This window comes from Xyrauchen texanus, chromosome 29 (assembly GCF_025860055.1).
Source record: "Xyrauchen texanus isolate HMW12.3.18 chromosome 29, RBS_HiC_50CHRs, whole genome shotgun sequence".
NCBI classification, from domain to species: Eukaryota; Metazoa; Chordata; class Actinopteri; order Cypriniformes; family Catostomidae; genus Xyrauchen; species Xyrauchen texanus.
In genome coordinates this window covers 31740914-31862723 of record NC_068304.1, presented here as the reverse complement: position 1 = coordinate 31862723, position 121810 = coordinate 31740914, and the positions used below count along the sequence as shown (strand labels likewise).

At 38.9% G+C, this 121810-nt stretch overlaps 1 protein-coding gene across 1 annotated transcript; it reads left to right on the top strand.

Annotated features, from left to right (window-relative positions):
* The first annotated feature begins 19630 nt into the window (after positions 1–19630).
* Positions 19631–93630, top strand: kcnj5 (potassium inwardly rectifying channel subfamily J member 5). Its single transcript, XM_052097072.1, has 4 exons — positions 19631–19781; positions 38436–38518; positions 66766–67642; positions 92411–93630. The coding sequence occupies exons 2-4, from the start codon at positions 38456–38458 to the stop codon at positions 92749–92751; spliced, it is 1281 nt and encodes a 426-aa protein (XP_051953032.1). The 5' UTR covers positions 19631–19781; positions 38436–38455; the 3' UTR covers positions 92752–93630.
* The last annotated feature ends 28180 nt before the right edge of the window (positions 93631–121810 follow it).

The window sequence follows — 121810 nt, the reverse complement described above, 5'->3', positions numbered from 1 at the left end:
GCAAGTAATCCGGTATCATTTGATGTATGAAGTGATAAATCTGTGTTTTGGGACAGTTTCAGGTCACCGGCAAGCTGCAAATCAAGGTTACAGGCCACACTTTCTTAAAACTAAAGAGTTTTTATCTGGGGGTATGTAGATAAAAATCTATACAGAAAGTACATTTGATTCAATCTGATTTAGCCGTCAAAATAATCAGAATCAGGGTTTCCAGTGAAATTTCTGGTATGCATCTGGTATATGAAATCCTAGACTTAATAGAAATCTTAGATTTTTCAATCCACCTTTTTGAAAATATTGATATATTTTTATCTGCAATTTCCCTTAATGAGAAGTTCTAGATCATTTTAGACCCATTCACACATGCAACCAGGTAAATTACAGGAAAATTGTTGGGTTGCCTTTACTGGTAAATGTACCGTACATGTGCCGTTCACGCATACCATCAGTATGGAAATGTGTAGGTAATGATACAACATCTCATTAAAGGAATCTGCCAGAGCAATTTTCAAAAAGGTTGTATTCACAGATGACCTCTAACCTGAAATCTGCAGGTACTTTTCTGGAAAAGGCTGTATGCGTGGAAGGAGCTACTGCCTATCATTTTCCGTACTGATGGTATGTGTGAACAGCACATGTGGTACATTTACCAGTAAAGGCAACCCAATGGTTTTCCTGTAATTGACCTGGTTGCATGTGTGAACAGAGCTATTAGTTCATGCATTAGGGATCATAAACGAACAGTGAACAAACAACCCTTTTTTAAAGTATCATGGTGAATGTTAATGTATAAAAATATTCAATTATTCATTGTTGGTTCATAATTACTAATTAACTAATGTTAACAAAGTTAGTTCAAGTTGATATTAATATTAACTAAAGATTGATAAGTGCTGAAAAAGAATTTCATTGTTCATTGTTAATTATTATAATTTACAAATGCTAATGAATGCAATCTTGTTGAAAATTGTTACCAGTTATCATGAACCAAGATTCATATTCGTTGTTAGTTTATGTTAACTACATAATGTTATTGTATACAACGTCTTGTGAAGTATTACCATTTTTTTCCAATATTTAGAATCTGATTCCTCCACCAATTTAATTGTAATTTCTTGTGGAAAGAGAATAAGTGTCAATCCTGTGGAGTCAGAAGCAATAGTCCCTGTAGGATTATGAAAAAGATAACACTGTAAAAAGGAAATGCTCTTCAGAGGAATGCTCACTGCATTGAATGAGTGAGAAAAATAAAGAAAGCCATGAATTCTGAAAGCTCACGGTCTGGCTGGAGTTTTAGACAGGTTTTTCCAAAGGATTCTCGCTCTCTCTGTGATCTCCCTGTTTGTTCTATAAGATAGTGAGTAAAATTGGCAGTGGTCTCATCCTTGAGAACTCAGGGCCTTCCCATTTTCATAAAGACAGATTCTACATCAGTGTGTTTTTGCATGATTTCAGTGGCTACTTAAAGGTGTTGTAAGTGACTTCAGCCATTCTGGAACTTCCACCGTTGAATTAGTCATGCCTTCTTTTTCAAAAACCCCACATTCCAAAGACATGCACATGCACACACAAACACACTAGAGACTTTTGTTTTGGAGCAGATTGAGGGAGGGTCAACAGAATGCATATTTTATTAACCATACCCCCAACCTTAACCCCTACCCTAACCTTAACCGTCAGTGGAGTTAAACTTTTATTTTAGAGTGAAAATGCAACATCCAAATCATGCTCACCATAGATTATGTAAACGCGATTACTCCTGGTTTCCATGGCACCTGAACTTATGTCTCAGAGGGACATTTAATCACGATTGAATTGATTCAGAAATGTCTGATGGGGATGGTGCTTGTTATTAATTCAGCAGAATGGGGTTGATTTCCTGTGTGATCATGTTGCACAATTCTTAGGACATCCGTCTACCTTCCTAGCTGCAGAGGCACATTAATGCATGGGTTTACAGAAAGCACAGGGGCCCACAACTCAAGCAACTACTTTATGGACAGCATTTCAAATCCGTTTACCTCTATGCACTCTATAACTACAGTATATGAAACAGTAAACACGTGACATGGGTTTTGAGTACGTTGTCTCATGTTTTTTGGTTTCTGACATGATAGCCTTTGTCGTATTTTGTCTTTTTAAGTATTTTTGTCATCTCTTTGATGTTGAAGTTTCTGGTGTGTTGTGCTTCCTGTTTAGTTTCTGTTCTCCTTAGAAATTTTTCTCCAGGTGTGTCTTATTTATTAGTCTTATTAAACCATTAACAACTTGTATGTTTATAACCCATGATTCTTAGTTCTGGGTCTGATCTTGTCCTGCATGGCTGTAATGTTGGTTAGCTATTTGTGCTCTCGCTTCTATTATTTAGATTATTGTGACAAATGTTACACAATAGCTTGGTCTCGATCCAATAATATGTGATGCTATTGGTCCAATATTAAGTCACGTGACTTGTTGAGGCAAAGTCAAATGATGCACATTTAAGAATGACTGTAATTTGATTTTTTTTTTGATGTACATCTAGGAATTTATTTGGTAAATGTGTTTCTATTGTAATTTCTGTGTGTTCTTTCTGAAAAAAATAAAAATTTAAAAATAATATATATATATATATATACAGTATATACAACAATAAAACAATTTTATTGTCTTGTTACAATGGCACCTGACAAGGGATGTGATATATTAGGCAGCAAGTGAACAGTCAGTTCTTGTATTTCAGATATTGGAAGCAGGAAAAATGGGTCAGAGCATCTCCGTACACTCCTTCAGGGGAATGGTATTTCCTGATGGCAGTGGCCTATTTCAGCAGGATTATGCACCCTGCCACACTGCAAAAATTGTTCAGGAATGGTTTGAGGAACATGACAAAGAGTTCAAGGTGTTGACTTGGCCTCCAAATTCCCCAGATCTCAATCTGACTGAGCATCTATGAGAACAACATGTCAGATCCGAGGAGGCCCCACAAAGCCGAATATGCCCTATTCCAGCCTTGCTGAAACGTCCCCAGATTATCACCGATCCTCCTCCAAATTTCACAGTGGGTGCGAGACACTTTGGCTTGAAGGCCTCTCCAGGTCTCCGTCTAACCATTACATGACCAGGTGGAGGATCTGTGATGATCTGGGGGTGCTTCAGCAAGGCTGGAATCAGGCAGATTCATCTTTGTGAAGGATGTATAAATCAAGCCACGTGACAAGGTTATCCTGGAAGAAAACTTGCTTCCCTCTGCTCTGACAATATTCCCCAACTCTGAGGATTGTTTTTTCCAACAGGACAATACTCCATGCCACACAGCCAGGTCAATCATGGTGTGGATGGAGGACCACCGGATCAAGAACCTGTCATGGCCAGCCCAATCTCCAGACTGGAAGATGGATGGCCACAAGCCATCAAACAAAGCCGAGCTGCTTGATGTTTTTTCACCCATAAAGTCACCCAAGAGGAATGTGAAAGATCGGTAGAGAGCATGCCAAGACGCATGAAAGCTGTGATTGAAATCCTAAGTTAAAACATTAGTTTTGTGTAAGAATTTATTTTTATTTAAAAATGAATATAAACTAGTTTTCTTTGCATTGTTTGATGTCTGAAAACACTGCATCTTTTTTTGTTATTTTTACCAGTTATCATTTCCTGCAAATAAATGACATTAAATTGATATAAAACAAAAATATTAATATTACTCAAACACATACACATATATATAGTAACTCCAGAGAAAATTATATTTTTGTAGTGGTCTGTTTTTTAAAAATATATATATACTGTATATATATACTTTATATGCAATATATATTTATGCAATATCCCAAAATTTGCATTAAAATAGGTTTTAATTCATAGTGTGACCCTAATTCATAATCCATTTAATTCGCTTTTTTTAATCCCCTTTTCATCCAATTTGGAATGCCAAATTCCTACTATTAAGTAGGTCCTTGTGGTGGCGCGGTTATTCACTTCAATCCGGGTGGAAGAGGACAATTCTCTGTTGCCTCCACTTCTGAGACAGTTAGTCCACGCACCTTTTCATGTGGCTCGTTGTACATGACACCACGAGATTCACATGTGGATGCTCGTGCTACACTTACGCACAACTTACCACGCATCCCATTGAGAGCAAGAACCACTAGTCGTGACCACGAGGAGGTGACCCCATGTGACTCTACCCTTCCTAGTAACCGGGCCAATTCGGTTGCTTAGGAGACCTGGCTGGAGTCACTCAGCATGCCTTGGATTCAAACTCGCGACTACAGGGGTGGTAGTCAGCATCAATACAAGCAAAGCTACCCAGGCCTGAAACCCAGCTTGTTTTAAAAAAAATCTAGCTTTAGAGTTTGTGTTCTATGCTGTATTTTAAAACTATATAAAAAAAGACCTTAGATATTCAAGGCAATGCAAAATGCTGTTTATTGTCATGTAATGTGAGTCTCCATTTGCAATCACAGTATAGCTTTCTCACCTACATGGATTGCAAATTGTCCCTGCGTTTGTTTACTGTGTGTCTGAATCAATTCAAAGCAATTGTGTTTTGGAATTCAAAGAGCCTAAAGCATAAACAGAGAAATGTTTCTGAAGTATTACCATAATTTTGCCTGTTTTGCATTAGTATTCTAGAATCAAAATGCAGCACTTACAGTCATTACTTTGGGAAGAATTAGGAGAATTCTTTCTTTGGCCTTTCTACTGTGACAACATTGCAAAATGTTACAGCATTTTTTTTTATAAAGAGTCTTCATTACTCAGTATTAAACTGCATAACATACAATTATACATTGGAAAACATTCAAAACAAATAAAGTGTTATGACCTTTCAGGTGTTCTGCATGTACTCTGCACATACTCTAAAATTTTGAGTCTAAATGATACCCTGGTTCTCCTGTCAGTCATTCGACTATAATGTTTCTTCAGTTCAATACCTTTGTGTGCCAAACACTAAATTTCCCAGAGTGAAGGTTTCAATGGAAAATCCATAATAAGCTTTTTAATAATAACAAACCACAAAATGCTGCCTTAGGCTACCATTAAAGAGCAATGATCCCAGAAAGTTTTTCCACACTGACATTTCTGCCATGAAGTGAACTTTTTAAATTTGTGTAAATAGCAAGAGTCAACTGTAGCAAATTCATTTTAGACAGCAAAACTCTTCTCTCAATTCTGCGTAGAAAATTCTGAGCCCCCATAACCTGGATAGTTTTCTTTGTAATTCCTTTTTTTTATCTTGCATGAAAATCAGCCACCAGGACAAATAAGGACATGCTTTTGTTACAAACCATGAAAAACCTCACAGCTGACCATAGAAAATGTGTTCGAAAATTATTTAATTTTAACAATAATAATTTTAACAAAAAAATTAACAGGACTCTCTAAACTTGCAAAATGCTTGACTTTTCCCTTATTAAAACAATTCAAAGAAGCAATGGACACTTAGTTGAGGGTCAAAAGTATAGTTTCTCTTCACTCTTTTGTGATCATAATCATATACTGTAATCACCTATTCCAGGTGTCTGAGGGGGTATTTCATTACTGAAGTGTGAGCAGTAATGGCCAACTTAGTTCCACTGAATGACTCGAAAAGGTCACATGCTCCAGGCGCTACTCCCGCAAGTATTTTCTGCTCTCCTTGCCTGCTTTTTGCTTTAAATTTCAAAAGTTGGTGTAGCGTTTAAAGTGTGCAATGTGGAATACAACTGAGAGCCAAAACTGACATAGTTGTCAGACTGAATTTGCCAAGCTGGAATCTATTTAATAAGTATTTTATTAAAACGTTTAATACATTTGTGTATCATTTACTTCAAGTCCTGGAAGTCATTGTCATTCATGGTCAGTGTATCATTCTTTGTATTTAAATACTAAAGCAAAAACCTGAATAACTCAATAAGCCAAGCTTGACTTGACATGAAGAGATCCAAGGAAACAAGTCATGCCTTTAACTGTCATTGAATAAATGATCCTGCCTCAATTCATTTGGATGATTTATTGAATTTGCTAGTGACCCCAATGCTCTAATTTGATTATGTCTAAAACAAGCAAACTTAACTTGCTTTAGAAGCAAAATATGCCAAAGCAGATGAGTTGCAACTCAGATCAGTAAAGCCATATTATAAGGAAAAGGTTTTGCTCTTTTCTTAAGTCATCAGACCAGCCATTTCTGTCTAAGCATTGTTCAGAACCAGAAGACAGTTTCCAAATCCCAAACCAATATGCAGTCTAAATTTGCATAGCTCTTACTCTGAATAACGTATTCTTTTACAGAGTGGTTTAGTTTTCTTTTTCTAACTTAAAGTTTTACCAATGCTGGTATCCCATCCTTAACCCCAGACTATACAATTTGAGGTATTTACTGTGACTCACCATTCTCCAGTGCCAGGACAACTTAAATCAGAAGGTTAATGCAGTGTCCTTCGGTGTTTCCTTCTTCATCTAGACTGAGTTGAATCTGCAGTTCAATGCCCTTTTTTATTCATCCACACTTTCTGAGGGTACAATGAGTTCACAAAATAGACACATAGTACCAAATAAAGTGCTGATATCTTTTTTGTATTGATAAACTATGACAATATGAGCTGGTGTCAAGCCAGCAGAAAGTGGTCAGTACAGACAAGGCCAAGGTTTGCTGGCAAACAGTGGCTGTATATTAGCCATCAACTCATTGTTCGGGTCATGAAGGATTGGGGGAGTGAATCTGGCTGATTTTCTGCTCTACATCCTGTAATGTATACTGAAATCTCATTTCTAAGGACAAAGTTTTTTAATATTATCAGCACCTGTTAGTGGAACCATTGTAATTCCAGTTCTGTCAATATGGTGTCAGTACTGAGTAACTCTCCTTTTTCCACACACTGTGAACAACATGTGCTCCCCTACAAGAAGGTCTATATTACCTTGAGAAAGTTAACCATTAGAATTCACATTTATCTCAATGGCAATTGCTTGGCTGAAGCAGGACCGGAAGAAAGTATTAACATGCAATATCACACAAACTCATTGAGTGATGTATGCAATCACAAAATCAGAGACCCTCCTCTCAAAATCCCAACACAAGCAGCCACTGTAGATACTTTTTATTATCAGTTGTAAATGGTGATGTGTCTTGTCGTACCACTTGAGATTAGATCACATCGGACAGATCTTAAAACTAGCTCCAAACAGAGCCAAAATAATTGCATACATTTTAAAGTAAGTAATTGTTTCTTAACAAAGCCAAAGTTAACTTTTTGTAAAGCATGGAATATTGAATTGTTTTTAGAAAGTGTTAATTGATTAAAATTACACCTTTAAGTTCTTTAAAAGACACTCCATTCAACACATTACACCAAAGAATGTGGCAATGTCCTAAGCCAGCTCAAATACAAGAGACGTTTTGTCAATGTATTGACAATAGAGGTCGCGCTCGGGAGCCCCAAACACCTCAGATCTTTGAGAAAAGGCCAATGAGAATTGGCGAGTTGAATTTGCTTGCCACTCCCCCATCCAAAGGAGATGGCTCGCAACCACTCATTCAGGTTTTGTGCAGAGGAGCCGAGACAGGGTACCGAACATTTCAAAGGGTAGCACAGCGTTGTGTACTACAACGTTCCCTCCATCAGGGAATGGAGGTTCCGACAGTAACCAAGACGTTCCCTATCTGTCACTCACTCGACATTGTGTCCATATAGTGACACTAGGGGTTCCTATACAAAATGCCACAACTAGCTGTACTGTGTTACATGAGCTGCCGATGCAGGTGCAAGCAGGCTACTGCATGCGTAATAGCAGATGCACTCGGACTGCACGTAGCCTCACCCAACGCCCCAAAAAACGTGCCAGCTGTGGCCTTTGCTCTCTATGTTTTCTCTCCACAGAGTATTTCGTTATTCGGCAGGGGCCATTTAACACTCAATATATGCGGCGGGGAAGGTGTTCTTTTCCTTTCCAATTCTTTCAGGGGGAAAAGACCCCGAGGTCAGGAGGGTGGTCTTCAACGAAACGGCCTTCAACGAGACTGACTCTAGGTGCTCGAACGGGGCTCTCCAAAGGCCCAGAAGGAAACCTGATGATCAAGCCATGCTTTCCAAGAGACTTATCTTCCTCTGCACCGTGGTGTGCCGCTGTAGCAGCTACGTACACCTTCAAGGTGGAGGGGGACAACCGGCCCACTTGCCAATTCTAAGTCTGCCAGGAAAATCACTAAACAAAAATGTTTAAAAGCTTTGTTATTACATAAAATTTGATGCACATTGTCCTATTGAAGACAAAATGTGAAAAAGATTATGTTGTAACATCGACCTTGACACATTTGTATTTATTTTTTTTCCTATCGAGGGGAATGAAAAAAGAAATAGAAAATCACAATTGCCACCCTACGTGAACTGACTCTAATCAGGTTGCAGTAATGCTTATAGTACCTTGCAATATAGAATTGTCCACATTTTGTATAATTGATTTAATTGGTATTTTTACCATTTGATTTACACAACATGCTTAACACTTTGAAAGTGCAAAAATTTTGTTGTGGGTTGGTAATATTGTAGTTATTGAATTGCAAATGCAGTTATCAAAATTAATACTGCGTAATCATATTGGGAGGCATATGTGAATTTACTGAAATTAACAACAACAAAATCTGTCATCTGTGAAATTTCATTTACATTACTTTTTTCAATGAGAAAAAAAAACGAATGTTGGTGTTACGGTCAGTGGCTTTGTCTGTGTCTTCATGTTATCATGCTTAAATTAACAAAAACGCATCTGCAAGTTATTTTACTTCATGAACAAGTGTAGACCTGAGTACAGGATGCTTACTCACTCATTCAAACTATGCCACAAATCTATTGCAACAGAACAATAAGGTAATCTCAGGCTCGGTACCATGATCCACTCCCTAGTCCACAAAACAGCTTTCATATTACAAATTTGTAATACGAGATTGAGATTAAAATGTTAAACATGTAAAACTTAGCAAATAAACACCACAATATTTCTTTTTTTAATCTTCAACTTTAGATGATTAAATATCAGGTTATGCACTGTCATGCTCTTATTGTGAGACATGGTGTGTGTGAAATAAATTAGATGACAAACAGAAAAGTTATAATTAATTTGAACCAAAGTTTTTATCTAGGGTATACATTTCCAATAAAAATAAGTATATAAATAAATAAAATAAAAAGTGCTTCTCCCTCTAAACTAACTGATACTGCACAAAATGAACTAGTACTGCACTAAACAAGCAACATCTATTACATTTCTGATTTCCAATCAACAAATTTACCTTCAAAACTTCTGAAACCTAAGGACCCCCATAAAAACAGCATTATCATTAGTATCTGGCTCTTCCCCAGGCATAATGGAAGGCCTTGTTATTCAACCTGAGCCTATGCTCAGTACTGATGATGACCTTGGGGAGCATGTTAGAAACACAAAAGGTACACTGACAACACCGTGTTTTACATTTTGTCGACAGCAAACAAATATTAAAGCAATTCAGAAGTAAAAACTAAATGAAAAACTAGTTCATTGATGCAAATAGTATGCCAACAACAATACTAAACAATAGGGTTTCAAGGGCATGATATGTAATCAACTATGATGCCCATTTTCCTACTGAGAATGGAAAAAAGGTAAAAGAAATGGATAAATAGCACAACAAACAAGGTTTTGTTGTAACATCAACTGCGATGCACATTTTCCTATTGAGAATAAAATGTGAAAAGTATAAGAATAAAGGAAAAGAAAATACCACTTTTGATTTACACAACTACTGTATAAAGTACATATATAATTATGTAAACAACAAATGTCTCTTTTGAGCAACTAGCAATAATGGCTTGAAACAGAGATTTTTGAATAAAATGGTAAATACTGTAAATAAATAAAAATGGTCCCCCAAAAAAGTTTATCTGAAAGGTATCAATTTCTCATCTAATTATTTATTTATTTAATATTATGAATGGACACATTTCAATACTTGGAACTAATACAAACTCAAACTGAGTGAATCATTTTAATTTTAAGATTTTTTTCTGAGCTCACCCTTATTGTTAAGCCAATAGTTCACTCTTTTTTTTCCTCTAATGCTGCCCTCTGCTTCTTGCCCTTTCCATAAGATACAGCTGTGTAAAAACAAAAATGTGTTGTACAAAATACATAATTGTAATCATGTAATTGATGTATCAAAGACGGAGTAAAAATTTATAAATAAATGTTTGTTTTGTTGAGATCTTTTGACTCACTCTCATTCTGGTAGAGAATTCCCAATGCAACAGGGCTAAAGGCACACCTTAAGGAAAATTAGCGTTCCCTTTACAAAAAGCTTCACTATGATGCTGCGCCTTTGCTAAGCGCTATGGGGAACAAGCCTAGTTGCGACCAAGCTGAAATAATGTGTGTAACACGTCAATGAACATTGACCGGAATTTATAGCCTCGGCTGATGTAATCATTAGATGCACCTTCGGCCAGGCTATAAATGGATACGTCACCAGGTGTCGTCAGATACTTCTTTTTTCAGAGCGATTCTGTTTCTGTGTGTTTTACAAACCCTGTCAAAACTTTCTTTCCTCTGTTAGGAGTTAGAATTGGTTAGGCAGTGTGCAGTGAACCTTTTTCTCTTTTCTCTTCTGTTTAGAAAATATTATATATATATATATACTGTATTTAAAAAAAAAAAGAAAATAAAAAAAGAGAGAATGACTGAAAGCCGCAAACGATGCGTGTTCCCCTGTTCTCGCTCTATAGCTGAAGAGGACACGCATCAGTTTGTTTGGGGGAAGAGCACGCTGCTCTCGCGTTGCAGCAGGGCGGGTGCGAGCACTTTGATTTGCTTTAACAGGCAAAGTGCTTCACGCTCGCCTCACTTGCTTCCGGGAGTCAGCACTCACGAACAAAAAAAAAAGATAGTTTGTGGGGCTCTTGCATGGATTTGGCAGAGGAGCAAGAGATGGGTTGATCCCTTTCTCTCGCTCTCTCCCCAAACCCAGCTGGTCCTTCACATGATCTCGAAGCGCGTTCCGACACTTCTTCGGATAATGAGGAGGATCGCGATTCTCTTCACGCCTCCAAGCTTTCCGTCCACGATAAAAAATCTATGGAGGAATTCCTCGATGTTGTTACTCGTGTGGTAACGCTATATATGCATTACCACACGAGTATATATAGCACAAATGCGCCTGCATGCGTTTCCTTCTACTAAAGTTCATATTACAGAACCAGCTAACTGCCAGTTTGCTTCAGTTCTGGATTTTCTGTAGAAAGAACTGTCAGCAGGCACTTGCCTCACCACTGCCAGGTTCTGTGTGGCCACTGCGGTTTGCCACGGCTTGATGGGCAGGGTGCCCTCAAAGAGGCATCCTCATTATTGCCCGGGCCTACGAGGCACGCGGTCAAGCTTCGCCAGTAGGTTTTAGGGCGCACTCTACCAGAGGGATCTCCTCCTCTAAAACCTTGGATAGAGGTCTCCCTCTGCAGCAAGTTTGTGATCTTGCACGTTTGCACGTTGTCCTCTCCGCACACATTCATTAGATTTTTATAGTTTGGATGTTCTGCTACTCCGGGCTCTTATGCCCTTGAGTCGACATCTCATGCTCATGTCTGGACAAGTTTGTGATGCGGCAGGCTGGTCCTCTCCGCTCACATTCATCAGTTTTTATGACAAGTTTGTGGTTGCGATAGGGTTCTCTTCGCACACATTCATCGAACTTTATGGGCTAGATGCTTTGCTACTCCGGACTCTTATGTCCTTGAGTCGACATCTCAGCCCATGCCTAAACAAGTTTGTGATGCGGGAGGTTGTCCTCTCCACACACATTCATCAAAATTTAATGGTTTAGATGTTTATGCTAATCCGGGCTCTCATGCCCTTGAGTCGACATCTCAAGCTCATGTCTGAGACCTTTCGCGTTTTTGTGAGTACACTGCACAACCCCAGTGCCGCGGCGTGGATATTGCGTTCCCCATAGCGCTTTGCAAAAGCGCAGCATCATAGTGAAGCTTTTTGTAAAGGGAACGTCTCAGGTTACATGTGTAACCCTTGTTCCCTGAAAAAAGCGGTACGTGATGCTGCGCTTCTTTGCCGCACTGGGACGTCCCAGGACTGCTCTTCAAAAAGAAGTATCTGACGACACCTGGTGACGTATCAGTTTATAGCCTGGCCGCAGGTGCATCTAATGATTACATCAGCCGAGGCTATAAATTCCAGTCAATGTTCATTGACGTGTTACACACATTATTTCAGCTCGGTCACAACTAGGATTGTTCCCCATAGCGCTTAGCAAAAGCGCAGCATCTCGTTCCGCTTTTTTCAGGGAACAAGGGTTACACATGTAACCTGAGATGTTTTTCCTGGTCACAGAGTGTATCAAGATTGAAAAAACAAACAAAAAAACAAATAATGAATATGGATCAACAGCATTTGCGTGAAAAACAAAGACAAAAGGTTGTTTTGATTAAACTTAAAAATGAAAAAAGAATTGACAAGGGGGCCTTTTACCACACACTTAGGGTAAAAGGCCCCCAGAGGGTTTATAGCGATATCATGTACTGTAGATATAGGGGCAATAGTTATTGTGCTAAATGTGTTAATTATTTTCAATTTTACTCAAACACATACCTATAGTATATAATAGTAAATCCAAAGAAACTGATAATTTTGCAGTGGTCTCTTAATGAAGAGCTCTGTATATATATATATATATATATATATATATATATATATATATATATATATATATATATATATATATATATATATATTTATACATAGTATCTATAAAAATCCATTCGTGTTTTTGATGTAAAAAGGGAAATAATTAAGAGTTTATTGCCCTTCGAAGGACTAAGCCTTTGATTACACTTAGAGGACTGATAACCCATAGAAAAGAAATATTGATTTTGCAATTACAGGGCCAGCTGATTGATGCTCCACCACATAATGCTTTATCAGACGTTAAAAAGAGAGATGGAGAGAGAAAATTAAACACTGTGATGTTTCTTAATTCGCCAATTGGTTCTATGTGGTTTCTCCAAGTTGTGCCCCTGATTAGAACAAACACACACACACACACACACACACACACACACACACACACACACACACACACACACACACACACACACACACACACACACACACATGTTGGTCTACCTATCATTATGAGGACTTTCCATAGACATAATGACTTTTATACTGTATAAACTATAGATTCTATCCTCTAAACCTAACACAACCCCTAAACCTAACCCTCACAGAAAACCTTCTGCATTTTTACATTTTCAATAAAACATTGTTTAGTATGATTTTTAAGCGATTTGAATTATGGGGACACTAGAAATGTCCTCATAAATCACATTTATAGCATAATACCCTTGTAATTACTAATTTGTAACTTACAAAATTGTCCTCGTAAATCACAAAAACACGCACACATATACACACACACATAAACACACACACACAAATGTTGATGCGGCTTTCCTTTTGAGGACTCTCTGTAGACATAATTATTTTTATACAGTATGAACTTTAGATTCTATCCCCTAACCCTAAACCTAACCCTCACAAAAACCTTCTGCATTTTTACATTTTAAGTTATTTGAATTATGGGGACACTAAAAATATCCTCATAAACCACATGTATAGCATAATACCCTTGTAATTACCAGTTTGTAACCAAAATTTTTTTTTCCTCATAAACCACCCCAAACCATCCACCCACCCACACACACACACACACACACACACACACATACACAGAGCTTTCTGAAACGTCTTGTTAATACAAAACCCAAATGACTACACATTAATATAATTGCATGTTAAAAGTTCTGGCCATATAAAATTTAGAAAAGTCTTGTAATAATGCTTTTGTATTATCATCAGATAATAAGGAAATACATATTAATGACCCTCAGCTGTAATGACTGTGGCTAAGACATAAAAATAAAAATATCTTAGCTGTCCATTGTATCTGATGATGATCTGATCAGCGATGCCACTTCATGCGGTTGTGCAGGCTGATCCGAGAGACACACACTCTGTTGCAGGTGGGGCAGGAGCCAGATGACAGCCAGATGACAGCCAGATGACAGGGCAGTGCCAGCAGTTCCTCCGCTGTTGTACGGCTCAATGCAGTTCTTCAGTACCTCTGGCACAATAAGCATGCCAGACAGACCTGTCGAGATCCAGGGTCTCAAACATAAGTGAGATCACTACCACAGCTGTACCACACCTGTACATCGAATTATGTATGCGCTTATCTAATTGGCAAATTGTGTGGCAGCAGTGCAATGCATAAAATAATTCAGATACAGGTCGGGAGCTTCAGTTACGGTTCATATCGACCACCAGAATGGGGGAAAATGTGATCTCTGTGATTTTGACTTTGGCATTATTGTAGGTGCTTGACGAGCTGTTTGAGTGTTTCTGTAACTGCTGATATCCTGGGATTTTCATGCACAGCAGTCTCCAGAGTTTACTCAGAATGGTGAGCAGTGAGCAGAAGTTCTGCCGATGGGAACGCCTTGTTGAAGAGAGAAGTGAAAAGATAATGGCCACACTGGTTCAAGCTGACCAGTCTGTACAATTGTAGTGAGCAGACTAGAATCTCAGAATGCACAACACATCGAACCTTGAGGTGAATGGGCTACAACAACAGAAGACCACGTCAGTTTCCACTTCTGTCAGCCAAGAAGAGAAAGCTCAGACTGTTATTGCAGTGTTCCCATTTGCCTCAAGGTTCGACATGCTGTGCATTCTGAGATGAAATTCTGCTCACTTCAATTGTACAGAGGGGATATCTGAGTTAATGTAGCCTTTCCGTGAGACTGAACCAGTCTGGCCATTCTCTGTTGACCTCTCTCATCAACAACGCATTTCCATCCACAGAACTGATGCTCACTAGATGGTTTTTGTTTTTGACACAATTCTGAGTAAACTCTGGAGACTGTCGTGCATGAAAATCCCAAGAGATCAGCAGTTACAGAAATACACAAACCAGCCCATCTGGCACCAAAAATCATGCCATGGTTGAAATCACTGAGATCACATTGTTTCCCCATTCTGATGGCTGGTGTGAACATAAACTGGAGCTCCTGACCTGTATCACCACTATTTTAGGCTAAATATATAATTTCATAAATAAGTAAGTGTACAGGTTTACCTAATAAAGTGGTTGGTGAGTGTATATGCAATATATATATATATATATATATATATATATATATATATATATATATATATATATATATATATATACTGTATATGTTTTACTGTTTATAATTTAAAGAGACATATGATAATATGATCAAATAAAATATGAAGTAAAATATGGGTGATATTGATGTATCAAGGAAATGGTTTTTACACCAGGCACTATGTCCATCCATCCATCTTCAACCGCTTATCCGAAGTCGGGTCGCGGGGCAGCTGCTCCAGCAGGGGCCCCAAACTTCCCTATCCCGAGCCACATTAACCAGCTCTGACTGGGCTGACCCGAGCGTTCCCAGGCCAGTGTGGAGATGTAATCTCTCCACCTAGTCCTGGGCCTTCCCGAGGCCTCCTCCCAGCTGGACGTGCCTGAAACACCTCCCTAGGGAGGCGGCCAGGGGCATCCTTACCAGATGCCCAAACCACCTCAACTGACTCCTTTCAGCGCCAAAGAGCAGCGGCTCTACTCCGAGCTCCTCACGGATGACTGAGCTCCTCACCCTATCTCTAAGGGAGAAGCCCACCACCCTTCTGGGGAAGCCCATTTCGGCCGCTTGTACTCGCTGACCTAGTTCTTTCGGGTCATGACCCAACCTTCATGACCATAGGTGAGGGTAGGAACAAAAACTGACTGGTAGATCGAGAGCTTTGCCTTTCGGCTCAGCTCTCTTTTCGTGACAACGGTGCGATAGAGCGAGTGCAATACCGCCCCTGCTGCCCCGACTCTCCGGCCAACCTCCCGCTCCATTGTCCCCTCACTCGTGAACAAGACCCCGAGGTACTTGAACTCCTTCACTTGGGGCAAAACCTCATTCCCATTGCCAGGCACTATGTATTGTGTATAATAACTTATGTGATCTTTTTCCTCTGCTCGGTATATTAAATCTGTATGGAAAATATAAAGGGTTCCCTTTTCATAGTTCACTTCAACGCTGCATCAAAACTGACACATTGGGAACACCCCAGGTGGTCACGAGGTCTGAAGCCCTATAGAATCATGCCAATTTATTGGCTGATGGCGCTTAAGTGCCTAAAAAGGAGTTATGTCACAGACAAAATAAGCATCCCCTTGACACTATTTCCTCAGATTTTTTTTACTTCAAGTGCACAAATTTTGCCTCAGCCTGTGTTGTTTCTAGCGACTCACGCTGAAGCAAGGGTTATATTCTCCTTTTTGAGTGACGACTTGAGAATGTCTTTCAGGAAGTGTTCACCTCTGTGTATGCAGTTCATCATGGATGAGGATACTCACGAGAGGTATGTGAGCTGTATACACCTGTATGTGTTTTTGCTGATCAATCTGATTCAAGTTGTACTACCGAGTTCGGGAGGATCAATTTCAACTCTTGTTTGTGCCGCCGTTCAGTTACAGACACAAGTCTAACTGTTTGTGTTCCCAGAGCTCAGTTGGAAGGTTATCGATTGATAGATAATTCTTTTTTGGATATAATCTGAGTATAATATATATATAATCTAGTCTGGTTGTTGAGTGGACAGACACATTTTACGGGTCCAAAGCATGAATTGGCAATTGTCAGAATTAGCTGTCACTCATGGTTTCGTGAAGATGGAAATCTTGCAACCATATATGGCTGGTGCAGTCTACTTTTTAAAGCCACCTGACATTGTGCGTGCATGAGCCAGTCTCTTCTCTTCACTTCAAACTAAAAAACAATAGTGTTATTTACACAAATCCATGCTTTTGGACCTCGGGGTGGTGTTATAGATGAGCAGACTCTAGCGAACGCTCTTCAAAACATAAGGGTGTGACATATGCGGTTTTGATGGACATTTCTCAAGGCCATTGGAGATACTTCTTAAACAGATTAGCCTGATTAAACATCTTTTCATTGGTAATTTCGATGCACAATTCCAACAGTAGAAGAGGTCTTTTGGCGCACTCTGTCTATGGTAAAAAGTAAAAATGACAAAAAGTAAACATATGTGTTTTTCATCGGATAGCGACAATATGGCACCCCCAGGTCGAGCTTATGTAAGTTATGGGTTTGGCCCCTCAACGGGGTGCTCTCTTGAATTATGGTTTATCCCCTTCTGTGTTTGATCCCATTCTGAATGCAAGAGACCCATCCGGATGAAGACTATATAAGCTAAATTGGCAAATTCATGCCTCTTGGGGCTCAGAGCGAGGTGAAGACAGCTCTGACGCTGTGTAAAATTAAATTGCAAGTCTTGGTTAAATATGTAACCCTGGTTCCCTGAGTAGGGAACGAGATGCTGTGTAGCTGCCTGTTTTCCCTGTTTGCTGCACAGGCTCGTGCCCCTTGCAGAAAATCTGAGGATAGTGCTTCAAGTGGACCCTTATAATAAGCCCATGAAGCAGCCCCTTCTTGGGCATCACTAAAGTGCCATCAGCCAATAATTTGACATGATACCCTAGGGCTTCAGACCTCGTGACCACCTGAGGTGTTCCCAGTGCATCTGCTCTGACGCAGCATCTTGTTCCCTACTCATGAAACCAGGGTTAATTAGGTAACTGAAACGTTTTGTTTTGTATGAAAAAAAGAAGAGAAAACTATTCATTATTGAGAATTGTCTAAAATAAGTCAGTTTCACTACTTATTTATTATTGAAGCTGACATTATTGAAGTCAGCTTCAATAATGAAAGCTTTGATGAAATGCCTGGTCTAACCTCTTACACAGTGGATCCTAACTAGGGACAACCATGATCAATATCTGGACTCTTCGGTTTTACTTTCTCAAAGGCCAATATATCTTAAATCTGCAGAAATTACTGCTGCTGGGCGGAGACAATACATGAGGAGTATTATGATGTGTGTGTGTGTGTGTGTGTGTGTGTGTGTGTGTGTGTGTGTGTGTGTGTGTGTGTGTGTGTAGACTGCAGAGTCATAAATCAGAGTCCATTTCCATGTAGGAGGTGTGAAGGGATGTGGCCTCATGTTTAACCTTGTCGTAGTGTTCTCTGCCATAACTAAACAGCTGCTCGCCAATCCAATGACCTTGCAGAAGGAGGAATCCCCAACTTAATTTCTCTCTATCTCATATTCACACATGCTCTCTCTCTCGCTCAATCAATCCTCCTTCACTATCCCTGGTTTCTATCCTCTTCTGTATATACAGTATTCAGCAATTTTTGTATACCAAATTCAATAGTTTTTGGAAAGTGCTACATTATCTCTCAGACCATTTTAAGCTAAATTATGAGAGAAATGGACTAGCCAGTGTAAGTCTCTCACTTATCTTGTTTTTATGTTTGTGTGTCTATTTTCACCATTCTGTAAACCTCAGGCTGAAGAATTAAACAAAGGGGTAGAAAGATGCATGTATTGATGAGGGCTGTCAATCGATTAACATTTTTAATCAAAGTAATTACATGGTGTCCCGATTAATTAATCGCGATTAATCGCATTTAATCGCATATACAAACATTTGTTGAGAAAGCTGAAGTTTCACTTACTGCCCTCTGGAGTAAACAGGTGGTACTACAAGCTTGCATTTCCCAGGAATCTTCCATATTACGGTCCGGGGGGCATTGCAATTAATTGCGTTAATTTTGTTTAATGCGTTATTTTTTGACAAATTAATCGCACTGAATTAATGCGTTAAATTGACAGCCCTAATATATATATATATAGTAATGCGTTTTATAAAATATTGTATTTTGTGGATAGAGCATTTTCTATCCCCTAACCCAGCTCCAAACCTACCCTTTCTGCATTTGTAAATTTTCGTAGACATAACTATGTATATTATGTTGAATTTACTGTCCTTGTGGGGACATCTTGTCACCTGACACACAAACACAATCATTTATTATTTATTTATTTTATTATTATTATGAAGTGGACTTTCCTTTGATTTATTTTCATTTTATATTGAGCTAATGATAATGATATCCGCTTTCCTTAAACCTAACCCTGACATAAACCTTTTTTGCATTTTTTTATTTTCATTCAGACATTATTTAGAATGTATATTAAGCAATGTCCTTGTGGACACTGTTGGTTGGTCCACTCAATGTAGGCAAAATCGGCATCGCACACATTTTTCTATCATCATGTGGACTTTTTATTGATTTGTTTTTATTCCGATCTAACAATATTTTCAATCCCCTAACCGTAAACCTCACTTTTTTTTTTTTTAGATGTTCATTATGTTGTATGCTTATTAAGCCATTTTTTTTTCATGGGGATCATTGAATTGTCCCCTCAATGTAGATGTGATTTCAGGTTTTACTATCCTTGTTGGGATAGTAAAAGGCAAAACCTAACCCACACACACACACAGAAGTACGCAATGGACAAATCATGCGATTTTAGATTTGAGAGAGAGAGGAGCAGGGGGCTGTGAGGGAGGAGACATCCTCTCATTCTCCCTTCGTCTTACATATAAGCACGCATACCCCCCTCCCCCCCACTATCTCTCTCTGTTTCGCTCTCTCTGACTCTCTCTCTCTCTCTCTTGCTCTCATCCTCCAGGAGAGTGAAGTAAGGAGGTGGTGGAGCACTGTGTAAACAGAGGCAGTGGAGATGAGCACATCAGAGCTGGAGTCAGAACAGAGCGTGGCTGCCTTAACATGCCTCCCCTGACACAGCACAGCTACATCTGCACTCAAATGAAGGTAAGACTGAAGAGACATCAAAATGAAGGCGAAACAGGATAGAATAAATATTACTCGCTGGTTGAACCTGGCTGCGGTGACTGAGTGAGTGATTGTAAGAGGTCTGTCATGCGGTCACCATTGTATTAATGTCAGTGGCCCCCCTTGAAAAGGACCAGGACTGAATGAGAGGAGAGCCACGCTGCATGCTGAGAGGGAGAGAATGGATTACCCCATCAGTGACCCCCTGTCCCATGGAGACAAACATCTGCTCCTTATCCATGGTGCCACCCTGCTGATTGATCTGAAATGCATCCGAAATGCATGTTTCCATCTTCAAAGGATTCGACGGGTGTAGTGATCGATTGTGGCGTGTTTACCAGTGTTATCACAGCATTATTTGGTGATCAAGGAGCTGCGTGTTGTAGAGAAATAGAGCATGTGAGGAGCACATGTAGTTCTTGTTGCACTGCAGGAGTTTTACAATCGTGCCAGCACTGTTGCATGAGAACTTGCAGTGGAGCAGCACAGTGGATGTGAGTGACGAGTAAAAATAAAAGATTTTGTGTAGGATTGAGTGTAGAGAACATCTGTTTGTGTACATATGTACTGTATGTGCATACACATATATGTGTGTTTGTGGATGTGCTCCTGTGCGTGATGTGTCAAAGGGGATGTTATGTAAACAGGGGACATTATTATATCTACTGTATCTGCACTGTCTTTGAATAGCTTTTCTATGTAAGCATGCACTACACAGACACTTTTGACCGTTGCAATGCATCAAGGTGCTTTTTTAGTGTCTTATGCAAATAATTCAACAAAAATTCAACTTTTAAAAATATGCATTCTGTTCCATTCTAGTGGCCTGCATCTAGCTGGTTGTGATCGTTCCCTAGGACTGAACAAATTATAGTAGCATAAGGATATTCACTTTGAGAAAGCAAAAAGAGAGGAAATCTTGTTTGAAATTTCTTGAAGTGGTGAAGAGCAGTCAGTGGGAGTTGAATCGATTCTCTCTGATTCTTCGTTAAAGGGATATTAGTCCTCTCGCCTGGGGCTGTGGCTACAAACTGCTCACATAGAGAGATTTTCCTCTGTCTAGCTGTCACACTTAAACTCTCTAGATAACTCAGCACACACTCTCACACAGCAGTGCTGGGAAGTAGGGAACAAAGCAGCGAGGTCTTGATAAAGGGGATGATAATAAACATGGACTCAATCGTGGCTGCAAGGATAGTGAATGTGTGCAAGATTGTGAATTTTTCACACAGTTTCATACAGATTACTTCCAGCTTGCATTATTAATAGCAAATGTGGAAAATGTGCTGCAAGGTTTAATCTTACAGTAACTACAATAAAGTCATTAATGGTTCAAAAATATATGAAGTTGTCTGTGTTCAATAAAAGAACATAAGTACACATTGATTTACACACAGACACATACACACGCTAATTATAAATAGAATAAAATAGAACACAACAACGCTCAGATGGAGTGTTTGATGGAGAGGAATGTGTCAACTCCTTTTTTTAATGTTCTGGAAACCGAAAAACTAGTTTGAAATCAAGCAGGAATACAGCTAAATGTATTTTAGAAAGCACAACAGGACCCACCTCTACAAAAATTTTATTTGTCAATGTCTACGTCAGAGGGCGTTGCAGCAAAATTTGAGTTTAAATTTTGCTGCATGACAGGGCATCACTTTTGTTAACCCTTACAATGTTTCTCTATATCCTTTCAAGGGACCATTCCAATTGAAATCAATGGATTCACAGCATTTTCTGATGCAGTATACACTATAGTGATTAGACACCCAAACCATACTTTTAAAGAAAACTTTTTGCATTTCTAGAATTAAAAAAAATATATGTTCTAATAGATTTAGCTCACTTTTAGCTCACTAGTCCCTAAACTATAGCTAGAGTATGTACACAAAAAGAATCACATCAGTGTAAGCAAATCTAAGGTGTGTGTATGGTATGGTTACCTTTACAAAAAAAATCTAGATTTGCCATAAACTTGCCACAAACTTGCAGCAGCTTCACCACTCATTAATTTTCACATGCAAATTAGCTTTGTGGCAAGATCTTCATTAGCCCCGTTCACACATACAACCAGGTAAATTACAGGAAAACCACTGGGTTGCCTTTACTGGTAAATGTACCACATGTGCTGTTCAAGCATACCATCAATATGGAAATGTATACTGTAGATAATGATACAACATCTCATTAAGGGAAACTGGCAGAGTAAAAGTTACCAATATTTTAAAAAATATCATATTCACACATGACATCTAACCTGAAATTTGAAGGTAATTTTCTGGAAAAAAGGCTGCATGTGTGAAAGGGCTGTGAAAGGTTTGCTGCAGGTTTACCACAACTGGTGAGAGCTGCAAACGTCTGGAAAACATTTGTGGCGAATATAAAGTGAGAAAAAAATAAATAAATTTGCTGCAAGTTTGCCATAACTCTAGATTTTATGTAAGGGTAGCCTAATCATATTATTGGAAAAGCTTGTCATTAATCTTAAGGTACCATGGCTTCTGATAGAGTTATATTTCACTGCATTAACTTGAAGAGTATTTATTAGTAAAACTGCTCATTTTCATTGCTGCGTCTCACCAAAGGCCCCATTCTAATGCCAGTTCTACCACACAGAGCAACAGAAATGCAGTGTATATATGTGATTTGTAAATGTGAGTGGTGCCTACACATAATAAACTCACTGCTGTGATGGTAGGGAGTTGTGGGTGGTTGTCAGGGTGTTGATATGCAGTTGCTAAGGTGTTCTAAGTGGTTGTATTTTGCTATGTGGTTGCTAGTGTGTTTTGTGCAGTTGCTAGGTGGTTGCTTAATGGTCAAAGTCAAAAGAGCCCAAGTCTTAAAAATGTTTATGGTCCCACATTTTGCTTTCAGTGTAAGTCTAGATGATTATTTTTTCACCCACTTTATCATCTGCAAGGCAAAAATTAGTCTGATTGGTTAGAAAGTATCAACACACCTAAATAAGCCACATTATTTGAGTTATCATTTATGTAACAAAAGGTGGTGCATGTCATAGTTTCATAATTAAGATTAGGGGTTTTAAAAAAAATAAAAAAAATAACCTTGCTTATAGGAATAGCCAACCCAAAAATTATAATTCTCTCAGCATTTACTCACCCTTATGTAGTCTCAATACCAAACAAAATTATGTCTGTTTGTCCATACAATGCAAGTGAATGGTGGCCAAATTTTCAAGCACCAAAATGCAAAATTACATAAAGGTATCATGAAGGTAATCCATAAGACTTCAGTGGTTTAATCTATGTATGTCTTCTGAAGTGATCCAATTGATTTTCAGTGGGAAAAGACCAACTTTTTAAAAAGATTAACTTTTAAAATAATATATGAATCTTCAGAATCAGCATTCTCCTTAGCGATCAGGATTTCAAGCTTGTCAAGCTTCTCCATCAAGTGCCATCTAGCGCCATCAAGCACACTGTGCATGAATCAAAGGCTAGGAAGTGTAATTAAGCTTGAAATCATGATCATGATAGAGAATGTAATGGCAAGATGTACAATAAATAAGGAGTTGCATTTTGATGTTCCCAAACGGATTGAAAGAAAGAAAGTCATACGAGTTTCAGATGACATAAGGGAAAGTAAATGATGAGAGAATCTTCATTTTGGGTAAACTAATCATTTAAAGCTGAAGTATGTAACATTTTATGTGAAAAAAAAGCTCCTATCCAAGCTTAATTAACTATAAGCAAGCCATTCATTGGTTAATTTTCCCAATAACTGTAAGCCCTGTGTCTAAGTAGCACCCTGAAAATTCCTCTTTGTTTTGAGCGACCCATCTGTACAAACACAATAACATGGACTCAACCAATGGTGTGAGTTGAGGGCGGGACTATCTCTTTGTTTGACCAGCGGTAAGCAGGGGGCATATTCAGAAAGCATATTTTTGCAATTCCATTTGTTGGTGCTAGTGGCGCAGAAATTACATACAGTAGTTCAGCTTTTCATATGAGCAATAATAATAGTGCTCCTTACCTTAGCAAGCACCAAAAATGTAATCATACTTCAGTGTGAATTAGTAACACTGGCCATATTGAGTCAATACAATCTTGCTTGTTAAGCTTTGGAAAACTTTGTCAAATAATTTCATGAAAATTCCAACTTGAACCACCGGACTGCTTTGATTTAATGTAAAATAAAAAAATACAAAAAGTTAAATGTCGAAATTACTGTCGAAACATTGGGGTAGGACTCTTAAAAAAAACTGCCAAAAGCCTTTCATTTGCATTCATTGAATCATGATTAGTTATGCGCTATTGCTTGTCAGAGGCAGGTAGTATTAGGGGGAGGTTATTCTTATTGTAGAGATTATTATTTTATAAAAAATGAAGTTATCAAGTTGAGTCATCAATATTTTCGTTTTGTCCCGTTTTATACTCAGAAGAGAAAGACAGTATATTTTACAAGCCTATATCTGATAAAAGTAAATTTTGTAAACTTAATTTTGCACAATAGCATATAGATAGCCTCCAATCTAACAGACATAAACCATTAAAAAAAAACAGCAACAACAAAGTTGTAATTTTATTGGTCTTTAAAGGTAGTATTAAAGCAAATGTCACATGGGTAAGCATTGTTTGTTCTTCAATATTTTGCAAGAGAATAAGAATGTGATTAAAGGGATTGTCACCCAAAAATACAAATTTTCTCATAATTTACTCACCTGTGTGCATGACAGTTTTTCTTCACTAGAACACATTTGAAGAAAATTAGAAAAATATCTTAGCTCAGAAGGTCCTTAAAATGCAAGTGGATGGTGATCCAATTTTTTAAGCTCCAATAAATCACATACAGTCAGCATAAACATCATCCATAAGACTACAGCATTTACATTATGTCTTGTAAAGCTTGGTGCAAAAAAACCTCAGTATTTAAGTACTTTTTAACTAAATCATTGCTTCCGGTAAACTTAACAAGAAGATCACGCAGTCTCTTGTGTGACGTATTACCATTGCCATGATACGGACCTAATCTCACGTTCTCCACTTGGTTGAAACATCCAGGAAATGCACATTCTTATTCTCTTGAAAAATATTGAAGAACAGACTATTCTTACCATTAATGCAAGGATAATCCACTTGCATTCTAAGGTGCTACTGAGCAAAGATATTTTCTCATTCTTCAAATGTGTTGGTGAAGAAAGTCAAACAAACCTGGAATATCATGAGGGTGAGTAAATAATGAAATAATTTTCATTTTTGGTGAACTATCAATTTAGTATTTTGCTGTCATCTACAAAAAAGTCAAAAATTAAACCAATTTGTGGCCAAAGTATTGCCAAAGAAAGAAATAGTTTTAAGTCTGAGGACATTAACTGTGTAGAATCGCTGAGTTGTCAACTTTATAATTGCAGTAATTTCGACATGACATGAATGCAGCATTACATCCGAATGTACTGTAGATCTTATTTTTACACTCCAGCCTGTCACACAATGTGGCCACATTTCAGTGCTCACTTCTGTGACATATGGAGCTGACACCAGCAACACAGCAAGGAGTAATACTACCACATCTTTTAAATTAGCACTCGTAAAACAAATGCTCCAAACCACACAATAACAGAAAATCATTAATTCACCTTCAGACTCATAAACACAGCAGGCCTTCTGGACTGTGTGTGCGGGTGACTGTCTGAAAGTGACAGTGTGCAATAAAAGTCAACATAACAGATAATGAAAAGGGAAGGAGGAGGAATGGGGTGTGGCTAAATGGCAGATTTGTTGTTGTAATTTCATTCAGGGCTTATCTTTGCTCTGAGATGTAGGAAAATGTACTGAACACATATGCATACTTTTATTTATTAAAATATAATTAATCTGAAGGAAGAGCAGTCCTGATGGACCAGCATACATGTAGGAATGTACAAGCTGGTTTATGCTGGTTTGCTGCTGGTCTAGCTGGTGGACCCCCCCAAAAAATGAATAAAAATAAAATAAATTACAAAAAAAAGCACGGCCTTTCCAATGAAGCTGGCTGACCAATAGAAGCATGGTGGTTACCAGCATTCAAAACACAGTCTTTCAAAAGGGAAGCACAAACTCTTGCCAAATATAGCAAGTATTGATAAAAGATGCATTTGGGTAAAAATCCAAGAAGGTGATCAATTTCAGATCGATGAAGCACAATGTACTCAGGGCAATGTTGCAACTGTGAAAATGTCAGACCTTTTTTCTGTGACGTCTAAAAGACAAGATAGTGTCATTACAGCTGATTTTTTCATTTCTTAATGCTGAAGTGTGTAATATTTTTTATGTTAAAATACTTTTTCCTGTCGCTACTCTAGTAAGCCATTTCATGATAATGATAGACCTTAGCTCTAAAGACTGTTCTCATTACGCAAGTTTACAAACCTTCTTTCCTTTTCTACGTGTTTCCCAAAAATTCACTTAACATAAACGCACAAGAATGCACTTTTCATGCTTCTTAATTGTCGCTGACTGATTGCTAAGTGTTACATTTTCATTTATAATCGCTTATTGTAATTTCATTATAGCTTTTTGTTAAAATAACTTAAAAATTTACTTTTTAAATGTTTGGAATTTAGCTAACTTATGCAAGTTATTTTCCTTGCCATGTATTCCAGTGTTTAGTTTGTTTGTTTTATTTTTTAGTCTAGTATAGTATAGTAATGTACGGGATAGTATAGTATAGTAGATCTACAGCGATTGTCATCTAAAATTGTGATGCATTTAGGAAATAGTCCACAATTCTATGATTTGTTCTATTGTGTTTGCAATCTACTTAGGCTTACGTTGCTTTTGGGAAATGCAGCCCAGTCTGACACAGCAACACAGGCTCAAACATTGACATGAGTTTGAGGACTATCTGTTTTTCCAATCAATGACTTTTCTAATATGCTTTGCATTCCCATGAGTCATATCAGGGGCCTACAATTGTTTTTATTTGTTATACTATACATAAGGGTGGCCCCCCTCATAGGGCTGAAAGCATCTCACTTTTATCTCATTCACCCCCTATCCAAATCCAAGAACACTGTATTATCGGCCATATACATAAACAAATAATGACTTAGACGTATCTATAAATCAAATTGTTTTGTTAAACTGAGATCATCGATCATTGTCATCTAATAAGAAATCATCTAATATTACAAAATAACTGAGATGTGGCATGTCAAAGACATACTGTAAGAATTAATGTGTGGCCTTGATGAAGATGAAAATAAAAGCATTCATTTCACAAGTATGGTAAACAAGAATTGTGATTTACAGCTGTATCCTCCATAACTCTTCACACTGGTTTGTGTAGAACAGGCATTCTATCTTTGGTAGGACCTGCCTGTTATTGAATATGCTCAATTCTCCTGTACCAGCCATTTCCAGTGTGTTGACATTTTGATTATTTCTCAGATTCCCTAAGGATCAAAGTCCATTATCATTGGATTATAAGTGTTCCCAACAGAAAGAGGATTTAGCATTTATTTTTGATGCTCTGCTTTATCGACAGACTTGAATTTAAGGTGTTTTATGCACTCATGTTAAGGCAGTGATTTAGAGCACTCTGGAATGCTAATTAGAGCGGTTCGACACCACGCTCATATTGGCAGACTGGTGTTCTGGAGCTCTATGCTATAAATCACTTAAGGGAGCTGACAAGCCATCTGATAAACACAGGAGAGAGTGTTGAAGAGCCTATTCTCTACTTAACCAACCCTCCACAAACACAGACGCATGTTCACGTACACACTCTATAAGGACTGCCTAAAGTTCATTGACTTGTTAGCACCCTTGAGTATGTGTCATTGGACCAGGCATGTACTGTATGCAATCACGGACATCCTGTGAAGCATTTCTGAGTGGGTGTGATTGGGCTGCCCATGTGAACTTTCTGAAGAATAATTTGTTGGTGTAGGACTATGAGGAAGGTTGTTGTCATGGCGCCAGTGCTCCAAAGGCAGGGCAGAGATGTGCCGGCTTAGTTTCATCCACTGCTATTTCTGTCGTTGATAGGGCACTCTCTCCGAGATGCACTCCTTTCATTAGGCTAATTGTCCTTAGTGTGGACAGGATGTCTGCTTGAAGTTTTGGTGTCATTCAGAGATATAGGGACAATCACACACACCTACACAACCAAACACACACAGTCGAGTGAGAGGGCTTCTGGCAGTGATCCACACTGGGCACGGTTCGTTCCAGGGACATTTTAACTCACTTGTCCCGACTAACCTCAAAGTGTCATAATAGTTTCAGATATAGACAGCCAAGCTATCATCCTACTCTCTGCTGTGCACACATGCACGTACACACATTCACACTCACACGGAAGACAATCCTGCTGCTACAATGATGACATTGACAAAGAGTCTCAAACACAGATATGATGAGGTCCCTTGATATGATGGAGAATCCAAAGAGAAAGTTGGCAGGACTTAAAGACCAGAAGAAATCACTTGACAAGTACAGTTTTCTATTGAATTTGGGGTAGTTAGGACCAGTTGGGACCAGTGTTGGAGATTAGTTAAGTGTCAACATTACTAACTTAACTAAATATAACTTTGGGTAACAGTAGTGCAGCTATTATAACAATAGTGGAGCTTTTTCAGTAATGAGCTACATTTTTCAGCGAGTAGCTCTGTAGCATCACAAAAGGCTACATTTGTTACATTGAATTGCAAACACAGAAATGGAGCCCTTGGGAGTAATCAAACACGCTCACCTAAGCCATCCAATCTCTCTAATATAGCACTGGGAAAACCTAATAATTTAAGTGAATAGGTTCTATCGGACAGTTTGTGTAAATGAAACGATTAAAATAAACAATTCCCTTATAATCAGAGTTGGGAACTCAGATTCATTTTAGAGAAACAGATCTTCCAGACAGTTTATGAAAATTACCTAGTTTGCATAAATTAGTCACTAATAAAGCCCAATGAAGCCTTGAAGCCTATTTTGCTTCAAAAAAAGGAAATGTTTTTTAACATTTCCTTTTTTTGAAGCAAAATATTTTTTACTTGCTGTTTATCACAATTTATTAATCAGTTATATAAATTAGGGTGTTTTGAAACAATTTACCATGTTTAGTTCAGTAATACTATAGAATGCATATAGCAACCATGGTTTTACTATTCATAGTAAAAATAACTGTAGATCACTGTTTATTTTGTGTTTATTATAATTTTACTACAACTAATTTGGTGAAACTATGGTATGTAACACTACACCATTCTCTTTATCAGACGTGAAATCAGAACCCTCCTTAAATGGACTTAAGCCACAAGCCAGCCAGAAAAATACAAAACAACTTAATAAGAAAATACACAATTTAATAGTATAAAGAAACAAAATTAAAGCAAATCAATCTGTATGAAAATATGAATACATTTACTACTAGACAAAATGTATGATATGACGGCAATTAATTTATAAAAAACTAAATAAACACACACACACACACACACTACAACTCCCTTTAGGACATGAAAAGCTAGTCAATATCTCCATAGCACAGATTCCTTGCTCAGGTCACCATTGAAAGGGGTACATTTAACAAGTTTAATTGCACACACCAAAAGTAAATAAATAAAAAAAATACTGCACTGCAAAAGCAAATTAGTCACATAAAAAAATTCAAATCCCAGCTCCATAGACCCCCTTCCAAGAAAAAAGCTAAATACATTACACAGCAAACTTTAGCCCCCTTATACCTCAGTTGGGCACATGCATGGGAAGCAACAGCAACTGAAATTTGGCTGGGAAATTGAAAAATGAGCAATACACACATGCAAAGCTAAAAGCCTTGCTAACCAGTCCTGTTCACAGCCAACGTAACACCTTTGAACACCATGTTTATAAAAATGTGTTTTTTAAATATGGTGATCATATAGTAAATTACCATGTTATTATTTGAATTACCTTGAAGCACAATGTAAATACAGAATTGTACCAAGGTATTACCATCTGAAATCTTTATATTTCACATTGTAATTGCCCAGAAGTGCTCTCTCACACACAAGAAATTTGGCCACTGAACAGAAGCTTGCAATACATACAGAAATACAACAACTGGACACAGAATTACAGGATAAGATGAATATTATATGTAAACAGATTTTTATTCAGGAATGTACAAAGGAAATTATATTCAAGTGGACATGGATTTGTAGATATAGTAGTATAAATATTAAATGTAAAAAGTAAAAATAGAGATTTTTCATATTGAACACATGAATATGTATAGGTAGCATGTATAAATATGAATTTACATGTTTTTTTACATGCAGATACATTTTATATTGCACTAGAGTATACTTGTATACTATATTGCACTATACTGTACTATGCTGTACTGTGGCTTTGATACATATCATGTGAATAAGTCTTTTATATGCTTTGTCTATGACAGAATGTTCTGTGCATCTGGTTGAAGAAAAAAAATAAAAAGTAGCTTAAATGTAGCAAGTTACTTTTGGCATGTAGCTTGTAGTGTAACTTGCTACTTTCTCTGAAGTGTAGCTTTCAGAGCTTAACTCATTTTTCTGGTGAGTAGTTGGTAACTTAGCTAGCTAAATTTTTTGAGTAGTTTGCTCAACACTGTAAACATCTATGATTGCCTTCACAGGTAGCTGTCGCAGCATTCCAAACCATCCGCATCTACAACTGCATCAGCATCTAAAAAAGAAAACAAAAACACAATACTGATGCAGCAAAGTAAACACGTACAAGAGAAAACAGTAATTTGGCCTGCCGCTGTCATCCTGGGCGTATATACACACACACAAAAGAGCCGCTGTTTGTTGCCTCTCAACATGTGAGGAAGGACCCAATCTTACAGGTGCTTCAATCGGGTTCCTTAACCAACCACACTCCATACAGGTGAACACTCCCCTGGCTACATGTAGTATAACCATGGTTATTATTGGTAAGGGAAGGTTAGGGGTTAGGATTAGGGGTATGGGTTAATGTAGGGATTCTGTGGGACTCCAAATAAACACAATAAACATGCTCCAGTGACGAACTTAAATATTTTTTTTTGTAGCATAAGTGATCAGTGTTTTTTGCCTATTTTTATTTTATTTTTTTAATCACAGACATGTACCATGATTGCCAAACTGGTGTTTGTTGCAGATGGTATTAGAGGGAGGGTCATTCTTTGTCTGGACAAAAATCTGTTTAGTGTAGCATAAGTGATCAGTGTTTTTTCCCTGTGTTTTTTATTGTATTTATTTATTTATTAAGAGAATGTACATTTTAAATATGTGTATTTGCTAACACTGAATTTTGTCAATGTTCAGTAGTACACTAGAATATAAACTGCCTTAAAGCTAACAGACATGGCCTAAAGCCATAAAAACCCCCTGAGATAAGGGCTGTTCCACAAATAGGCATCTTATCAATGTGTTGTCACCTCAAATTAAGCATCCTTTTTGTGAGCAAAATAAACGACTGAAGATAAATAAAACAAATAAAATATTACGAAATGTGAGCTCAAACAATCTGTATAGCAGTCATCATCTCATCAGCTCATTGAGATCTTATTCATCACCTATAGCGTTGCTTGAATAAGAGGGGGAATAACCGTCGAATAAAGCGAAAAGTCACATGAGGGGAGACATTGGCTCTGATTAGCGATGATTTGTTCAATACACTGTCAATCACTGCGATAGTGCCCACCTCTCATGCCCTTGTCCTCACAGCTTGTTTGTTATGAATGGGATGAACTGATGGAAGTGCAGAAACTATTTGTACAGAAATCAACTGTAACCCTGTTTACCAAGGAGTACATGACGGATGATCAAAAATAAGATGACATAGGCGAACAGATGAAATATACAAAAAATATGTTTTGGAGGCAATTATAATGTATAATTATAAAACAATGCATACATGCATACAAAGGGTATAAGTCCTGAAGATTTGAGATATGAATTTGCTTTTAATGACATGATTAGCTAGGTTCAGGTTTAAGATTTTTTGGAAGGGATGCAGTATTTGTTGATTTAAAACTCGAGAGCATTAACCTTCAAAATCTCATCGGTTTGGGAGAAACTCGCTTTTAGCACCACCAAGTGATCATTCCACCTCAGAACTGCAGCGATATGTGTAAAGAGCCTTGAAATTATTTTGCAATAATTTTAGCTTTCCTTTAATTTTTCGAACACTACTGAATCACTGCCATGCAGAACTGCAGTCTATGCAGATTGTTCCTAATTGGAAGTTCCATGATGGTTAGAATGCTACCTTATAAGGCAGCTAAGAGGACAGAGGGACAGCTCACTAGGTTTTGAAAAAAGAGCTAAGGTTTACCATGTCAACAATTTTCTGTTCACTCTGGTGTGTCTTGTTTGTTTTGATGAATCTTCAGAATACTTTCTTCAACAATAAAAAAGGGGGTTAGAGAGAATGAGATGGAGAAAACCACGACCCCCTGACTGTAGGGCAAGGATGCATTGACTCCTTTCTGATTGGTAAACTGCATTGCTGCAGAGTGAGCTCTGTTCCTACCTAACCAATACTCTCACATTTATTTGAGAAAAGCTGGTTGTTGGACATTACTTTGGAACTGCAGTGTGTTGACAAAACATGTGAATCATTCCTAAGACATTGCAGGAAATGTCTGTCTTTGTGAGGTACCAGCTTGTCCTATTTGTACAAAGCCGTTAAAACAGCTCTGCAGTCTATTGAGAAAACTGCAGTTCTTGCAAAAGAAGTGTTTACGTGCTCACCACGGCTGATCTGCTGTGAGAGGCAATGATGTAGGGGCACAAAAGCAGCTTGCTGAGGAACTCCGAGAGCTGTTGAATCCACCCTCTTAAATGTGTCATTGAAACACTAATTAGTATTGATACAAGCGCATGCCTGGAGTGTCTTACTCATGGGAAAAAGATCACCTTTCACTGAGTGGGAAAGAAGCTGATATCAACAAATTATTCAGCAGCAGCAAAAAAAAAAAATTAAAGGAATAGTTCACCCAAAAATGTTAATTCTCTCATCATTTACTCACCCATATGCCGTCTCAAATTCGTATTACTTTCATCCTTCTGTGGGACACAAATTAAGATGATGGAGATACTTGTGAACATTTCCATACAATTCAGGTCAGCAAGCCATGAGAATACATAATTAACTCAGAGTATATCATCAATGTCATCTCAAATGTTGCCCTGGCTATTCTGAAATGCCAGACACAAAGGCTGTCATCAAAATGATTGGCTACTATGACCTCCCAGAACTATCTGACATGCTTTCACTCCTAGAAATAAGTCATCTGCTGCTGAACGCTATCACACATGTTCATCAGAGCATTTGCCTGCATGCTCTAAATAACCCACAGTGGCTTTACATTTTTTAAGTTTTCGTTTCTATTTTTTGCCAGTTTTCTTTAGAAGTGACTGTAAATGGATTTAGATGGGCAAGGAGGAGGCGAGATCCGGCTTGACAATATAAATAATAGTTTAATGAGAAACTTAAACAAAAGACACAAACACAGACATGACGGACATGCCCGTAAACAAACTCTTTCTCCCGCACCATCTTCCGCAGTCAGCCTTTATCCCTCTCGGAGGCTTGTTTAGCCTGATAAGAGACCGGGTGTGTAGAATCACCACCCGGCCCCGCCCTCCGCCCTGCACATTCTTCCCTCATTCTCTGAGATTAGGGAGCCCCGGCATGACGTACATCCCTCCCCCCTTTCACTGGGGAGGGACGTGCCTTCCGCCCCGTCTGCCAGCAGGTCATCCTCGTCTACCTGGATGAGGGAGGGAACAAGGGGAGGCAAACAGAAATAATTAAAATGGGTGGGTACTTCCTGTAACAGTGTAGTACCCCCCAAAAAAACACTGTGGCAGTGTGAGAGATTGAGAGAGGAGTGAGAGATTAATACAAATAAATAAAAAAAAACATACTCGCCAGTTCTCTGATACACCGTTGCATGGTCCTCGATCACTCCTCCACCCTCTCAGGTGGACGACAGCCGCTCCTACCCAGGGGACCGGAATCAGATCCACGACCCCCGGCAGAGAGAACGCCCCTCCGCATTCCCGGCGACTCGTGGGAACACTCCCCTGCCCCTGGCAGCGGCCCTACTGCTCCAGGCAGTAGGGGAGTCACTTCCCTCCTCCCCTCATGGATGGCGGTCTTCTTTCGACCCCTCTGCGTTTCTGGGGGATGGCAGGGCTCTCCTCCGCCCCTGGCAGCGGCTCCAGGCGGTCAGGGAATCCAGTCCCCACTCTCCTCGCAGATTGCGGCCGTTCATCGCGTCCGGGCGGTCGGGCTACTCCATCACCCAGCGGATGGCAGCGGCGCTCCCCTGGGGTGGACGGCAGTGTCGAGGACTCCGCGACGGGCATCCCTCCACCTTCCCGGGTTTTGGCACCAGTGTAAAGGGATTTAGATGGGCAAAGGAGGAGGCGAGAACCGGCTTGACAATATAAATAACAGAGAAACTGAAAAAAAAACATAAACACACACGATGGATATGCCCATAAACGATCTCTCTCTCCAGCACCATCTTCCGCAGTTGGCCTTTATCCCTCTCGGAGGCTTGATTAGACTGATAAGGGACCGAGTGTGTAGAATCACCACCTGGCCCCGCCCTCCGCCCTGCCACAGTGACATTTTTGTTCTCTTAAACACGTGGGACAGAAACACTGATTTATTCGCATTCATTTTTGCAATATTCCTTGGATGGAAACATACTTATTGACACCAAAAATAGCATTAATACCTGTGTAGTAAAACATGCATTTTTTAACACTGGATGTGAACGCAGTCTAGATATGAGCTTCTGGAAGGGCAAAAGGATTATTTGATAATGACTTCAGTTTCACCTTCATGTGGCTTCAAGATATTTTAACTATAACTCAGAGGTCATATGAACTACTTTTATGTTGCCAACTCCAAATTTTATTTTATTTTGTTGCCTTGTGAAACATAAGCTTCGGTCTCTCTCTCTCTCTCTCTCTCTCTCTCTCTCTCTCTCTCTCTCTCTCTCTCTCTCATTCTTTCTTTCTCTCTCTCTATCTCTCTCTCTTTCTTTCTTTCTTTCTCTCATTCTCTCTCTCTCTCTCTCTTTCCCTAGTCTGGCTTGAAACCCAACTCCAAAACCACAAAAAGCATGTTACTCTAAAAGCTTGATAAGGAGCTTGTTACCTCTTCAAAACAGCAAGATAAGCAGGAGGGAACAGACTCTGCTCTGGCGCACTTTGCCGGCGTGCAACCATTAAAGTCACACAGAAATGCACAGGGGGGCTATGAGAACGTTTTGTCATACAATCTGGAAATGGCAGAGGAGGGGATGTTGTGGAGGCCTGCCGTCTGTCTGTGATGTATTCTCCATGTACATCTCGGATGCGGGTCACGTCAGTGTGCCCTTTCACTGCAGACCTGTCAGTCAACACTGTATTCCTGAGTGGATGGCTGCTCTAACGTGCCATCTGCTCGCAAGCAGGGCAGTGCAAACAGGAATGCGTGATGTCACTGCAGTAGAGTGGAATCAGACAAATAAGAGCTAGGGTCAAACAAAGGACTTGAATCTCCCATGAGGCCGGCCTCCAATTGTTGTAAAATTTCTGTTACATATTTAAAGTACAAATTTCCATCTTCAATGTAGATGCAGCATTCTAAAGAGAAGGATTCTATCTAGGGGGCATTAATTAGTCGCAAAGTCAGCAGCTGCCCAACACAACACCAGGAGTTTGTGTGTTTAGCTCTACACGATGCTGATTATCTCATTCCCTCTGACCGTGAGAGTTATTTCCCCTGCAATTTGCTCATCCGTTCACCTGATTACTTTACATTCATTTAATTCCTATCTGATCAATACCTACTTTAAGGCCTTTGTTTGTTTGTTTTTAAAGAGGATTTGTAAAATATCTAAATTGGCTAGAAACTGTATATAGTCTCTCTCTCTCTCTGGTTCTCACTCTATTCCCATCATCATATTTGCATGCTCTCTATTTTACTAGAAAGTATGTCATTACTCATTTAAGAATTATTTAACTAATACCTTAAACAGCTTTCAGAGCACTTAGTCATTTGGGTGAAAATGGCCTAGAATATTAGAAGCTGGGCCGCTGGGGAACATGGGAATTGTGTGCTATCATTAGGAGCCTTATGCAACTGATTAGCATAGGCTAAGCTGCATGATGTTACCAACAGGAGCACAGGTGCAGTGTATGAATCACAGGGATCTGGAGTTCAATCATTGCTTAATGCACCATGTCATAACATCTGAAAGTTAAACTGACCAAATCCATGTGTCTGCAACAAAGACCTGTGAATGGAACAAAGGATATTAACAGTAAGAATTTGCCTACAGCCCTGTTCCAGAACTTTCTACATAGGTAGCATTTTAAGACATCATAGCACTGGATGATTGTTGGCGCCAGATGGGCTGGTTTGAGTATTTCTGTAACTGCTGATCTCCTGGGATTTTCACACACAACAGTCTCTAGAATTTACTCAGAATGGTGCCAAAAACAAAAAACTACCAGTGAGTGGCAGCTCTGCAGATTGAAATGCCATGTTAATGAGAGAGGTCAACAGAGAATGGCCAGACTGGTTTGAACTGTAACTCATATAACCAGTTTGTACATTTGTGGTGAGAAGGATATCATCTCTGAATGCTATTCTGAGATGCAGGTTGATGCTGTTTTGGTGGCACGAGGGGGACCTAAGCAATATAATGCAGGTGATTTTAATCTTGTGGCTGATCAGTGTATATTTACGAAAATGTCATAAATGAGGCCCATTATTCAGAAATATCAAGAATTGACCAATCAGAATCAAGTATTCCTGAGAGCTGTGTAATAACCACTGGTAATCTTCACCTTCATGGAAGCTTGCATCTAGCCTGCTCCACATCCAGTTTTACAAAAACATCAAAGTCCTGTGTTTTTGGTTGTCGCGTCACATCTCTGTGTTATTTCAGTGTTTCGCATAATTTTTAAGATACCGCGTCAAGTTACAATTACATAGCCCTGATTTTGGTTCCTTTCCTATCTAGCTGTTTTTAACACAAACATTTACCTTCCATTATCAACCTGTTAGAAGGCAGCTGCCTATGTACTGTAGGTAGTCGACAGCTAGGCTGCTCCTTAGGATCTGAAACAGAGGCTATTTATTCATCTTTTTGCCCTTTTCTACTAACTTTAGGCCATTCCTGACTTTTCAGGCCCTACCTGGTTAGAGCTTCTCTCTATAGATTTGACAGGTGAGCACTATAACTGTCAGAATGGAGACAGTGAGCTTCCAAAGGCAGTGAGGAATATGCAGAGCTGCTCATCCAGGTTAGCATATCTCTTCACTGAATGACGGAGACAGCAGCAGCTTTCATGGCGTGACGGTACTGATGCAGATAGTCTTTGGGGAGCAGGGAACAGCTGAGACTGCCTGCTTGTTTTAGGCACAAATTAACAAACTCAATCTGCACACTTAGACAGAAAGCACATCTCCCTTGTGAGTCTTTATTTAATCCTTCAAGTAAACATCTAAGATCTTCCCACAAAGATGTGAGTGTGTACACCTTGTTCCATCTCACAGTGATGGGTTACGATGGTCGAATATTCGATTACTATAGCCGACAATGTTTTCTTGCATATGCATTTTTACTTTTATATTTGTAATGATGGTGCTTTAATTAGCATGCTAACCATGTTCTGTTTGACAGATTGCATGGTAAAACCTTCTCATTATTTTAATTTTTTAATCATACACTGCCGCTACAGCCATACACATTCAGAGAGGCATCTTTCGCCATTGTGTTTTCTCAGGATCCTGCCTCATGACAGTGTGTTAAGTAAAAAAATGAAATACAAATCAACATGTAAAACTGTCTCAAGACCTGCTGATTTTGAGTTCAAGAATGTATCTTATGAAACACCTTCTGAGAGTCGTGTATAGTTAGATTCAGTTGAACCTGAAACCTGCCTTAAGACTGATTACTTGACTTGTTTTGAATGCGGTAGATTTTGAAATATGTCGTTTTACACAACACTATTGATGTCACATTTGACAAGACACTCAATTTAATGTGGGAGCCTGAGCAGTCAGGTTTAGATTGTCTGTTTGTACAGTAGTGAGTCAGACAGCTACAGTTGAAGAGCTTTTCCTGTGGTGTTTGACATAATTAATATGTTTACTCACCTAATTGAGAGAGGTTCAGCCAGTAAGACATTAGCTGCTGAGATTAACCCTGATTTTGAATGCACATTGTTTTATCTTCTGTACACTGTAGCAATCCTGAACAATCCATTCAATATTCCTATAGGACACAATAAAGCCATAAAATGACATTTATTATCCATCCAAAATTTACAACACCATTGTATCAAGACTTAGCTGATGATTTAATTAAACTCCCCTTTACTCAGATTAGTAAATCCCAAGGTTCAATGACTTACAAAATTGTAGTGTTAATAGGTTGCTTAAGTTTTTTTTATTTTTAAATAACTGAAAGTAAAAGGAGATGCCACTTACAGTGTAGTATTGCAAGAAGTAATGAACAGCTACAGCGTGCAAACATGTTTTGGATTTATTGGTGCATTTTGGGTTGACGTACATGATCATATGCTGCACAATAAGCAAGGGCAATTTCTATTTTATTTTTGTTTTTTTTTAAACAAGTTCTATAGCGTTCTCTCTGTTTCAGGTTTGGAGTTGAAGCTGAGAATGGCAGGAGATTCTCGTGTCCACATGGACCACGACATGGAGATAGGAGTGACACCAAGAGAGGTCAGCTGTCAAAAAACCTTTTAGATTCACACCCACGATATCAATTTCAGCTTCAATATTTATGTTCAAAGAATCTCTAGGTCAGTATTATACATGTGCTATGTGAATAAGATTCACATTTTAGAAAATCATAAAATAGAATAAATTATGAGTTACTCCCTTAATTATATTGTACCTGTTGAAAAGACCATCTTAAACAGTATGCTAAACTGGTTCCCATGCTGGTCTAGGCTCGTTTATGCTGGTAAGTGCTGGTTTGGTGTTGGTCTAGCTCTATCTGGAGGACCAGCATAGTCATGCTTTTCACAAGCAATACCTACAGAAGCTGGATGATCAGCATGGTCTTACCAATAAAGCTTGTTGATCTATTCTATAAGCCTTTTTAGGATACCAGTACACCAGCATCCCATGCTGGACTACCAGCACCCAAAATACAGCATAAGCTGGTTAACAGCAATTCTTTTCAGCAGTGACAGATATACATAAAACTTTTTTCTCATATATTTTCTCCAACTTTATCTAATTAATCCATTAGAAAGTTTGAAATACCTCTAGCATTTCATGCCAGTAGCCTTCAGGTAAATAATTTTGCTTTGTGGGAGGTAGAAATACTAGGTAAATACTAATTTTAAGATTATAAATGTTTGGATCATTCCTCTAAATGTAAGCCAAGAATATAGTGGGTATTGATACATGGCCAGTCTCTTACTGGGTCTCTTATACTGTAGATTAATTGAGTAGTCAATATGAAAACTTCTCATGCAGATAAGTTGATTCAAACCTATTTATATATTTTCCCAGGCTTATGATCTTAAAATCAATTGGGATGGGATGGTAACTTAACTGTATTAATTAAAGGTTAAGTGTAATTTCAATGCAACTAGTGACACCAACAGACTTGGAAAAAAATAAATACAAATAAATAATTAATGTTTTCAAACAGTTTTACCACATACTTCCTTGTTTTTTGGGATGGTCAAGATGTTTAAACAAACAGTCATGACTAATAGAGCTACAGAGCTTACACTTTTTGAGGGAATCAGCCTTTAAATGGCTTACTTATAGATATCTCTATACTAAGCTAGGACTGGACAAATTATTTTATCAGAAATAATTACAACATGCTGTTGTATTTTTCATAGATTTTCGAAATTTTTATCAAAAACATTTTAGTTTTTTATTATTATTTTTTACTGTTCTTTTTGTAAGGTTCTTCAATGTTTTCTCATTGATCTTTACTGTATTTGCTAGCTATTTCTACTTTTGTTTTGTGATGTTAATTATAATATATATATATATATATATATATATATATATATATATATATATATATATATATATAGTGCATTCAGAAACTATTCAGACCCCTTTATTGTTTTCCCATTTTCTTATGCTGCAGCCTTATGCTAAAATGCTTTAAATATTTAGTTTCACATCCAATAACATCCAATACCCCATAATGATAAAGCTAAAACCAGATTTTTGATAACTTCGCAAAATTATTACAAAATAAAAAACTGAAATATAACATTGACGTAAGTATTCAGACCCTTAACTCAGTACTTAGTTGAAGCACCTTTGTCAGCGATTACATCCTCAAGTCTTTTTTGGGTATGATGCAACAAGCTTTGCACACCTGGATTTGGTGATTTTCTGCCATTTTTCTCTGCAGATCCTCTCAAGCTCTGTCAAGTTGGATGGGAACCGTTGGTGGACAGCTATTTTCAGGTCTCTCCAGAGAGGTTCATTTTGGTTCAAGTCCGGGCTCTGGCTAGGCCACTCAAGGACATTCACAGAGTTTCCCCTAAGCCACACTTGTATTGTCTTGGCTGTGTGCTTTTGGGTCATTGTCCTGTTGGAAGGTGAACTTTCAGCCCAGTCTGAGGTCTGGAGCACTCTGGACCAGTCTCCCAGTTCCTACCACTGAAAAACACCCCCACAGCATGATGCTACCCCCACCATGCTTCACCGTTGGGATGGTATTTTGCAGGTGATGAGTGGTGCCTGGTTTTCTCCAGACATAACACTTTGAATTGAGGCCAATCAGTTCAATCTTTGTTTCATCAGACAAGAGAATCTTGATTCTCACAGTCTGGGAGTCCTTTAGGTGCTTTTTTATGTCTTGCACTGAGGAGAGGCTTCCGTCTGGCCACTCTGCCATAAAGCTCAGACCGGTGGAGTGTTGCAGTGATGGATGTCCTTCTGTAAGTTCATCCCATCTCCACACATGATCTCTGAAGCTCTACCAGAGTGACAATCGCTCTAGGAAGAGTCCTGGTTGTTCCAAACTTCTTCGATTTTAGAATTATGTAGGCCACTGTGCTCTTGGGAACCTTCAATGCAGCCAAAATATTTTTGTAGCATTAACCAGATCTATAGGTGGACTCCAAACAAAGGGTAGAAACATCTCAAAGATGATCCAGAGAAATGGGATGCACCTGAGCTAAATTTTAAGTGTCATAGCAAAGGGTCTAAATACTTATGTCAATGTGATATTTAAGTTGTTTATAATACATTTGAAAATATATCAAAAATCTGGTTTTGCTTTGTTATTATGGGATATGGAGAGTTTTTTGTTTTTTAAAGCACTTAATCATAAGGCTGCAACATAACAAAATGTGAAAAAAATGAAGTGGTCTCAATACTTTCTGAATGCACTGTATATATACAGTACACTACTGTTCAAAATGTGTGGTCACTTGCCTGAAATGTTTTTCATGATCTTAAAACCCTTTTAATCTGAAGGCGTATGCTTAAATGTTTGAAATTAGTTTTGTAGACAAAAATGTAATTGTGCCACCATATTAATTTATTTAATTACAAAACAAAAATTTTATAAAATAAATATATATATGCTTTTGATATATATTACCGAATAATTAAGAAAAGCAGCCACTAAGTGCCAAGCATATAGATGGGAACTCCTTCAGTACTGTTTAAAAAGCATCCCAGGGTGATACCTAGTCAAAAAATCTAGGCAAAGTGTGGCCACTTTGAAGATGCTAAAATATAACATGGTTTTGATTTATGTTAGATATTTTTTAGTCATAACATAATTCTCATATTTCCGTTTCTATTATTCCATAGTTGTGATGACTTTACTATTATTCTAAAATGTGGAAAAAAATTAAATAAATAAAAAAAAAATTAAGAATGATTAAATGACCCTAAACTTTTGAACGGTAGTGTGTGTGTGTGTATATATATACATATATATATATATAGAGAGAGAGAGAGAGAGAGAGAGAGAGAGAGAGAGAGAGAGAGAGAGAGAGCGAGAGAGAGAGAGAGAGAGAGAGAGAGAGAGAGAACCATTCAATATGCGTATTCTGTTTTGGTAAAAAAGTCATTGTTAATTTTGAAATGTACAACTTATAGAGGAGCGGCTAAGTGCTTATGTTTGGCAGAATCGTTCAGTTTATGATACAAGCGTGAAAATTGGCATGAGCAGTCTCCATGGGTCACTTGACAAGAAAATTGTACGAGCCACTTGAAATTTCAAGATGGCGGCCATTTTTCAAGATGGCCGACACCTTAGTGGAGCAGTTAAGTGAAATAGTGGTTTATTTGGTGAAACAAGCATGACAATTGGCATGAGCAGTCTCTGATGGGCACATTCATTGACTCTTTCATTAAGTCTCATCCTCATTGCGTAAGCGGGACATTGCACTCTCATCTTCACATATAAAGCACAAAGCTTTCGAGGGCTGGGATCCTCTTGGCCTCTTGACATGGATATCTTTGGTATCTTCAGTGTCTTTAGCAGCAGTAGATGCTCTATTTTGGGCCCTTTCCAGCTTTGTGTTATTGAACATAAGTTTACAGCTTGAATGATATTTTGCTCTGTTTCTTGTCAATGTGTTTTCTATGCCATCACCTTCATCTAGTCGGGTTGGACTAAGTAAGATAGGCAGAGCATTGATCTTATGAAATAATGGAACATTTCTTGCAATGGTATCATAACCAGTACGATCGTGCTCTCTGTTGAATGAACTCGGATGAATGAGTTTTTCCTTGGTGTCCTGCTGACAAATGAAACATCTGTCCCAGTTAGTGTTCTCAACTGTTATGATGGCTTCTGCCATGTCTGCAGCAAATGTATAGGCAGAGGCCGAGGGTTTATCCTTTTACCACCTTTTACCAAGCACTCTGATGTATGGGATACAACTAAGTTCATGCCTTAACCCTACACTTAGTCCGATCGTTCATCCAATGCCATTTATATCCCGTGCGATCTGTACACCATCCGGTTAACTAAAACCCCATTAACCTTGGCTCGGCTCTCCCGCGCTGGCACAACCTGTCAATTCAGGTGCGGCTATCTAACTGTTTTGGGGTAGATTAGACAGCATTTGGGATACTAACTTTACAATTAGCTGACATTGAACCCCACTCTGAGTTTAACAGCAGTGATATATCACCAGTGTGCCCTGGTAGTGCAGATATTCACTCTTGTCTAATCTATCTATAATCAACAAATCAACACAACTGTATTTTGATGCGTTAAAGTTGTTCTTTAGAATAATCTAAAACATATAAAATAAAATGACACCAAATCGTCCTTAATGAAAAAAAACCAATACATTTCTATCGGAAAATTGATCTTTTGAGGATCCAGGTGTCGGCCATCTTGAAAAATGGCCACCATCTTGAAATTTCAAGTGGCTCGGACAATTTTCTTGTCAAGTGACCCATGGAGACTGCTCATGCCAATTTTCACGCTTGTATCATAAACTGAACGATTATATCACTTAGCCGCTCCACTATTAAGGGCGTAGTTCAGCCAAAATGAAATTTCTGTTATATTTACTCACTTGCTTTTCTTTTTTGTGGAACACAAAGGAGATTTTAGGAGAAGTGAGCTCACTTCTGGAGTTCTACAGAAGAAAGTCATACTTGTTGGTTTAGAAATGACATAAGGTTGAGTAGATGATGACTGAATTTTCATTTTGGGGCGAACCATGTCTTTAAAATTAAATTACACTGAACTTAAAGTTCAATATTGGAGACACAAAACACTGGACTTGTTCTTTCATGTAGACATGGATTGTTTATGGAGTTGTGTCTGTTCATTTTTGGGCCCCAGATCTGGATATATCTAACAGAAAATGTGTGTATACAGCTATGGTTTCTTAGAAGTTTCTTAGCATTTTAAAGCTTGCCTACAATTGACTGCCATCACCTTAATGTGATGCCATGTTTCAATTACCTACCAGGTGCAGTCTTCCACAAATGGAAAGACAGTGTGCCAACATGTCCTTGTCTCATGTGGAGGGCTCTGTGTTTAAGACTTGGGAGTGGGCAAATTCTTATCTGGGCTTGCCAGTGTCCCATTGGTAAGAGGAAGGTGATGGGGGAGGTGTACCATGGAGAACATTTGGAACGAGGATTTAAAACTGGATTACAGCCAATAGAGAAAGAGAGAACACAGGATATAGAGGGACAGAGAGACCGAATCGACAGAAAAAGATAGTCTGAAAAAACAAACAGCAGCAAGACTCGAGCACAATTATGTTCTAGTGATCTGTGCTATACGTGCAGACATGCACTGTGACAATGTCATAACTGTTATGCAGCTATCAGAGCACTTATGTTGCTTGGAAGTAAAAGCATGAACGTACCTCTGCTTGATGCTGGCAACTCTGACATCCCCAGCTGTCATTGCCTAGCTTATGGCAACTCAGTGAAGAAACAGAAGTGGCGGATGGAAGCGATTGTTAACCTGGGCACATATTCACAAAACTCTTAAGGCTAAAAGTAGCTGCTTATGCTAAAAATTAGAAGCTACTCTTAAAATTTGAAAAATCAATCTATCTGTCTGCCTCTCTCTCTCTCTCTCTCTCTCTCTCTCTCTCTCTCTCTATCTATCTATCTATCTATCTATCTATCTATCTATCTATCAATCAATCTGTCTAGCTATTAGGGTTGCACGGTAGACTATAAAGCTACGGTAGTACCGCAATACTAAAGCTTCAAAATACTGCCAGTGCCACAGTAAATTTTAAACGGTAGTACCGTCAATATAGCAGTACCAAAAGTTATGTTCTATTTGCAGTAGTAAATGTTTTTTCTAAAATGTTAAAAATAGAGTCTTTTTGTCCCCTACTCGCAGTGCACTTTAAAGGGTTAGTTCACACAAAAATGAAAATTATCCCATAATTTACTCACCCTCAAGCCAACTTAGGTGTATATGACTTTCTTCTTTCAGCCAAACACAATCGGAGTTATATTAAAAAATATACTGGCTCTTCCATATGGAGCCAGAAATATGACAAAACAATTCAAATTTTCCTTTTTCCTCGAGCGGCTTTACTCTATCGCATGTGCAAGCATCAATAACGTGCGCGGATTCATCAAGGCCTTTTGCAGCGCAAGCGCCGATCTGAACGGTGTCTAACATGCTGTCTTTCTAAGCAAAAGCTGGTGTAAGCATGACAGGACAGAGTCGTGCCCTGTGTCAGCGCAGACCGCCAAGCTGCCCGGTCTTCTGCAAGGTGATGCCATCGATCAGGGTTGATCTTAAAGACATTCATGTCTCGCTTGACAACATCCTTAAAGCGGAGCTTGGGTCGACCACGAGGGCGGTGTCCCACAGCTAACTCCCCATGGAAGATAGACTTTGGGAGACATTCATCTGGCATACGACGTACATGGCCAATCCATCTGAGACGCCTCCTCCGGAGCGTGGTGTACATGTCACTGCTGTTAGTGAGCTTCAGCACGGTGGTATTTGGGACCCGATCCTGCCATGACAGGCTAAGGATCTGTCGTAGGCAACGGAAGTGAAAAGCATTGAGCTTGTGCTCCTGCCGCCGGTATATAGGCCACGTTTCGCTTCCATATAGCAGAACAGAGAGCACACAGGACTCGTATACGCGCACTTTTACTTTTAGAGAAAGGTGACTGTTGTTCCAGACACGAGACTGAAGCCGCCCAAAGGTTGTTGAGGCACGACCGATCCTGGTATTAAATTCAGCATCAAGGCTGTTGTTTGCTGTCAAGGTTGAGCCGAGGTAGATGAATTTCTCGACAACCGACAGCACTGTGCCACTGATGGTGACGTGAGGGGAAGCAGAAACATTCTGAACCATCACTACTGTCTTCTTCAGGCTTATGATAAGTCCAAACTCTGTGCAGGCAGCAGCAAAAGAATTGCACATCTCCTGAATTTCTTGTTCAGTATGAGCCATGAAGGCAACGTCGTCTGCATAAAGCAACTCACGCACAAGGACGCACTTCACCCTGGTTCTGGCCCTCAGACGAGCCAAGCTGAAGAAGTTGCCGTCATACCTGGTGTGCAGCAGAACCCCAACCGGATCAGGAAACGCCTGTCGCAGCACAGCCGAGAAATAGATGCCAAACAAGGTGGGAGCGAGGACACACCCCTGCTTTACTCCGCAGCAGACATCAAACTCATTTGAGCGGGCACCGTTGAACTGTATGGTTGCCCGCAACCCATCATGGAAGCCTTGGAGTATTGCCAAAATAGTTGCCGGGCAACCGAGTCGCTGCAGAAGGTGGAAGAGACCAGAGCGACTCACATAATCGAAAGCCTTAGTCAGATCGACAAACACCATGTACAATGGGCGTTGCTGTTCCACACACTTTTCCTGAAGCTGGCGTACCGAGAAAATCATGTCCAAGGTCGAACGACCAGCACGGAAGCCACACTGACTCTCCGGCAGCACCTGATCAGCAACGCGCTGCAGTCTTGGAAGAATTGCGCGGGCAAGGCATTTTCCTGGAAGGCTAAGGAGCGAGATGCCACGGTAGTTGTTGCAGTCCTGCCTGTCACCCTTATTTTTATAAAGAGTGACGATGTTGGCATTCTTGAGTTCGCTAGGGATGCATTTGTTCTGCCAACAGCGTCGAAACAGGCAGTGAAGCCATCTGACCAGCACTGCCCCGCCACACTTCAGCAGCTCTGCTGGAATTCCATCACTGCCCGGTGACTTGTTATTCTTCAGTGCTGCAATCGCGCGCTCTATTTCCATTGTTGAGATCTCCGTATCCAGCTCGTTGAGGACAGGTAGTTGTGGTACGGCAGTAGAAACAGCGTTCAAGTCGGCGTCCACAGGAGTGCCATACAGCAAGCTGTAATGCTCGACCCATCTACCAAGCTGGCCTGGGAGGTCGTTGACAACGGAGCCATCAATGGCTCGCAAAGGTGCTGTTTTTTTCGCTGTAGGACCCAGTGCCTCATTGATGCCACTGTACATGCCACTTATGTCCCCAGTACTTGCACACCGTTCTACCTTCTCACTGAGGTCCTGCCAGTACTGCTCGCATGCCTGGCGTGTAAGACGCTTGACGTCATTCCTGGCCATACGATAGTGAGCGATGGTGGAGTCATTTCTGTCTTGGAGAGCACTAAGATGAGCGGCACGCTTGTCAGCTAGGGCCGGGAGCAGAATAGCAGAGCTTGCAAGGAACCAGTCCGGCTGTTTCCTTCTACAAAGGCCGAAGACTTCAGATGCAGCCTCCATCATGGAACCTCTTAGCTTGGCCCAGGTGTTTTCAGGAGTGCCGTCAACTCTGAAGGGAAGACCCTCCATATGCATACGGAAACTTGCCACGTATTCATGTTTCTGCATCAGCTCAATGTTTAGCTTTGGAGTGGCACTGTGAATCTTCTTTGGGGTGAGTTTTAGAGTGCAGAGGACAAGGGCGTGGTCGGTGTCACAGTCTGCAGAGTGCATACTCCTATACCTTTTGACAGCGTTGAGTTGGCGCCTCCTGACAATAATTTGATCAAATTGATGCCAGTGTTTGGACCGGGGATGCATCCAGGTAACCTTGGATCTGATAGTTCCAGATGAGAAGGAACCTGGTAAGCATAGGCCATGAGCAGCGCACAACTCAAGGAGATGTTGGCCGTTGTCATTGATGCTACCAATCCCAAAATGACCCAAGATCGGCCTCCAGGCAGTGACATCCCCTCCAACTCTGGCGTTGAAGTCCCCAAGCAGAGTTAAATCCTCCCCGGCCGGGACGGAACGAATGACCTCGCTAACATGGGCATAAAAGGTGTCCTTTTCCTCAAGGGTTGTGCCAAGAGTGGGTGCATAAGCAGAGAGGAGAGTGAGAAAGCCAGCCGAGTGTGACATCTGCATGGACATTAGGCGTGGAGAGCAAGCAGTTGGTTGAGAGACAGTGGACAGCAGGGTGTTCCGCACAGCAAAGCCAACTCCATGCATCGGATGATGGTCATCTGGATGACCACACCAGAAAATGGTGTAGTTCCTCTCGCGCACCGAACCACTACCCAACAGCCAGGTCTCGCTTATAGCTGCAATATCAACTCTGAGGCGAGATAGTTCACAATCAATGATGGCTGATTTCCGAGGAGCACAGTTGAGGTCGGAGTGCACCCCAAGACTTCTGATGTTCCAGCACGCCAATGTCAGAGAAGAGGAGGCAGTTGCAGAATGTCGACCTGACCGCGCCTGCCTTGCACGTGTGTCCTGCCGAGCAAGGACAGCCCTTGAATGCTGCAAGGGCTCCTGATTTGCCAGTCGTTGAATATATATATGACTTTCCATGCATGCTATGGCACCGAGTGCCAGGGCAGAGTACAGAAGACGGATGTTTGCCCAGGACAAACGCCTCCCTCTGGGTCCTACACCACTGAATCTGACGGAGTGCAAGCACGACAGTCAAGAGCAATGCAGGATCGCCCCGCAGTAGCCTGCTAGCTTGGCCTGATACTCGCTGACCGTTGTCCCGCAAAGGATCTTCCGCCCACCGAGAAAGCTGTGGTAGACCAACCAGGAAAACGTTCCAATGCTCTACAACAGCTGCCAACTCCTGCTGCCGAGTTGACATCTACTATTTGACCCATAGTTGGGAGGCAAAGAGGGGTACTGTCACTTGTCCAAGGTGAGCCCCTATGACTCGTGGTAGGGCGGGGTCGTCTTACTCTCCCGTACTGGTCCTTTAGACCTGCCCACTGCCCACACGTGCGCGGATTAATGGCGTTGAAATGCCTTCATAATTATGACCATAATGATGAATACAATTATGAAAAAGTAAAAAGGATTATACATTTTTACATTGTTAGTCTTAACAATAATCAACATTACCCAAAATCAAACCTTTTTATGCTGCTTGTTTAAACTTATTTTGCAGCTTTGAAGATTTATGACAAGAACACATGAAAGGTTCCGTTTAAAATGATTCTGACAGTCAAACTAAAAATAAATGGCATAATGACTAAATATCAATAGGGATGTGAACTCTCCATGTGAGAATGACAGTCATCCTGTGTTTGTAACGTTTGTTGGAGTTTGGTGTGTAAATTAGCCATTAAATGCCTTACAATTAGACTACAATTTGCATGAAATTAATCGTATAATGTAATCACACCCGCTAAATCACACACATTTGAATGATCATTCGTGATGTTCATGTCTTGAGCTCAAAACGCACTTACAAACACTAACAAGTGTTTGAAATAACATCCGACTTGGATCTGATGTGGATTCCGACACAGAATGAAGCAGAATTGCATTCATTATTGAGTTATATGTGATGCTTACTCTTTCATACTAAATATAATTTATACTAAAACAAATATCAGAGACCGCTTAGACAAATGTCTCATGTGCTGAGAATGTGCTAACATGCTAACCATAAAAATATAAATCATAAAAGTTTAAGAACCACTTCATGGTCAGAATGGTGACCTTTTGAATCACGCTCGTGCCAGAGAATTATTGCATCTCGAACTGTAATTGGTCAAAATGCTCCGTTAGACTTTTCTAAGACCCTCTACTCTTCCCTGTGGAATCTCTGATAAACTTTCTGTAAATCTGAATTTCTGAATTTAGAATATTGAATTTGGTGTTCTGAATTTCTTCTTCATCTTGAAAACTTGAAGCTGTATTTTTTAAAACGGAAAATTCAGAACCAAAAATGTGCTGTTTGAAAATACATATTTATAAAATTGTGCAATTAAAAAAAAAAAAAAATTAAATGTGGTTAAATATGAAATGTCCAGGATTGGAGTTTAAAAAAATTATAATTCAAACCTATTTAAAATACAACGGAATATTACATTTGGCAAAATCATACTTATAATTCAAACTCAAATGTCTATAATTCAAATTTACACAATTATAATTCAAATAGTTTTGTTGTATTTCTGGCTCCATACTTCCAAGCTTTATAATCGGAATGAATGGTAAGGGAAGCCAATTTCCAAGGGGAAGCCCAAAAAAGCTCATCCATCCATCAAAAAAAGTAATCCATGCAGCTCCAGGTGGTTAATAAAGGCCTTCTGAAGCATTTTTGTAAGAAAAATATCCATATTTATAACTTTATAAACTATTACCATTCACTGTAAAAAATCCAACTTCAGTTTTGTCAGACAAGCTCAATTTTAAAAGTTGATTGAACTATCAAATTTTGAAAAAAGTGAGTTTATTAAAACAATCAAGTCAAAAAAGTTAAAAACTTTTATGCCATTTAAGTCAGAGCAACTTACATTTTAAACAGTGAGCACATACAATATCAAGTCTAGTGGTGAAGGTAGACATACAGGCTTTTGAGCATGCTCAGTTTGATCACTGACCCTCCAACACATCCCTATTTGAAACGTTGTGCACCTCTGTGAAATGGAAGTTTAAATTTCACTATTGTAAGTCTATAAAGCGTGGCTCTACTAAAGAAAATCAGGAAATATGTGGAAATTTAAATCATTGAATTCGACTCATATCTTTAATGATGTTATCCATTTGTTAAAGTGGAAATGTCTTGAAAATTCATGGGTCAAAACATGAGGGAACCTTGTAAGGCTGAGCACTGTGAACTTCACATTGATGTGTCTGCTACTGAGCATGCCCAATGGAGAAGCATTGTGGCTGAAGACACTACCCACAATCCCCTGCTCTTGATTTTATTTATGTGTGTTTAGTCAAAGCATGCCAACTTATGACTTAAATAAGTTGTAAATAATCTGATTTAAATGAATAGATGTTTTTGCTCTTTATGTGTTTTTAATTATGTTTTGCTGTAAAAAGTTGTGTTTTGTTTAATGTCAGCTTTGATGAAGTATCTTTATTTATGAAGTTGATTAAACTTCAAAAATGTTGATGTACTTTTAACCTACACCACCATTTAACATGGTAGGGCTGATACATGATCTTATGTCAACATTTTGATCTAATTAAAAACATATATTATATTGCTTTCAAAAATAATGAAAATTATGGACAGCTGTAAAATTCTAGTTTATTTAACTTTTTGAGTTCACTTAACTTATTGTTTTAAGTTCATGGAACTTGAGATCCACCTGGAATTGTTAAGTTGTTAAAACTAATTTGACTGAAGTTGAGTAAACTCAAAAATACTTTGCAGCTGGTTGTCTTCATTTTTTTAAGTTTGCTCAACTTAAAATTTTTTACAGTGGTGGCTTCTGGTAACAGCCGTCCGCGTGTTCACTGGCTTCCTGTATCCTCTGCGTTTCCGCGTTCGTCATTTCTCACCGAAGCTTACACTACGCCTAAATCATACACCAGAACTAGACTCTCTCATGAACGTGCGGACAGCCGTTACCGGAAGCCAGTGATTATAGTTTATAAAGTTATAAATATGGATATTTTTCTTACAAAAATGCATCGCTTCGCTTCAGAAGGCCTTTATTAACACCCTGGAGCTGTATGGATTACTTTATTGATGAATGGATGCTCTTTCTTGGGCTTCAAAATCGAAGTTACCATTCAATCTGATTATTAAGCTTGGAAGAGCCAGGATATTTTTTAATATAACTCAGATTGTGTTTGGCTGAATGAAGAAAGTAATATACAACTAGAATGCCTTGAGGGTGAGTAAATTATGGGATAATTTTTTAATTTCTCTATAATTTTTTGGGTGAACTATCCCTTTAAGAGAGCAAAATGCTGATTAGAATTTGCCTCTTACATGGTCTTGTATATTTTTCAATGAGGTGTTTTCGCACACATGTCTGAAACCAAGCATGTTAATTTGGTGGTCGTGTCTCCTGCGTTCACACCGGACGCGAATAGCGCGTCAAATTCGCGCCTACCGCGTCTAGTTATACGGTTGACCACTTTGAATCCATTCGCGCATCAAGAGCGAAATTGACGCGCGTAAAAAACAAAAGTTTGAAGCTGAAATTTACGCGCCGGAGGCGAAATCCGATGAAACTCGAGGCTGAAACCCGTTGACGGCCATCTTTTTACAAGATGGCTGATGTTGATCGAGCATTACGTGGAGAGAGTCATCGCTCTGTATTTGCTCTGGAGAGCAGAACAGCGGCGTATGGGTCGTCGTCGCCGTACCTGGGTCCACCAGCGAGGGGCGGGACATGCTGGAGAGGAGCCACTGCCAGGTCTGGGTCGGGTTGCGGCCAACAACACCTCCAGAGAGGCACTCGGGTGAGGGATGTCTTCATGGCACACTTCTCGGCGGAGGGAGCAGTACCATGGCAGCCGACGGAGTAGCGTTTGAAGTCCTCCTCATGACTTCCCCACAACGGCTCTTTTAAGAGCCACCCACAAACCTATAAAGAGCTAAACTATCTAAAAATAGTCCATTATTAATATATTTTGTATTTATTTTCCCAGGTTGTCAGCCCCAGTTCCAGGATGTCAGGTCCACAACATGCACATTTATTAAGTTGAGACTTTTTAAAAATGTCAGGTTTTCCATGGTAGTATATCAGGTTAAATTATTTATTTATTTTTGTTTTGATGATAAATGGAGCCAGCCTCCAAAAGTAATTAACCTGTCCTGTGTTTTTTCCTTATTCAACACTGTCCAGACACTAATGTTGGTTGTCTTTACATTACAATAATAATGAAAGATTCCGAGCGGGAGTTTACGTCACTTTACCTCCTGAGTGACAGCAGGCAGCTAGGCTCCTGATTGGTTAACGCGCGCAATTGACGCCAAAGTTCAGATTTTTCAACTCGGGCGGCAGACGCGAATTCGCGTCAAACGCGTGAATGCACAAAATGCACCATTCGCGCATAACGCGTAGCGCCAGACGCTCAATTCGCGCCATTCGCGCGAACTTGACGCTGCGAATGAGGCGTATTCGCGTCTACCGCGCCGCGCTCTACGCCTCATTCGCGCCGCAGGAATTTTTTACGCGCGTAACGCGTCTTTGCATTGACTTAACATTGAAATCACTCGCGCCTGACGCGCTATTCGCGTCCGGTGTGAACGCAGCATAATGGAGATTATGGATTTAAGTAAAACTTTGGAGAGTGAGATGCTTTTTACACAATTCACATAGCGAGATTTGGAATTATTTTGGGTTTTGCCCATCTGCTGTGAATGTATGTATATTCTGCTATCTGTCTATTAAGAATTTGCTGACAAATAGTTCTTCCCTGTCTACCAATCACTTTGAGTGATTTAAAAGAGTGCACTCATAAAATGTGACGTCATCCATAGCCAAGTATCCCAGGTAGCCAAACAGATGTGGGCCAATAAAGGCCCAGATCCGGCAAGCCGGAAGAAATAACTCGGCCCAGTTCCGGTTGCCGGACTCTTGTGAAACGCGGCAATGAATGACGCGCCAGAATCGGCCCGAGTACACTGGCCCGAGTCCGGGTGCCGAAATTGAGCCGACGCTGCCGGAATCGGGCCATAATCACGCCAGCATAAATTGTATAATTAACCGGTACTGGCCCGAGTCTGGTTTCCGAAGTCAAATATATGAAATGCAGAACTACATTTAATTAATAAGAAATACAAAAAGACATTTTGCCAAAAGCAATATTAGCTTGCTAAAATAAGTAGCCTATAACATTATGTTTTAAAAGTTCTTGTAACTTATTGGTTACCAAAAAAAATACTAAAATGTATTATTAAAGACTTAAAGAAATATATTATAAAAATTAATACTAAGCATGCAAATATTCAGAGGCTTTAAGTGTTACACTTTTGCACAGTAGGTGTTGTGCTTTACTGCTCTAAACTATTTGTCAGTCGCAAAATCTCTTTTGCTGGTACTTCAACTAGCCTATATTTTAAATTAGTTCAAACAAACCTTCACTTTCAGCAGATGAACTGAGAATGATTCTTCTAACACTGAACACATGACAGCAGTGGTCGTGATATGACATCACGGTCTGACCCGTTTTATTTTATATAAACATGACAACATTTAACAACACACCTCAAAATTCATAAAATATATAATCTATTTGACTTTACTGCAAACATATCATTATTTTAATCCTGCCAAGAGGTCATGCCCCAAATGAAAATGACACCATGTAAATTTCAGAAAAATTTGCATTTATTTAAACATTTTGACAAGATAAAAATAAAATAAAATTGACAAGAACAAATGCATAAAAACAGAGAAATTTTATGAACTCTCAGGCTCACCTCAAGGATATCCTAAAAGAGGTACAGAGTGACAGAAAGAAAGAAATTAAGAGGGGACACTAAATGACACATGGTTAGTCAGTTAAAGATAGATCTCAATAGTAAATGGAAAACAACCTTTGAAACATACCTTAAGACGAATTTTTTTGTTTTAGGGCCCGCTCTCTTCTTCCCCATCCCTATCAGATGCCAGCTGCAGCCATCTTTTTATAAACTTCTCAGTTTCTCCATCCAGAGCACTTGCAGTATTCGATTCTGTCGGATAGATTCTTTAAAAAGAAAAAGATATTAGAATTTAGGCATGATTGTTGATATGTGGCATAAGTTTGCCCGTTTTAACTTAAAGCTGGTTTTCCTAACTTAAGACCATGGGAATAAGATGGGGAAAAAATCTAGCACTTTATGGATTCAAAATGTAATATGGAAAAATGTCAATAAAAATTATAATAATTCTGACATGAAAACTCAGAATGAAGTACTACAAATTACTACAAATTTGATCACAGCCTCACTATCAATCTTCTCATCACTATAGGCAAGAAAGTGTCAATGTTTTTCCTATAATGCTGAAAATTAAGTAGCACTATAAAACACAAATAAAACTTACTGAGGACAACATCTTTGATGGCAAGTTGTTCAAAGGCATATTTCCCATTTAACCCACGCCAATTAATTTGCTTAGCCAGCTGGTTTGTCATTAGTTTTGACATGATTCTCCACACACTCTCTTTTACAGTCAGCCCACCTGCCAGTCCAAAATAGGTGACCTGAAAGACAATATTGAAAAATGGTAGTCTGGGCCGTCGCAAATAGGTTGGGTGCCTAGCGAAAACGTAAGAAAGTAGTGATGGTGAATAAATAAAATATTGTTGATTATAACAGACAGAGAAAGAGTAATAGTATTAGTGATACTAATGGTGGACGATGTCCTACCATGCTATTTTTGCACTCCCAGCCAAGTAAAGAATGAGGTCTAGATAAAATATAATTGCAGCACAATGATAATGTTATTGTGTTTGTGTGTTTAGAGTGCTTAGAGGCGTTTAGCCGCTTTGATACGTTTGCTTTCTTAATTTTTACTGCCTTCTGCAATGTAATGTTATCTGTAAAACATTTTTAATGTAAATTTTGATATACTTTGATAGCCTGTATACTTAAACAAAAGGCTCACCATTAAAAGCCTTGTCTCAAACACTTTTAACATAAATCAAACATGTACAATACAGTAGCCTAGTTTGAACCAGTGTAAGATTCCTTAACTTTTAAAATTAATTTTACACTGGGCAACTTTCTTTATTAAAAAATGGTGACACTTTATAATAAGGTTTAATTTTGTTAGCATTAGTTAGCATGAACCAACAATTTTATAAGACATTTTTAAGAAAGTTGTATCTGTTAACATTAGTCAATGCACTGTGAACTAACATGAACACACATATTTTATTAACAATAACAAAGGCTATTGCTCTCTGTTAGTTAATGCATTAACAAATGAGACCTTATTGTAAAGTGTTATCAAAAAATATATTGCCTAACAAAAAATAAAATACCCAAATAATGAAAACAAGTCATTGGATAACATTGGGCTGCATATAAAGAAACAAAATGCATGTGCCATAGATCAATAAAATGGAATGGCCTCCGTACGGATAATAAGGAAATTATTTTAATCAAACCATATCGTTGATGAAAATAATACGAGAACATAATAATGTTAGTTATTAATTATAACATAATGTTTTTGAAAAAAATTAAAGATTTTTAATATTACAGTAATAGTAAACATATTTAATAGCTTAGTTACTGTTTCAAAGGACATTGCTGTGTGAGCTGCTGCAGCTGAAGCTGAAGAGAACGAACGTTAAACCGAATCAGCTTTGCTAGAAGGATAATCAACTCAATGGTTGCTGAAGAATGCAAACCCAAATAATTTACAAATTTATTACAATAGTGAATACAATTATAATTAAATGACAGTCCCAATCATAGCTTTTAATGTTTTGTATTGTTGTTTAATCTGCGCGCGCTGAAGCTGAAGAGAATGAGCACCGGGAAACTGGGAAACTACTGTGACAACAATTAACAGATGTCAGCAAAGTTAGCTAAATTAGTTCTATATATAAAATACTAAAATAATTAAATGTTCACTCCCTAACACAAATAAAAAAATCACTGTTGTAGGCAACTGGTATTAGAAGTCACAATTAAACAAAGCAAATATCAGTCCAAAATTTTTATACATAGGAAAACATACCAGTTTACGTCTGTATTCCCCTGTGCAGCAATGCTCTCCTCCAGCTTCACCAGTTCATTTAGTGATGTCAGTGGGAATCCAGAAACGTCTGGCACCTCCAATGTATGGGTGTAATTAGTTTGCATTTGGAGCAATATAATTTTCTGTTGCTGTTTAATGGTTTCAATTGTTGTCAAAATCTCACGGAGAATTTCTATAAAATATAAACACACTCAAGTTTTTATTTAATAGTTTGTTCATGACTGACAGTTTCCCTCGTCTCATTGCAGGACCCATTCATTTCTTCAAAACACATTAAGATATTGTTATTGTAACCTGAGAGATTTCTATCCCCTATTGTTAGTCCAAGAACTTCAAAAATCATATCAAAGGGTTTCAAGTTGCTATAGTTGTACCAGAAATAAAAGCCAATGTTGCTAAACATATTTCCAAGTAACTGAATGAATTCTGCTGTGTAGTAGTAATTGCTGAAAACACTTACGATCACACATTGGCTGATTGTTAATCCTGGGCTGGTTAGGGGTGCCATGCTAGAGGTTGTTTTGTGGACAGGGAAACTGCTGGTCTGGTAGCAGCCGGAGGAGAGATGACAGCTGGAGGAGCAATAGTTGGTGCTGGGGCTAAAGCTAATGGAGCCTTGGTGATTTTCCCTCTGGGTTGCTTATTAGGGATGTCACAGTCGTCTTCTTCACTCTCCGAGTCAAACAGTCTGCTTGTGACTCTTAAACAAAAGAAGTTAAGTCAATATAGCAATCATGAGGGCAGCACAATATAATGTTTTAGCATATCCATGAAAATAGTCACATCACAGGATGTGTTGATGTCATGCACTTATAGGGATCTTAGTTGATCGGTTTTGGTTCGGAAAAAATACAAAAAGAAAAATGAAATTTTACCACAATGAGTGCTACATACCTTCTCTTCCTTTTTTTATATGCTGGACGGTTGTCCTCGTCATCCTCTGTTTGAAGATCGGATGTCTGCAGTGCTCTGGGGAGCAACAGCCAAGCCTCACTAAACGTATCTGAAAAAAAAAGAAGATAGAAAATAAATTCATTTTAGAATAGTTTTAATGTTTTCACTCATAAAATTCTAATAATATATGTATTCTTGAAGTTAATGCCAGTTGTGATTAATACTTATCATAATTAAATAATAATTAAATCATAATTTAATCCTACTTTTTGTTGCCCTTATCCTTATGGTGTAACTTGGCCAGGATTCGTCAGGAGGGTCTCCTCTCATCACTACCCTGTTGCATTTCTCCCTTTCTTTAAACGGAGGCCAGAGGCTTCGACCATCCTTTACCCATGAGGTTGGAACAATCTCTGTGTCTCCCTTGTCGAGGAAGTCAACAATGTGATACATTGTCTTTGAACAGAAAAGGATTTAAAAATAATTTGAAAAACCCAAAAAACTAAAAACAAAACCTGTGATTTACAATAGTACATAATACAGAGGTTGTATGATTATTCTGTGACAGCTAGTAATTTCAGAGATGCAAAAAAATTAAACAAATCACTCAAATGTATTAAGAGCCAGCTTTTATTTTCTTTTTTTCTTACACAAGCAATATATATAAAGCTAATAATTGCAAAGCTGAATATTCAGAGGCAGAAGAGTGACAGGTAATTTTTAATCATCCATATACTTAATGTAAATTATTTAACAAATAAATGTGCTTTATTAACATCTTGTATTAACCAGAAAGAAAATGTTCTTTCAGTATGAAAACGTGTCCGTTTAAACTTAAACGAAAATTGTCAAAATGTTTGGTACAATATTTACATTTTAGCCATAGGTTTGAACCACAATAGGCTCACTTCCTTCAACATACTCCAACGTTCATGTTATTGCAAATGGAGAAATGGCATACCTACAAATGTATTCCTGTATGGAAGGAGTACATACTTTTTCACAGTCTCATCCATCTTAACACATTTTAATTCCTGGGACAAGTCTTTGAGAAGAAACACACCCAACTTGCATGAATTTATAGGGTAGTCAAAGAAGCTTGAATAATGATTAAACTCATTATACACAAAATGCAGAACGCCATCAACCTCAATGATATTCCGGACTATGCCTACTACATCATTATGGTATATGCAGTTATCTCCCGTGGATATCTTGACACAAAAGTGTTGTAAACTAGCTTCTTTGTACTGCGTGACTGGACATGTAATGTACGATGGTAGAGGACCCTCATTGTGTGGCTTTTTTAGTTTGGCTTTATTTTTTTTATCTACACTGCACTCTGCATTTTCAAGCTCTGACATTCTCCTCACAACTTGTGCAACTGGGAACTGAGGGCTGCGGATCAATTTCTTTATTTGCCCAAGATAGTTCTCAAAGGGAAAACCAGAAATGTTGTCTAGACACTGCCCATGTTCTTTTACATCATCACTGAGATGTATAAGGCCATGCACATTGTACACAAGATTTTCCTTTCCATAAAGCTGTCCAAAGTGCTCTACAAAACACACAAGCAAGGTTTTTGCAAAGTCACAGAAGATCACACAGAGATTTGGACATGCCAGTATAGATATGGCCACATAGAGCAACATAAAGTTGTTGTAAACTGGAGAGGCAAGGACATCAACTAGTGCAACTGGCCCAGTATACAACAAAAATTGTCTATATTCAGTTGCCTTCCATCTATGCCTCTCTGCAACAGATCTGGGCTTTCTAGCAAATTCACTGGGAATGTGACATTTGAAAGACAAAAGTGTATCCGTCCAACTGTGTTACATTCTTGGATGGCAAGCGACACCTAAGTCGGCCACTGCTGCCTGCCCACATCTCAAGGAGCTTCCTTGTGACTCCAAGGCAAACAAGATGCATATAATCATGCGGAAACATGGAAACCATTCCAATATCTGTCTCAGTAAGTGGGGAGATGTCTCTGTGATGTTCCTCATCTATCTGAAGTCTAAAACTCTCATCTGTTCTAGCAGGGCATTTGCTGTCTGGAAAAGTCATTCGACTGTCTAAATGAAACCCATGTGATGTGCACTTGTCACAACCTGCATATCCTGTGTGGTACTTTATGGCTTTTATATATGCTCGTGCAGGGGCATCACACATTACTGATGTTATTTTTAAGAACAATGTTTTGCCTTTAAATGCAAATCCAGCTGCTAAGTGTTTTATCTCCGTCACTAGATCTCTTAAGTAGTCTCCCAGAGGATGTGGTTTTGACCTTCCACCAAACAGGGCAATCAAACAAGGTTTTTGTTTCATGGCAAATCCTTGGACTAAGCCCAAAACTGGCCATAACTGGACACATGAACTCTTGTAAAGAGGAAGCCCATCAACATTTAGTTGTAAATTTATTGTGTGCCTGTCTGGAATTTTAAACCAAGCATTGTTCAAGAAACGTGACAGAGAATTTACAATTCCAAAGTAGAAGTATGCACCACCTGCAACTTGCTTGATAATGTAATTTCTGTTTGTATGTAGGAGTGTCTTGGCATCTTTTGGCAGGGATGGGTGGTGATACCTTAATATTGACAACAAGGCAGTCAGTGCAAACAGAGTGATACCACACTCTATGGCCCAGTTCATCAAGCTAGTGGTCAAAGTTGGCTGTTCAATTTTGTCATCGCTCTCATCCCCATTTCCACATCCAACCACTGTCCAAGGATAAGCCTCTGCTGTGCATTCAGTTTCCATGGTTGTGTCCAAATCCTGCTCACTAAGATCACCAAATTCAGCTCCATCACCACAATCGGCAACTTGACCACTACACTCAGCAATATGTTCAACGAAGTCAGGAAGTTGTCTTTCAGTAGCTTCATCTATGGAGAATTTTTTGTAGAGTGACTCCAGATGTGCCTTGGCTGTAGATGTAGCCTTCCTTCGCTGATTTGAGTTCTTAATGTACTCAGAGTAACGTTCAGTCATTATGGACAAAGGATGGGAAGAACTGTAAAAAATTGTAACACCACCAACTTTTAAACAAAAAATATTTATAAAATATCTTATAGAGAAAATGCAGATGTGATGTGTTAAATTGTGCATGTTTATGTTGGATGTTTTATTTATTTTAAATGTTTATTTATTTAAACATTCCAATGCCTGAAAAGTAATAATTAAAAGTTGATAGCACTTTGAAAAAGCTTTACTTGCATTATTTTTCTGTTATATTATCATTATGTCAGGAACATAAATTAGGTAAAAGCATGATACTAATATACTTTTAATATATTTAAAGACAGTAAACTAATTGTTAGTATATTTGCAATGTACTATTGAAAAGGGAATCTATTTCAAATACAATAAAGTATAATTTTTTCATAAGCTTGGAACTTGCAGTAATTGGTCAAATTATGAACACTGAATATCCACACCGAAATTTAGATTCTGAAATAAATTAAATTAATAATGAATAATTGTTATTTGTACCCCAAAAACAGGCAGGGCTGCTACATCGATTTTCAATAATTTATTAATTCTTACCACTGGTCCTATGACCAATCAAACAGTGCAACAAAATTAATCTAAAGAAAATATGTATGATTTCAGTCTCCTAAAAGAAAACGTATTTACACGTCTAGATGTCAAATCTACAAATCTAGATGACAAAAAAATCTATAATAATTACACATTACACGCACATATGCTAATATACTGTTGAAATTACATAATAAAGGTTCACTCACCACAAAATACATTGTTCCCTAGTATAAATGTTGTACCTTTACTGTATTTTTTTTATTATATAAAAAGTGCAATTATTATTAATATTATAATCTCAAACGGGTAAGCTACTGTATGCTTAGTCATTTCTGTCTCTCACTCACTCTCTCAATGTAAATAGAGAGAGCACTGGCGCTCAGATTGCGTGAGAGAGGAATTCACGCGAGCGCTCAGCTCAGAGTGCGTGAGCGTGACAGAGGAGTTCACGCGCTCCTGAGAGAGCGAACTGCCGCACTTTTCACGCAGCCAAATATTAGAGTAAAATATTATTATTGTAAACTTACTTAAACAAATACTAACGTTAACTTTACCAACATGAATCTGAAACGAAATAGGTTTTCTCAATCCTAGCAAATCTGCTCCATAAAGTGTGAATGACGTGACAGATATAACGGTATTAACGGTCAGTAGGCCGAATTAGCGGCGCTGAAAAGTGTAATATGGGAAAAAAGCCACAAAAAAGACAGAAAGCCATTGTTTATGAGAACAGTAGATCTAGATGTGTACGTTTAAAATACAGACCGTCCATTTTATACTTATATATACAAAAATACTTTACCTCAGTAAAACTCTCAGTCCGGCGATGACCTCTCATCCAAAGGGAAGTCCGGCTGTCGTGCGATGGCACGTATCCCTTGCTTATATACCCTCGGCTGGTTCTTTCACGGTCTTTGCACTTGGTGTGAAATAGTGACGTTTATATATATTTTTCTTTATTATTATTATTATTATTATAAGCAAAGTCCATTTGGTATAGTAATACTACTACTACTACTACTACTACTACTACTAATAATATAATTTTCTCTTTTTTCTAATTATTATTAATAAGCAAAGTCCATTTGGATGGGATATAATAATAATTATTATTATTATTACTAATTATTACTAGTAATAATAATAATAATAATAATTATTATTAGTATGGCACTTTTAATAAAAAATACATACTAAAAGTCAAATGTTTTGGTGTAACTTCAGTTCAGTAGGTATATCCAGATTTATTTAACAAAAACATGAACAAATACAAAATAAACAAATAATGTATGTCATTCCAAATTTTTTATAAGTTCATCATGCTAATCCTTGATATAATTAAATCATAAATAATAGGCATATATATTTTATTAAAGTGAAACATTTTTAGTTTATAATTCATTTTTGTTACAGTTGTAATGGCAACAGGTAAAATAAAATTAAAACAAAAAACTCATTTTGAAGTTCTATGAATTGTGGCATTTTTATAATTTAATACCTAATGTGCCATTTCTCAACCAGAATCGGCCCAGCTACACACAGCCAAAACCTTGCCAGATCTGGCAACCGTTACTGGGCCAAAGCTGGCTCACTTCTGGTGAGCCGCTGCCAGTACACAGCCGAGTGAGCCGACACTCAGCCGCGATTGGCCCGATTCCGCTGGCTACCTGGGATAGGTCACTGAAGAACAGTGATATGTGTTTTCAAATCTGTGGGTGTTTTCAAACAAGTATGGGTGGTTCTAAACTATCGAATGAAAGTGAGACATATCCAGCTGCAGACCCACAGCGCCACCAGTTTCAGAACCCCAGCGCCAGAACCTGAAGTGAGGAGCGGAGTTATTGACAATGAGACAAGCATGGCGGAGAGCATGGTGAGTTGTGTAACGTTTTTGACATCATGTTGTGAAAAATTATCGCATATATTAAGTTCAGCGTTTATCTGCTAAATATTTAATTTGTGCATAACTTTATCATCTTAATGAAGCTTGAATATGTTGTCATACTTTACTGTATTAAAAAAAAAATTCTACGGATGGTTCGATACATTTTTGCGTGTTGTAAATGAGCCTTGCGGTGACGTTTTGAAGACATCTTGTGAAGGTGTTAAAGTGTTTGTTCCACGTTCCTCTGTTATATGCATTGTTTGTGAGTTAATGTTACCTTATAGTTGATGGGGTTTTTTTTATGTTGAGATTATTGTGTGGTGCTTTCATCTCTTGTAGAGACATTTCGAATGAATGAAGACCACAAGGAAAAGGCCCGCAACAATCTCCTGGAACAGTCAGAAGCTTCCAGTGAGCCCTTTCTATTTCATTTTGTGTTCAGGGATGACATGGAGTTATTTTAGCAAGAATGTAAGGACAAAATGGGCCTGAGAGTGAATTCCTCATTTGATGCATTTTAAGTTTAATTTATACAGGATTGTCATGATAAAATGGGCCTGGGGTGAATTGGTCATTTGTTGTATATATTTTTATTGTCTCTTTTAAAATTATGCTGAATTTTCTCTCTTTTTAGTTTTTTGACATGTTTTATTTTACATAAAGAAAAATGCATGCTGCACATGTTCTTGTGAAATAAAGTATATTTTATATAAAATGCCCATAAGTTTCAAGCATTTTGTTTCACCATCATGATCAGGAAGTAACTCTCATAATACAATGAAGCGGATAACTATATACAATTATATTACACAAGATCAATGTTTTAAAGTGCTTATTGTACTGTACCTTAAAGAATCATTATAACATACGTATAAAGTATGATGTTTCGTTTGTAATAAAAGCAAAGTACTCTCCAAAACGTTAGGTGGCGCTACTCGGTTTCGAACGTAAGCTCCGCCCCTCACTTCAGGTTCTGGCGCTGGTGTTCTGCCGCTGGGGTTCTGAAACTGGTGGTGTAGCCTACTCTCCAAAACGTTAGGTGGCGCTACTCGGTTTAGAATGTAAGCTCCGCCCCTCACTTCAGGTTCTGGCGCTGGTGTTCTGAAACTGGGGTTCTGAAACTGGTGGTGCTGCGGGTGTGCAGCTGGATAATATTGATGAAAGTAGGGAATCTTAGTGTAGAAATCAGTGGGCGTTTACAAACCAGGATGGGCATTTCTAAACTAACCAATGAAAGTAGGGAATCTCAATGGTTTGAAAATGCCCACTGATTTGGAAAAGCCCATTTATGTACTGCAGAGATCAATAGCAATGAAGTAAACTCTGCCTTGCTCCTATCTTAAGATGTCCTTATTAAAACTTGCTCTTAGCAGTTTTGTGAATTGGTTTGAAAACAAAAAACCCTAGCTAGGAACTCTTTGAAGAAATCGTAGTGGTAAGATAAAAATCTTTGTGAATATGGGCCCTGGCTTGGAAAATATGCTCTGTATGCTTATGTGACTGGACTGCAACACTGCAGGACCTCTACGTTTGACATCTCAAACGTATAATGCCTCATCCAACTGATCTTTTAGCAGTCTCCCTAACACGGATAATTTTGTCAAACACTGATGCTTAATATAGGACTGGTCTCCCTAACACACATTCTTTTGTCAAACACTGATGCTTAATATAGGTCCAGTCTCCCTAACACACATTCTTTTGTCAAACACTGATGCTTAAAGGGTAACTAAACCCTAAACCAACTTTATTTAGTTAATGATCTGTAAGCATGGGGCTTTATTAGTACTGGTCATTGATTCAAGTAATTTTTTTGACATTTGTGTATAAAGTGTTTGAATTCTACAATATATGGTGTAAAAACGTCTGAGTGCTGCCCTCTTCAGGTTGAACGGTGGCTACTGCAGTTGCATTTTCCTACTGGCTGTTGCGGTACTCGTGGCGTAGCGGTGACAGCTGGCGTAAGCAGGTTCCAGCTCACCACGCCAGATTCATGTACATGTCGTCTTGCGACTGTGTGAGAAATAATAATAACATAGAGTCTGACAGCAGCTGTCAATTAATCCGTCACTACGAGTCTCAGGTTCCCCCCACCCCCGCTCAGCCCTCACGACTCGGTTCGTTCCCTCTATCCCCGCCGGGTCTGCCCACTTTTCCTGCATTTTCAAATATTTCTAGTGGGTGGAGTCAGACTCTGAGCAGGTGTTTAGTTACCCTTTAATATAGGTCTACAGGTTCAGACTTGCTGATATTGTTGCTAGGGTCTGGGCGGTGTTACGATATCTACTGTGTGAAGGTAGAAATATGTTGACGGCCATGACACGTTTTAAAAACATTTCAGTCTTTCCGCATTCAAGTAGATAGGAGTTGTACTTGTAACTGCTTGGCTCCATAGTAAACAGCTGCACTGGAGTGTTCCAAGATGTCTACCAAGTGAACTGACTTGCTTTGAAAGGGACTTCGATAGAATTCAGTTGATGTGTGGTTTTGAGTTTTTTTAATTTGAAGCTGGTTTTGTACTAATGTCAGATTTACCAATCATTAGTTATAAATAATCTCACCTTTCTGTTTGTGTCCATCAAGTTCTAAAAATAAATCAATGTGATGAAGTACCTTTTTAAGAATAAATGTCACTATACAGGTCCTTCTCAAAAAATTAGCATATTGTGATAAAGGTCATTATTTTCCATAATGTAATGATAAAAAATAACTTTCATATATTTTAGATTCATTGCACACCAACTGAAATATTTCAGGTCTTTTATTGTTTTAATACTGATGATTTTGGCATACAGCTCATGAAAACCCAAAATTCCTATCTCAAAAAATTAGCATATCATGAAAAGGGTCTCTAAACAAGCTATTAACCTAATCATCTGAATCAACTAATTAACTCTAAACACCTGCAAAAGATTCCTGAGGCTTTTAAAAACTCCCAGCCTGTTTCATTACTCAAAACCGCAATCATGGGTAAGACTGCCGACCTGACTGCTGTCCAGAAGGCCATCACTGACACCCTCAAGCAAGAGGGTAAGACACAGAAAGAAATTTCTGAATAAATAGGCTGTTCCCAGAGTGCTGTATCAAGGCACCTCAGTGGGAAGTCTGTGGGAAGGCAAAAGTGTGGCAAAAACGCTGCACAACGAGAAGAGGTGACCGGACCCTGAGGAAGATTGTGGAGAAGGACCGATTCCAGACCTTGGGGACCTCGCGGAAGCAGTGGACTGAGTCTGGAGTAGAAACATCCCCGCGATTCCCCAGGTCAAGCCACTTTTGAACCAGAAACAGCGGCAGAAGCGCCTGACCTGGGCTACAGAGAAGCAGCACTGGACTGTTGCTCAGTGGTCCAAAGTACTTTTTCGGATGAAAGCAAATTTTGCATGTCATTCGAAATCAAGGTGCCAGAGTCTGGAGGAAGACTGGGGAGAAGGAAATGCCAAAATGCCTGAAGTCCAGTGTCAAGTACCCACAGTCAGTGATGGTCTGGGGTGCCATGTCAGCTGCTGGTGTTGGTCCACTGTGTTTTATCAAGGGCAGGGTCAATGCAGCTAGCTATCAGGAGATTTTGGAGCACTTCATGCTTCCATCTGCTGAAAAGCTTTATGGAGATGAAGATTTCATTTTTCAGCACGACCTGGCACCTGCTCACAGTGCCAAAACCACTGGTAAATGGTTTACTGACCATGGTATTACTGTGCTCAATTGGCCTGCCAACTCTCCTGACCTGAACCCCATAGAGAATCTGTGGGATATTGTGAAGAGAAAGTTGAGAGACATAAGACCCAACACTCTGGATGAGCTTAAGGCCGCTATCGAAGCATCCTGGGCCTCCATAACACCTCAGCAGTGCCACAGGCTGATTGCCTCCATGCCACGCCGCATTGAAGCAGTCATTTCTGCAAAAGGATTCCCGACCAAGTATTGAGTGCATAACTGAACATAATTATTTGAAGGTTGACTTTTTTTTGGTATTAAAAACACTTCTTTTATTGGTCGGATGAAATATGCTAATTTTTTGAGATAGGAATTTTGGGTTTTCATGAGCTGTATGCCAAAATCATCAGTATTAAAACAATAAAAGACCTGAAATATTTCAGTTGGTGTGCAATGAATCTAAAATATATGAAAGTTTAATTTTTATCATTACATTATGGAAAATAATGACCTTTATCACAATATGCTAATTTTTTGAGAAGGACCTGTATATATTCTGTCTAAAGATTCTGCTGCCATGTAGATTATTATTAAATTTTTTACTATCCATCTCTCTCTTCTATCTCTTTACAGCAGGTTAAGAAACTCCCCAAACACCTGAGGGAATCACAAATCCCTACAGATCGCACTCACCTCATCTCCGACCCTGTTAAGAAACCACGGCAGCTCTATGTACAGAAAGATGGCAAGTGCAACGTTCATCATGGCAACGTTCAAGAGACATATCGTTATCTTAGTGACCTCTTCACAACACTGGTTGACTTGCGTTGGCGCTTAAGTTTCTTTATTTTCACACTGGTTTACATTGTCAACTGGCTGTTCTTTGGCTTCTTATGGTGGCTTATCGCACTTATACGAGGAGATCTTCTACATAGCGATGAGGAGGGCTGGACCCCTTGTGTTGAAAACCTAAACAGCTTCGTTTCAGCTTTTCTCTTCTCCATTGAAACAGAAACAACCATTGGCTACGGCTACCGGGTCATCACAGAGAAGTGTCCAGAAGGGATAATTCTTCTGCTGGTGCAGGCCATCTTAGGATCCATTGTAAATGCCATGATGGTGGGCTGCATGTTCGTAAAGATCTCACAGCCCAAGAACCGGGCTGAGACACTTATGTTCTCCCACAAGGCTGTGATCTCGGTGAGGGACAACAAGATGTGCCTGATGTTCAGAGTGGGTGACCTGCGGAACTCACACATTGTGGAAGCGTCAATTCGCGCCAAACTCATTCGTTCACAGCAGACCAAGGAGGGTGAGTTCATTCCACTCAACCAGACCGACATCAATATTGGCTTTGACACAGGAGATGATCGCCTCTTCTTGGTATCACCCCTCATTATTTCACATGAGATCAACGAGAAGAGTCCTTTCTGGGAGATGTCGCGGGCACAGATGGAGAAGGAGGAGTTTGAGATTGTAGTCATATTGGAGGGCATGGTCGAAGCTACAGGTACTGTATGTTCTTCACAATTTGTGTATGTTCAGCTTGGCCTAAGTTGGTTTGCTGCTCTTAGCTGGTTTAAATTGTTCTGAGCATGGTACGGAATGTTTACTGTAGCATTTCCACTGGAGCACAGTTCGGCACGGCATGATTATAAACCGTTGGCCCGGAATTCTTGGCACAGATAGCTAACTGTATTCAACCATGCTCAACCTTGCTGGTAGAATCGGTTTAGTATGTGGCGACTTGTTTAATGCATCTTCATGACTTCATTTTGATGGTTTATCTAGTATTGTAGCCTACATTTATTTTTCTACACATCTTTTTCAACAGGGAAGTAGATTACTAGCTCATTTAAACTCAAAATACATCAATATATTCTAATATTCTATATTCATATAATACTTATATAGTCCTTAATAAATATAACATAATATATATATATATATATATATATATATATATATATATATATATATATATATATATATATATATAATATAAATATTCTTTAAGCTAGTCTGGGAAATTTTACCTTTCTGCATGTCTGGTGGTAAACAAAAGCCCTCACCAAATGATGGAAAACTTCACACCTATTTCTCTTTACTTTGCTTTTTGCGACATGGTTCTTGTCTTTGATGTTTGTTAGTAGAGTAAAACCAGGGAAAAATGCAGTCCTACAAACTGGAATATGTGATCATCCTTCACAGTGCGCTGCACTCACTCCAATGTTTACCTCTCACATGGATCTGTTATGTACGTTCAACTGATTTTATGGAACCACAATGTAAAAAGAAAGTGTAACCGTGCCAACTGGCCCGAATCGCCTCAGAACGGTACGGTTTTGCGATGAGAACTCTACGGACCGATGGTGGAAAAGAGGCTTTAGTCTCCATTAGAGAGAAAAAATTTAAAAATATTGACAGTATGAAGATTTGCATTAACCTCTCAGAAAATAATGGTCTGTCAGTATAGCTTCAAAGAGCAAGTTGTGCATTAACTGTCAAGCTCTGTAGATCACTTGACCTCTATGAATTTTCCACAAAGCTTTATGGTAAATGAGAGAATTTAGAGGTCCTTTCTTTAAGCTCGCTGACAACACAGATTAACTTTCAAGAACTGACAAGAAGATAAATGTTTCAAAATTGAAGTTGAGGCTAAATATCGTACTCATATGAGTGTTGGTGTGTCTAAGAGACTGTCATTTTCTGGCAAGCCATGTCCTTGCAAACCTGTCCAGGCTGTAGTTGTGGAAAGAGGTGAAAGGTGATGAAAGCACTCCGGGTATGTTCCACTCTGCCGCAGGTGATCCATTAGAAAGCTTATTGGAGCAAAAACATTTCTTTTCCACTCTTCATTTTAATTTACATTGTTTTTTCCAGTTCTCAGGTCAGTGAAACTCAATAACGGTCAGTCAGTTCAAGGAGGAAACTAAATTGATGGTCATGTCTTTTGCATTTCAAATGTCTTTGAAAGTTTAGTATTTTGATATATGTTGTTATGTCTAAAAACCTCTTTTTAAGAAAAATCTTTCCAAAACTTTAAGTACTATATCTTAAGACATCAGACAATGTTTATAATATATGAACAAGACATGCAACATTAAGCTCCTGGGTCTTGCCAAATCTTTGGCAATAAAAGCAGTATTGGAGACACGGTCAAACTCATTTAAATGGTCCATCAGTAGTCCATCAACTTCTATTATAATCAATGTAAAATAAATTAGGTGGGTAATACTGCACAGTCCTGTGTATCGATATTAACGAACAGCATGATTTCTGGGCTTTGAGAACAAGCAAAATGAACATAATAGGTCTGTTCTAAATCTACAGTAGTGTGCTGCCTTGTTGTATCCTGCATACCTTGTACGGCAGCTTCCTAACTGTCATGGAACCTCATAACTTACTGATTTGGAGCACTCTGCTTAGGCAGTAAGCAAACAAATAGTACAACAAAAATAGCACAGACCGAACCCACAATCATTTTCAACGATTTTAGATTTAGATTCATTAGATATTTTTTAGATAGTATTTTGTTACTTTTTTACTCAACCAACACAAAGGCAGAATGCAAGAGATCTAGAGTCCCGCCACGTAAAGCCAAATAGAAGATTGCTACCGTCATACATTCTTGTTTAAAAAATTTTAGGGGTAGATGATGATGCTGATGAGGCATCGTCGGTTACAACTCCTTTTGACACGTGTGATAAACTTATCCATAGCGGATAGTAGTCACTGTCTTATCTGACCAGTGACTGCACCGACAGCTAGTTAAAAAGGCAGGCTAAGCTTTGCCTCTCCCTGTCAAAAAGAAAAAGCAGAGGGAGAAGGAACACTTTTTTATTTAATGTTTTTATACAGAGGTTAACGTCATGGACACAGAAGGCAATTGTGAATGACCTTTATTCATATTTTCTAAAGGAGATGAAGCATATTGATGTTACATGTTCTCATTATGTTTACAGTTCACATTAGGCTCATGTATATTTGCTCTGTATTCCATTGCCTATTTAAAGTCAAATGAAAATTCAACCTTGAAACCTTGAAATCCTACGTCCTCCCCAGCCCCCGTTGAGAACCACTACATTAGAGGAATGACATGATACTCTTATGAACATAAATATACATAGCCTAGACACATTTTAGGTAAAATGTTCAGTTTGTCATTATTATTATTATGGATAATAAGTATATTTATAATAAAAAAATATATATTTTGCTTCATCCAGCATCTTGGTTAAATTTTTTTCATCACGACGCATTGCAGTGCATTCTGGAATTGCCTTTTCTAAGAATACATATCATAAAAGGAAGCTGCATGTAGGCAGTAAGGCACTATTTTTTGTAACAGGCACACTGAGTGATCATTTGGTTTGCAAAATGAGGTATCTTAGCATAAATAAGTTACCTACCTCTTGAACCAGCCTTCGCATTGAGGTACTGTTGCTCACTAGGGTTTGGAACTTATGTGATCTGGTGACTGACACAAAGCAAGCTGAATATATGCAAGTGGATGGATTTAACTTGAGATCTCATTCTCAGCTTTAGATTGCTTGATGCTGCAGAACACTGTGAGGAAAATGTATTTATATTCTAACATCTTTTTTTAGATTAGATTAGATTCAACTTTATTGTCATTGTGCAGAGTACAAGTACAAAGACAACGAAATGCAGTTTGCGTCCAACCAGAAGTGCAAAAAGCAGAAAAGTGCAATGTGATAATCAAGTATAGACAGGTGGTGCATAGTCAGGTACAGAAATATATTGCAGTGTTATAGTGCAGAATAAATATGGCTATGTAATATGAGCAGTGTATGAAAATCATGTACAGATATGTGCAATGTAGTAGCAGTGACATTTGAAACGTAGAATAATATAGATATATGCAGTGTATTAGCAGAATATATAGTAAGAAAACAGTAAATATGGATAATCTGTATGAACATATAGATAGATATGTACAGTATGTACAGCTATGTGCAGTGTGGTAACATTATAAGAGCAGTAAGAATAAGTGTAAGTGCATATACAGGATGAAGATTAGTATAATATGGCTATGTATAGGTGTAATTACAGTATGTACATATAAATAAATAATAGAACATTATGGGTGGGGTAGCTGGTCCTTGGGGGGTAGCTGTAGGCCATCTCATCAGTAGTTACTGATGAGACTAATCACCGTAGTGTCATCTGCGTAACTTGACAATGGTGTTACAGCCATGTACAGGTGTGCAGTCGTGAGGTGAAGAGGGAGTAAAGGAGAGGGCTCAGCACACATCCCTGTGGTACGCCGGTGTTCAGGGTGATGGTTGAGGAGTTGTGGTTAGCTAACCTAACAGACTGAGGTCTGTTGGTTAGGAAGTCCAGAATCCAGATACAGAGGGAGAAATTGATGCCCAGTTCACTGAGTTTGGTTAGTAGCTTTGTAGTCTGTGATGGCCTGGATGCCTTGCCACATGCGTCGGGGGTCAGAGATGTTCTTGAAATGATCCTCAATCCTTAGCTTGTGGTTGTGTTTGGCCTTTTTGATGCCCATCCAGGTTAGCCCTGGATGAGCTATAGGCTTGAGCATCACCTGATCTGAATGCAATGTCTCGTGCCTTCAGCAGGAGTCTTACCTCACTGTTCATCCATGGCTTCTGATTAGGGAAAGTGGTAATCCGTTTGAGAGTGGTGACACTGTTGATGTTTGTGTTGATACAGTCCAGAATGGAGGAGGCATATGAATCAATGTCTGTGTGGGAGTCGTGGGTGGCCTGAGTTGCGAACACTCTCCAGTCAGTGTTTCCAAAACGCAGCTGAAGTGCCGAGTCAGCTCCTTCTGGCCACACTTTGACTGTCCTTGCTGTTGGTTTCACACGTTTGATGAGTGCTGAATACTTGGGCAGTAGAAACAAAGAGAGGTGATCTGAGTGTCCTAGATGGGGGAGGGGAGCAGCTTTGTATGCATCAGCTATATTTGTGTAGACTTGGTCTAAAATCTTTCCTCCTCTTGTGGGGCATGATACATTTTTATGGAATTTAGGCAGTACAGTCTTTAAATTCGAGTGGTTGAAGTCACCCTCGACAATGTAGGCTGCCTCGGGATGCAGAGTTTGTTGTTTGCTGATAGCAGAATGCAGTTCTTTCATGGCAATCTTGGCATTAGCATCCGGTGGTATGTAGGCTGCTGTTACTACAGTTGATGTAAACTCTCTGGGCAAATAGAAAGGTCTACACTTAACCATGAGATACTCAAGGTTAGCTGAGCAGTGACTCTCGGTGATGGTGGTGTCCGTGCACCATGTTTTGTTGACATAAATGCACAAACCCCCACCTCTGGTCTTACCGCAGTCATCAGCTGTTCTGTCCACATGGAGGAGGCAGCGTCCATCAAGCTCGATAGCGCTGTTGGGTATTCCGCTGTTAAGCCAAGTTTCTGTGAAAATCATGATGTTGCAGTCCCTAATCAATCTGTGTGTGGTGATCCGCAGCCGCAGTTCATCCATTTTGTTCACCAGCGAGCAAACATTGGAGAGGAAAAGGCTTGGAAGAGCGAGTCAATGTGGAGTTAGCTTTAGCCTCGCTCGAATTCCTCCGCGTGATCCCCTACGGCGTTGTTTACGTGTCCGTCTGAAGAGCCTTTCAGTCGGTGCGGGGATGTTCGGAGGTCCTGTTGGTTTAGCGATCTCTGGAAATACGCTAATAATGATGTCAGAATTGCTGGAACCGATGACCAAAAGTTCCTGTCGGGTGTACGATATGTACGCTAAACTGTTTTTACCAAGAATACTTGAGATAAACAAGCATATTACCACTAATTTGCAGAATCTGGAGAGACACTGAGCGTCGCGATGCATTCGCGCCACCATCTTGGTCTTCTTGGACTTCTTGGACTTCTTGGTCTTCACTAATTGCCAATTCAATCTCAGGTTGAAACTTTTCCCATGTTTTATCCAATATATCCAGTGAATGTTTGCATTTCAAACTGTTTATGAGGCCTTTGTCCAAAGATAGCTTAAACAGTGCTGAACTAAATCTAATTCATCATACATGTTGCTCTGTGATGGCATCCTTTTTTTTAAATGAATACCAAGAGGGCACAAAAAGTAAAAGGTGAAAAGCACTGTATGATCAAAGTTCCATATATTCATAATAGACAAATGTGCAATTTTGTATATATATATATATATATATATATATATATATATATATATATATATATATATATACCACGACCTGCAATTGTTATTGACTGATTTATCCAAGGGCCTAAAAGTAATAATTTAATTTTAGGAAAATCATGCTCCGTTCCAAAAATGTTGGCTCTGTTCCAAAACATAGTGTGCTGTTCCCTTTACAAAAACCTTCACTAGGATGCTGCGCTAAGAAAAGCGCTTTGGGAACAATCCTACATTGTGACCAGCTGTGAATATGTGTGTAACACGTCAATGAACATTGACCGGAATTTATAGCCTCGGCTGGTGAGATCATTGGATGCACCTGTGGCCAGGCTATAAATAGATGCGTCACCAGCGTGTCGTCAGATCTATTTTCTTCAGAGCCATTCTGTGTGTGTGTGTGACTCACAAGCCTGTCAAACTTTCTTTCCTCTGTTAGGAGTTAGAATTGTTTAGGCAGTGCGCAGTGAACCTTTTCTCCTTTCTCTTCTTTCTTAAAAAAAAAGAGAGAATGACTGAAAGTTGGAGCAAACGATGTGTGTTCCTTTGTTTACGCTCTATGTCCGAGAGGGACACGCATCAGTTTTGCTTTGTTTGTTTGGGGGAAGTGCATGCTGCTCTCGCGTTGGAGCGGGGCGGGTGCGAGCATTGCGATCTGCTTTCGGGCGAAATGCTTCGCGCTCGCCTCACTTACTTCCGGGAGTCAGCGGCCACTCTTTCATTGTGGGGCTCTCGCATATATCTGGCTGAGGAGCGAGAGACGGGTCTGTCCCTATCGCTCGCTCTCTCCTCAGATCCAGCTGATCCTTCTCGTTAGCCTGAATGTAACACAGGTGTTTTCTGCACTTCTCGCTGCTCCGCACTGTGTTCGCGTTGTCGCGAGACTCTGTGATAGTATCGCGAGACTTGACACACAGTTGCGTCATTTTCCTTTAAATATGGCCGCGCGCTGTTGTTTGGTGTGTGTGTGTGTGGGAGCCGGTGTGTTGAGCTGCTGCAGGTAGGCATTTAGCCCTGTAAACCTTTTATTCATTAGACTGCCGGTTTAACTGTTATACCCGCCAAATTTTTAGATGCCTCTACCATTTCATTGACTGCTGTTTGAGTGACTTAATGATACGGGAACTGGTGAGTGTCTTTGTTTGTATTATATGGCTCTGATAGTGTATCGTATATGGATTTGTTAGGCGGTGCTGGCGCTGGCTGTATTTGTTTGAACTGTAATGAATCTGACTATATACTGTGCTTATTTATATGAACAATGCATTAATTAATCGTAATCTTAATGTTGATGTTGAATTATGAAGTTGTCATCCACTTTGATTCTGAGATGTATTTTGAAGCTATTATTGATAATATTGTCTATTTATGAGAGTACTCTTGCTGATTGTTAAATTATTTATATTGCTATATGCAGTATTTAAATTGAATCATGTACATGATGAAGTGAATGAACTGAGATTGATTATGATAATATGATGACTTTATGGTATTATGATTATGGTGATATAGTTGTGATGCTTAGAACCAGTGTTAATTATTAATTGGTCCTGTTTTGTACAGGCCAGGTTCTGTATATGGATGGCGAGCCACTAGGCCCAAAACTGATGCTTTGGAGTGCATGCATCTGCCGGTGTGGTAGGAGGCGCTGCAGCTGCTTCGTTAGATACACCTGCACACACCTTTAGACATATTCACACCTGCACACGTTCATGTTTATTTCATGGACTATTCCATCATGGACTCATTAGACTTTGCCTGTTAAGAGTTGTGTGTCGTGAACTGCTGCGGCTTCAAGCACTGATTATCGAATTAATTCTGACATTGTTGTATGTTCATCAGTAACTTTGAACTGAATATTATCTATGTGCACGTGTAAATATTGTAAATGTTTTTGTCTTATCTGTCTAATACAATTCACAATTGCACTGCAGCCTTGAGTCTGTGTTCATTGAACTTCACCTCTTCCTCCTTGAGCTGAACTAAGATCTTCTGATACTGGTCCATTATTTTTACATACAATTGCAGCAATTATATATGCTACATGAAGCTGAACCTCTGTAAATTCCACGCATAATAATAAAGCGGCTGAGAATTTATTTGAGGTGGTTACTCGGGCTGTGGCCAGACTACAGCTAGACTGGTCACGCGAACAAGAGACCCCCCCCCAAACGCTCCAAACTATAAGACAGATTTCTGTCTGGTGGCAAAAAAAAGGGAACCCTTCCTTTCTTTGATGACCTCCATGACGAGCTTTCTCGTTCATGGAGGAATCTTTTTACTTCCTGTGTCTTCATGCCCTTGATGTTGAAATATTCGACTATCGTGGGTGCCGAGACATGGGGGTATTCAATGATGCCGCCTGTCGAAGAGACGCTTGTGGGCTATCTCTCGCCGGGCTCGGCATCGTCATTTAAAAAGCCCTCTCGCCCCACAAAGCCTTACAGGATGACCTCCACTTTAGTGGGGAGGGCTTATCAAGCAGCAGGTCAGGCTGGTGCTGCTCTGCACACAATGGCTGTATTACAGGCTTACCAGGCTGACCTGCTGGACGACCTGAGTGTGGGTGCTGTGCTCGACGAGCAAGTTTTTTCTGAGCTTCGTCGAGCCACAGATCTTTTTCTCCGCGCGACCAAGCAAACAGCCGTGCCATCTATGTCTGCCTTGGTCAGCGCGGAGCATCAAGGACAAGGATAAAGTTTTCCTCCTTGATGCCCCGGTTTCGCCTACTGGCCTATTCGGCTGGCCGAACAGGGTATGGTTATTGGAGCTAAATTCTCCCCTCGACGGCTCGCCTCAGGCGATTCCGAACAGAATGGACCTTCTTTCTCAGGCACAGGGGACTGTATTTCATCCCCGGCCCGAATTGTGGAACCTTTTCATGCTTGGCCCCTTTTGGGTACCAACTGAGGTACACAGGGCTTTCTCCTGGGGTTAACAATAACATTTTAAGTGCTATGGCTCCCTCCACTTGGAACCAATCTAGGTAGATTTTACAGGGCAGAAGAGGACCTCTTCGCCTCTATGAACAGCGCAATGTCTCCTCTACTTCTCCCCGAGTCACCCAGTCCCTCCCTCCACTTTTCTCAGCGCAGCATCTCTTTCCGCTTTTTTCGTGAACAAGGGTTACACCACTTACCCGAGACATTTGTTGTATACTGCCTACGAATGCAGCTAACTGTCTTCTAAGGTAGCATCCTAATTGAATTTGGATGAAAGAAATATCTAAGATAAACAAACACAATAAAGTCAAAATCTTACTTTCATTGCAATTTCTAGTGTACCCAATATGCTTTAATCATGCCAAATATGCTTCTCATCAGGGACAGATATTTGCGTGGCATGATTGAAGCCTGGTTTTCACTAAAGTGAAGAGAGAGCTATCACAGATGCACATACATGATCAGCTATGCTATCCTACTGTGTTTCTGCAGTAAATATTTCTTTAAATTAGCTCGACAGCAACTCTGTGTGTCACACAAGAGTGCTAATCATCATCAAATACAGGGCAAATGCGACTCACAATTGATTTCAGTAGTTCGCATTAGCATGTTGCTAAGAGAACACCATAATACTATAATAAGTGTAAACATACACAGCACACACAATTATTGGAAATTTATGTTTTTTTATATATAGAGTGTTAAAAAATTTTAGGTCCCCCAAAAATAAAAATTCTGTCATAATTTACTTAAAATTTTATTTTATTTTTTTGCACTTAACAACACAAGTTCTCATGTGAATATGCAAGCCACTGTGAAGTGAATAAGCTTCTCTCATGAACTCATGAATGTGCAACAGATGTGAAGGTTCACACTGACAAATTACTTACGTTTTGGGATTGTTTCCCATTAAAACCTTTCATTTGATTTTAGAATACTTAGAATTTGATGCACAAATCACTTGGAATACTTAATGATAATTTTGGGGGTCCTTTTTAAGCTTTAAAGTGAGGCGTTGTCCACTTTCATTGTTAACTTGTTAAGTATATATAAATATATATATATATATATATATATATATATATATATATATATATATATATATATAAATGCAGCATTCGTAGCATTATAAACTCACTGGTTTTGGTACAGAGCATCACATGACTATCAGCATTCTCCTCTGAAGAATTCTTCAGAAGCAACATTCATGTCTCCCTGAAATGCTGTCCCATGCAATCCTGTGCCTGCGTAAGAGTACATCAATATTGGCTATGCTTTGGAAGACCAGATGCATGCTTGTGGAAAAAGGGACAGCCCCCTCCCAGCAAAAATTAAATTGGCGTATCCTTACAGATCAATGTGAAGTAGAGGGTGCATCCGCATCTGTAACTGTTGTCACCTTGTACTTTTCCCTGGTAGCAGTTTTTCTCAGTGTGCACTTGTCTTTCAAGAGTTTATCGTAAAATGAGTCTAAATTTATCCGGTGTCCATGTTGCATTCATTAATGATAACACACTCCACAAATACAGATGTCCCAGGCACAAAACAAACTCCACGCAATTGATGGTATTGCTCTCCAGCTCACAAAAAACATCTGTCCATCTCTCAGACATGGCCATCATGTTTATGTTCCACTCAGTGATGTGACGAGTGACAATGTTTTTCGCGCAAGCCCCACTCATCAAAAAGCGTGGTTTCATCAGTCAAACTGAGAGTGGGGATTCTGGAGTAGAAGTGTTCGAGGCTGCTCTGAATGTCTTTCCACCTGGGATCTCTATCAGTAGGGCCCACTCAAGTGTTTCTGTGTTCGCCAATGAGTGGAGGTAATCCACCGATGCTGAATAAAAGTTTCTCATTGCAAAAAATAAATTATCCACTTGCATGTCACCAGCTTCAACCAGGGCATCCAACTCCTTTTTAATGTCAGAGCTTAAGAATAGTTCCTCCAGCCTGGCCTGCAAGACTTTTCTCAGGTCAAAATGTGCAAATCCACTTCTGTGGCTGATATGTGGCCTTGCTCTACTATCTTCAGTGCACAGTTAAAAGTGGCTGTTTGCTTGAGTGCGAAACCAATCCAAAGTTTAGTGCCATTGATCTAATGAAGTTTGGTGTAAATTACGTGCAACCCTGCCTTTGACAGATTACAGTTTATAGATTAGGGTGCCACTGGCTAAAATAAAGCTACAAATGAGATTGCTGACATGCAAGCCTCCCTGAGATCGAAGCCTACTCCCACTTGCTAATGAGGGATAATGGCTTCCTTTGATGTGCCATAGAGAGCTAATGACCTGTTGAGTGCAATAAGGTCACAAACAACCTGGTGTCTGATTTGTCCAATATAGCAATGCTTTAATTTAGCTCTGGCATGTGTCAGAGATGATGGATGGCCCGTTTAATCTAGTCTATTATTTTTTCAGTACTGAGAGTCAGCAGTTATATGGTGAGTCTCTAGAGTACTGCTAGCAACTTGAATGAATGTGATGAGACTGTGTGGTTAGATAATAGTTCTAATGAAAGGATCTGGCTGTATATTCGCTAACAGCCCATGAGCCAGGCATCAATACACAGGGTTATGTAACTAATGCATAAATGTTGCATTACATTTTTCTGACATCCTCAGTCCCCCCAGACACAAACATAACCTTTCCAATGTATCATGCATCTTATAATTGTTGCAACATTAGCCATTTTCATTTCAGAGATGTGCGTAATCTTCAAGAATGCTCACGAACAACGACCTTTCCCTATTAAAAAGTTTATCACACTGAAGGACATGACAGTTGAACATATTTGAGACATTTTGACTGTTTCAAAACACAGTGAGCTGCCTACTGCCTAATTCAATATCAATTCAAATAAATCAATTCAATACAAAAAGTATTCATACAAATTTCAATCTAAATAATAATTTACCATTTTAATATGTACGTACTATGTCATTTTTCAATGTGCTATGACCTAATTCACCAAACCCTCTTAACCCTCTGGTGTCTGAGGGTGTTTTGGGCCCTGGAGACCTTTTGACATGCCTTGACATTTGTGCTTTTCTCAGTTGCTTAAAAACACATTAATGGCTAAAGTCTGATAACATTGTATTCAGCACAAACTGGGCTACAATAATATGTGAGCAACATGTGTGTTCATGTTTGTATTTTTGAGAAAATAACGTTTATGCATGGTTTTTGAAAAAACTAAATTTTAAGTCATTGAAATAAGGCCATATAACACATACTAAACATTTGTCCACAAGCCTTTTGAGATCTGGTGAGATACAAAATGATGTGAAAAATGTCCTGATCACTCATTCATACAAAACAATACAGTAATTTAACTTTTTTAAGACACTTGTAGTGTTAGAAAGGTCATATGCGAGGAGGCGTGAACTATCATGAATATTGATTGTAATTCACACCTGAGGAGAAAAAAGACCCCTCCCCTGGGCCTATCAATGAGGAATGTGACAGAACGAGAATGAATGTGAAGAGACTTAATGATCAAAATCAAGCTTTAAGTTAAAAGAAGTAATCAGACTATACATTTTCTTTACATAAGACTTTAATAAATTGTAGACCTACACTACCGTTTAAAAGAAGTCTCTTCTGCTCACCAAGACTGCATTTATTTGATCCAAAATAGAGTAAAAGCTGTGATATTTAGTTAAAAGAACAGTTTTGTATTTTAATATATTGTAAAATGCAATTTGTGATCAAAGCTGAATTTTCAGCATCATTACTGCAGTCTTCAGTGTCACATGATCCTTCAGAAATCATAATAATATGCTGATTTTCTAAAATGGGCATATTTAAAGTGCATTTTATTCATTTAACCTGAACACATATTTGCAAGCACAAGCTTTGTTGATGATAATGAGGCAGCATAAACACTAGTTAAAATATAATCTAAACATTCATATTATTTTTATATTACATATCATATTTATATCATAAAGCATACAATTGAAATACCTGCTTTAGCCGAAACAGCATTTAAATGTAACTAAAACTTGCTTATTAGGATAGATTTCAAATTTCAATACTCTGAATCCTGGCTGGCAAGTCTGGAAACAGTCCCACTAGTAAAATATATACATGTTTTTATAAAATAGCATGTCAACTAATTAAAACTAAATGACTTACTTGTCAGAAATTGTATCCGCGGCTAGATCAAGTCTCTCTTCAAAATACAAACGTTCATCAGAGTCCCACTCTTCTTCTGAGAAGTTCAAATGTTAACATTTCGTGACTATACAGGAGTTTCCTCGCATGTGTATCTTGAGGTCTTTCAAACGTGCAGATAAGTGAATTAATTTGTTGTTTTTAAAACACAGTCGGGTCATTTACCATTTGATTTGATCGTCTCAGCACATTAGCGTGTGAATAGCACGCTCTGCTGGTGGGTGTGATCACATTAGAGATAAATCGCTGAGCCAGGAAAAACTGTACATCGCTTTGTTTCATGAAGATTACATTGCAGGAGAATATTTGATTTAAAATGGAATTGTTTTATTTAAAAGTAGACATTTTAAGCTTTCTTTAGACATATGTTTCATGTTTGTGTGATAAGTATTCGCAGAGTTTCAGTTCATTTTTGTGATGTGTTTCAGATATATGCTCGCGAACCCAGAGACTGCTTACAGCTCACCCTTTTTATTTTCTTTATTTTACTAAATGTTTTTATGTTATTGTGAGTGTACACAAATAAAAGCAGACCCTTTATAGTCTCCAATGATGTCTTACACTTATCTGTATGCCCCAAAATGAAGGATAATTTTATGTTGTTTCCGCTGTAATGATGAAAAAATCCAGCAGGACGCGCCGGCATGTCCGTCGACCCCAGAGGGTTCAAATCAATTGTGAGTTGTGTCTCCTGTGTGCTTCACATAAGGAGTGCTATTTATATGTTGCTCCCTACATGGAATATTCCTAATCAGTCACTTTCGTGGTCACTGATTCAGTTTGGAATGCTACATAGGAAGCAGCCTATGTAGGGAGTACACAGCAAGGCAGCCCATTACAGGTTTTGTAAAAGAGTGTTTCTCTCTATCTTTATCTGTATATAATGTGTTAATTTTGTCACAAGAATTGATAATGACTGTCATGATATTGCTTACAAACTGGAAAGAAGTCAAATACAACGTAAAAGCTAAGACGTCTAACAATACAAATTAAAAAATGAAGTAATGACCAGAACTCTGCACCTCTACTTCAGTAAAGAAAAAGAACCTGTCAAATGGGACACCATCCGAGTGTCACGTGGTGTGAAGCCCATATACAATCACGCAAATGTATTAGCTGATGGCCCTTAAGCGACGCCCCTTGTGAGCTATGTCATGTGCTCCATAAAGACGCTTGCTTTCTTGCCATAAGTGTCAGATTTTCTGCAATAGGCACAAGCCTATGCATCTGCTAGAGAGTATAGCAAGCTATGCAGTGTCTATTTCCCCTCCATTCCATTCCATTTCTGAGAACTCAAGCTACGTATTATCGCTATAGGAATGAATGCATTCACTCCATGCGAACAGCAGCTGCCAACTGTCTAATCCCCTGTGGCAAGCATGTAGCAGCGCACAAGAGAGCTGAAGCATCTGAATAAAAAAGGAATTATGAATTTACTCCTGTTCCAACAGAGAGAACCTGAGAAGCAGGTGTCAATCCCTCATGTAGATTAAAAAATCTAACAAATGTATGCAAAGAGGACCACCCTGTCACCATACAAATGTCCTCCAAGGACACACATATAGCCAAAGCCTATGAGGATGCCATGCTCCTCATAGAATAGGTTCAAATACCCAAAGACGAAGGTAAATTGTGCGCTTCGCAAGCACTCGAAATTGCATCAATAAGCCAATGAGAGAGTCTTTGTTTGGACACCGAAACACTGTTGCAGCCACCAAAGCACACAAACAACTGTACACTGGCTGGTACGGTAAACAACAACTCACACTGCCCAAACTGGGAAAAGAATATGTAACCTTTCATGCTTCTCTGACTCAAATAGTGGAGGTGAGAAGCCTGAAAATTAATGGTCTGCGAGAGAAACAATGTAGAAATAACCTTGGACAAATAGACCAAATGTGGTCTTTACCCAAATTTTTAATAGCCTGGTGCAAAATACATACACAATGGATTGACCGACAGGGCATACAAATCACTGACTCTCTTAACCGATGCCAGCAGTGTTGACTTTAGAGTAAAAAATTATTAGTAACTGCTGTAAAGTTTTCAAAAGGAGCACCTTAGAGCACCTCTAAAACAACAGATAAATCCCATAAACGAACGTGGACAGTACGAAAAGGTCTAAGCCTGTGTACCCTGCGCAATAAAGCAAGAGACAAGAGAATGTCTACCGACAGAGATCCATTGATAAGCAAATGTTCATTTGCTTATCAATGGATGGAAAATGGAAATGTTCACGGCAACATAGACTTTAAGCATTGACGGGGCGACCTCAGCCCCGAAATTCTCCTGCAAATATTCCAGCACTGTACCGACAGGGCATTAACTGGATTTTCACCTTGCACTGTACACCAAGAAACAAAAATATGCCACTTAAATGTATATATATCCTACTCGGTGATGGAGCTCTAGCATTTAGAATGGTTTCAACCAAAGCGTGGTGTAGGATGTTATAATGGTTGTTGAACGTGTCTAATTCCATTATAAATTTCCTTACATAATAATGATGTAGAATAAGGACAGTTTAATTTAATTCCTAGCTTACATACTGTTCCTACAGCGGGATAACCCATCTTTCAAAATAATGCCCCATTAAGGGGCCACACCCATAACTTCCGCAAGTCTGGCCGGGGGTGACAAATGCTGAAAACATATTCGCTTTGACTGGAATCTCCTAAGGTGTCTTTTCCAGGAGAGAGACCAGTGTCGAAAACCATACTTGAGATGGCCAATATGACACCACTATCCTGCTGAACCATCTACAGAACTGCAAGCAGCAGACTGTTCAGTGGAAATGCATAAAAACACGCTCTCAGCCACTGACGCTCTCAGCCAGGGCATCGATGCCCAGTGGTGAAGGGGGTGAGAGAGAAAACCAGAGGGGACAGTGCAACATCTCGCTGAAAGCAAACAGGTCCACCTCCGCTCTGCCGAGCCTCCTCCAGATTTGTTCCATATCTGAGGGTGTAATGTAATTCTCCAGGTGTCAGACCCTTTCTGGAGAGGAGATCCGCCCCAAAGTTCAACATGATACATGTATGGCTTGTAAAGATAATACATTGTCCCTTGCTGACAGAAGAGTGTGATGTGCCAGCCTTAGCATGGCATGGGAGCACACCCCTCCCTGTTGTCCAACTGGATTAGGACATGACTGTCCTAAATCTCAGGCAGCAGCACTGTGAGCATCTCCAGCCAGTTCATATGCCAATATTGCCTCTGGCCTGTCCAGACTACATAGGCTGGGTGACCTTTGTGTACAGTGTCACAACCCATGGAGGAGGTGTCTGTTGTTATTACCTTGCGGAAACACACCTACCTCAACGGAACGCCTGACATCAGAAGGCGGGTCCATTTCCATGGCAGCAGAGTTTGGTAGCAAACACGTGTCAATCTAAAGGGACAAAGCGCATGCTTCAGTTGTTGAAGTCCCTTTGTGGAGTTTGCCCCGCACTGAAAAGGACTTACATGAAACATGACCAGGGGAATGACAGTGGACGCCATGATCACGAGGCCCCAAAATTCATTGAAATGTTCTAACAGTTATAACTTGTCACACTCTGAACATCGTTACACAAGCCATAATGACAGAACGCGAGCTGTTGAGAGGTGTGCCTGCATCACCTGTGAGTCCATCTCCACACCTAGAAACAGAGTCTGTTGTCCTGGCAACAGGACGCTCTTGTCTAGGTTTACAGTCAGCCCTAGATTGAACATATGGCTGAGGAAGACATCTCAATGCTGGGCAGCCAAAGTCTCTGAGTGAGACAAACCAATCATCGAGAAAATTCCAAACACAGATGCCATAAGGTCTCAAGGGAATCAGAGCTGCATCCATGAATTTTGTGAAAGTGTATGGTGCCAGTGCAAGTCCGAACGGAAGGACGCAAAATTGGTACGCTTTGACAGTGAATCTGAGAAAACACCTGTATTTTTTTCCGATGCAATCTGAATATAAAAATATGTGTCCTTCAAATCATTTGTCACAAACCAGTCCCCCAGGTGTACTTGTGAAATATTTTTTTTCTGAATCAGAATACTGAAATGACATTTCATTAGAGTGAAATTCAAATTTCTAAACTCCAAAATGGGACACAAGCTGCTATGACCAGAAAATAAAGGCTGTAAAAGCTGCATTCTCACTAAGAAGGGGGAATCTCCTCTGTTGCCCCTTTTTTTAAAAGAGAGTGAATTTCCCAAATCAAAAATGGGGCTTCCCAAACAGAGACGTCTTTTTGAACAACCCCATTGAATACTGGCTGAGCCCGCCTGAATTGAATGGGATAATCATGCTCTATCATGCGTAGTCACCAGTTCAAAATGCCCTGCAACTGTTGCCAAGCCAGTAGATGGGCAGAAAGAGGAATTAATGCATGGCTCTCGCATGTAGCATGACATGCAGCCACTAGATGGCGTGCTTGGCTTACCTTTGACAACTGCCCCACAACCAGTGGAGGGTGGCCTTTGCGCTGGTTGAATGGAATTTAATTAGTTTCTGCCTTTATTGTAATCAGGCATCAGGAATGTTTATATGAGAAAACTGCCACAACAACCCAGCGTTCTTTATAGGGGGACAACTTGTGGTGCATAGGTTCAATGTGTTTTGTGTACACTTGTGCTTGATGGACATCGAATTCTGTTATGCTTGTCTCGAGGCCCTTGGTCATGGAGACAGAAGCTTAATTCGGGAAGTGGTATTTGTCTGTGGGGGAAAACTAAACCATATTCTGGTTGTCGGTCGTTTGAGGCATGTACAACTGTGATCTCATCCCAATACTGACCGAAGGCCATACAGGGGAGAAACGGATACATTTATACGGTTTGATTTCGTTCACTGAATGGGAGCCCACACTTTAGGCTTATGTGTAGACCTATTTTTATTGTACATTGAGTTATATTATGCATGCCCTGAGACCCTTGGTCATGGAGGCAGAAGCAAAACTCAAGCTGAAAATATTTAATGCTTGTTCACCAGTGCAAATTACGGGGGAAAGCTAAGCTAAATTGGTGTACTGAAAAAGTTGTTAGACACTAAACTGGTCCCAGCATATAATGGGGAAAAAAACTGTTGTACATGCTTTTGTACACTGGATAAAAAATTTAGTTGAGAATGATCAACATAATTTTTTGTTTACGTTATTCACTTGTTACATGTTGGGTTTGGCATTTTCTAACCTAGATTTGTATAAAGGGGGACAAAGTCTGTTGTCTATCACCCTCACAAACAAAAGCATTGCCTTTAACAACTCCTTCCTCAGCACGAACCGAGGGAAGGTCGAAATGGAGCCAATGAACTCAATATTCACAGTATTCTTTAATGTGATGTACTTGTTTGGACTGCAAAACTACCGTGTGTAGATCCAACAGCTGTCTGAAAAGAGTGACATCCATGTCGCCATCAAAATATCAAGCAGTGATGGCAGTGCACATCTTACCAGAATTCCCGCGTGATCCACGAAAGGGCGAAAGAAAAAACGATGATACCGCAAATACTTTGCATCTCCTGATAGAATCCCGAAAGAATAATGGCACCGACGAAGCACTCCACGCATTGGTTCACCATCACTCAGCTGAGGAATATTCTCTTTTTCCAGAACAACACAGAAAAAGACAAAAGGGACAAAGGGGCCCATTTTGTTTCCTTACCTTCCAACGACAAATTCTCTCATACAACATTTTTTTAATGGCGACGGCTCACAATGCATTGTTTGTCTTTCACACACATTGTTTGTCAGAAAATGGCCACCGATCTAGGCCTCAGTGCATGTCCAACGAGACTCACGCTTTTGCTCAGGGGGAGGGGATTCCAGTGTCCGTTTGCATTCCTATCTTCTCAGACTCAAAGCTGTAATCCCAAACAGCTCCAGCACATGGAGCTCCATATCTGGAGGCCGTAGAACTGTAATAAGTGGGGATAATGTCTCGTGGTGAGAAATTGTGAGCTTCAATGAATCGTCGTCGTTCCCTTGTAACATTTGGAAAAAAAAATTCACATTGAAATTGCTCTGAAATTTACGCTGTCAACAACATCCTTACGAGTTTGTCACTCAAAAGGGAAAAAAATGATCCTCGCTTCGACGTGAGACTCTAGAAGCAATCACGGACTTATACAATTTGTGCACTGAAGAACAGAAAATCTGAATTGATGGCGCGAAAGTGAGCGCCTTTATGAAGCCTGTGACATAGCTCCCTAGGGGGCATCACTTAAGCACCGTCAGCCAATAAATTGGCGTGATTGTATAGGGCTTCAGACCACGTGACACTTGGATGGTGTCCCATAGTGATCATTTGCAGGATGAGTTCTCCAGGGAACCACAAAAAAATCAGTCCTTTGAGCACTCATAATCAATGTTGTCTACTAAGTATGTCCAGCGGCATTAAAATAAGTATCAGTGTTATTTTTTTTTTAATTAATGCCATTAACTTCCCATTCATTTACTTTTAATGAGTCTCTCAAACCTACAGATAAGAACATTTATTGAGTTAGTGTTCTATCACTAATATAGATTTTTATTTAACTTTTTTAAAGGCTGAATTTATGGGTGGGTGTGTTGATTAAAGAAGGAACTGAGAAGGCAGTTTGAAGTTTATTGATGTGTGCATGGGCAGTTTAAACTTTAACACTGACTAATAGTGCTGGATTTTATTTAAAGCTCAGACAAACCTGTGGAGCATTCTGGTGCCCTCTGAAGGCAGGGATTTTCACTTCTCCTGTCTTTGCCACTCATGAACCATTAGATAAGTAGTTGTTCAGTAACCATAAAATCACTGGATTGAATGTTTTATAGTTCTTCTTGATTACCCAGGCGTATCACATTTATTTATTATTGAACAGGTCTGTATTTAAAGTGCAGTAATCCATGAACAGAGAACAAAGAACTCATGCAAACTCTCACATAATGCATAATATAATACAGGAGTTTTTTTCTGAATCACGTTACTATATCTACATTTTTGCTAAATTATTTTATGTGGCTTGTTGTATTGCAGCAGTTTCCTGGTGAAATAAACACTAATGGTACTACATAAACGTGACCTTTATTCTCTTCCACACAAATCACAAGTAAAATGGCATGTTGTCATTTCATAAACACTTATTTCCTGCCCTGTTCCTTACACAATGCTATCTTATGACATCTAAACAGTTTTACTGTAGTGCATGTCATGTAATGTGATACATTTTAACATTTAAATTACATAACCATTCACATTTACAAGCTTGTTGGAGCGTGATCAAATTGTGCAGCAGCTTAACTTATATGAGTCCTGAAGAGCACACAAGTTGACATGTGAGCCAAAAGTGTCATAGAACAACCACAAAATTACATGGTTGCTTCAGCAATTGTGTTTATCATTTCACACTTGCTTGTATGACACTATTAATTAGGTTAGGTTTAAGGTTAAGGGTAAGGAGGTAGATTTTAGACTTGATTGAGGAGATAACTTAAAAACCTCATCTGTTTGACAGAACATTTAACTTGCTTTTTGTGCAACCCAGTGGGCATTTCACTGCATATCTCCCACAATAAGTTTAACAAACCTTGTAATATCATTTTGCAAACATTTTGCCACCATCACGTAATTTTCATGAGATCAGGCTGTTTTTAACTGGTGGTTTGCAACCCACAAATTAGTGCAGTTCTGTCCTTATAGAGATAAAAAAAAAACAATGCTAAATGCTAATAATAAAGAGCAACTAATGATATAAATAGTCTTATCCCACATCTAATTACATGTCAATTAGAAGTTAGTCAAATTAAACAGTTGCCAACATGGACAGGTTACGTGACATACCCTGATTCTAAAAATCACAAACAGAACTATTTAAGATATCCAAAAATATTACACAATCAGCATAAAGACCCCATGCAAAGTTTTGTGACTTTTAGTCCATGTCAGTTAGATTTAAGGCCATCTATATGCTAGTGTACTGCTAAACATACAGTAACTTCTAAATACTGCTTTCTCTAAGCAAAAACTGGCAAAACTGCCTCATACAGACCTCACTCATTTTGCTCAATAAAATGCTGTCAAGAAAATTATTTCGCGTGTAGACATGAAGCGCTGCATGATTTAACGTGGTTTCAAAGCACCTTTTAGACCATAAAGTTTTTCCCTTCTAAATGTATCTTTATTAATCAGCATGTTACGAGCCTTAATAAACAAATCGAATAAACAAATCGATTTCTGTTCAATTTTGTGAAAATTAATTAGATGTCTGGAATGGATAACAAAAGACTAAAATGACTAGATGGTAGACTAGTCTCTCACTTTAATGAAAATATACAAATGTTTTTTACATTTTTTTTTTAAACGTTTTCAACATTTTCTCTCGGGACACCCCTGAGCCCACATTCAGCATCATTCCACAGTCACAAGGGCTTCTATGCCCCCATACTTGGGTATCTGAATCTAAAGAAATTTTAAAATATTCCAAAAAATACTGGACTGCTGTCACTATGCTTCAGAACAAACAGATGATCTTTTAACATTCATTTTCAACTGATAAACGGTAAAAGACGGTAAAATTGGTAAAAGATCCCGCAGACCCCACTGCTTTGGCCGTCTCTGGACCCCCTGTGCAGTTTTGTAGAAAATATTTTGACTGTTTAGAATAATTTTTTTCTTCTTTTCTTCCATCAACTTTGAAATAAAAAAAGAAAGTGTAATGTGTAAATGTATATCGTGATAAATATGTTAGAGTGGTGGTGGCGTAGTGGGCTAAAGTGCTGAACTGTTAAGCAGAAGGTTGTCAGTTCAATCCCCACTGCCACCACCATTGTGTCCTTGAGCAAGGCACTTAACTCCAGGTTGCTCTGGGGGGATTGTCCCTGTAATAAGTGCACTGTAAGTCACTTTGGATAAAAGTGTCTGCCAAATGCATAAATATATAAATATAAATATCGATATTGAACTTATTTCAATAGGAAATATGTCAGTACAGGAAAGAAAACTGTGCTTGTCAAGTTAATTCATGCAGACTATAAATGCAGGATTACGGTTAAATCATATTTCTGCTGTTGTTTATGCATCTACAAAGTTGTCAGTTTGACTATTCAGCCTATGTTATGTTAATAATTTTGCATGTCAAGACTAGTGGGTCATCACTTGATGTCCAAAACCAAAACCAGTCCTTCTAATGGTGCTTGCCATGATATGAGGAACAGCCCAGAATGATGGTACTCATCTGTGTCAGCAGCTTTTCAGTGTCACCATTGTTCTCCACAAATAGACTAAGGAACCCCTGGCCTTGAGGTGCTATGTCCTTATTTATAGATTTGAAAAGCATACTTGCGTGAAACCGTCTATTGCTAGGTTATTGAAAACAACATACTGTACTCTCTCCATCTATTTCCCTTTAACTCACACAATCACACAAAGCACAATGCTAAATGTTTTACATCTGGCTCCCACACACTCTTGCTTCTCCAAAACCTGTGAAGCAAAACTAGAGGGAGTCAAAGACTCTCAGAGCGTTGAATTAGTTTCAGTTTCAATGCTACAGTGTAGATTATTCCTCAGGAGGTTTGCAAAAAAATCAGCAACTCAACAACTACTGCTACTTTGTAGTTACTGCAATTGTCACACTCCATTTTCTCTGAATCTGGGCATAGTTTAGTGAAAGCCATCTGTCTCAGGACAGATTATTGTCTGAGACTGACTGCACTTTGCCTTTGCATGGCTGCATTTTACAGGGAACTGCAACTATAAACATTGTCATGTTTAGCTTTCAGTGTAGAATTTTTCTTAATGTTTTTTCTTTAACAAATACAATGGTTTACAAAAAGGAACATTCCATTATTATGGATTTACACTAGAATTACTGCATGGTTTTCTGCAAATAACTGCAATTTTCTATGATCCCAGGCATAAAACAAATCACTGCACCAAAGGAGACACAAGACATACATACAAATTTGGGGCAATTCCTTTTATCCACTAGCTATTTCAGAGTTTTTGAATAAATTAGTCACGTGAAAAGATAACAATCTCTTGAGGTTACTGTTTTGCATCCTATCTTCTAAATAGAAAAAACAATTGACTTGGCGGATATGAAAGTGGGCAGCACACAGCACATTAACTCAGTTTACATGACAACTTGGAGTCATGGGCCAACAATTTAACCCATGATCCCATGACTTTCACATTTATAAAACAATAATGTGCAAAGAAAATGAAATATGCTGTTTGATACTTTTCAATTTTTTCAGCTTCCAGAATGTCATAAGCTGGGTCTCCATCCAAATATTTAGCATTTCATAAGGGCATTTCAAAACTTTTGAAAAAATGAAATCCACTATGTTATGTGCATTGTCTTGAGCGAGCCCACCATGTCATTTTGGAGCAGCTCAATGACCTTGCTTAGGGGAGAGTTGTATTTGCGGTATTGGAGCAGTTGTTTTATTGAATTCTGCCAGGAGATGCTGCAGAATGAGTTTAATATCTCATATAATGTAGGCTGAAATATTCCACCAGCCTCAATTTTTAATTGTGAGGACCGACTTTAACTACCAGCTGTGAGTTAAACAGTTCAGAATGTCAAAGGTTATGTTCGAAGAATTGTGTGCCAAGGTCGGACCTTTCGGTCGACCCTTCGCATCTCATCTGTCACACACCGATAACACTTGCACAAACAGTCAAAACACATTATCGTTCTGCGAATAAACTATTTCCATCATCTTAATCTGCATTTTTAGGTATGTGAAACTCTTGAAAATCCACCTCTGCCAACCACATACATTTTTAAATGAATTTTGAGAGTTTATGCTTAATAGGTCCTGCTCAACCCGCTCCGAGCGGGATTCCAACTGGCATGGGACGTGGGCATTCTAGCGAGGAGACTAAAGGCTAGAGCCACTAGCGTCAGTCTCTAGGGCACGTCTTGAGGCCAGGGGGGTGATGTTTACACACACGTCACAGCTATCATGTGCCAGCTGGCTCCCGTTACACTCACCCCTAAACCTCACTCCCATCTGGGTCACAGCACCACTGTTACCGGTCCTGCTTGATCCGCTTAGAGCGGGATTCGAATTGGCGTCGAAGGCATGGGAGGTGGGTGCGCTAACAAGGAGACTAAAGGCTAAAGCCCCTAGAATCAGCGCTAATGCGCCTCTCGAGGCCAGGGGAGTGAGTTTTACACACAGAACAGCTATAAAGTAACAGCTGGCTCCCGTTACATATGTACATATCAGGCGTTTTCATTCCATTTTTTAAGAGTAAATAAAAAATTTGCATAAAAATTGTTGGATGGAATCACAGCAATAAATGCAAAGCATTCAGAAAAGGAAATGCAAGGCATAGAAAAGCAGAAACTGACAATTGGGAAGGAATCTGAGAGAATGAACAGTGAGAAGTCACAGTTGTCACAAAACTATTCACTCACTGATTAATTTACAATATATTAAATTCTGTTTAAGTTTCCAGGTCAATGGGATGCCCCAGGGTGTGTAATGTAGCTAATATTTGTGAATATATTGATGCAATTAAACATCCACATTTTTTATTTATTCACAAAATGCTGATTTATCAGGAGCTTGTTACAAAAACAAAATTGTTTAATTGGAATAAAAATGATTGAGAGACTGAAAAGCATTATCATTACTTTCAAAACATTTTTTTTTTTTTTTTCTGTTTTCTGTGGCATATTACATTTCTGACCTTCTTTGCTGTTTTTTTTTTTTTTTTGGTGCCACTAGACTTACGTTTAAAATGGGGGCATAATACATTTTGAGAGCAGAATGTGCAATTTTGCTAACAAAGCGCTACAACCCATATCTCTCTGGAAAAGCTGCTGTAAATCAAATGTAAATCATATCTGACCTGCACTGTAAACATTGAGAGCCTGTCTCAAAATACATTTGTTTTCTCCCCCTCTCCCCTTCTGTTTTTGTCTGTGTTTGTGTGGATGTACATTTGCACTTACTCATGTTTGTATGTACCTGCATTTGTGTGTGTGTTGTGTGTGTGTGTGTATGTGCACCCATATTTTCATGCATGTATCTAGGCATGACCTGTCAGGCGCGCAGCTCCTACCTGGACTCGGAAGTGCTGTGGGGCTACCGCTTCACCCCTGTGCTTTCTTTGGAAAAGGGCTTCTACGAAGTCGACTACAACAACTTTCACGACATATACGAGACCAACACTCCCACCTGGAGTGCAAAAGAACTAGCTGCTAGACTAAAAGAAAGCCCACTCCTCCCACATCTCCCTCTCCTTAGCCCTGACCTCAGAGAGCACACGCCTGACCCCTTCTCCAACCGAGACACCCCAACCACGCTGAAGGAGAGGAAGAAGGAGGGAGAGACAAACAATGGCTCTGCCAACCGTTTGGAGGAGAATCCCTAGCAAGAAGGCCTAATCTAAACAGACTCAAGGACTGTGTAGTGATTGGCAAGCTTCTTTGCCCTTGCATGGAGAGATTTTCTTGCATTAGCCATACCCTGGTTACTTTAGAGAACCAAGCTGATGTGTAGACTGAGATTAGACGCACAAAGAAATGAGAATCCATATATTTATAATGCATTTGTTATTTACGCCTCTACAAACTCATGAAAAGTACATGCATACTGTATAATCTGTTTTAGCTTTTTAAACTGTCATGCAAATATTTATGCTATCAATCAATGTCCTGTACCTCAAGGACATACGAGTAGCCAAATGCACTTCAATCCCCAAGCAAATTAATGATACCCCTTAATCCAACCATTGCAAATCAGCTTTAATAGAATCCCAATGCAAAGACTCTTAGGAGAAATATGGAACCAATATCAAAGTTGCGCCAATGCTTGTGTGTTTAACCATGATGATGGCCACAGTTATGGACTACAGTGTTTGATTCTTTAAGCTCTTTAAGCTAAATTCTATTGTATGATTTTGTTCTGTATTATAGTTATGATATTAATTTCCCCTAACTCATAATGAGGTTCATTACTGCATGAGTTATGACTTTCAAAATTAGAGCCAGGATGGCAAATATATATAATGCACCAGATACAAGCACAATCACTGCAGTGACAGACGTGCAGTATGCAAACCTGCAGTAAATAGTAATAAAATGGTGTCAAATGAAAGTCATTTGATCTGGTTTTAGACATTTTGCTCATCTATTGTCTCTGTAAAAAAAAAAAAAAAAATACAGTAACACTTTACATGAATGTTCTGTTTGTTAAGGGTTTATGAAGGGGGTTCTTCGATGACCAATAAATAATTTATAAATGCATATAATCATTGATATGTGGTTATAACAATATGAATAATAAGCCTGATTGTCATGTAATACTTCCCACATAGTAAGCCATTTTACCTTCCATGTTCTAAATTCTTAATAACACTTATTCAACAGTAGTTACCTATGAAAATGTACCTTATTGTGAAGTGGACACATATGAAAAATGTATTGAGGAGTTGCCAACATTAAAGACCATGTGCATAAAATTAAATTATGGTTTAATGGTCAACAGGATTTATTATATGATATATCCGTGAATGAGCATGAAGACCTGAAAAGTGTTTTTGTGGATGTCTCTAGGTAACTATGACAAGGTAAGTTGGGACATAACTCAGAGAAGCACAATTCTTTTCACATCAATGTGACAAGGTAAATGACAACACATGAAATAAGGCATTTCAGTAATTAATATTAATACAAATCGGACTGTAGCAAAATGGCATCATTGCTCCCTTTAATCTCACTAAAATATATATTTTTATACATAAAAATATGAATAAGTGTATTTATTAAGCATTTATAACATCTTAAGTTAAAAATGCTCACTATTTGGCAAGTATTATTCATGTTGCTATAACTACATATCAATGATTTATAATTCATTTGTAACTAACTTATTAGTCATTCATAACCCCTTTGATAACCCCTTAAAAAGGGTTTAACGTTAATGTAAAGTGTCCTATGTTATGCTTTTTTTTTTAATTGCTGAGTTCAGTCTTTCCCTGTCCGGTGGTGAAGCTTCACTCTTGGACTTGTATGTTGTCTATATCACATTTAATTTGTGTGCAAGTTTGAGTTCACATACATAAGACTGCCTGTCCCATTTATAACTGGTCTGAAGATCTGTTTTAAAGCATGCATGAATCTAAACCCAGAAGGCAAGATCTAATACTTCTAGACAGGGTATTTTCTAAGGCATGCCGACATCCAAAACTTTCTACAAAACTGTAAAACTAAATGATCACTTGAGTGGAGAGCTCCATTTCGAGTAGAGACACTGGTGCAGTATTTTAAAGACTACTTCACACCCAGCTGAGAGCTTATTTGCATTTTAGACAGAACTCACCAATGACGAGTCATTTTCACAGAATAATATTATATGCAGGCTATTTACTTAAAAAAAATAAAGGGCAATCTGATTAAGTACTGTTTATTTATTTATTTATTGTACCTGGAGAACACAAAATCAGCTAAATCAAAAGCATTTATCCAAAGTGATAAGTTCTTCAAAGCTAGGTATTATCAAACCTGATCTGGCTGGTTGTGTCATTACATGCATTTTTTAAGGAAACCAAACTATGACCTTGGTTTTGCTTATGCAATTTTCTACCAATTGAACCACAAGCCAGATCTCAACTGTCTCCTGTATGAACAGCATGGTCATCAACCTTGGGCACCAACCACTAGATAACATCTCCAATGGTTTAACTTTAAGACCCTTTATGTGTGATTCTGTGCAATGGGTCAAGAAGAGGCAGACAACACATTTTAAAATAGCAGGTACTGTAGGAAGTATACTACTTGGCTCTGAGAAGTTTAGTGTTCTTATATCTTTTAAACAATATGCTTAGTTCCAGCCACATGTAATCAGCCGCTGCTCCTTCTGACCAGATACATAATATATGCTTATTTACAGATTAGAGAAAACACTCTACATTGTTTGCAGAGGTTACAACAGAGAAAAGTTACTTGCAGTTTATCACATAAAAAGTACATTGTGTTCTTCTGAGGAACATACCTTATTGCATCTGTCTTGGCAGTTTATAATACTACTGAGTTTTACTGATGCTTACTAGGGCAGGTTACTCTTATCATCATCCACATGGAAGATGCTTAACAACAGATAGAATACTTCTATAATGCGAACAATATGCAATGGTTCAAAGAATGTCTGAGAGTTACATCACATATCAGCAAGGATTATTCCTCATCAGTATCTTGCACAATACCAGAGATGTAGTGTAGTGAAATGTATGTCCTAAATTTCAAAAAACACTGAAAGCCTCCAGTAAAATACATTAACAAAGAAATAAGCCATGAGAGGTTGTGCGTTACAGTGATTTTAACACAAGTAAATTTCATCCAATCAGATTTTAGAGTCAAAAGTACATGTTTTACAATACTGGATAACTGTGGCAACACATACTTTCTATTACATGGATTTCTTGAAGATTAATGATAATATTGTGCTCCTTAATTGCAATTTAAAATGCATAGCAGTATAAAAATATGTATTTAAGAATATTAATGTATGTGAAAGCCAAATGAGCCCCTCAAAATTATAACGGGGGGGCAGAAGAGAAACAGAAACATATATTTGTTGCAGGCAGCAGTTTTTAATAACAGGAAGAGGGTAAACATGAGCAAATATGAAGGAAGTGACATTAACTGAAGAAATATGTACTGCCCTAGAATGATAACAGGAAGCATATATAGTAAATTGTACATCATGTCCTCTGAAAGTGACATTAACCAACCAAATATGTACTTCCTTAGAGTGAGAACAGGAAGTATACATGTTCCGTTCTCCATATATTTGTATGAAAACATGGTGTTCCCTGACATCAGAATGTAAATATTTATACAATCAATATGGATTTGTATCCATAGACATGTCACTGTTCAAAAAAACATAGTGGTCTCTCATTGTCTTCTTTAAATTGTTTAAAAACAAGTATATTTAAGACAAGCTACTAGGGGCATTCCCAGTTCTAGATACCAGTGCATATTTTGTGATGCAAATATAAATAATAATTACTCTTGAATAACAAAAAGAATACTCATTGGATTGATACCAAATGATAAACATAAAACTGAAACATTTACACATTTATATTTTACATTTTTAACAATATCCATGTTAATTCTCATATTAAATCTTCCAAGCAAGGTGCACGTGTAACCGGTTCTGGTTGCCCTGCTCTGAATGGGACTCGAACTGGCGTCTCTGGCGTGGGAGGCAGGTGCGCTAACAAGGAGGCTAAAGGCTACAGCCTCTAGCATCAGTCGCTAGTGCACCACTTGAGGTCAGGAGAGTGAGGTTTACACACTGCACAGCTATCTACCAGCTGGCTCCCATTACACATGATTGATAACATGTTTTCTTCTCTTCTCAGGTAGACTACATAGCTTAAAAAAATTACCTGGATGTAGCCTGACAGGTAGAAGGGGTGGAGTTTAAATTGCTTTTTAAAGCAAACTAAGTCAAATGCAAAGAAAAGTACAGACTACAGTGGAGATGTCAAGCACTATTAAGAAATTGTAGTGCTATTTGCTTATGGATGTTGAAGTTGCCAATAGAAGTTGGCTACATACAATTGTTAAGCTTTAGCATAATGATACTTTGCTAAGATTTAACTTTAATGATTTGGATAAGGATTGTGTGCAGCTATGAAAATAGGCTATAAAAAATATAAAAAAATAATGTTGGATTTGGATTGGATTTCAAATGAAAATAATTTTGTCATCCCAATTAATACTGATACAAATTGTTTCAAATGAAGGCTTCACCACACCCCTAGCGTCTATGAAATGTTTATACAACCCCAATTCTGAAAAAGTTGGGACAGTCTGAAAAATGCTAATAAAAACAAAAATAAGTGATTTGTTAATTATATTCTCCATTTGCTATATTGAATGCTCTACAGCTACACATTGTTTTAAAACAATTTTTCTCTGAATTACATTTTTTATTTTATTTTTAATGTACAGTAATTTCATATCGTGATTGCAACACGCTCTAAAAAAGTTGGGACATTCGAGTTTTTAACCATTGTGAAACATCACCATTTCTTCTAATAATACTTATTAAGATTTTGGGCACTGAAGACACAAGTTAATGTTAAGAAAGTGGAATTTCCCACATTCATCCATTATGCAGGTATTTAGCTGCACAATTGTACAGGGTCTTCATTGCCGTACTGTGCGCTTCATAATGCACCACACATTCTCAATTGGAGACAGGTCAGGACTATAGGCAGCCCAATCTAGCACCCACACTGTCTGCTTACACAGCCATGCACTTGTAATCCAGGCAGATGTGGTTTGAATTTGTCCTGCTGGAAAATTCCAGGATGTCCCTGGAAATTATGGTGCTGGATGGCAGTATATGTTGTTCAAAAATTGGTATATATCTGTCTGCATTCATGGTGTTCTCACAGATGTGTGAGTTACCCATGACATGGCCACTGACACACCACTGGCCCTTACAGACAGGGGCGCCGTATAGGGGGGAAAAGTTAGGACCATTCCAAGGGCCCCTGAATGGCAGGGGGCCCCAACAAATAGGTAAAAACTAATTTAATTAAAAAAAATTTTTTTTTATTATATTATACACTATATAAACCATCATCATTGAGTATATTTCAAATAATAATAAAATTTATTATGTCTTTGATTTTACTTATTTTGGCAATGAAAGTTAAATATCTCCATTGACCAAAAAGTAAACATCCATATTGACCGACCACCCCCTGTATCTGCATGAAATGGTTTGGTCCTGCCTTAGCGCGCTCATCAGTGAGTGAATGACGGTGTTTAGTTGCAGACAAGTCGATGCGCCAGAAACACAGATTACAATGTTGAGTAGTATAAGAAAATCTGGTTTTCAAAAAAGGAAAGAGAGAAAAGAGAGAGAGGAAAGACAAAGGAAAGGGTGTCAATCTGTAACCCAGTTTTTCACCAAGAAAGGTGGGTAGCCTTTAGTCTGTGAGTGGTATTAACCTGTTGTCCATAGAGACAGAGCGTATTTAGGCCACGGAACAATCCAACCGTCTCCATTGACTTTGCATTGCGAGAGACTGCCTCCTTGTCATTTATGACTTATAACAAAAAAACAAAACAATGTCTAAAAGCTGCTGTGTGACAAGGTATACAGCAAACAAGCTAAATGATTATTTAAACCAGAAATGATTTTTTATAAGCTGTGTACACCAAAAAACGGTTTGTTTCAGGACATAAAAGGAGACTCCTACCCGAACTACTCTGAGAACTACGCCCACTGGAACGCGACATGATATTCTAAAAAGAAAAAAGAAAAAAAAAACATTCATAATTTTAACCATGTCGTTTGCTTATTTCACCACCCTATGTGAACCTGAGAGGAGGAGATATATTCAATTTACCCATTCTTCCTTCTGATGCTTCACGTCTTATTGCCTGTATCTACTTTTGTCTCCTTAAAGGCTGGCTTTTATGGTTCTGAAGCTTATAAAAATGTATGGGTTTAGTTTTCTGTCATTTTTGCTATAGCATTTTCTGTCTTTTGCTATATGTCATAAATGACAAGGACGGTTGGATTGTCTTCCCTCCCGGTGGGCGTGGTCTTCAGATTATGACGCGTTGCGCTCAGTCTCTGTAGTGAAATAAGGTAACTAGCTAAAAAAATAATAAAAAAAAAAATAAGTTAGCTAGCTGCAGGTGTTAGCCTACATTTCATCAACATTTAATCAGTGCAGGGAAACTTTTAGCAAGACATTCATAATAAATCATTGTCCATGCCCCTTTTAGCAGACTTAACAACAGATGAGTCAGCAGCACCCCTGTCTCCCCATAACTGCACCCCTACCTGTCCCTGTGAAGAAGGTGAGCAACATTGTGTAAATGACTTAGCATCATTCCAGGGAGTCTGTGTGGGGTTCTGTCTCTCTTGCTCTTTTTACCATAACAAAAAAGAAAATGAAATATTTATTAATGACAGAAATCAAACACAAATTATTTTCTCACATAATGACCATTATGACATAAATAAAAAAACCAACCTTCTGTCTGTACTGGATGCAGTTAGAAACAATGAGTAGCTTACTTCAACCTGCATGTAAGTTACAGACAATATTAAAATAATCCAGTTTGATGCATAAATTTAGACTGAATTTTGGCCGTTAAATGACATCTATAGATACAGACTTTATTATTCCCATCATGAAGGGCAGTTTATTTGAGAAGCTTGCACGCACACACACACACGCACACAAAAATCTATCATATCTAATGTATGTAATCAAGTGGTGGTAATACAGAACTATAGGTAATTTGGGTCAATGTCAGAAGGGGCCCAATTAGATTTTTTTGTCATGGGGCCCAAAATTCCTGGCGGCACCCCTGCTTACAGACACTGGCTTTTGGACTTGATGCTAATAACAGCTTGGATGCCCTTTTCCTCTTTGGCTCGGATAACATGATGGCTTTGTTTTTCAAAAACATTTTGAAATGTGGACTCTTCAGACCAAAAAACACAGATCCACTGTTCTAATTTCCATCTAAGATGAGACCGGGCCCAGAGATGTTGGCAGCACTTCTGGACAGTGTTGATGTAGGACTTCTGCTTTGCATAGTAAAAGTCTTAACTTGCATCTGTGGATGCAGCGGTGAGTGGTGTTGACTAATAAAGGTTTACTAAAGTTATCCCAAGCCCATTGTTATGATTTCCATTACAGATGAATGCCATTTTGTAAGACAGTGATGTCTGAGGGATCCGAGATCATGCGCATTCAGAAGTGGGTTTCGTCTTGCCCTTTACACAGTGAGATTTGACCAGATTCCTTGAATCTTTTAACTATATTGTGCATGGTAGAGGGTGAAATGCCCCCAAAATGCCTCAAAATGCTGGATTATTTAGTTAAATATCTGTTGGCAAATTGACAAGTCTTGAACGATCGTTGCTCTTGAAGGACTAGGCTGTTTTTGGAGGCTACTTACAGTATAGAGTATTATAACACAATTGCCTCACCCTGTTTCATATCTCCTGTTTCACATCACCTTGTCATTTCAACTCGCCAAATTGTTATTAGTCTTAAATTGCCCCTGCCTCAACTTTTTTGGAGCATGTTGCAATCATCTGATTTTAAAATACTGTACTTTTTTTAACTGTGAAATTCACAAGGTAAAACATCATATAATGTATTTGTATTTGTACTGCATTCAATATAGCAAAGGGTAAATATAATTTACAAATCACTTTTTATTAGCATGTGTCATACTGGCCCAACTTTTTCGGAATTGGGGCTGCATAAAAATTGTATTATATGAATAATGCACCATTCCGTCAAAGAGATTCATCCATAACCCTTGCTGTTTTAATCAGCTCTAGTTAACAGCATGAACTGTGCTGAATATTTGGGTGTAAGAAGACTATATTAGTTCCACTACTGTGCCTCTGACTCAGCTGGGAAAATGTGTTCTAAGTGCGATGTATCAATGCATTGGATCACATTGCAGGATCAATGTAATAGTAAGCATCAAATCATTGTATCACTGCAGTCACAAATCAAGTTATGTAAGTCTCGTCCAACAGACTAAGGTCAAATCCCTTGTCCAACACTCTTGCACTAAAAACTTTGAGGAAAAATTTTAAATGTAGAAACTGAGACTCCTCCACATGAATCACACACACCTAACAAGCCTTAAAGCAAACATTTTATCATTCCTGCAAGAGCAGAAGAAAATGGCTCGCTCCACAGAAATTCAAATTAAAAAATGCAGTGTAGTCTAGCAATATAGACTTGCATCAAAATAGACCTGGGCTGCATTTCCCAAAAGCATCAAAGCTTAAGTTGATCATAGAGACTATTGGCACCAATGCACTGCAAAAAAGATATATTTTCAAGACAAGTATTTTTGTCTTTTTTTCCTGTAAAATTATCTAAACATTCTTAAAATGTGATTTATTTACTTGTCAAGCAAAATGGGATAAGAAAAAAAATCTGCCAATGGGGTAAGCAAAATATTTATTTTCCTGATTTTTCATGACTGAAAATGTGATATGAAGGACTGGATTCAAACATGTAATTTACTTTGGATGCACTGAACATTATTTTTAGCAAATGCAGGCATGCTCATAATTCAGTTTTGTTCTTTGTATGTTGAATAGGATTATTGTAAATGGATCTCATTTGATACACTCTGATCACAATTTACAGACCACAGAGTGACTAGGCTGATTTCCTAATCCAAGAAAAGAAATGTTGTGCTGACATGAATATTGTATTTAAACACCAATTGCAGTTAATTATGTGTGAAAGTGACAGATGCTCTTATATTTGACTGCCAAAATATATGGATTACAAGCACCACAAAATTACAAAACTTTTCCATGCTTGTATCCCAGGGACTGTTTTCGCACTGTGCAGAGAACCAAAGCAGATGTTGCAAAAACATTAAATAAAATCTTCCGATGATTTACAGGATTGTTCTTGCAGCTTCATCGATCTTGGGACAAGAGCATATGGCGAAGCTAAAAGAGAACCATTATCAAAAGCAAATCAATAATCTCTAAAAAGTAAAATGAAGAGGGCAGGGTCTCATACAGGGTCAAAAATGATCTTTTTTGTAACACTTGTTGGGTACAGTTTTCTTTCCTGTGTTGGCGTATACCCTTAAAGACAAAGTCTGGGCAGGAAATGTTGGGTTTGACCCAACATCCAACAGGGTTTTTTTTTATATTACACAGCTGTGAGCCATGATTTGCTAATTGCTAGGCAGCTAGAGGGAGGAACATTTGCATTATTGAGAAAATTTTATTTCATGTAAAAAATTAGTTTGTAGTGCAAGATGAGTCTTCAAAATTTTTGGTCCATTTTACAGGGAAAGCCTGTCAATTGTACAATGTATATCTGCTAAAAGTTCATTTTGTCAACTTTTAAGAGCATGGCTTCATGGCTAATAGACATGGACTAAAAGTCACAAAATTATATGGTGTCTTTGAGAAAATGTTTCGGCCTTAAATATAACTTATCAGCCATGAAACTGAATTTTGCATTATTTGCCCAGCCGGTGGATTTTAAAGAAACAACACAGTATACAAAAATATGTTTTGGGGATTTATTCTGACTGCTGTCTCAAAAAAAGTACAGCAGTCCATGGTGACATATTGAAAAAGAGAATAACAAAAACATATAGTATAGACATCCCAGAAAACTCCTAGATTGTAATACAATTTTTCTATATGAGTCAGGCAGCTTGCCTCTCTGCCAGCTTAATGTCTCTTTCAGAGCTCGCGAGCAGGATGAGGTTTCGATAGCAGCATCAGAGAGCATGTTGGTGATGTCGGACACTGAAGCCGACGCGGAGCTGACTGACATGCTTGCCAAGGTCATGTTCTCGCAATGCGAATGTGAACCATCCACCAACGTTGACTCAACGTGATTATGGTTGAAGCACGTGAGGCAGCGATCGAGGCCATCAGAAGCTGAGAGATGCGACCGCAACCAGGAATTACACACCGATGGAAAGGCATCTTTAAAAAGATGCTATCCATCAGTGCATGCTCTTTTAGAGGAAATATACTCTTTTATTTGCAAGAATATAGACTCTTTTAGCTGTCGAAGATTCCAGGGGCATACTCTGCAGGAGAGAAAGAAGCTGAAATGCACTGTATATCCAAAAGCATATGCTTCTTAGTGAGGTGAATGGACCGGCAGTGGAATTCAGCACTCAGCTCTGAAGAAAAATTTTAATTAGTGGTTGCAAGCCCTTTTATATCTGTATGACTGGGGGAGTGGCATGCAAATTCCACTCACAAATTACCATTAGCCTTTTCTTAAAGATCAGAGGTGTTTGGGACTCCCAAGAGTGACCCCTAATATCACTACATCGACACAATGTCAAGTGAATGACAGAAGGGGAACGTGGACAAACTCCACACATGCAATCCATATGCATCCTTCAAAAATACCCATCAATAATATTCAATTTGTGTCGGTGACTCTTGTGAACACATATTTAAAGTAATTTTTTTGCATTTTGTGTGAAATACTATATTTACCCAAAGATTTCTCAACAAATGAAAAAGAAACTTTTGGTCAATTTGCATCACATACAACACTTAAATTAGTAGGACCAGACTATCATGTGAAAAGGACTTTACAAATCGACTTAAAAAAGTTCCTAATAAAGTTACCATCTAACTAGCCACAAACTCTGTTTTACTTACTAAAAAAAGCCAGTTTTTTTACTCACATTTGGTGCTCTAAAAGTGTTAATTGTGGACTCTATATACACTCACCTAAAGGATTATTAGGAACACCTGTTCAATTTCTCATTAATGCAATTATCTAATCAACCAATCACATGGCAGTTGCTTCAATGCATTTAGGGGTGTGGTCCTGGTCAAGACAATCTCCTGAACTCCAAACTGAATGTCAGAATGGGAAAGAAAGGTGATTTAAGCAATTTTGAGCGTGGCATGGTTGTTGGTGCCAGACGGGCCAGTCTGAGTATTTCACAATCTGCTCAGTTACTGGGATTTTCACGCACAACCATTTCTAGGGTTTACAAAGAATGGTGTGAAAAGGTAAATACATCCAGTATGCGGCAGTCCTGTGGGCAAAAATGCCTTGTTGATGCTAGAGGTCAGAGGAGAATGGGCTGACTAATTCAAGCTGATAGAAGAGCAACTTTGCCTGAAATAACCACTCGTTACAACCGAGGTATGCAGCAAAGCATTTGTGAAGCCACAACACGCACAACCTTGAGGCGGATGGGCTACAACAGCAGAAGACCCCACCAGGTACCACTCATCTCCACTACAAATAGGAAAAAGAGGCTACAATTTGCAAGAGCTCACCAAAATTGGACAGTTGAAGACTGGAAAAATGTTGCCTGGTCTGATGAGTCTCGATTTCTGTTGAGACATTCAGATGGTAGAGTCAGAATTTGGCGTAAACAGAATGAGAACATGGATCCATCATGCCTTGTTACCACTGTGCAGGCTGGTGGTGGTGGTGTAATGGTGTGGGGGATGTTTTCTTGGCACACTTTAGGCCCCTTAGTGCCAATTAGGCATCGTTTAAATGCCACGGCCTACCTGAGCATTGTTTCTGACCATGTCCATCCCTTTATGGCCACCATGTACCCATCCTCTGATGGCTACTTCCAGCAGGATAATGCACCATGTCACAAAGCTCGAATCATTTCAAATTGGTTTCTTGAACATGACAATGAGTTCACTGTACTAAAATGGCCCCCACAGTCACCAGATCTCAACCCAATAGAGCATCTTTGGGATGTGGTGGAACTGGAGCTTCGTGCCCTGGATGTGCATCCCACAAATCTCCATCAACTGCAAGATGCTATCCTATCAATATGGGCCAACATTCCTAAAGAATGCTTTCAGCACCTTGTTGAATCAATGCCACATAGAATTAAGGCAGTTCTGAAGGCGAAAGGGGGTCAAACACAGTATTAGTATGGTGTTCCTAATAATCCTTTAGGTGAGTGTATATCCCCTTTAGAATGTGCTTGGTTATATAGACCTCTTGAATTTCCTTCAAAACAGTGTGTGGAGAACTACAGAAGCTCAGCGAGGATCTGAAACTGATGGTACATGGCTGGAAGGGGTGTGAGAGAAAACTTTCTATGGATGAAAGATTAGAGCCCAGAGCCCAAACAGAGCCCAGAATCCATGCCGAGCTGAGGGGATGTGGATGAGTGGAAAAAGAACAAAATAAAAACTTCAAAACATTCTATGAAGGGGTTTCATTGAATTATAGTATAGGTATAAATCTATATCTCATTTGTTCACTTTTCACTAAAATATATTTCAGACTTGTTGACTTTTGGGTGTGTTTTCCATTTATACTACCAGTCAAAGGTTTGGACACAGCTGACTGAATTTATGGTTGTCATCATCTTAAAAATAAATAGATAAAAAACACTTAATGTAAAGGTTGCTGCTTAAATGACTGAAATTGTTATAGACTAATTTAAATTGTGCCTACATATACATTTCTTTACAAAAACCAATATATTATTATTAATAATAATAATAATAATTTTTGATATATATATATATATATATATATATATATATATATATATATATATATATATATATATATGTATATGTATATAGTATATGTATATGTATATAAGTATATATATATGTATATATGTATATGTATATGTATATGTATATGTATATGTATGTATATGTATGTATATGTATATATATGTATATGTATATATATATATATATATATATATATGATGACTTCACCATCGACGGCACGGTGGTGCAGCGGTTAGCACTGTCGCCTCACAGCAAGCAGGTCGTGGGTTCAAACCCTGGTTGCACCGGCCTTTCTGTGTGGAGTTTGCATGTTCTCCCCGTGTCTGCGTGGGTTCTCTCTGGGTACTCCGGCTTCTTCCCACTATCCAAAAGACATGCAGGCTAGGTTAATTGGTGTCTCCAAAAAAATTGCCCTAGATGTGGAGGTGGAGGTGAGTGTGAGTGTATGTCTGTCTATGTGTGGCCCTCCAATGGACTGGTGACCTGTCCAGGGTGTCCCCTGCCTTTCGCCCAATGTTAGCTGGGATAGGCTCCTGCGACCCTGTACACAGGATAAGCGGTTGACGATGGATGGATGGACTTCACCATCATTTTGAAATGTTAAGAGTTAAAAAAGGTAGTGTATGTTTTGTTTTTCTATTATTTGTATGTATTTATTTTTGTATTAGGGGCAACACTTTCTGGGGGGTTGGTGGCTGCTATTGTACACACAAAATTTGTGGTCTGCCAGATACAATTTAGGTCCAGAGAGTATGAGTCAGTCTGTTTATAATTTTGTGTGTGTGCGTGCGTGTGTCTATGTGCGTCATAGTTTGACATGGCTAGTTCAGGCACTGTGAGTATATTGTGAAAGTTGTTTTGAAGAATATGTGGGAGTGGGTTAGGTAGACCTGTACTGCTAGGCTAAGGGGAATAAGAGCCTTATTTATGAATAAAAATATCTCTTTAAAAGGCCTCTCTCATGGAGTGGTCCCTCATTTCTTTTCTCATTATACAGTATATAAGTATTCCTGAAAAGGCTCAATCTCAAAGGAGCAGAGTGACATTTACAGATGATCGTTGCCTTACATTTAAACGTCCTTGAATTAGACAGCATTTCATAAACCATAAAATTGAAAGTGTGCAGTAATGTAATTACCCATAACAACCTAATTTGACTCATTATCATATTTGGTGGTAATGTGCTGGATTCAAGTACCATGATTATGTGAACAGCCCTACCATACTGTAATTACCCATAACAACCTAATTTTACTCATTATCATATTTGGTGGTAATGTGCTGGATTCAAGTACCATGATTATGTGAACAGCCCTACCATACTGTATTCAAACTGCAATTTTTATGGAAAATATTTATAAATTATCACCCAAAAATGACAATTCTCTCATAATTTACTCACCTTCTTTGTTTCTTCCATGTATCACAAAAAAGAAATGTTTAGCCGACTATCTGTGCTGCTCTTTTCCATGCAATGATAGTGAATAAGGACTGACACTGAAAAGCTAAAAAATAAAAATAACTCAAGAAAAGACTAGATGTCAAGATGTATTCGAACAGGTTTGACACGTCTTGTTTAAGTAGTTATTCCCTCTCAAATCCAATGACATCTGAAATCAAATATGGCATCAACATCAATAACATAAAACCTCAATGGTGCTTGCAACAGGACATCATGACATTTGCTCACGAGACATTATGAGAACCAATGAGGTTTGATGTCATGGACACAGCTGCCATATTTGATTTCAGTGTTATAATAATGACTTGACTTGACAACTGGCTTCTCTCCTGTATATAATGTAAATAGATGTCACACTTGTTTATATGCTCTGAAACACTTATCACTTTAGCCTCTGGTGGCAGTGTTTTCAAATTCTATCAACGTTTGCCGCTTTTCGGCCAAAGAAAAATCGGCACACACTTGCCGAATTTTATGTGCGATTAGGCTTGACAAGCACAAAAAGGACAAATAAATGGCATAAAGCACAGTAAAAGTAATCAAATCAACTTTGAAGTATTTTGAACCAATACTATTACTCTGTGTGATGAACAGAAATTTTTGTCCACTTGACAGCGGGGGAAGGATCACAAAAGATCCAGCGAGAACAAACACTTTTGCAGTAGCTGAATGGATCTTTGTAGCAGATCATCACAAGTTCAAAACTGACTGTAGTTTCAGTCTCAATCAGTTAATCTCTGAAATCGCCTTTCCATGAGAATAAAAATATTCTTTATTGTGACAAAATAAAAATAAAAACTTAATCAATACAGATGCAACCACATGAAACGGTACAAAAATAGGGGGACTTTAAACATTCAAAAGATTAAACTCAACAAAACAATCTGCACAGAGTGCCTTAAATGCGTTCAAGCACAATCTTTTTAAGAGACAGTAACAATATTGCCAGTGTCCATAACATTTATATTCTAAGTAAAAGAAAAGTAGAGATTTGTTTTTCATAATGACATGTAAAAATGTGAAGACAATCACTCAACCTTCAGTAAGTTTCTTGAGCATTTCATTGCTCTACATATTTTCACTGGATCTGACTTACTTGGACATACAATATCCACAACTGACAAGCAGTTTTCGTTCCTGTGTTGACATATATTTCCTGTTGAAACAAGAAATTGTGCCTGGACAAATTGAAAGGCTTGCCCCCTTTTCTTAAAAAAAAAAATAGACAAAAGCCTACGTCACAGCCTTCAGCTGTGCTATTTGCAATTAGTTGCAAATGGAATTTTTATTTTCTAGACAGCAACTTACTGGACAAAAAATGGATAAGCCTGTGAGTGCAACGTGAATCATACATTGCTTGTCTGTTTAACCAGAACAGAAAGATTGTAAACTTTGGATTTAGCGTATAGAGTATATCTACAAAAATAATTTTGTCAAGTGGTAAACTAGCATCAAAGCTAAAAGACACGGACTTAATGCTGCCCAACTTTACTAAAATCCTTGTTAGACCCTTAAACTGTTAAAACCTATAAACATCTTCACCTTCACCTACAATATGACCCCATTTCCACCTGGTTTTAAGATGCATCTCGGGTGAGCCGATCACATATGGTCAAGTGAGACACATCACTGTTTAAATCTGGTCGCTTAAATGCGTCTCTTATGACCACTTGTGATCACATTTGGAGGGGAGGGACTCTGTTTCATGATGACATACACCAATCACTATGTCAGTGTGTAAATGTATGACATTAAAGCACAACAAAGTAAGAACAGACAAAGAAAGCGTGAACGTTAACATTGGACTACATTTCCCAGTGCCCACATACCTAGACTGATTACGACACACCTGTTCCACATTACTTAAACTATTTAATCCCTGTGTGTTTGTTCACTCATTGCAAAGTCTTGTTTGCCCTGGGTATATTTCTGAGCGATATCCATTTGCTGTGTTATCCTACCCGCGTTTTGACCTTGCCTTGGATTTCCCCTTTATGATTTTTTGCTGCCTGCCTATGACTTGGCCTGGACTACTTCTGTTTGCTGCCTGCCCCGATCCTCTACTGGTTTGCCTAATTTCTGCTCTGCCTCTGATATTGTTGTTTGCCCTGATTATTCGACCCTTGCCTGTCTATACTCTGAACTTGCTGTGGTAAATAAACCGCATATGGATCCCTCTCAACCTGAGTCTGCATTACAGAAGACTTCGCCAGTTACCGATCCAGCGGCCCTCATGCATATGTCCAACGAACTTTCTGCCCTAGCAAACCTACTGGCATCTCACCAAAAACAACTAGGTCGACTCACTTCGCTAACGGAGGAGTTGGTGAATCTGTTCTTTCTCCATTTGCCCGCACCTGAGTACGTTTCCCCAGCACCTCAAGCGAGTCAGGTACCTATCTCAATGCCTCACAGTACTGTGACTGCCAATCCATGTTTAACCTTCCCAGAAAAATTTGACGGCACCCCAACCAAATGTAAGTGCTTTCTCATGCAATGCTCTATGTTCCTGTTTCAACAACCCTCGTTCTACACTAGTGATGAAAGTAAGATCTCACTGGTGTGTTCTCTGCTCACAGGAAAGGTTCTAGATTGGGCAACAGCTATATGGGCCAATCAAGGGTTAAACCGAACAACTTTCAATGATTTCATTCAGTGACTAAAAGAGGTTTTTGAAGTGCTGGGGAATAACTGCTTGCATTTTGTCAGCAAAGAGATACCGCAGCTGAATTCGCTCCGTCTACATCTGTTTGAATACAGATTCTGGTGACCTCAGGATTGGAGTCCTGAGGTTGAGACATGGAAACAAATAAAATAATATTAGCATAGATGCCATTAAATGTATTGCAGAGTTAGAGATCATGCTCAATCTTTCTGGTTTCTGGTATCATCTGTTTATATTGTGGTCAAGCAGGACATTTGAGTGCTAACTGCCCTACACAACCCTCTCAATCACACTTTGCTGATTTCCTCTATCAAAAATACTGCTTGTTTTGAAGTGCCCATAAAATTAACATGCCAATCTGATACCATCACCACCAAAGTTTTAGCCTGACAGCATAAGATACCACTAATTCCTTGCAACTCTCCTTTGGCAGTGGCAGTGCTAGATGGGTGCCCCCTGGGAACCGGCCAAGTACTTTACACCATATCAGATCTTACTCGGCAAGTTGTGGCTTTACACAATGAACCTACTTGTCTTTTCATCATCCATTCTCCTCACAACCCAGTCATTCTCGGTTTACCCTGGCTTCAGGACCATAATCCACAAATTTCCTGGCACAATAGACAGATTATACGATGGGACTCCAGCTGCTCGTCCAAGTTTCTAAAACCTATCACCCCTATACCTGTTAGAATCACCAAGGTGACTAATGACACCAACATAGAACCACATGTACCTTCAGAATATGTAGACCTGATTGAAGCCTTTAGTAAAACCAAAACTATCGCCGCATTGATCTAGTGATTGCGCCATTGATCTGTTACCTGCTATCTCACCACCTAGAGGCAGAATCTTTCCCCTGTCAGAACTGAAGGTGAAAGCAATGAAGTTGTACATTGAAGAAGAACTGACCAAGGGATTCATTCATCCATCAACTTCACCGGCAGCAGCCGGATTCTTCTTTGTGAGTAAGAAGGATGGGGGCTTTCGTCCTTGTATTGATTATCGTGGTCTTAATGATGTAATGTCAAATTCAGATATCCATTACGCCTGGTCCCAGCAGATTTGGAACAACTGAGATCTGCAAAATTTTATACCAAGCTTGATCTGTGCTGCACTTACAACCTCATTCGCATTCGAGAGGGGGATGAATGGAAAACAGCCTTTTCCACCAGGAGCAGGCACTATCTCATTATGCCATTCGGCATGTCCAATAGTCCCTAAGACACTAAGCTTGACCGGTCTACTGATGCCATTCAAGCCTTCAGTGTATTAAAGAATCGCTTTACCTCTGCTCCCATTCTACATCATCCTGACCCCAACGCAACTTTTATGGTATAAGTAGATGCATCTAACACCAGTATTGGTGCTATCCTCTCTCAATGCCAAGGTAATCCTCCTAAACTTTTCCCATGTGATTACTACTAACGCAAAATTTCCTCTGCTGAACAAAATTATGATGTGGGCAATCGTGAACTGTTAGCTATGAAAGCAGCATTTGGAGAATGGCGACACTGGCTGGAGGGTGCCTGACATCCATTTCTGGTATTAATGGATTAATGAACACAACCTGGAATACCTGCACTCAGCCAAAAGACTAAATCCCAGACAGGCCAGATGTGCACTGTGCTTCACTTGATTTAACATTTCAATTACTTATTTTCCAGGGTCAAAGAATGACAAAGCCGACTCGCTTTCCCATCAATATGAATCCACTCCTCAGAATCCCTCTCCAGAACCCATCTTCACCCACACTGATTCTAGCTCCGGTCCAGTGGGACAAGTCCGAAATCTCCAAGGCCCATGCACAAGACCCGCCTCCTCCAGAATGCCCACCCAACTGAACTTTTGTGCCTCCAAATCTATGAGAAAAGGTAATCCATTGGGTACACTCCTCCACAAGCTCAGGCCATCCAGGTATCACTTCCACAGTACGTTTGATAAGGAATCAGTTCTGGTGGGAGATGTTACAGGCAGACACTAGTACTTTCGTGAATGCTTGTCACACCTGCGCCACAGCAAAAACTCCCAGGCAATCTCCGGCAGGGCTGCTACAACCGCTACCTAACCACAACGGCCATGGTCCCACATCAACATTGATTTTGTCACTGATCAACCAATCTCTCACCACCATAATAACTGTCATTGATTGTTTCTCTAAGGCATGTCATCTAATACCCCTGCCAAAGCTTCCATCAGCCTTCTAAACTGCAGAACACGTCTTCCATTATGTGTTCCGCTACTATGGTCTTCCTGAAGATATTGTCTCTGACCGGGGCCCTCAGTTTACTTCTAGGGTTTGGACAGCCTTCTTTCAATAACTTTATGTCAACATAAGTCTCACTTCAGGTTACCACACTCAGTCTAATGGCCAGACGGAACATCTAAATCAAGAGCTCACTACATGTCTTCACATGTACTGTAGACAGAATAAAACTGACTGGAGCCATTTTCTTCCTTGGGGTGAATATGCACAGAACTCGATCCTCAAACCCTCCACTAAATTAACGTCCTTTCAGTGTGTTCTGGGTACCAGCCTCCTCTGTTTTCATGGTCTAGTGAACCGTCCGAAGTGCCTGCTGTGATCAACTGGTTTCAACATTGTGAGGCTGTGTGGGATCAAACACATGTCCATCTACAACGTGCCATAAACAGGGTAAAGGAGCAAGCTGACCACCATCATCGTCCCAGTCCCAACTAGGTCAGGCTTTCAACCCAGGACATTTGTCTTCACTTACCCTGCAAGAAACTCAGTCCCAGGTATGTGAGTCCCTTCAAAATTCTTAGACAAATTAATCGTGTGTCATATCGCCTCCAGTTACCTTCTAATTATCATATTTCTCCCACTTTTCATGTCTCACTGCTGAAACCTGCTGGTGGTCCGAGGGTGGAAGAGGAAGGCAGAGACTCTGGCCCCCCACCCATGATCGTGAATGGTGAGGAGGCATTTCTTGTGCGAGATCTGCTAGATTTCAGGAGTCAGGGAAGCCAGATTCAATATCTGGTAGATTTGGAGGGGTACGGTCCAGAGGAGAGGTTCTGGATCAAAGCAGATGATATCCTCGATTCCAATCTCATTGCAGAGTTTCAGAGTAGGATTAACCAAGAGGAACTGGCCCCTCAACCTTGAGGAAGACCCCGACATCAGATGTGCTCTCGCGTCAGGAGCAACTCACGGGGTGTGGCTCTGTCACGAATGCCAGTGAAGAATCCTCAATCGGCCACCAGAGGTCTCCCTCGTATTGTAGTCCGTATTAACATTGGACTACATTTCCTGCTTATTATTGATTTTGCCTGGACTAATTCTATTGCTGTTCGCTGCCTGCCCCGATCCCCTGCCTGTTTACATCGTTTCTGCTCAGCCTCTGATAATGTTGATTACCCTGATTATTTGACCCTTGCCTGTCTATACTCTGAACTTGCTGTGCTAAATAAACCATATATGGATCCCTCTCTACATGAGTCCGCGTTACAGGCACACTATTTCTACCAGATGCAAATTAAATTTAATCTAATCACAAACAAAACATTTCGAGCAGAATTATCCTTTACTTTAGTGGAATAACTGTATTAATCTGAGCTGCAGATGTTCATGCTTCTCATAAGTGTCCCTGCATGTTGATTTCAGACACACTGAAGAAGATCCATGAAGTTCTTGTGTCTGTATCCATTTTTATTCATTTTTTCTCTCTCGATTGGACGGTTATTTCCTTTTAGCGTCACTAATAACAGGCAAAGTTTAAACTCTTGTTTTAGTGCAGCGGTTGATTTACAGGTGTGGTGAGGAGCTTCACTGCTGTCTGGGACTCATCCAGGAAGGATTAGCATTTATACCTCAAATGTGATATGGTCACGCGTTTTTGACCACATTCGTATGTGGTTTTTGTGATCCGATGGCAAAACATTTTAGACCCTGTTTAGACCTGTATTTAGTGTTGACCACATGTTGACACATTTTAATACTGTTAACAGGGTCTACAGTATATGAGATCTTCACCTACAACTTTGACCACACTCTTACAGACACAATTTCTTTTATACTTATATCCGTTGACAGGATGTGATTAAATCTAACTCTCTCTGCAGCAAAGATGGAGTCTCTCTCCACTGTCAGAGCTGAGCGTGGAAACCACATCTGTGCTCCACACTCATTATCCTCCCTTCAGCTATTCAGATGGATCTACAGATCAAAGCTATTTTTATAACACAATAGAGGTTACTTATTTATGGTAATGAACACCTTATGTTTTTATATTTCAGTGTATGAAAGAAGAAAATGAGACAGAATTTGTTATTTATATACTGTTGTATAATGCTGCCAACCCTTTAGCCTCTCTTCCTTTGTTTTCACACTTTTTATAGCGTGATCTAATCTCCTCCGTGACTTCTGAATTATGCAATACCATATGTTTTACCCAAGAGAGTGATTATAGAACATAAGCTATCACTGCCTTGACTACTATCAGCACTGAACTGAAATGATAAGAAACAGCAAGATTTTAGAAACAAAGTGAGAGAATTGTCCACCCTGTATTATAACATTTTGTGTTTGCAGTTTCCACAAAATATGAGGTTTGCAACTTTAAGCTTCAGGTTAGAAAGTTGGAGTGTTTAAAAAAAAGACTCATGTAAAGATCAGCTTGAGATGGTATAGTGGCCCTCTGGGATACAAACTAACACAGCAACATATTATCATAGTTGCCCCCACAGTTTTCTGTTTAGGAGAGAAATTGAAGTTAGTGGCCATTGAAGCTGTCAGCAATATATTCATTTTATTACAAAGAACAATGTGACTGCATGTTCGAGAAAGGCTCAGAGAGAAAAGTGTTTCTGAAGAAGATTACACGTTACTTAGAGGCTGTATTTTCACCTGATGCCAAATGGATCACTGCGGGCAAGTAGCATTTGCTTTAGGAGGTAACCATAGCACCTTGGGATCACTACTGGATGGTACCCTTTGTGATCGACAAATCACAAGTAATGTCATTATCACTGGTTGTCTAAATGTGCTAAGGGTGACAAATCACAATTTGGGTTGCCCAAGTCAAACTTCAATTGTTTTTTGTACAAAAACAAAACAAAAAACACAGCAATAGAAGTTGACAGAAGGCTAACTATACAATTTGAAAGCTGCAGTAGGTTATATATCTTTAAAAAAGAAACAAAAATATCTCAATTACATTGTTAATTTATTTTAAGATAACAACAAAATGTGCTGTATATGGTAACATCTACATTAGCAGGTTTTAATCAAGTCAGAAATACTATTTTTGAAGTTACTATTTGCACTCGGGGTAAATGGCACCTGACACACAGCGCAGCTATTTGCGCTCATTACATCTCGTGGAAACACTGCAATTAAAGACAAACTGCACCTCCAAGTGTTGCTTCAATGACATGGTGTGTAAAAACACTGTGGATGTGCTATTCTCGTACAGAGGACCAAGGTTAGATGCCCCCTTTTGCCCCAGTTTTTCCCATTCTGTTTCCTGCCTCCACACTTAATATTTCCTTTAAAACTACATGATAAACCTACCAACGTGCATGGTATGGTAAAATTCACTGAGAATTTCTACAGTGCGATTTTCTTAGCATCTGAAACAGTATCTCCTTACTGTGAGCAAGGAAAGAAAATAAGAAAAGGACTGTGTTGACCCCATAGGATTGCGTTGGCAGGATAGGTGGTCTAAACTTTGACTGGCCACACCAGGTGCCACCCCAAAATTCTAAATTGACCATCTCCCAAGTCAAAGGTTGGACCTTCATTAAAATCCAATATAACGTCCTTGGTTAAAATCATAGCGTGCATTTTTGCACTCTGATTGAAGAAGATTAGAGGGCATACACAGGGCATTTGATGTGGTCTTACTTTCCAAAACAGGTAGATATAGCGCAACAAATTGGAACAGAGTGCATCTGTTGAGACATCTCTTTAAAACTTGCTTTTAAAGTCAAAATGAAACATTGATTGCAACCATTTTTATTTCTGTACAGATGTGACGTATCTCTAAGTGAAACAATATAATGAAGAAAATTATCAAGAGAAAATGTAGAGTGTGACTTTTATCCAAACCCCAGTTCTTTATGTTGTGCATTTAACACCAGCCTTGCATTCCAAACAGGATAAATCAGCCTCCAAAGGGTACTTTGAGAGGAGAACAAACATGGCCACCTTGTTGTAGGGTCGTTACAAAATGAGGTGCTCAATACTAACCAGCCTGGTCTCATGAACATTAGGCTACATGACTGTGGAAATCAGGCAACAATTGCACAACCCCACAGATGTGAGCCCAAATCCAGGCTAACCCAGAGTTCTCAATAACACATTTGCTTCTGCCATGACTTGAGAACGTAGCATTGATGTGAGGTAGATTTATTTTTCGACTTAACATATTAAATTATTCAAGTGAAAAATAAAAGGCAGTAACTGATACTAAATATACATTTCCTGAAGGAGATTACATGTCAGTGCCTACAAGTCAGCAAAAAGTACAGTGCTGAAGTTTCAGGTAAGCTAAGGTTTGAGATTTGTGTAAATAAAATGCATCAGGGCTGATTTTACAGTACATGTTTAAATACAATAACTTGTGGTTGACTTTTATATGTTGATCTTTTTTCAGTGTGTCAATGGGAGATTTCCATATACTATTGAATATAAAGTTCACAAAATATGATTGAGGCAGGATAAAGAGCTCCAGCAACGATTTGTAAGTGTGCCAATTTCGTTTATAACGGTATAGGTAATCTAAAAAGTACAATTAAGATCATACACTGCATATTCTACAGTCTGAATCCACAGCCTGTCACATTTTAAATTTATGAGAAGCTTCAGAGAAATGTAATTTGTAACATGTTTTTTTTTGTATTTTCAGCTTCGGTTTTTGGCAATCAAATGTGGGAGGGACCTAAAGACAACCGTATCTTCTCTAATCACCTTTCCATCAATACAACCTGGACTGGTGTAGGGGATAAAGCTTGTTTTAGAGACATGTTCCTGAAGACCATTGTTCAAAGTAAGTTGGATATTTTTTTTATATTTAAGTAGATGTGTATGACCTTATGCCATTCAAATGGAATGACAGATCTTTATTTTCTACAGGAGCCATCCGGAAGAACCCGGCAACACAGGATGCCACTGATGAGGCGATCCAGGTTAACGTTACCTGAAAGGAGCATCTGAACATGAAGGTGGAAAAAGGCGCCGCACTGCTGAGAGGGACCCACAGCCGACCCCTTAAACCTAGGCTGACTACTGACACACCAGCATCACTGACAACTGGAACCCTTTCTTTATCCTGCAGTCAGTAACATCAAGACCCCTAAAAAAGCCTGCTAAAAGTGTCAGACTACACTCACCCAATCCACACTGTTCACTGCGGAAATTGCTTTTTTTTTTTTTTTTTTTTTTTCTCGTGACCCTGCTTTGAGGGCAGCTCCTTGGATGAACATGGGATGGTTTGTCCTTTTATACAGGCGCACGAGGAATCACTGAAGATATGCTAATTTGCACTGCCTCATTCTGGAGGTCGGGGAAAACCGGTGATTCTTAGCCCACTACGCCACACAGTCCCCAACCTCTCCAGACATTCTGATTGGCTGTGTTCTCTACAGCCAGATTTTCTGCTGTTAATTATATTTATTCCCACTTGTTGTCATGTGTAAGTTGAATGTCAAAATGTATATTATACCTGTTATCCTGCACATTCCTTGATACCAAAGATGTGTATTTCATATACAATTTGCTGCTTATTTCATTGTTACAGTGCTTAACTATTCTATTTTTAAATATAGCTTGTAAATCCTAGATTATACATCTAATACTTGATATTTGCACATTATCTGGTATCAAATATTCTACTTACCGTGACTTTAGTATTGGCTTATTTCATTCCGTCAGTGCTTAACAATTCTATTATAGTTTGTATATCCTATTTCATACCTCTGATACTTGATATTGCACATTAACTAGTACCAAAAATTATACTTTCATTCCATCACAGTGCTTAACTGTTATTCTATTGTTAAATATAGCTTGTAAATCCTTGTGCCACAGGTCAGCATTGTAGTTATAATGGTATATTCTACTCCAGAGCTTTACTCTAAATTATTACCACTTAACCTATTGTTAGAAATGACTTGTAAATATGATGTTATACCTCAATTTATTTGGTATCCTGCACTTTCTTTGGTACCAAATATCCTCATTGCTTGTGTTTACTGGTAATTCTTTTCATCCCAGAGCTGACCTCTTTATATTATTAACAATTATTGTAAGTGTTACAATAGTGTTTTTTTTAAAAAAAGAAATTGGAAACCTGCATGTTCTTTTGTGTGTGTGTGTGTGTGTATATATAATGTTTGTATTTTTCTGTTATTTATATTTCAGTGATCTGACATCTTGTTTCAATGACAGTTACTGTACTTTGAAATGTGGAATTAAAACGCCAAATGGACATTTGTCTGGTTTGATCAATCATTATTCTTGATAAACTGCATGCTATAAATATATATATATATATATATATATATATACACACACATATATATAGTATATACGACAGAATCGCTTCGGAAAAAGCGTTTGCCTCCGACGGTCCGCCTTCGATATAACGGCGGCGGAGCGGCGGCTGGCCAGCGGGCCGTCCGCGTATCGAAGGCGGTAGGAAGGCGGCTGCCGCTTTTAAAAAGCGGCTGCCGCCGGTGGACCGCCGTCAAACGTGTTTGCGATATCGCCATTCTGCCGCTTCTACTGCCGCCGGCGCACCGCCAGCGGACCGCCGACTTATTGCTATCTGGGTGTATAACAATGTACTTATAAAATAAGTCTTATGTATACTTTGCTATAACAAAATCTTGAGCACTCAAACTTTAGCACATGGCCATGGATACGTTATAAGTGTTGAAGTAATATTCCCTCAGCGCTACTTGCTACTCACGTGGCTGTGCTCAAGAGCCACAAACCACAATTGTATGTGTTGAACACCAAAATCTGGGCAGCAGTAACTGAGAGGCGATAAATAAAATGTGAGATATTATTCTATTTGCCCACAATTCTGCGAGTTATTAGATGCTTGACCTATAGAAAACTTTGACTCAGAAACTCTTCAGCATGTTTCTTAGACTTAAATAAACACCATGTGATGCATTTCGATAATAGGCTATTCATATTAGTGGTTGACGATAAGGGGTTTTCAGTGGTTTGTTTTTAAACCAACATAATAAATGTTAATAAAACTTTCATTAAACATAGTTATATGTATTATAGGAATGTTAGTTTTTTTTATTATAAATCAGAAAACAAGAACAAGATTCTTTGATATGTTGAAGTTTTAGAAGTGGCTATAATTTATCTTAACAGGAATATTAATAGTAATAAAAGTGTGTCATTTAATAAAAATATGTTACGGAAATGGGATTGATTATTTTGCACTCCTTAGTTTATAGTTACTGTAATTATAAAACACACTAAACATGTAAACAAGTTAGTTTTAATGAGATTTAAATTTGCTCAATGCTAAAGGCTAGTCTCAGTCTCAGACAGCATGCCCATGCAATAACTACAGACCATTCACAGCAAGCATGATGCATATTGCAGCAAAGATGGCAAGTGCTGGTAGAAAATCCATTCTCAATTAGCTACTCATTGGCAGCACCCCGGTCTCAAAAGTGTTGCCTTCTGGTTTTGTAATTTTGCGATTTTGTAGATTATCGCCTGTAAATGAGTATTGCAATCGCCATCGGGACATTTGTCAGATATCGCTGATATCCAATTACATCATCCTCTCACCCATCCTTAACACAGACTGCTTTGTAATGATATGAAACACTTTTAATATAAGTTTTAATGCGTAAAACGTACCTCCCTATCCTAAAACTTTAACCTAAACCTAACCAATATTGATCTAAAAAAAGCAAACGAGTGGTAAACAAATCAGATACCCTTACCCTTAACCAATGCCTCAACCTAACCGATAATGTCCAAAAAAGTAATTAAAATGAAAAGCACATTTTCTGAAGCAGTGTTATTTTGTGTTGATTCTATGACACTTTCATCTCACATGTCACCATGCATGATTGGCTGGGCTTGAACTGTAGTCTTCCGAGTTCAAAGTTCAATAGCCTATGAGGTAAGCTACTGCAGGAGCTTAACATTTTGGAATAAGTGTGTAAATGTAGGTGGGTCTGTAAAACAAGGATTAAAATGTAGGAATTTTTCAAATGACATGTTATATTAGTAAAAGTGTTTATTATCATAACAAAGCAGTGTGTGAGAAATAGTGTGAAAAATAAATGTTTATAAAGTCATTATATGTTTCTTTTGATCATAATCCACTTTATTTTTAAAGTGGTTATAATTAGCCATTTTTCTTGTGATTGTGTGAAAGGTTCATTTATATGAGACAATGTTGTGAATATTTGAGGTAGCCTATATGTATTAAATAGGAAAATAAAGGAGAAAAACACTAAAATCTAAGATTGAAGTGCAGAAGCTTTGCTTATTTTCTCAAAAAAAGACTCCCAAGACAAAGGCATTTTCCATTTTCTCTCACTCTCTAATACGGATTCAAAGCAGAATTTGTTAGAATGTTTCATTGCACTTCTCTGGCAGCTGGTGATTGGATGTAAGATGAACTGTGTCTGTGGCAGGGGATGAAGCTCTCAAAGGCAGAGAGTCTCTGCCACCCACAGTCTGAAGAGGAATACACAATCCCAAAACTCCTAGAATATTCTGCTGATCCACATTAATCTTCTTCATTCTGTTTTTTTTTTTTTTTTTTCATTCCCATCTCTCTCCAGCAGACAATCTCCCCTTGCTGAGTGTTCTTAAAGTGAGCTGGATATTTTCTGAATCAATGATCAAATACATAAATTTTTATTTTTGTTGTACATTGTTAAAAGTGGTAACCTGCAATTGTTAATTTAAGGAAATATTTTGGCCTGAGCGGACCCTTAAAAATAGTTCTGTTGGTGAAACCTAATGTATTCAGGTTGATTCAATCATAGCAAATCATATGTTTGACTTGAATAAAAACCCAGTTAATAAGTAAAATGTATTCTCTAGCAATAAGTTTGTTGCCTCTGCAGACACCGCAGTGACCCATCACAGTCAGCTGTATTCACTGTTTCAGAGGCAAATTTGGTTGAATGTGTAGCTAAACACTGTTTGAAGTGGATTTTGTTTGACTAATTATAAAAAAAGCTCTGAAACACTGAACGTGAAGAAATACTCTAATGTAAAAATGTACATAATTGTCTTTTTTCAGGGAAATCTTAATGAGAACTGTGGAATGAGTAGGAGAGGTAAACATGTTTTAATGCACTTGTGTGTAAATTAGACCTGGAGCTCAGGGACTTGGATATTGCAGCTGTACCTCAATTTCTCTTCCCCCAGGGTTATCCTTATGTCCTCAGAGCCTCTGTTCACTCTCTCCTTTTGGTCTACAACAAACCTCTAAAGCACATATGCCAAGAAATCCAGTCACTGGAGAGAAGAAATGAGGAATAAAAAACTATCTATTATTATTTACTTGCTGCCATGTCGCTCCAACAAGGGAAATTGACATGTTGCTTCACAAAGTTGATGTACCTTGAAATCAACCCCATTTAGCTGAATTACTGATAACCACCATTCCCCATGAGACATCTTTGCATTAGTTCAAGCATGAACACATTTCCCTATTGCACTAATAAGAGCATGTTGAGGGGCCTGGGTAACTCAGTGAGTAAAGACGCTGACTACCACCCCTGGAGTTGTGAGTTCGAATCCAAGGCATGCTGAGTGACTCTAGCCAGGTCTCCTATGCAACCAAATTGGCCCAGTTGCTAGGGAGGGTAGAGTCACATGGGGTAACCTCCTCATTGTCGCTATAATGTGGTTAGCTTTCAGTGGGGTGCATGGGGAGTTGAGCGTGGATGACGCAGAGAATGGCGTGAAACCTCCACACTCACTATGTCTCCACAGCAACGTGCTCAACAAGCCACGTGATAAGATGCAAGGATTGACGGTCCTCCGCTCTGCTGATCAGCTGATTCAGCGCCAGCTGTGCTCCATCACCGCCCGGCCACACCCTCCTCCTTGTCACAAATGTAATATCTCCTTTAGTCTTCTTTTACAGATGAAATTTAATGCAGCTTAATAAGTTATTCATTACTTTACTTTAAATCAGGTACATTTTTAACCTTTTAAGACTTTGTCACCTTCTTTATAAGAAGTTGAATGTTTACATGATAAGACTGTTGGGAAAGTTAGCAATAAATATTGAA

Coding starts and splice junctions, on each gene's coding strand:
- kcnj5 (XM_052097072.1), top strand. CDS start 38,456: ATGGCAGGAGATTCTCGTGTCCACATGGACCACGACATGGAGATAGGA. Junction 38,519..66,765: donor TAGGAGTGACACCAAGAGAG/GTCAGCTGTCAA, acceptor ATCTCTTTACAG/CAGGTTAAGAAACTCCCCAA. Junction 67,643..92,410: donor GGGCATGGTCGAAGCTACAG/GTACTGTATGTT, acceptor GCATGTATCTAG/GCATGACCTGTCAGGCGCGC.